We start from the raw sequence: 121,896 nt of genomic DNA on the forward strand, positions 1-121,896 counted from the left end.
TCCCTCCGTGCTTCCCCCTGGGTAGTTCTGTCCGTCCCTCTCCAGCACACTCTCAGGCCTTGTCTGATGTTTCACCTCCGCATTCAGTTTCTGATTTCAATTGTAATTTTTATTTCTGGAATAGTCCTTTTCTGCAAATTTGATGGTTTCTTGCTTCTTTGTCAGACTTTGAATATCCCTTTTTCATCTCTTTAAATGTTTGAAGAAGACTTCACACCGACAGTTTGAGAATGCAGTTTTTACAGCCTTGGGGCTGCAGTTCGCTTTTTCTGCTGACTTTCGCTCATGGTGGCTCATTTTCTGCCGGGCTCAGCGAGTTTTATAGCTTTATTACTGGGAACTCTTTGAGGGCTGGGTCTGAGGTGCGTTTGTTCCAGAGCTTCCTCTGCTTCGCCAGGCTCCGGAGGGTGAGTTTTGATGTGGTTCTGCCTCCGATGCGCTGGGACCGTAGCGCTGTGTTGAGACCCTCACAGGGACTTTTTTCTTCTTTTTAACTTTTTCTGTTCTACTCAGAGCCAAGGCCAACATGGGGACATCTTCTCCCTCCCACCCCCAAGACACCTGGTGGGGGAGACTTTGCTGGTGTTCACCCGCTGGAAATGTCCGTTTTGGGAGGTTTCTCAGATTTGCGGGCGTTTCTGATCTGACTTTCCACTTTGCTCAGGGAGGTTCCTGGGAGTGGAGGTGCCGCCAGGACAAGGCTACCTGCAGACTGTCCTGATATATATACACATATTTTCAATGAGGAGCCTGCGCACCACAACGAAGAGTAGCCCCTGCTGGCCGCAACTAGAGAAAGCCCACGCACAGCAACGAAGACCCAACGCAAAAATAAAATAAATAAATACATTTATAAAATATATATATATATTTTAATGGAGAATTTCAAGTTTCAAATATATATAAACATACAAAGAAGAGTATAATGACCCCAATAAACTCATCACACGTTGCTGACGATCATTAACCCATGGCCAGTCTTGAAGCCCACCCATCCTCAGTATGATTCTGAAGCAAATTCCAGACGTCATGCTATTTCATCTGAAAATACTTCAATATGCATTTCCCAACGATAAGAACTCTTTTCAAAACAGAGACACACTATCTGTATTCACGCCTAAAGTTTTAAATAATAATTTTCTAATATCATGAGTGTTCAGTTTTCTGCTGTAATTAGTGTTCAAATGGTCAATTGCCTCAAAACCATGAGATGGCTTTCTTGCTTTCTTATTATTTCTGGCCTTAATGATACCCCCTACTTTCATGCCAACTCCACCACGCATTAAAAAATGTTTACTTAGCGGGAGTTCCCTGGTGGCCTAGTAGTTAGGACTCCGGGCTTTCACTGCTGTGGCCCGGGTTTGATTTCTGGTCGGGGAACTGAGATCTTGCAAGCTGTGCGGCACAGCCAAAAAAACCCCAAAAAACAAAAAAACCCACAAAACACAAAAACCAGTTTAATTAGTGTTGCTTCCAGTATTTTTATGTGTTTCGTACCAAGTGGCATTCTCTGTGTATCTACTCTATTATTTTGCCAGAAACAGAAGTTCCTGCCCATGATTTTGCTTTTGAGTATGTGCCTGGAAAAAAAAGAGGGGAAGGGCATATATGAAAATGCAAACAGTAGTGAGATCTCAGCCATGAGATTATATACGATTTTTGCTCTCTTCTTTATCCTTTCCTATGTTTACAAACTTCTCTTCAACGAGCATGAATTGATTTTATAATCAGACTATAAAATATAAAATAAAGTCAATGGACCTAACTAACACCATAAGCACGGCCTCCTAAGCCTGGCTCCACTCTCCCTGTCCTTCAGCCTCACCGACACCAACTTTCCACAAACACAGGGCTGCCTCAGGCCATTTGCACATTCCCTGGACTCTTCCTCAGATTATTGGGGTTGGCAAGAGGCAAGTGGGGGAGAATCTTGACCGCATCCACCCCGCCTGCCAATTGGCTTACCCGTAGCTGAGGGTCCTGAGCCACCGGGAGAGTCAGAGCAGGCTGGCAGTGGAAATCTACCTAGAGCCTTTTTCCCCAGGTGATCCAGCAAACCTGACGGCAACAGGGGTCGGGGAGGACAGCTACCAGAGTGTCCACAGCAGCCCCCACCTTGGTGGAGGGCATTTGGGAAGAAGTTGACACCCCCTGACCCTGCACAGGTGACTCGGGTAGCAGTAGTTTGTACAGGTTTGTACAGGTTCGTGCAGGACGTGGAGGGCAGAGCCCCGGGTGCAGATTACAGCTGCTTAGATCCGATGCTGACACAGGCTGTGGCCCCAGGCCAGGTACTCAGCCTCTCTGAGCCTCAGTTTCCTTGTGGGGTTGATAACAGAGTCTTCCTGTGGGCAGTGCTGGCGTGGATGTGTGGATGTATAGGCCTGGGTGTGAAAGTCACCAGCAGACCAGGAAGGAGGATCTACCAGATGTTATGAAGCTCAAGCCCAGGCACCCTCCTCCAGGCACCTGCCGAGAAGCTCAGCTTGGGAGCCCTCTGTGCCCTGGTAGCAACGTTTTCTATCTGCAGCCTGGTTTTCTTAATCCCCAGCAGAGCCGAGCCAGGCAGCTACTGTTATCCCCACTGGCACAGATTAGGAAACTGGGGTGCCCAGGGGTTCCACAGCTTGCCCAAGGGCATGAGGTGGGCATTCGAACCTGTCCCCCGATCTGGGGGCCGCATTCTCTCCTTTTGTCTTGACAGCATCGGGTAGAGACAGCCAGTGCCATTTCTTCTCTGGCGAGGTCCTCTTCTCCACGCCCCTCCCTTTTGACAAGTGCTTTCTTCTCTGAATCCCGGAGCGCCTGGAGAGCCCGGCAGGGCAGGATGCTGCTGTCCCCTCGTGGCCACAGGGATCACTGCAGGCAGGCCTGAATCAGGAGCGCCGGGAGCAGGGACGTGCCTGAGCCGCCCTGGCTCTCGAGGGCCTCAGCCTTCTCTCTGCTCCCCCCACTCCCCCGACCCCCGAGGCCTGTTGGGGAAGAGAAATAACAAGTCTGCATCTCCACCGCTTGCTCACTGAGAGATCCCAGTCAAGTCACCTAACCTGCCCCGGCCTCAGTTTTCCCCTCTATAGAATGGGCATAAGTGAGATCTTCCCTCTACAGTTAGGAGGATTTCGTGAGCAGGCAGGGGCTCCTGGAGGACCTAGAACGCCGGGCTGCGGAGGACTCGCCGGCAGCCTCCCGCCCAGAGGGAGCAGCGGGAAGCCCGCGGGCGGTGTGCCCCGTCAGTGGAAGGAGGAAACAGTCCTGGTGCAGATTCCGCAGCCGTTTGTTGACTGGGAGGTGGGGCTGCTCATCAAAGGCGCCGCGCGCCTTGCCCGCTGCTGCGCGCTGTGATCTTTGGTCGGATGTGTGGTCCCGGCCTGGGAGGGGCGCTGGCAGGAGACACGTCCCCCACTGCCGGGCGCCCCAAGCATCGGCTCTCAGCCTCGCCTGCTGCACCTGGTGGGCGTGCCGAGGGGCAGGGTCTGCCTGGCCGCCTTGTGAGGGTTCGTGTGCTTGCGGCCCAACGCCCCCACACGGGTATCTTCAGGCTCAAAGCCAGGCCCAGCTATCCTGGGGAGTCTATGCAGCCGGAGAAGCCCCACCCACTCGCGCCAGAGCCTGGAGGCTGCCGCAGCTTCTCACCGGAGCCTGGGGCTGCCGCAGCTTCTAAGACCCCAGCAGGGAGAAGGAGGGGCCTTCGTGGGACTAGCGGGGGCCCAAGACACCCCCAGGCACCCTCCTCCACCTCCTCCAGGCAAAGCCTCCTGGATGTGTGCGTGTGGCATGCGGGGGGGCCACTCCCATGACTCCCCTCTAGAATCTGGAATCACAGCTTCTGGGGATGGTGAGATCCACACCTCCCCGCCCCCGCCCATCTGAGCTCCAGGAACGTTCCTGCGCAAAGTTCCACTTGTGCAGAGCTCCCACTTGGGAGCTCTGCCGTCTGGGTCCTCGGCCCTGTAGCCTGCCTGCCTTCCATCCCCTCCCCCTTCGGCCCCCCACAAGCCAGCTGCTCCCGGCCCCAGTACTGCGGGTCACTGTTCCACACCACACCTGCCTCCCACGGAGAGCACCCGGCCCCACCGCGGCTGCCTGTTCCAGCCGACCCTTTGTGAAGGCTCAGCTCACCTCATTCACCCCACCTCCGCCCGCCCCTCCTCCGCCCGCTGTTGGCTAGGAGGGACCTCATCCCCCATGGGTCTCTGTAGCAGTTAATCTCTCCCCTCTCCTCACCTCTGTCCCCACCTGACCACCCCCCAACTCATCCAGGGAAAGGTGACCCTAAGAGACCCAGGGGCCAGGAGGACTGTGGCCAGCCCAGAGGAACTGTGCGCACGGCCTGGGGGAGGGAACAGAGGCCAGCGGGAAAGGGGGCTCCAATCCTGGAACGCGGCAGGAGGAGCCACAGGGCACTGGGGAGCCATAGAGGACTCCTGTGAAGGGAGGGCCACTGTCAGATGGGCATCTGACAGCCATGATGCGGGCTGCACTGAGGGACAGGTTACAGTGGGGAGAGCCCCGGGGGGCCTGAAGCTACCCTGGAGATGGAGCAAAGTGGCCCCTGGGGGGCCGTGCCTGAAGCAGGGGAGTGTGTGTGTGTGTGTGTGTGTGTGTGTGTGTGTGTGTGTGTGTGTAGGAGGGACAGAGGCTGGGAGAGCGAAAGAGCTGCTGAGGCTGAGGCTGGAGGTGACTCAGGGCAGCAAGGGAAGGAGGCTGGGGGTGGCGGTGGAGGAGACGCAGAATCTAGACTCAAGATGCAGCAGGGATGGGAAGGTCATCGCAGGGGCAGGACTGCCGGAGCAGGCGCTGAGGCCAGGCAGCAAGTGTAGACGGTGGGCCGGAGGGGCTTGGTGGCCGAGGGGACAGAGAGGAAAGAACGACAGGGAACGGCGAGTTTTTGTCGTACTTTCTTCAGAAGGGAGGCTCTCACTCAGGTTTACAAGCTGAGCCGCTGGAGCCAGAAGAGGGGGCGTGAGCTGGCCTGTGGCCAGGCCGGAGGGGGTCCCTGCAGGGGGGGCCAGGACCTGGGGAAGGGGAGGTGGTCGGTGCACAGCGGGGGTTAGCCTGGCGGGAGGAGGGTCGGGGCAGAGCCGGCGGCTGGGTCTCAGTTCCAGCCTGGCCACTTCCCGGCTGCCTGACCTGGGGCGGGTGTGCTGAGCTGTTGGTATCTCTCTCGAGGGGTGGCGTTAGGATGGGACTTTCTGCCTCCATTTCGTCTGATACTGAAGGTCTAAGCCAGAGCAGTAAGTAACATCTTGCCTGGGGCTCCCAGCTTTAGGGCCCCTACCCCACCCCTCCAGCCTGCTCATCCTCCGCAGGGGACACGCTCCCTGGCGCTCACCACCCCGCACCTCGGCCCAGGTACGTGGGCCTGGGAGTCGTTGCCCAAACGGCACAGGGTCCAAGTCCAGGCTGTGCGGGCACCTCCCCCAGACACGTCCTCCCACTGCGGACCTCGCCTGGGGCTGCATCTCCGTCACCTTGTTCTAACCCAGAGGGGTCCAAAAAGTTCTACGTGGCACTACCTTCCTGGTGTTATGTGTCTCCAATAAATAGTTTGGAAGAGCTCTCCTCAGAGCCCTCTCCTAAGCGAACAGAAGAATTTTGTTACATCTAAAAAAAAAAACCCACTCATGATTCTTAATATCATCAGAGTTATTTTTTCAAGCAGGATATGATCCATCAGGATCTCCCTTTTGTCTATTTTTTTTTTTTTTTTTTTTTTTTGGGGTACGCGGGCCTCTCACTGCTGTGGCCTCTCCCGTTGCGGAGCACAGGCTCCGGACGCGCAGGCTCAGCGGCCATGGTTCACGGGCCCAGCAACTCCGCGGCATGTGGGATCTTCCCGGACCGGGACACGAACTCGTGTCCCCTGCACCCGCAGGCGGACTCTCAACCACTGCGCCACCAGGGAAACCCCCTTTTGTCTCTTTTTATCCAGAAAAATCCCTCCACCTTTTTTTTTTTTTATAATGGCATTGATGTATTGAGAATGATTTATCATTTTAAGTGGCAGGCACAGTGCCGGGCCTGCCCTGTACTTTGGCCCTCCACGTGCTTGGGGTGAGGGTCCTGCGGAGGAGAGCCTGATTCCTCCAGCCCGAGGGCGACGGACTCGCTCCTGTTTGCCTTGACCTTCCCAGCGTTAGCTCTGAAAGTTCTGTGTTCTGCGAACCCCTCAGTTCCGGGCAAACCGAGATGGCTCATCACCCTAATTAGTCCACCGCCCACCTTGAGAGTAGAAAAGCGTCCCCTTCAACCCGAGACTGGCAAGAGGGGCTTCGAGGAACCAGGTGAACATACGTTCCCTGGAGCTGTGGTCCGGGTGGGGGACAACGCATGGGTCTGCTGCTTGCTCCATGCCTGACACGTTAAAGGCCAAGGTCAGTGCTGTAGCTGCCTTGCCAGCCGTGGAACTGGATAGGTAGCCATGTTTCCAGGACGACTGGTCAAAGGCGTTATGTCCTGGGGGTCAGGCACCACCTGAGAAATATCTAAGGTCCCACAAAGAGCCTCAAAGAGAAAGATCAACATTCAGGATCCCCCAAACCTACAGGGTCCCAGTCCCCTCCGGTCCTCCCTCCATCCCCAGCCCCAGCCTGGAGTAGGAGAGGGAGGCGGAGCTAGCCCTCCCCCACTGTGGCTCCCCTGCCTGCAGCCCAGTTGAGCTGGAGGAGGGGAGAAGCTGTCACTTTGAATAAACTTCCGTTTTCATCATTAAACCAGAGCTGGAACTGCAGCTCCTGGGCTGACGCCATTCCTGGGACTAGAAGGCAGCCGCACACCTGTCTGGCCCAGGTGTCCATCCAGGTGCAGGGAAAGGTCTTCCTGCCTTGCCCTGTGGAGTCCTGCGTGTTCAACTAAGTGAACGTGGTATGCCTGGCCTCAATAAAAGCCAGGTGTTTGCAAGCCACCATGTAATTCCAGATAGCTCCTCAAGGTCAAGGATGATGGGCCGCCCACTAGGTCCAGTGGACACGTGTCCATGCCCATCCCACTCATCTGGCAGCACCACACGTGGCCCTTCCCCTCCAATCACTGTCTTCCCTGGCTCCTGGGAGCTGCTCTCTTCTGGTCTTTCTCACCTCTGAGCTTGGGGGGCCCCAAACGCTCAGCCCTTGAATCTCTTTCTTCGTAACTGTTCCTCTGGGACCATGGCCTTAAATACTGAAGACTCCCACGTTTCTAAGCCCAGCCCAGCCCTCTTCCCTAAAGCCCGGTCCCTGCCCACGCTACTCCTCCACTGGGAAGTCTACTAGAATCTCAACTAGACAAGTTCAAGGTGGGACTCCAGACCCTTCCATTCACCAATGCTTTCGTCTCAGTGAATGGCAGCCCCTCAGCCGGCCTCCTTGGTCCCTCTCCTGACCCTTCAGTCTCTTTCCCACACAGGAGCAGAGGATCTATAACATGGAAATCAAGTCCCATGGTCCCTCTGCTCCTGGCCCTCTGATGGTCCCCCAGCTTACTCAGAGGAGGCAGCTCCCAAGACCCTGCAGAGCTGGCCTGCTGCTCTCTGACCTTGGCTGTCTCAGGCCCTCTGGCCCCTCACTGTGCCTCAGGGCCTTTGCACGGGCCTTCCCTTCTTCCGGTCTCTGCACAAATGTCACCTTCCTAGGGAAGCCTTCCTCACCCCTTGCCCTGCTTTACCTTCTCTAGAATGGGTATCACCCCGCTAGAGCAGGAGTGGGCAAACGCGTCTATAAAGGGCCGGTGGGTAGACACTTTAGGTTCCACAGGCCACACGGCCTCTGTTGTGACCACTCGCCTTTGCCGTTATCATATAAAATAAGTTGGAGATGATACCCCTGGACAAGCCCTTACCTCTCTGACCTCAGTTTCCTTCCCTGACAAATGAGTTTGTGAAGATTAAGGACTGTGTTAGACTCCTGTGGCCACCATGACAAACCGCCACCAACTGGAGGGCTTAAGACAGCAGCTGGTCCTCTCTCACCATCTGGAGGCCAGAAGCCTGAAATCCAGGTGTCCGCAGGGCCGTGCTCCCTCCAGAGGCTCTAGGGGAAGACCCTTCCTCACCTCCTCCAGCGTCCGGGGGCTCCAGGCATTCCTTGGCTTGTGGCTGCCTCCCTCTGTTCTCTACTTCCAGTTTTGCATGGCCCTCTCCTCTTCTGTTATCAGACAATGTCATTGGATTTAGGGCCCACCTGGATAATCCAGGGTGACCTCCTCCTCCTTCTTTTCTTTTTTTGCCCTTGCCACGCGGCTTTGCGGGATCTTAGTTCCCTGACAAGGGGATGAACCCAGGCCCTGGGCAGTGAAAGCCTGGAGTCCTAACCACTGGACCGCCAGGGAATTCCGTATCATTCCCATTTTATGAAGGAGGAAACTGAGGCTCGCAGAAATGAGGTTCACCTGTGTCCTTCACACCCCAGCTGTCTCCGTAGAAACCAGGAACGCTACCTACTAAGCCTTTGCACTGCCCACCACCGCACACCGATGGCAGCCCTTCCTTGCCTGCTCCTGGTGCAAGATGCTGGGCACTGGTGCCACTGCAGGGAGAGGTCTGTGGGGATCCGAAGGATGGCCAGTCAGTGGACGTTCCCACTGCGCGCCTCCACTGAGCTGCCCTCGGGAGGACGCTTGAGGCTCAGAGGGCCCGGAAATGCTGGAGCTCAGGGCACACCTCTGACCACAGCGGCCAGGCCTGCCGGGCGGGAGGGCTCGCATGCCCAGAATAACTCACCAGAGTCAGCATGTTCCAGCTTGGGAGGGAAACCAAAGAGGCACTTTTCCCCAAGTGTCATGGGGTTGAGACGTCAACCACTGATGGGCCCTAAATGGAACCCAATTGAGGTCCTGTCCGCAGAAACGATTAGATCCGACAGGTGCTGAGCCCCGCCCTTGCTTCATTGTGATGGAACTCACATCTGAGCAATGAACTGAGAGTGAACACTTCCAAACGCACGGCCTAAGAAAAGTGTGGTAGCGTGATGATCTGTGACAGGCAGCCTTCTGGGGAAGTGGAAGCTTAGCACGTTCTCTGGTTGCTTCTTACATTAGTGAAGAGTCTAAAAATTACTGCCCTTGTGAGGTTAGAATTCTGCAGAATCAAATAGTGCTTCAATCTCATTGTTCTTTGCAAACAGCTTTTCTCAAAGCTCTGATCAGAGTCAGGCAACTTGGGCTATCGTTCTGATGCCTTGAGACCCGGGGCACAGTCCTTTCCCTCTCAGGGCATCTCTGGTGGCCCCTGCACAGCTGACATCCCACAGGAAACCCTGGGGCACCCCAGGAGATGCTGCCAGCCCTGCCATTCCCTGACTTAAATGGCCTCGTCCGTATTTACTGAATTCTCCCATTCTGAGACTCAAGCTTTCTATCTCCCTCTTTGAGAATAAAGAATCCCATGGTGGGCTTCCCTGGTGGTGCAGTGGTTGAGAGTCCGCCTGCCGATGCAGGGGACACGGGTTCGTGCCCCGGCCTGGAAGGATCCCACATGCCGCGGAGCGGATGAGCCTGTGAGCCATGGCCGCTGAGCCTGCGCGTCCAGAGCCTGTGCTCCGCAATGGGAGAGGCCACAACAGTGAGAGGCCCACATACCGCAAAAAAAAAAAAAAAAAAAAAAAAAAAGAATCCCATGTAATAACTGTAAATGGAAAGTAACCTTGAAAAATTGTACAAATGTAAAATATTTTTAAAAGATTAAAAAAATGTAAATCCAAGGGTAGTTACTTCTTTCTGAAATTAACTGGGGTGTAATAGAACTAGTGACTACGTACAATAAAAATGTTCAAAATTTGAAAAAAAGAAGAATCTCAATGTCTGTCAGTTTATATTCTTGGTTCACTTTCCTTTCAATCATTTTCATAACTGAGCACAGGGTCTTCATCTTCTCCACATCCTTTCTCAGATTTAGAAACTTGACTTGAACTTTGGACCAGCTGTTGTAATAAATGTCCCCTAGCAGAGCCCCTATGGTGGGCCACCCTGGGCCCCCTTCCCCTCATCCCCACAGCCAGTGCCCTTAGCGAGTCCCATGAGCTCTTCCTAAAGCATCCTGAATCCAGTGCCTTCTTGCCATTCACGATCCCCCCATCGCTACCCATCCAAGCTGCCATCTCTCCTGGGTGCTACCATGGTATCCACCTGCTGACCAGTCTCCAGCATCCTCTCTTCCCTCCTGACAGTCCTGTCCCCACTCAGAAGCCAGAGTGCTCCTTACATAAACATAAATTGGGACTTTCCAGTTCACTCGGTCATTCAACAAACATTTATTGAGCACCTACTATGTGCCAGGCCCTGGTATAGGCTTGGGGGATACACGTGGAACAAAACAAGTGAAAGTTTGTTCTTGTGGAAGGAAGAAAGATAAGTAAACACTAGTATGTCAGATGTTGGTCAGTGCAAAGGAGAAAAGTGAAGCAGAGAAATGGGGCAGGAAGTGCTGGTGAGGATGGGCGGTGGAGGGGGTGTGGTTTGCAATCTCCAAAGCGGGTCAGGGAAGGTCTGGCTGGGGAGCTGAAGATGTGATGGAGTAAACCATGTGGGTAACTGTGGTAAAAGAGTTCCAGCACAGAGACCAGCAAGTGCAAAGGCCCTGGGGCAGCAGTGTGTGCTGTGTGCATAAGGGCCAGCAAGAAGGCCACCGTGGCCAGAGCCGGGTGAGGGAGAGGAAGAAGAGTGCATAAGGAGGTTGGGGAGACAAAGGGAGAGATGTAGCCAGATCAGGCCCTGTAGGTGCCATAACGCCTTTTGGCTTATATTCTAACTGGTATGGGAGCCATAGCAGGTTCTTGAGCAGAGTAGGGATGTGAGCTGACTTGTTTTGACAGACTCACTGGCTGCTGTGAGTTTAGGTTGAAGGAGGTCAAAGCTGGAAGTGGGAGACGCACTGGGGTGAGATGTGACCCAAACCGGGGTGGTGATATTGGAGGTATAAGAAGTGTTAAGAGTCTGCCTCTATTTTGAAAGTAGAGCCAATAGGATGTGCAGCTGCTGTTGGGCATAGGGTGTGAGAAAGGAATCGGAAAGGATTTTGCTACAGAAACCCCTAAATGGCTTCCCATTGACTTGGGATAAATTCTTGACTCCTTTTCCAGGTCTGATATGCACCGGCCCCAGCTGGCTTCCCTGACTACTCCATCTGCCCATGCCACTCCTTGGTGGTAGCTCAAACGTCCCTACCTCTCTAAGTAAGAATTTCCCCAGACATTGCAGCGCAACACGCTTCATGTTTTGGGGCCTTCCTTGGTCTGTTAATGGTGTTTTGGTTTGTTTGTTTTGGTTTTAAATTTATCTATCTTCTTTTTGTTTTTGTTTGTCTCCTTCCCTACAATATAAACGCCATGGGCCAGAAACATTCTGCCTGACCACTTGCTTTGTAAAGTTGTCATGAACACGTGAAGAATGCCTGCACCCATGTAGTACCGGCTTATTCATGTGAGTTGCCTATAGTTGTCTCAGCACCTGCAAGGTAAGCATTGTTCTCACTGTTCTATAAGGGAGGAAAGTCTGCCCAGAGAGGTTATATTTGGACCTACCCAAGGGCACACCTAGTTCTAGGAAGCCACAGAAGCAAAGTTTGAACTTGGGCCTATGGGTTCCAGAGCTTGTGCTGCCCCTTTCCAGGCCTTCCCGTGCTCTGAGGGTTCAGTGGCTGAACTTGATGCTTAGGTGGGCACGGCGGAGGGGGGGGATGGGTCGGGGGTGACCGGGCTTGTTGAATGATCAAAGGTGAGGTCTGCCATCCTAGAGGCCGCCTACAAGCATATTTGGAAGAACAACGTGTCTACCGCTCGGCCTTCGAGTACCATAATTAACGTCTAGGGTACACATTTAGTTTAAAAATAAAACCTCAACCCCCCACCCCGTCCCACCCCACTTCCCAGCCCGTGCAGCCCCCACCTGACTCCATCACCCGCCTCTGTCCCTGCCCTGCACCGACTCGCGGTCGCCCTCCCCAGTGTGAACAGGTGTCGCAGGGCCGCCCCCGACTGGACCCCGGCCGGGGTGGCTGCGGTCGCGGAAAAGCGCACGCACCTGGCTCGGGGCCCCTGGCTTCCAGCCCAGAAACTGCCTCACTGTGTGCTCTCGGGCAACCCCCTTCGCACGCTCCGCCCCCGTGCCTTAGTTTCCCCAACGGTCAAGCCCGGTCCCGGCAGCTCTACAGGTAACACACCTGCTTCCGGGACTTGATCGGCCCCCGGGCCCCGCGGGGTGCAAACCCGGCGCCCGACCCCGCGCCCCCGCGGAGCCCCGGCGGCCGGCCCCAGGGGGCCGGGGCCCCAGGCAGAGCCGCGGGGACCTCGTGCGGCGGCCGCCTCGCAGCGGGCCGGCTCCGGGGGGCGCCCGCTGGAGGGCGCGGCCGGCGCGTGGGGCGCGGGAGGACGGCGGCGGCGGCGGCGGCGGGGGGCGGAGACGCGGAGCGGCTTCCGCTCCCGCGCCTCCTGCCTCCTCCCCCGTCGTCCTGGTCCGCGGCGCCCGAGGGGGGAGGCGGCAGGCGCCCGGAGCCGCGCGAGGAGCCGCGGCCGCCGCGCCATGGAGCCCGAGTGAGCGCGGCGCGGGCCCGTCCGGCTCCGGACAACATGGAGGCGGCGCCGCCCCGGCCTCGGCCGCCGCCGCTGCTGCTGCTGCTCGCGCTCTGCTGCAGCCTGGCCCCCGCCGCGGGTAGGTGGGCGCGGGCCGGAGGGACAATGGCCCGGCCGCCCGGGCGGCTCGGCCGCCCCGCGGCCAAGTGCGCGGCGCCGCCTCGGAAGCGACTTTGGAAGTTGGGGGCGAGTTGGGGCGCGCGCCGCGGGTCCCCGCCGCCCCCCTGCCGCGCCCGCTGCCCGGGGGCTGCGCGCGGGCCCTTTGTCTAGCCCGCCCGAGCCCCTCCCGGGGAAGCCGGGTCCAGTCCCGCGTCCCTGGCCGGCGAGGAGGGCGCGCGGGCGGCGTCGACCCCGCCAGGTGCGGCGCGGGCGGGTCCTCACCTGCCCGGCCCCCGGGGCGCGCTCGGAAGTGCGCCCGCCCGAAGCCCGCCGGCCGAGGCCGTGCGGGGACCGGGGGGGACCCCGGCCCGCGGGCACGCACGGAGCGGGGACTTTCGGCCCGGAGGCAGGCCTTGCCGCCCTGTGTCGGGAACTCCTTCCCGACCCTGTTTCCGATGGCCGCGCGGCCGGCCTGCGAGCTCCGGGAACTGATTTAAATTGCAGAGAAAGTTCTGAACCGGGCGCCGGGCGGCCTGGCCTGTGGCGCTACCCCTTGCACCTGAGTTGCTGTCGGTTTCCAAACGGACTGACACCTGCCAGGTGCCCGGACGACCCGTCTGGCCGCTGGGGCCCCAAACAGTGACACCCGGCCGGTGTCCACCCCGGGCGCCGGCTGCGTGGGGCCGCCTCGGGGTGACGTGGTCCCAGCGCGCGGCGTGGGGCCTCAGCTGGACACCCAACCTTTGGGAGAGCGGGGACTGGAGACCTTTCTCTCCAACTTTTGGTGTGTCCCAAGGGGTGGAGTTGAGGTCAGGAGGACTCAGGAAACGAAGCGCCTTGTGAAAAGCTACACATGTTCTTTTAATTTGGAGATTGCCATGTGGTTTTTGAAGCAAGCCTCTCGCTACCTAAATCATTCTCTTCCGACGTGAGTGTTTTGTTTTTCTGGAGTGTGGCTGGCCAAGTGGACACGGGAGTGCGAGTCCTGTGCTCTCCAGGCTGCTGTTCTGCTGCGGGCAGTTGCGGGTGGGTGGGGGGCGGCTCCGGTCCCTTTGTCTGGGCCTTTTTAAGGCAAACAGCTGTCTCCCTGAATATTTCCAGTGTGGACACTGCAGGGAGGTGTCCTGGCCTGGCTCTGTGGTCACATTCCCAGCGCTGCGGCCCCTCCATTGAGGTTTGGGGAGCGGAGAGGGGGTAGTTTCCTCAAGTCCTCTCCCCTCCCAGCCCAAGCCCGGAGACTCTTGACCGTTTCACCCCAAATTTGCCTGTGTCTCGGGAGCGTGTTTACATTCTTGGCCCTGTCTGATACGAGCAAAACAAGGTGACGACAAAACAATGACAGTATCTGGGTAGTTCAGGCCAACCCTGCTCCTTCTCTTTCCGGAAATGCCTGGATCACGGAGGCAAAAGGGTTTTTTTTGGGAAGATGTTTGTTTTAAAGGTGGGGTTTCTCAGCCGGCTGCGTTGCTGTTCACTGTGTTGCAGTCTTGGATTTCCTGGACCTTTGGGGTGATGTTGCTGGGCTCCAGTGCCTGTCCTGCGGTTCGAGCCCCCAAGGAGAAGGAATCACATCTGTGGAGTTCAGTTGTGCAGGAGGCAGAAACAGACTCGATTATTTTAACGTTAGAAAGCATGTCGACGCGAGGTTTTTAGAGCACCGGCTGATGTGGAAATCTGGTCCTGAAATGGGACGAAAAGGAGGGATCTTGCTGCAGAACTCTTTTGACTGTTCTTGACATGTCATGTCCCTGATCTCTGTGTTAGATTTATGCCACAGTCCGGAGTGGAGCCAGTAAGTTGGTAGCTAATTATTTTTCCTGATTGCTTCCTGTTGCCATTTGAAGCGGTGAGCCCACGGAAATGCCTTTGTTCTAGTGGTCCCGGTGCTGGGAATGGCCTGCCCCAGCCCCACGGCTCAGGCCTCTCCCTTTTAGCCCCACAGAACTTGCTCCAGGACTGCCCCCTGGGTGGTTACTGCAGATGCTTACTGCCTGGCCCACGGGGAGGGCCCGGCAGGTGGGTACTGAGTTAACTAATTGCTGCGGAGAGTCCGCTGAGAGTTCCCCTAAAGGACCCTCTGCTTCCCAAAGCAGGGCCCACGTGCCTTGAACCCTCCCGTTCAGTTCCAAGAATTTACCCAGTGTGCCCACATGATCCAGCATTTGCTGTGGAGATCCCGTCATATTTGGAACCCGTTTAATTTCAGCTGCACTGTGTCACCGCTCAGGCATTTAGCAGAATTTGCACACGGGATGGGGGTGTGTGCAGTTAGGTGAGGACTCAGCGTGCCTTCCTGCCCCACAGCTTGGGCTTGCCAGGGCCGAGGGCGGGGGCTTTGGGGTCAGACCACTTGGGTCGAGAGGCTCAGTACCTGTTTGACTTGGGACACCTTACTTAGCTTCTTTGTATTCTGTGTCCTCACCTGGTCCCCCCACCCCCCAGCCAACATGGTCCGGAACGTTAAATGCTGCCTGGGAAACCCTTAGCACCATTCCTGGCCCGGGTGAGGAACCGGTGGTGGCAGAGCTGCAGTGCCTGTTGTGTAATGGGGTCCTTGATCTTTCTGCCTGGAAGGTCTAGAAGCTATTATCACACAGTCCGGATTTTTCTACTGTGTGGGACCTTGGACCTCTAGCCCGCTGTCTCACTTGTTTATCGCTGCAGCACTGGGTGAGGGTTCTTGTGGTGGTTAACAGTGTGGGCAGAGCCTCGCTTGTCGGGGGAGCTTGGGCAGCTGACTCCACCTTTGTGTACCCTAGTTTTCTTTTCTGTAAAATGGGTATAACAATACTTCCTCCCAATAGTTCAGTGAGTTGACGCGTGCCTGTATCAGGTCTTATTATTGTTGCTGCTACTCTTGGTGCCTGGTGAAGCCCTGGGGAGAGGATGGGACGGAATGGCAGAGGAGGCCCGGGCCTTCGCTGTCGGGGTGTCCGGTTGATGGAAAGGCAAACAGAAGCTGACTGTGCAGCTCTGGGAGAGGTGGGCTCAGTCCCAGAGCCCTGTCCTCGAGAACTGGCGGGTCTCTGCTGAAAGAGGCCGGATCGCGCTGCAGAGTCTGGACATGGTCCAGAGAGCGATGGAAGCTTCCGGAGACTTTAATTGGAGGAGGGGGATAGGAAACGCAGGGGAAACGTGTTGAATTGATTTTTTTTTTTTTTAAATTGAGGTGAAAATCACGTAACATAAAATGAACCATTTTAAAGTATACCATTCAGTGGCATGGAGTACGTTCACAACGCTGTGAAAGTTCCCCTTCTGTCAAGATAAAAACATTTCCATCACCCCAGAGTAAAACCCTGTACCCACTAAACCATAACTTCAACGACTTCCCATCCGCCGATCCCACGAATCGGGGTCTCTGTGGACTTGCGTGTTCCGGACGCTTCGTGTACAGGGAGTCATAGGCTGTGGACAGGGAGTCATAGGCTGTGCTGCCTTCTGCGTCTGGCTTATCGAGCGGGATGCTTTCGAGGTGCGTCCACGCTGTAGCACTTGTCACTGCTCCGCTCCTTTCACGGCTGAACAGCCTTCCGTCACGTGGAGAGAGCACATTTGCTCATCCGTCCACCTGCTGATGGGTTGACCTTGCTTGAGTACTTCTCCCAGTGGGCACGGGATGGGAGCCGGTTGTCCTTGCGGGGTTTGGACAGTGGAGGCTGTTTAAAGCTGGGCCGGGGACGTGAGCAAATTAGCTTCAGAGCTGGGAGAGCCGGGCCAGGGGACAAGCTAAGGGCCCAGGGCTGGCCTCTGGCAGGGGAGGGGCGCTGGGAGGTGGACTTAATGCCATGTTCATAATTACAGAAGCCCTGGGAGGAACTGGACATCTGCGGTTTAGGAGGCCTCTGGGCTGGTCACTTACCACGCTCTCAGAATGGGGAGCCTCTGACGGAAGCAGGGGGCCACGTGCAGCCCCTTCCCCTGCTGGGCCTGGGACACATTTGTGCAGGAAGCAGTGACCTCTCTGCTCTGCAGGCATCCTGGTGACAGAGTGGTTCCAAGCGCTGCTGACAGCTGTGGGCGGCAGAGGCACAAAGAGCCGGCCCCCTGGGCCCACCCGCCGCTGCGGGCTGCTCTCTGCTTTCTCTTCAGCTCAGGAAGTGGTGGTCTGCTAACTCTTGGCCTCAGTTTCCTCATCCACAAAATGGGGACGATGGCGTGTACCTTGCAGGGTGCTGGCTGGGGTTCAGTGAGGAGGAAGCTGAGGCGGGCCATCATGGGAAGGACGTGGTGGCAGGGGGAGTCCTGCCCTAGGCGGCCGTTTCCTTTTAAAAGAGTCCGAGGGTCAGAGTCCCAGACCCCATCTTCCAGTGGGGGACTGGGAGAGGGGAGGGGTGTTGTGGGCGTGTTGACCTCAGGCTCCAGCAGTGGTGGCAGCTGCCTGGGGCTGGAACCTCAGGGTCTGATCGTATCTGTGCCCAGGGTCACATGTCCGCTGTCCTCTGTCCCCCTGACTCAGGATCTCTTTTGCCCAGGACCTTGGGAAGTTGTCCTGGTGACATCGCCTGTGAGCCCTTTTGCAGGGCTGGGAGATACTGTACTTGCTGGGTATTTTCTTATTTTCTTGGTTGGTATTTGATTCAATGTAGATTTTTTTCAGTGCTTTCAGTTTGCCTGCATGTAGTTTTTCTAGTGGTTAAACTGAAGCCAGGAGGTGCCTCATCTGCCCACCCCCGGGCCCCACTGCCCTTTCTCTGCTGGGCCTGGGCCGTGTGGCTTCCCCGAAGGCCCAGCCGGCTCCACCCTTACCCCTCTGGGACCCTGCACTCTCAGGTCTGGAGTGTGGCCTCCTGAGGCTGTGGCAGGCCCCAGCTCTGCCATCCCGGCCTGCTTTTTCCCACCCTTAAGTATACAATTTAAGAGCGGCATTAATTACAGTCACAATGTTGTGTGACTGTCACCACCATCTGTTTCCAAACAAAATTTTTAGCACCCCAAACAGAAACCGTATCCATTAAGCAGTCACTCCCCAGTTCTCACTCTACCCCCAGCCGCTGGTAACCTCTGTTCTTCTCTTCTGTGTCTGTGAATTTGCCTTTTCTAGGTATCTCATATTTGTGGACTCACATGATGTTTATCCTTTCGTGTGTGGCTTATTTTAATACTTTGTTTATCCATTCACCTGTTGCTGAACACGTGGGTTGTTTCCACCTTTGGCTATTGTGAAATGCCACCGTGAACACGGGTGTGCAGGCATCTGTATGAGTCCCTGCTTTCACTTTCGGGGGATATACCCAGAAAAGTGAAATTGCTGGATCACACGGCCATTCTGTGTTTAATTTTTGAGGAACGTGAAACTGTCTTCCATAGCAGCTGCACCATTTTACATCCCCGTCAGCAACACACAAGGGTTCCAGGTTCTCCCCATCCTGGCCAGCGCTGGTTATCTTCCCTCTGTTCGGTCCTCACCAGCCTAGCAGGTGTGAAGTGGTGCCGCACTGTGGTTTTGACTTGCAGTTTCCTGGTGGCTTATGATGTTGAGCATCTTCACACGTGCTTGTTGGCCACTTTCTTTTACAAATATGTGTATTTTAAAATGCAAGACCTACATGAATACCTATAAACAGCTTAGACCCTTAACTGCGTGGTACCTCTTTCTGGGAAGACCAGTGTCCTGGTCAGAGATGACCACACCTTCAGCACGTAGTTTAGCGTGTTATTTTTGTTTTGAACGTGTACTCGTATTTTTAAAAGCTAAGTAGTACTTTGTAGGACGGGCACACCGTATTTCATGGCTTTTACCTGGTTGCGGAGCACTTAAGTTTTTCCAGGCTTTAATTGCTATTACAGGGCGTGACACAGTGAATAACGTTGCATATGCATCTGTGCACGTGCATACAAGCATTTTTGTAGGATACCTTCCTTGTCAAAGAGTATGTTCATTTATACAATATTTTTTTAAATGAGTTAAGATCATGTGTTCTTTTATTTATTTGTTTGTTTTTTGGCTGTGTTGGGTCTTCGTTGCTGTGTGTGGGCTTTCTCTAGTTGCGGCGAGCGGGGCCTACTCTTCGTTGTGGTGCGTGGGCTTCTCATTGCGGTGGCTTCTCTTGTTGCGGAGCACGGGCTCTAGGCGCATGGGCTTCAGTAGTTGTGGCATGTGGACTCAGTAGTTGTGGCTCACGGGCTTAGTTGCTCTGCGGCATGTGGGATCTTCCTGGACCATGGCTCAAACCCATGTCCTCTGCGTTGGCAGACGGATTCTTAACCACTGCGCCACCAGGGAAGTCCCATTTATACAATTTTAAAGATACTGACAAATTCCTCCAAAAAGGCTGCACCAATTTATACCCTACCAGGCATCTCTGAGGGTACATACTTTTCCTTCTCCTTTCGGTGCTGGGAATCACCAGATTCTATTTTTAAAAATCAATTTGGTTAAAAATTATGACACATTTTGGTTTGCACTTCCCTTCATTACTGGCTTATGTGCAAATTGCCTACTCTTATCCTTGGCCCATTTTCCTGTTGAGTTGCTTATCCTTTTCTTATTGATTTGTAGGAACTTTTTATTTGGTGTGGACATTCATTCTTTATTATATTTGTTCCAGATTTTTCTTCTGATCTATAGCTAGTCCTTCATCCTTGTTTCTGGTGGTTTATTATGACGAAGACATTAGAAAGTTTCATGTAACAAAACTCAAGTCTTTTCTCTTATGGGTTCTGGGTTCCATGCCTTGTTTCTCTACCCCGAGACTATAAATACATCTTCCTTTATTTTCTTCCAAGACTGTTATTATTTTGTTGTTTTATATTCAGACATTATTCTGTTTTTTCGGTTGGGAGGAGGAATATGGTATGAGGTAGGGATCTGAACTGTCCCCCCTGTAAGTGGATAGGGAGTTGATGGCATGGCCTGTCCTGTCCTCATTCATTTAAAATGCCACTCTTTAACTTGCAGTGTCCGCAGGTGCTTGGCTCCTTATTCTGGAACCTTCTGTCCTGCTCTCTTGACCTGTGGCTGTCTTTCTGTACCAGCCTGCTGCTGTGTTAATTTCCATAGCATCATAGTATATTTTGAGGTCGACTGTGCAATTACCCCTTCGTCGCTCTTCTCGAAAAACTGTGTTGACTCTTCTTGTGCATTTATTCTTTGGGGATAAACTTCAGAGTCAGCCTGTGAGGTTCTGTCCTTTGATCCGGGGACAGTAAACGGTGACATTCAACAGGTGTCGGAGGGCTGGACTTCAGAAGTGGCCTCTGACCAGGCAGGCTGGTCTCCGTGAAGGAAATCCACCTGTGGCTGCCGCGGAGCTGGCCTTCGCATTTTGGGTGCCTCCTGGCATGTGGCGTGTGCTTCAGAGGCGGTGTGTACGCTGGATTGCCTGGGACGCGCCTGCTCCCTGGCTCACGCCAGCGTCTGCTCAGGAAACAGGCTCTAGTGCAGCTAATCCCGGCGCTTGCCCAGAGGCAAATATAATTACTGCGTGAATGATGGCTCCCCTCCCCTCGTTCATTCCAGAGCAAAGTGTGAGCAACTTTAATAATTTCTTCCCTGGGCTGTACCCTCTATTAACCCAGATGGGGAGGCGGTACCTGCCTAGGTAGGTCCCCAAAACTCTCAGGAAATTGCTCAGTGGGCATTAAAGGTCACCTGAGTGCATGGCCCCGGCCCGGACACTTGAGCCCCGGGGGCCTGGGTGCTTTCCAGACTTGCCGTGCGCGGACAGCTGCCACCTGGGACTCCGCCCTGGAAGGAGCAGGCGTTGTCCACGATGGGAGCTGAGGGGATGTCCTCCCCGCAAGCCGGTTGTAGGTCAAGGTGTGTTCTCCAGCTGGCCTTTGTGGGGGAAGCCGTTTCTCTGAACTTTCCCCAGAGTGAGCTTGGTTCCCCGAAGGAGACTGAATGCGGGGAACCGGGGTGCGGCAGGCGTCCGTCTTAGCCCCGCTGGATTCCTCTTTACTCAGGCCGGAAGCGGGGAGCACTCTGATGACCGTCCGTCCTCTGCTGTCCAGATTCAGGCCTGTCTCCGTTCCCTCCCACACCCAGACCCCCTGGCTCTGAGGCTTCCCCCTGGGGCCTCCACAGTACCCCATGGAGGACTCGATTCCAGGTGGAGGATTACACCAACTTCTAGCTGGTCTCTGCTTTCTAGAACCTTCCCCGTGCCCGTTTATCTTTCACTCTGGCCAGATTAATTTTTCTCAAACTAGTTTCATCATATCCTTCCCTTTCTAAGAAACACTACACTGGTTTCGTGGTGTCCAGAGTTGGAACTTTTTGGCCCAGTATTCCATGCTGCCACTGAGGATGTGCCTCTGCTGTCCGGGGTGAGCACTTTTCCAGGCAGATCCATCTCCTTGGAGTCCAGAACTTTTCATGGTCCACCCAGCCTGAGAGGGCCTGGGGGACGGATAGTCTTCATCTTCGTCCTTCTGCCTCTGGCCTGGTGTTTGGTGTGTAGTGGACGCTCAGCGTAGCTGCCCTGAGGATTCCTGAGGCCTTGTCTGTCCAGGGAGCGGATAGTTCCCATCCTTACTTCCTCCGGCCCCTGAATCTACAGCGTTGCAAGCTCCCGCCTGCATCCCAAACTCCAGCCTGGCTTTGTTTCCCAGATTGTGAAACAGCTGTCCTGCTACATGACAAAAGGCTTCTGGGGCCAAGTGTGGGACCCCCCCTCCCCCCTCTAGAGCCCATATTTCTGAGGTCTGGATTCTAAGATGGCCTGCAGCAAATAAAGCTGGCCTTTATTCTCCTTCAGGAAACCCAGTGCATCCTAAACGCACTGGACTGCGATGTCCTGTGTCCACGTGACACCTCCCCACCTTCCGCAGCCCGGACTGAGACGTGACAGTGGGGCCTGGCGCCTGCATCCTTCACCCGTCATTTTTATCGTCTTTCAAAAAACTGTAGAACATTTTCAGTCACGCAACACACGTAGAAATAGTGGTACAAGAATTTTTATGCTAAAAAAGGTTTCTGTGCTTTTGAGTTACAACTAGACAGTAGGTAGCTGAGTGACGATATTGTTGATGAACTTTCAGGAGTTTAAGCATTAAGAGGGCATTGCCCTGGGACCTCCCTGCCGGTCCAGTGGTTAAGACTCTGCGCTTCCGCTGCAGGGGGCACGGTTTCGATCCCTGGTCGGGGAACTAAGATCCTGCAAGCTGCGCAGCGCATCCAAAAAAAAAAAAATTGTTTTTTACGAGAACGTTGCCCCTTCAGGGTCGCGCCCTTGAGCATCGGAAGCTTGTTCCAGTCGCGTTGTCACTGCCCGGGTCTCTGCATGAGTTTACTCAGCCCTGGTTGACTCTCGGGGCCCGTGCTGTACTGGGGGTGGGCAGCTCCCGAGCCCGGCCGCCGTGGGCCTCCCGCTGCTGCCCTCCCTTTCAAGAGGCCCATTACACCGCTCGTGGCCACCGCAGCCTGGGTCCTTGCCTGGCTCCCTGCTGTAGCTCGTAGGCTGCCCAGAACCCACGAACTGCTGACCGCTTGCTCTGGGTGCCGCCGGGGGGTGGTCTGTGCCGGCTTTCACGGCGTCGTCAGTGTCGGCAGAGTTCTCTCTGAGTGGAGTGTCAGCTCACGGGGCTGAGATGCTGGCTGTCTAGCTCTGCCGGGGCGGGGCTGGGGGCGGTCCAGGGGACCCGTGCGTGTGCCCCTGCCACGAGAGCAGGGTCCTCGTCACCATGGTGCAGGCGGTGATCTGCCCTCGAGGCAGCCCACCCTGCACCTCCTTTCAGAAGGCACTGGAGCAGTGAACGGTTCAAGATGTACAGAGGATTGCCCAGAGCCGAAGAGCAGTTTCCATCCTTTTGGCTACCAGGTCTAGCTTTTTAAAACTTTTCCCTTTATTTTGAAGGAGTTTATCCTTCCAAGGAAAGTACATTTGTGAAGTAGTAACCTTTTCTCCGTATTGATCCCAGACACTCACGATCACCAAGCCGGGCTGCTGGGGCTTGCAAGGTTTCCATCAGCCTCTCGCCGGGGAGTTTCCATTTGGCTTTTCAGCCGTGAAAGTGCCTCTTGGGGCCAGCACACCGCGTGGCCCCTTGGGCTGTGGGCCCGGACTGGGAATAACTGATTTGGAGGATGAAGCGGGATCTGCTCCAGGATCCAGGAAGGTCGGGCTGCAAGGTGGGCCCTGGGCTTCAGGCAGCCCCCTTGCTCTGCTCCACCCACGAGGATCCCAGAAGATGCACTCAGAGCACCTGCCAGGCGAGCCTTTCTCCCCCGGCCTCCTGTGTCTTAACATCACCGGCCTTTCTGGAGCTTCTTGTCTAGGTACCCAGTGCCCCGCCCTGCCAGGATGGAAGGTGGCTGAAGGTGGGACCCTACCCCCCACACCGCCCCCCAGCCCTGGATGCCTAGAGGGTCGTGTTAGGGACTTTGGACCTGTGAAGAGAGAGTTCTCCAGAAACTCTGGGGGTGTAATCACTAGTCTGATCTTACTGCAGTAAGGTTTAAGGTCTCTGGATGGCTGGGATCTCAGGGGATGCTGTATTTTCAGTGGGGAACTGGACAGGGTTAGGGTTTTTCCGGACTTCCCTAGCTGGTGTCAGCAGAGCAGGGTGGTGACGCAGATGGGGGGTGCCCAGTTAGGAACGCGTTCCGATCTGTGAGTGGTGAGGGACACCAAGGGACACATTTGGTCCAAGTGTGCCCTGCCCACTCTTTGTAGATGTGAAGAGGACAGGTGGGCCTCGTCTGCCCCTGCCTACCCGTAGCACCTAAGGCCAGCTTGGTCCCTAGTGGACACTCGGGAAGGTCACCCCACCGTGGCACATGTGGCGTGATGTGTTGTCCCCTCCAGCAGCTGTGTCCAGTGCTGGCCTCCGAGCAGACCCGCTGTCTCAGGCACCCCTGGACAGAGGACACACTGAGCTCCCGGCCTGCTTCCCTGTCGTTCCCCCCCACCTTCGGTTTGCTGTGAACAGCTGAGGGAGCTGCTGGAGGAATCCCAGCCGCGAGCCTGGGGGCCCTGGGGGCTGCCCGGCCAGCCTCCCCGGCCTGGAATCCCAGGGCACAGCAGGCCCCTCCCACCTGTTCTGGCTCGGTTCACATTGCTGGCTCGCTCCCAGCTCTGCAGCCTCGAACGAGTGAGCTACCCCTCTGGCCTCAGTTTCCCCACCTGTTGGGGTGTGTGTGGGGGTAATCGTAATGCTACCACATAGACACACCTGAGGATGCAAAGAGGTGAGGCCAGCGCCCGTGGGCCCTCAGTAGTTATTAGCTATTAGGGTTACTACGGCAATCATAATTGTTATTCTCTGGGGCGAGGGCCCTCAGGGGATTCTGGAATCAGGTTCAACTCCAGCTGAAAGGTGGCTTGGTGGGAACCGTCTCAGCTCGGCCCACTCAGTCCACCTCTGATGAGAAGGTGAGTGTTGAGTTGCGTTCATTGCCCCGCGTGGCCTGATGGCTCCAGTCCTGGACTTGCTTCCTTGCCGAGGTCAATACGGCATTTATTTTGGAGCTGGAAGCCTGGTAGGGTGGGTGCCGGGAGCCCTGGGGCTGCGGCCGCAGATACAGGTATCTGAGGGCAGCGTCTCTCCTGGAACCTGTGCTCTGTTAGAGGCGTGGCCAGGAGGGTGCGGCCAGGAGCTCAACCCCTGCCTCTCCCTCCTCAGAGGATGTTGTCGGAGACCCTGCTTCCTTCTTGCCTGAGCCAGCCTGACCGACCCTCGGGGTCTCCTCTCTCATCGGCTGACCAGCATCCCCCCCCCCCACCCCCCCCCCGGGGCTCCCCTCCCCCCCGCCCGCCCGCCCCCCCCCCCCCCCAGCCCCCCAGCATCTCTGGCCTGCCCACCCCCGCTTCCTACCCCGTCACCTTCCCCGCTGAAGGCGGACGAGGCAGCCCAGGTGCTGGCTCTTCACCCTCAAACTGAGGTCCCTACTCCTTGTGGCTCCCCTCTCAGCGCCCTTTACCTTCAGGGTGGAGCCGCTGCTCCTGTGCGGCCCTGAGCCCCCCGCCCTCCCTCCGTACCTGCCCTCTGCACCTGCTCAGGTGGGACCGGCCTCCTCCTTGACCTGGGAGGCTCCCGGCTCTCCTGACTCTGCTGTTGCCTCTGGCCCAGGAGTAATTTAAGCCTCTGGCCCGTGTGCCCGGCACAGAACCAGGCCCCTGGGAGCCGGATGAGCACAGGCAGGCAGGGGCTCCGTCCTCATGGCTGGCCCAGGCCAGCGGTGACTGTACCGGTGAGGGCTGTGAAGGGCCTTCCTTCCCGCGCCTGCTCCCCGGAGGTGCCACCTGGACCCCGTCTTCCTCTGGATCGGTCTCCTTTGCGAGAAAGCACGGAGGCCTCTCTCCCTGAAATGTTTACCTTCTGGAGGGCTATTGCTCCACTCCTCCGACCAGCTCTAGAGGCAGGGAGGTCAGCCTCATCTCCGTGGTCACTGATGAAGCTGAGGGGCAACATGAGTTTGTGGAGTGACCCAGTGATGGGACGCGCCCCCTTCCTCCACCCCCAGACTCAAGGCTTCATCATGCAGGAGACACGTAGCTCCACGCTTAGAACCCCTGAGGCCCCCCCAGAGCCCGGGTGGTCCTTGTGAGGAGGGTTCCCGGGGTGGGGGGGAGGGAGCGTGGACTTGGGCTCTTGGGTTGTTGGGTGGCTACAGATGGGTGCACAGGAACGATCGTCTTCCCTGCCCACCCCGGCAGGTGGGAACCAGGGGTGGGAGCCCCAGAGAGAAGCAGGAGGCACTGTCGGCCACCAGCCTGTTCGGGCTCGCCCTCCGGAGCAGTGTCCCGCTCTCTGGGCCCTGCTCCCTCTGCCTGAGAAGGAGGGGCAAGGAGCATCGGGCTGCAGCACGCATCTGTGCTGCCCGAGGACAGAGGGGCTGTCCTGGGACACATGAGGGGACCCAGACAGAGGCCGAGGGGCCGCGATCCTCCTGGGACGGTCACGGCAGTGCCTCAGGGGGCGGTCTCCCCCTGTCTGGATGCTGCCCCGGTGTCTAGCCCTTTTGCAGAGAGTCCTGGGGTCATTCGATGGCCCCATGAGGTAAAACGAACGGATTTCAAGTGTGGAAAGAACCTGAGCGCTTTGATCTCTCGTCATTGATTGGCTGAGCGTGACTTTGGTCACCTTGTGCCTCACTCTCCTGGTCCATAAAATGGGGTGATGGCAGCCCCACCTCCTATGAGGACCAGGTGACATCAGGTGTGACTGACTCACATGCTGTGGTCAGATGTGGGGAAGTGAGAGGCATCCAGGCCCAGGGACTGAGCGAGGGGCTGGGGGAGGGGAGGAGGGGGCTCCTCCAGGTTTTCTCTTTGGTGAAACCTGCTCCGTCTTTGCCTACCTGTCTGCAGGGTCCCCAGCGTGCTGCACGAGCTCAGCTGGGGCCCCGCGAAACCCTAATCGTGGGCTTCTTCACGTTCTTATGAACCTCCAGACCTGATGCCCAGCTTGGTTCCAGAAATAATCAGTGTGCTGGTCCTCGGCACTGGACTTCACAGGCAGCCCGCAAACTCACATCAATATGTGGAATTGAAAACTGACAGCTCCTCAGAGAATGTCAGCGTCCTGAGCGGCTTCAGCTGGGGCCGGGGGCAAGAGGTTTGAGTTTTCTTCTATCTGATGGTTTTCGTCTGTCCCCTTCTGTCTGTGGGACTAGGTGTCTTGAGCCCGAGGTCCTGTTGGCTCCTGGGGGAGTCTCTGGGTCCTGGCACCCAAGTGGCGGCTTTTTTCCTGGAGCAGAAGATCATTGGAAAACAGGGCCTCCCCATTTTGCCCCAAAAGAAGGAGATTTTGTGAATGATGGTCAACTTGGCACGTCCTTATTATCATTATTTTTTTGCTACACTTAAAGAAAAGCTGGTACAAAGGTATGTTTGTTTCTGAAGCGTGTTTCCTTTCCCAGATGTTCTTTTCTGCTGATTCCAAAATGCATTCTGAGCTCACCTCTCCAGTTTCCTCTCTGCGGGGCAGAACAATGAGGTCTCTGTAACCACACGGGGAACACGCCGCCTTCCTTGCCAGTGGGCATGGGGGGAGGTGGGACGATCCCACCTTCCCCCACCTCGGTGGAAATGACCAGTCCGTGCCAGCCTGGTGAGAGGCCCTGGCTGACTGCCGGAGGCCGGGCGGTCTGCTTGCCTGTGGGGGGGGATTTGAGGGTTGGGACTTAGAGGCACAGCAGCCTGCACCTTTGTCCCCAGTCCTTGAGTTAACCGCGTGGCCTTCGCGCTAAATTCTTGTGTCTGCATTGCGTTTGCGGACCCTGGGACTTGGTACTGTCTCTCTTACCAGGCGTCGATCCGGCCCCTTTCCTCTTCTTTTTGTCTTGTATCCAATACCAGTCCTGTGCCAAGGGCAGGTCTCCAGGACACAGTGCAGATGCAGAGTTGGCTGGAGAGCCAGGTAGAACCAGGTGGGGCGTCACCATGAGCCCAGGGGGTTCAGGCCCTCCTCCGCTGCTTGGCCTCTCGCTTCGTTACTGGAGACACGGGGTGTGTGTGCTCCTTGGGGGAGCTGTGAACCACACGGAGGCATGTGCGCGCTCACACACACACACGTGTGCGCACACACGGTGCCCTTAGAAGTTCCTCCTTGCTTGATTCCCGGGGCAGCTAAGTGACCCTGAAAGCTTGCACTTAGGGCAGTTCTGATGCTGATCTCCATTAAGAACGACCCCTATGGATCACTTTATTTGAGGCCTGCATTTAACGAAAATCTTTATCTTTTGGTCGATACATCCTGCCTTCGAACACCCGAGATAGACATCTCTAGACGTGATAGATCAAAATAGCTCACATTTATTGGAAACTCAGTGCACCAGGCAGGTTCTGAGATGTTCATCGATTGACTCATTGAATCCTTCCGGCCTCTGTGGGGGCGGGATGCCATCAGACCCCATCACACAGGTGAGGAAGCTGAGGCCAGGAGGGCCTGGGGAGCTCTCAGGGTCATACAGGGACTGCAGTGGGCAGACTGAGGCTCCAGTGCCCACCTCGTCATTGCTGTTTGGACTGGCTGACGAGCCACAGTGCATTTAAACAAGCGTGGTGCTGACGAGGAAACGGACCTGGAGGGGGCAGTGCCGTGAGAACCCCTCTCCGGGGTGGCCCGCCTCCTGTACAAACCTGGGGTGCCCCCTGGGGCCTGTTTAGGTTGGGGCCTCGGGCCTTCGGCTGAAAGCCACTGACTTGCCTTCTGCCAGAATGGACAGGCGTTGTCATCCTCCAGGGCCCGAGTCAGTCCCCATCCCAAGACCTGTCTCTCCATCTTTGCCGTGGCCTTGGGCCGCTCCCGGGAGCCTGGCAGGCCAGGAGCCATGGAACCGAAATGGTATGTAATCAGAATGCTATATTTTGTCGAAAATAAGAATGTTAGGAATGGGCTGGTTTCTGGCAAGTCAAACTGGGACTCTGAAATACATATTTTTCCTGCTCTGCCCTGAACCTTCTAATTAGTGAGAACGCACATGGGCAGACATAAATCAAATGTCATACTCCCTAAAAACTTGTCCTAGGTATCACTGAGTGGGTAACATCCCGCCGTTGCTGAATTAGGGCTTGCAGAGTGAGTGCATGTGTGGGGGTGTGTGTTGGGGTGTTTGTGGGTGCAGGGGAGGGAGGGAGGGACAGAGGTGCCTGAGGTGAGCCCTCACCACCTGTTTCCTTCCCTCTCAGACCCCTGGGCCTCTGCTTCCAGCCCCCCCAGCCCTATCTGCACCTGCACAGCCACTGCAGGGGAATATATATATTTGCCCAATTAAAACATAATTATGGGGGAAATGGCTTTCATGGAGAAGTGCTTTCCCTTGCAGGAAAACCTCCGCTGTGCAGTGTTGCGTAGACCCCGGCTTCCACCACTGATGGGCTACAGTAATGGACTCGGTTTTGGGGAAGGCCATCTGTCTCCGCTGACTGGCCCTGGCGTGGGATGTGTCCTCCCCTCACTGGTGTTCGGACTGGACTCCAAACAGTAGTTGTGAACCAGCTCTGGGTGGCCTGTGGGCCGGATGCGAACACTCGGCCTGGGGGTCCCAGTCAGTTGGGTCACCGGTTCTGTGCTGCGTTGGTCGTGGAGGGTGGACCGATGCCTTGGAGACTGTTGGGTCGTCTGTGTCCCGGGTGGTGTGTTGTAAGCGATTTCCTCGTAACCAGATGGAGGAAGCCTCCCCACCTAGGCTGGCAGCCACCGGCCACAGCCGGAGGGGCTCCTCGTGGCAACTGCACGTGTGGGGTGAGTGAGGCCCCCCCCAGGGAGCCCCGGATCTCGGTGGCCATCAGCCTCCTTGTCCGTGAAAGGCGGGGGAGGCAACTGCGGGGTGGAAAGTGAGCGTGCGGAGCTGAGATCACCAACATCCTAGGACCCCAGGTTTTTCAGAACGTATCCCCTGGGCCAAGGGTAGAAACTACTTGTGATCAGATACATCTGGGGAGTCCTGGGGCTTAGGAAGTGAACTAGGTTTCTCACTGCGGGACTTCTCAGAGCCTTGAGACTGGTGGTCACGTGCCCCTGTGTCCCCCTCTGCCTAGGCAGCCTTGACAGGTTGGGGAGAGAGGGTGCTGACTGTCCTGCGAGCTGGGTTGTGCCCAGAGTGACACACGGCATCGCCGGCACTGCTTTTCACGGTCACCCTCGCTTTGGGGTGGCTTCTTCAAGCTGTCACCTCTGCATGGCGGCCCTCTCTCTCTCCGAGGACCGTGTGGGATGACCCAGCGTCCTGCTTGAGTCTTAAGGTCAGAGTAAGCTCCCGGCCGTTCTCATCGAGGGATTTTGTGTGAGGAACATAAATGTTCCTGGAGGTACTTGTTGTTGCTTTGGGGCTTTGTCCCCTCACACAGATTTAGTCTGGAGTCCATAGGGTTTTGGGGCAGGGGAGGTGGTGGAGGGAGAAGCCCGGCGCAGGATCGGGGCTCCACCCCCACCCCTACCAACTGCATGCTGTGTGGCCTTGCTATGTGACCTTGGTGACCCCTGTGCTTTGGACACCTTATCTGCTAAAAAAGGTAGATAAGCTAGCTCCTCCCTCAGCAGGGGGTCATGAGGGTAAGTTGGGCAAAGGTAGAGGGTGGGGACCACACAGTAGGCATTTCTTCCTCTGCCTGGCCCCCTTGAGTCTGTGGTCCCCCGTGGGTGTTGGGCTGGGGGCTGGGCGCTGGTGGTTACCACTTGCAAGGTGGGGGGCTCGGTGACAATCTGATATCATCCCTGGGGTGACCCTGGGCTGGGGGTGACCCTTTGCTGGGTGGGAATTAGGGCCACACGGTCATTCCTGGAACGGGCCAGGTCAGCTGGGTCGGGACCCTCAGGGTAGCCCTTGGGGGCGGTTGGCTGCCCTGACTGACACCCAGGGGTCCCTCTGCAGGCACTGGGCCTGGATCAGGTTCTGACCCTTTGTCCCCCAGATCTTCCAGTAGCTACCAAGCCCAGGCTCTTCCCAGAACGGAGGTTCGGTCCTGTCCTCAGCATGGCCAGTGTGCCCTCCTGCCTGCCCTGGGGCCTGACTGGCCCCGTGTCAGGGCCATAGCCCCCCGTGCAGGGGACAGCCCCCCAGCCCATCTCCCTGTTTCCTGAAGCCCGGGAGGCCCGCGTCCTAAGGTTCTTTGTGCTCTAAGGTGTCGGAAACAAATGACCTCATTTTCTTTTTATCTTTTGCAGCTGAGTTCTTCTTTCCTGCTCCACCCCGCCCCCCCAAACCTGCCCCCCGACCGTTTCCTGTTCACCTGCTTCCCTGACCTTTGAAATGTGGTCCCTGCTTCCCTGACCTTTGAAATGTGGACCCTGCTCGGGAAGCTTGCCGGGGGCCTCTGGGTTAATTACCACCTTCCTATAGGTTGAGTGCGCGCGTGTGCGTGTGTGCGTGCGTGCGTGTGTGTGTGTATGTATGTATGTATTAGAGAGACTGGGATGGGGGCTGGGGAACATCAGAAATGGGGGTGACTGAGCTGGAAGGGAGAGGATTGTCTCCAAGCTGAGTTGGGAGCCTGGGCCTGGCTGAGGGTCGGGGCGGTCGGGGGGAACGTGCGGACGGGGGTGGGGTGGGGTGGGGAGGCAGGTGGGGAGGCACTGGGAGCCGGGCAAGTGTGGGCTGAGTGCGGGGAGCAGGGTGAGACCACATGGCTGGGCTGGGACGGGGGTGGGTGGTGGCCTTTGTCCCGCACCCAGCCATGTGCACAGACCTTAGGAAAGCAGGTTGGTGAATCCACAGCTCACCTGTCAGCCCGGGTCGAGCGTAGGACTTCCAGTGTTCCGGAAGTTTCCTCGAGCTCCTTCCCAGCCCTCACCCGTGTGCCCGGCCCCGGGAGCCACGTTCTAGTTGTGTCTGTTCCGAACGCCCCCACCCCTGTGGTCGTGATAAAAGCTCTTTATAACCCGAGCAGCCTTGGTTTGGGGAAAGGCAGGCTGTCCTTCCGAATGGTTTACCGTTGTCTGCCCGTCGTGGCGACATCTGCTACAGATTCGGAGCGAAATCTGGCGTTTCTTCATTACTTGTATGCGAATGGCAGCAACTCAATCAATCGATCATCATCAAGACAGCGCCTGGAGACTTCCCGGGTGGCGCAGTGGTTAAGACTCCGCGCTCCCAGTATAGGGGGCCCGGGTTCCATCCCTGGTCAGGAAACTAGATCCCACATGTATGCCGCAACTAAGAGCCCGCGGTCCGCAGCTAAAGAGCCCACGTACTGCAACGAAGATCCCGCACACGAAAGATCCCACGTGCCACGACTGAGACCCCGTGCAGCCGAATGAATGAATGAATGAATGAGTAAATTTTAAAAAAAGCACCTGGAATGGGAAGGGTGGACCACCGCCCCTTTGGCAGCCAGCCCTGTTCTGCATGGGGCTGTGTGGGTGACACCCCCATCCCTGCCCTGGGGAGTGGGGTGTGGCCCGCCTGGTGAGGGTACACACAACACCCTCGGGGAAGCGGGGCAGGCTGGGAGGGCTCCCGGAGGACCCAGGCTTTCATCTGGCCCAGGCATAGCCACCAGGGAGGGTTTGGTGGGAGTGGGGGCGGTGAAAGGCTTGGGGGTGGAGAGGGTGGGGTCCGTGCAGGGGAGCCTGGGCGCCTGAGGCCATGGTGGGGGGACAGAGAGAGGAATTTGGGGATATTCCCTGGCTCAGTGGGTTCTGAGATGGCTGGGTGGGGGCTGTGATAACTCAGCGGAGGTGGAAACTGGGGAGTAGAATCATTCCCGGGCGTTCGGAGATGTTATCAGAGATTCATCACTCGGGCTCAACCCTTTCAGGCCTACAAGTTTGAGTTTGCTGAGCTTTCCGTAAAAGGCAGAACATCTGTTCAGTTAAAGGAAACCCAAGATTTTATTATTGTTGTAAATGTCAAGTCTGTCCTTTGGAACATTTAGACCACTGCAGGATGGTGTCACCAAAAAGAGCCCATCTCAGTTGGGTCGAAGCCTGAGATCAAACACGGGGTTCTGTGGCCGGAATTGTGGTCGCTGTAGCTGCACGAGGGCTGCCGTGGCCGCTGCCCCCGCTGTGAGAGCAGCACAGGTGGCGAGGGCCTCCCGGGAGCTGAGGGCAGGGACGGAAGTGTGGGGCGGGGGGCCCTCGGCTTCGAGGAACTTCCCACATTAAAGTGAGCTTGGATTTTTAGTATTGCTTCTCCCTTAATTACGAAAGTTCCGTGAGACACCGAGGTGTGATTTTGCTGAGATGCTACTAATGGTACAGCAGGGACTATTTCCAGCCATTTTAAGGTCTCCGAGCCTCATTCTGGGCCAAGCCGCGTGTGGTTCTGTTATCGCGCTTGGAGGGGAGGGACGGAGCTTTTCTGTGCTCGGAGCTGGGGAGGCTCGTTCGCTTGCACTTTGGGGGACCGCACAGGTTTCTCCTTGGTTCCCATCGTTTTAGCCAGATCAGTGCTTTTCACCCCTTCCCTCTTAGAGGGGACGTGGAGCTTTCCCGCCTGGGGAATGGGGGGGCTTTGTCCCCATCCCAACCCAAGTGTCTTTGAAGTTTCCTGTTTTATCGTAAGATTCACGGGAACTTGGCAGTCTCTCTCTGTTACAGTCATGCTAGTTTCATTTTTTTTTTTAATGCTTTGAATTTTATTTGAAGCACCTGGGGGTATATTGAGGAAATAATGTGCCAGAATGTATGCCAAAAAAAAAACAAAAAACAAAATTTCACGGGGACGCTAAAGAAGACCTAAATAAATGGTCGTGGATAGGAAGACAATATCGTAGAAATGTCAGTTTTCCCTCCATGATGTAGAGATTCAGCACGGTTCCCAGGAGTGCACTTCCCTTCCCTTCCCGGTGCAGAAATGTTGGTGCCTCGCATTTGAGGATGTGAGGTCATGGTGGGGTGCCACGTAGAGGTGCGGCTGGTGACATGGGCTGGGGGAGGTTGGTGCAGGGGAGGCCAGCAGAGCTTATGGGAGTGGTTGGGAGTTGGTGATACTGAGCAGGTAAGTAAATATATTGACAATCACAAAAGCCACGTTTCCACTTTGGAGAGCGTACTGACAAACGTAGAAAGAGGGGAGACTAGAAAGTACCCCGAGGAAAGGTTTAACATTGCAAGGACAGCCATGAAGTCATGAATTTTTACCACGTGTACACACACACACACAGAGAAATAGAGAAATGTTATGGGTGTGTGTGTAGGAATGTGCGTACATACACATACAGTGGGTTTTCGTTATTCACAGTAGTTCTGGTGTATAAAGCCACTGCAAACACTGAATGAGTGAATTCTGAACCACTGGTCCTGGGGGAGATACAGGCTTGGGTTCCCCCCAAGAGCTTCTGGTCACATTTTCATCTGCCGATCGACACGCAGCCTTGTTGGACGTGTGTTTCTGTTTAAAGTCACCTGATTTAATAGGTATTGTTGGTTCATTCACACTGACCCATGACCAGTAATGCTGTAAGCTCATCTATCACCCATTTCCTCTGTGCGTACACCACGCTGCAGCCACCCTGCACACCAACGGCCCCTCAGCCCTGTGCCTGGGGCCGTTTTCAACAGTGAAATCACCCACAGAAAGCACAGAAAATGCCAACGATGTGGCACTAACGACTGGAGAGGACGCGCGTTTACAGTGTGAGCTGAGACGGCAGGGCAGAGCTCGCCTCTGCCACCCTGGCTGGGGGCTGGCATATCAGGTGACTGTTTTTCCGCCTCTCTCTGTGCATGTGCACGTCCAGGAATGATCGGAAAGCCTCTGGGCATCGATGGGGTTATAAATAAATCTGAGCCAGTGGGCGACTCTCCAGGCTGGCATCTGTGAATAAGGAGGAGGGACCGTGTGTATGTTCCCCAGCTCCGTCTGCTGAGAAGGCCCAGAAGCAGTGAGCACACCCAGCACCCAGGTCTTGGCTTCTAAGGATCACTCTCCACTCAAAGGAAGCAGAGCTTCTCGAGAAAGGGCCGATTCTCCAGCTGAGGCAGGGAGAGATACACGTGAGCCTGGAGCATGTCACTGTCCCAGAAAGAAAGTAAAGAGATCCTCAAGCGATGGTGGGGACGTGTCAGGGGGACCCAAGAGCCAATGCAAAGGGACTCTCACCGTCCAAACGTAGGAAACATTTGAACATCAAAGTAAATGGGAATATTAGATCTTAACCCATTTCACGAAATAGGTATAGATGAGTCTACACTGGCTTCAATTAGTGAATACATAGTACATAGTAGACATGCTTTAATGACCAGCCAACGTGTAAAATAAAAAATCCTGAATGAAGGCTGTAGCTGTAGTTCTGAGCCATTCTTTTTTTTTTTTTTTTTTTTTTTTTTTTTGCGGTATGCGGGCCTCTCACTGTTGTGGCCTCTCCCGCCGCGGAGCACAGGCTCCGGACGCGCAGGCTCAGCGGCCATGGCTCACGGGCCCAGCCGCTCCGCGGCATGTGGGATCTTCCCAAACTGGGGCACGAACCCGCATCCCCTGCATTGGCAGGCGGACTCTCAACCACTGCGCCACCAGGGAAGCCCTGAGCCATTCTTTTTAGTAGCTTATAATCTACAGTATTACTAGACCATCAGGTTTTATTTATGTTATTATTTTGAATAGTGTTAAAATACACATAACTTAAAATTTACCCTCTTAGCCATTTTAAAGTGTCCAGTTCGGTAGCATGAAGGATATTCATGTGTTGTACAACCACCACCCCCATCCATCTCCCCCCATAATTGAATAAACTAGTAAACCCAGGCTTTCACCACCACAGACAACAGTGTCGTGAGCATCATCGTCTGTCTCTCTGTCCTGCCAGCTAAGCTCTGACATTTTTGCTTTTTTCATATCGTAAAAACTTTAAAAGCCATGCCATGAAAAATCCCAACACGGATTTTATGGAACTTGGGGAGCTGGTTGTAAAATGTGTAAGGGGATGTAGTGGACCCAGGGCAGCCGGGACTTTCTAAAGGACATGAATTAGGAGGGACTGCCCCTTCCGGCAGTCAGGGCTGGTTAAAAAGCCTGCTCAGCACGTGGTGTGGTGCAGGGCTGGGCAAGTAGAGAACAGAGGGCACGTGGAAGCAGACGCGGGCACAGCTGGAGGAGGAGCTCCTGCCCCTGGGGATGCAGGTGTGAGCAAGTGCGAAGGAGGGGTGGCGAGTGCCCAGTTGGAGAAGCCCAAGCTAGAAGCCACCCAGAGCCGTTAGGCGTCAGGAAAGTTACTGTGGGTAGAATTCATTGCCTTGAGCACATAGCTGCATCTCGGGGTCGGACCTCTGCATGCTAGGCATTCGCTCAGTCTCGTTCATGTCTCCCTCCTCCAGGGAGCCCGCTAGCTTCACCAGACAGTTTGTTCTCCTCCAGGCACCTCCTGTCCATGTCACTCATCTGCCTTTTCTTCCTGCTTAGGTGGTTAACCGCATGTGTGCGTGTGTGTATAATGTGTGTCCTGCCCAACTGCGCTGTAGGCTCCCTGAATGTACCCCACGTTGTCTTCCACTTCTTGGCCTTCCCCGTGGGGCTGGTGTGGGACGAAGGACCATTGCTGACCCATAACCCATAGTTTGCCTCCAGCCTGCTCCAATGAGCAATGTAACGCTTGGTGAATATCAATAAGGCATGTACTAAAAACGTTGCTTATTTTGGTGTAGTAGCAGAGGATTGGGTTACAGTGAGTTGGGTTGTGTTTAGTGTAACCATGTGAACAGTGTAAAATACAGGCTATTGGAATGCAAGCCCAGACATCTGCTATGAATTCTATATATAAATACTGGCTATGCTTACATGGGTTAAAATGGGGTTGTTGGCACTGGGATCTTCAGACTCCTGATTCCACTGTGGTAGGGACTGCACGTTAATCACGGGTCCTGGTACCCGGGCCAGGACGGGGAAGAGTGGCCTTTTTCTGACACCGATGGGCCGAGGATGCTGGGAACGGCATACCTACCCTAGAAATAGGTGGGAGTGGTCTATCCCCGTCCCCTGGCAGGGAAACACGGAGAACCCACAGAGCTCTGTGGGTGTTCTGAGGGCCATGCCAAGAAGGGGCTGCGTGAATCCAGGGTCACAGAAAGGGTCATCCCTGCCTGAGTCAGCCAGTTGGGAAGCCAGGATGAGGGAAGAAGGTCACGGGGGGAATTCAGTGGGCTTGGGGTACAATGGTGCCTTGAGAAAGTATCTATTGAGGTAAAATGTATGCAACGTAAAATGAACCATTTTAAAGTGAATAATCCATTGGCCTTTAGTGCATTCACAATGTTGGGTAGCCACCACGATCTAGTTCCAGAACATTCCATTGCCCCTATAGGAAACCCTGTCCCCATTGAGCGGTTTTGCCTCATCCCCCACCCCCACCCCCAGCCCCCGGCCACTATTAATCTGTGTGTCTGTCTTTGTGGGTTTGCCTGTTTGGGGCATTTCATGTGGCTGGAATCCTGTGCTGTGTGGCCTTTTGTGTCTGTCTTCTTCTGGAGCACCGTGTTTTCAGGGCTCGTCCATGTTGTAGCCTGTGTCGGTCCTTCACGGCTTTTTACGGCTGAATTATATTTCATTGTATGGATAGAGCACGTTTTGTTTATCCATTTGTCCATGGATGGACATATGGGCTACCTCTGCCTTTGGGCGACTGTGAATCATGCTGCTGTGACCATGCATGGACAAGTATTTATTTGAGTCCTCTTAGTTCTCTTGGGTACACACCTGGGAGTGGAATTGCTGGGTCACGTGGTAGCTCATGGGTAACTTTTTAAAAAGTTAATTATTTTTGGCTGCGTTGGGTCTGTCTTGCTGCGCACGGGCTTTCTCTAGTTGTGGTGAGCAGCGGCTACTCTTCGTTGTGGTGCACGGGCTTCTCATTGTGTTGGCTTCTCTCGGTGCGGAGCGCGGGCTTTAGGCCGCGGGCTCAGTAGTTGTGGCTCACGGGCTCAGTAGTTGTGGCTCACGGGCTCAGTAGTTGTGGCGCACAGGCTCTAGAGCTCAGGCTTACTAGTTGTGGCGCATGGGCTTAGTTGCTCCGCAGCGTGCGGGATCTTCCCAGACCAGGGATTGAACCCGTGTTCTCTGCATCGGCAGGCGGATTCTTAACCACTGCGCCACCAGGGAAGCCCCTCGACAGGTAACTTTTTGAGGACCTGCCGGGTGCTCTGCACTGCAGCCCCACAGCAGCCAGCGGCACCTTTTAAGTCGTTACCATTTCCTGCTGGATGGATGAGGAAACAGGCTCAGAGCAGAGATAAAAAGTCTGGCCCCAAATCTCGCAGCTGGAGGCCAGGCTGGGGTTTGAATGAGAGTCTGAGCTGACGTGCTTTCCTGTGTAGCAGGACCGGCCCGGGACTGGATGAAAGAAACTCTTAATGAACTACAAGCACAGGTGCTGCCCCGGCTGGTGTTCACTGAGTGCCTGAAATGTGCTGCTACTGGGCTGAGGCTTTGTATGAATTGCTCTGTTGAAGCCTCACAGTCTCTGAGGTGGGGGTGCAGTGAGGACCCCCATCTCACAGGACGTTGAGCTCAGAGAGGCCCAGATCTGAGCCGTGCCCCTGAGCTGGCTCCAGGCTGCTCACTTGGGGGGGGGGGGGCGACCCGGTCTGTGTACCCTTGTGATACGTGGTCCTGAAAAAAAAGAACTTGCACAGAGAATGTCATAGCAGCATAAATGGAACCTGGGGTTAAAACATTTCAAGATATTTATCCAGAGGCTTAACAAAGTCATCTTTCATCACGCAGTCCTTTCTTCAATCTTCATCCCCACCTAGCACCTTCTCATACACGCAGTTCTAGTACAGATCGGGGTTTATAGCTACGTTGTGTGTTGACTTAACGTTTCTTACACATTTTCTGGTGTCACTGCAGTCATTTTCTTACTACTTTAATGGACACAACTTTCTACTGAGAGAACAGACTAGGTACCCCAATGTTGGAGATTTTTTATTTGTTTATTTTTCTTATTATAAGGAAGGCTGCAGCGAATATTGTGTCTAGGACCTTTTCCTTCCTTCAGGTGTTCCTTGGGATAAGGTCCTGTGGGGCCCGTCTCTAGGGAGAGGGTTTAAACGTTTTATGGTCCTTAATACCAGATACCGCGGTTATTAAGGGCTGTTAAGGGCTGTTCCCGCATCTGCGGTGGCCAGGTGACCCCGCGTGAGTCCTGGGGTGCGGTGGCGGCTGGGCTGCCGGTGGCGGCTGGGCTGCCGGTCCAGCTCTCAGCCCCTCTGCCCTGCACTCCTCTCCCTCCTCACACTGCTTGTTTCTTCTCCTCACTGCCCCAAAAGCTTGGGCCACTGGTCAGAGATCATCCCTGGAGTAACCTGGGGCAGGTCAAAGCACCCTTCCAAGAGCTGCAGTCTCCTCACCTGGGAGATACACACCTGAACCCCTTGACCTACAGGGTCTTGGGCCCGTGGGCGTGTCACCTCGGGAAGGAGCACAGAGGACCATCTGCCGCTTCCTGCGTGCTTCGCCCCAGGACCTTTGCACTGGTCATCCCCTCTGCCAGGATGCCCTCCATCCGGCCCTCTCTCGCTGCCCCCTTCAAGTCTTTGTCCAGGTGTCACTTTCTCAGTGAGGCCACCCTGACCATCTTACGTGAAACGGCAGACCCCACTCCCCAATCCTTTACCCTGCTCTGTTTTGCAAACCGCAGCATCGATGTTGTGAGGCATAACTGACATCGCCTTACCCATCATGTGGGTCGCCTGTTGTCTTTTCCCCCCACGTCATACAGGACACGAGGGTGGGTTCTTGGTTCGGTTGTGTGTCCCAGCCAGGCTGGCATGTGCTACACGACACCCCGCTGCCTGCCCACTGGCTGGCTCTGTCGCGGTCTCAGCCCAGTGCATCACTCCTCAGGATAGCCTGTCCTGACGCCAGCCCCTCAGCTGGCCACTCTAATCCTGCCCGCCTCCCCAGCCTCCCTCCTCCCGTGGGGAAGGAGGGGCCCCAGGCGGCCACATCTCCCAGATGAGCCAGGGTACCCGTGGCCCCTGGTAGGCTTGGGGCCGCATCAGCCGGGGCTCCCCAAGCCCTAGGAGGGGCACTGGGAGGGTAGGTGCCAGCTGGGGGGGCAGCCCCCCACAAGAGGCCCCCATCGCCATGAGTCCCCAGGGTAACCGGAGAGTGAAGTGGGTGTCTCTTCAAACTTAGGAATTGAGTGTGTGGTAGTTTCTAGATGTCTTCGAAGCAGGAGTGGCTTCTCCTGGAGAGAGCCTGCCCGCCCTGGCCCTCCTAGGAGTCTCAGTTTGGGAAAAGCGCAGGAAATTGAAATCCACCCCCCATCACCTGTGGCCTTTGAAGGGTGCACCTGAACTGCCCAGAGTGTAAACTGCGGGGAAAATGTGGTCTTTCCAGTTTGGGGAGAAAGAGCAGAGCAGAATTAGGATTTTTTGTGCGGGGGCAGCTTCCAGGGCTCCCGCCTCCTGATTCTCCCCCAGCCCAGGCTCTCTGGCCTCTGGGACTTCGGCTGCGGGGAAGGGTTAACTTACTGGGTGTCTGGCCAACAGCTGGGACTGGCGACTCGCCCCGTGGGTACCTCCCTCCAAAGCGCTTCCCCTGGGGGCCGGAACGCCTCTGATTGGAGACTGCTGTCTGCGGGGCCATCCATCTCTTGATGCTGATGCCGGGTGAGTTTCGTCCCTCACCTGTGGCCACCAACTCCCAATGGAATACCTGTGGCAGCGGGGAGCTTGCCTCCTCCTGAGATGGTCCCTTGCACTGTCGTCCAGAGGTGCTAGTTTAGAGAAGAGTGAAGCCAGCGTCCTCCCTGCTGGCCTTCGCGTGGGGTTCTCAGGCGGGAGCTGGGTCCATCCTGGTGGGGGAACGTCACGGGGCTTTGGTGTGCGCGCCTGTGTCTGCTTCTGGGGAGAGGGTCAGCTTATCAGAGGGCTCTGTGACCCCCGAGGTTAGGAACCACCCGGGCCGGTCCTGCCTTCGCCGGATGAGAGGGGAGGAATCTCAGGAGGCCGGGCACGGTGAACCTCGCAGGCGAGGTGGGATTACTGGTCGTCTGTGCTCCAGTGACCGGCGGGGCCCTGGTGACGATGAATGGGCAGGTGCTCTGGGGGCACCTGTCGCCCTGCATGTGCTGCGAGGTGTCTGCAGCAGCTTTTCTGCCTCGGTCCACGGGCCTCCAGATCCCACACGACTCTTCCTGCGAAGGCCCTCTGCCTCTGGTCTGTACGATTCTTCCTCCTCTGAAGGTCTGGACCCTCCCTGATCCTGGGTGTCACCCCCTTGCCCACCGTCCTCCGACCGGCCGGCCTCTGACCCTCGGAAGGCACCCGACTGCCGGCAGCGCCTCCGGTGGTGTGTGTCACTGCCACTCTGCTCTGTGGAACCTCTGGCTGACAGTGGGGACCCAGACCCTTCTGGGCGCCCCGCCCTTTCCCTTCTCACCTCTCACAGAGCAGAGGTGACTCACTGTCTTGAAATTAGGATGCTAGTGGGGAGAAAGAAATGTATCTATAGAGCAGCTGCTGTGTGCTGGCCCTGGGCAGGGCAGGGCGTTCTTAGACGGGCAGACAAGCCGTCCTGGAGTGCAGGGTCCACTGGGACCCTCAGCATATTGTAGCAGCTGGGAAAACAGGGAAACTTCCATTTTTAATTAAAAAAACCTTTTTACTGAAGTGCGTATACACAGAAAAGTGATGCCTTTTTACAAACTAGATACACCTGTGCAGCGAGCACACGATGCCTGTTCCGGAGTGTGGCACCTGGTGTGCTGCTGAACTTGGTTCCTCTCGAAGCCTTGTCTTACCCTTCTGTAAAATGGGTGAACTGTCACCCACAGCCCAGGCCTGTGTGCCGAGAGCCCAGGGGGCCCAGAGAGGAGCCTGCCCAACTCTGTGTGCCGTGTGTGACCTTCAAAGAGCCGTCAGCCTGTGAGGATGCGCACTCTTTATCATCTGTCTGTACCTGCCTGGGGCAGGGAGGGGTGAGATTAGGGACAGAAGTTCTTTGGTGGCCATCTCCTCCTTGCAAGAGGTCAGGATGCCCAGCTCGGATGTAGTTGTTACATCCCTGTGTTTGATCTTTGCCGTGTCCCTGCTGCCACAAAGAACTGTAGACGTGACATAATGATGGTGGTGGTGGGAGTGGTGGAGCCCCGGAGACGGTCCTGACCTCGAACCCTCCGCGCGTCCTCCTACCCTGCAGAGGAGGGGCCTGGGTGGGAGACACGGTGATTTCAGGAACTGCAGCGCCGTCTGCTGCGTTGAACGAGCCTCTGAATGGGTGGCTGGGCCTGCCCAGGTGCCTTCCCGGCAGTGGCTGGGGATGGAAGGAAGGAACCGGGAGCCTCGGGCACGGGCCGGGCGGGGTCCAGGCACCAAGCCCCCCCTCCCCCGTCCTGGTCTGTGCGGCCTGCGGCTCAGCCTGCGGTCCTCACGGTTTGCTTCTGCCCCCACAGCCTCGCCGCTCCTCCTGTTTGCCAACCGCCGGGACGTACGGCTGGTGGACGCCGGCGGAGTCAAGTTGGAGTCCACCATTGTGGTCAGTGGCCTGGAGGATGCGGCCGCGGTGGATTTCCAGTTCTCCAAGGGAGCCGTGTACTGGACGGATGTGAGCGAGGAGGCCATCAAGCAGACCTACCTGAACCAGACGGGGGCTGCCGTGCAGAACGTGGTCATCTCCGGCCTGGTGTCGCCCGACGGCCTGGCCTGCGACTGGGTCGGCAAGAAGCTGTACTGGACGGACTCGGAGACCAATCGCATCGAGGTGGCCAATCTCAATGGGACGTCCCGGAAGGTCCTCTTCTGGCAGGACCTGGACCAGCCGCGGGCCATCGCCTTGGACCCCGCTCACGGGTAAACCCAGTGCCTCTGCTCCCTGGTGCGAGTGGGTGGGGTCGTGATTTCTCTCTTGAACTTACTTGAGCCCACGTACCTTTTTTAGAGAAAATGCGGCAGTCTTAAATGGGTTCGCTTTCAGAATTTGTTGTTGTTGAGAACCATTTCCCCGTGATACCCTGTGTTGTGGATTTTTTTAAACTCGCTGCCTCTGCTTGGCCGTGGATTCGAATCACTAAACGTCCCAGATGTGTGTGTGACGGTGTCCGAGGAGGTGCGAGCGCTCTGACAGGTAGAACTCACACCTTTCACTTCCTTTATGACTGCATCAGCTGAAAACGGGGGGAAAAAGTGAAACTCCTTGTCCAGAAGTGGAACTTGCTGCAGATGGTTTCTCTGGTGTCTTCTGGAAGTCCTCTGCTTCCCCCTGCCTCCCAGTCTGGCTGAGCTCACGTGACCTACGAAGGCTCAGGGCCCAGCCATGAGTTCCAGGTGGGGTTTTGTGAGTGGCGGCAAAGCTAAGAACATGTGCAGAGTTGAAGGCTGGGATGGAGAGATTGTGGGGAGATGACCGAGCTGCCCAGCCAGGCCAGGCTCATTGCAGACTTTCATGAGCGGTAGCTGTTCGTTCGGTCATCCCTCGGCCCTCTATTCCCTCTTCCTGCCACCTGGGAAGGACACACTCTGAGCCAGGCTGCATCAAGCTAGGCACCTGCCTCCTGGCCGTGCTCGACCCACTGCTGGGTCTGCCCACTCCTCTGCTGTTCATGTGTCAGAAACAGCTGTTGGGCATCTGGAACAGAAACACCATAGGACTCTGGGTTCTGGTCCTGATGCCCCTGACTTGCTGTTGCCCCTGGCAGTGCCCTCCCCTGCCCTGGAGGGGTGGTGACACTGGCCTCACTGCCTGCAGCCCAGGATGGAAGGGCCTCTCAGCCCGCCCTGGGGTGGGTGGAATGAGGTTTGGGAGGCAGAGGCCTGTCCTGCCAGCGCAGGTGCGTGGGTAGCTCGGGGAGCACCCTGGGTGAGGGGGGCGCTTTGGTGGCCAAGTAAACCTCCTTACGGGGGCCTTCTCGGCGTGTTGACTGAGAAAGCACACTAGACTGGCTTCTGATGTCGGAATAGCTGGCGCCTTCTGGAGCTGCTGGTTTAAAAGCTGAGTGTTTGTGTGTGTGTGAGCTCCATTGGGGGGTGCTTGGTACTTGGTTAGGAGATGCTCAGTTGGGAGGTGCTTGGTACTTGGTTGGGAAGTGCTCAGTTGGGAGGTGCTTGGTACTTGGTTGGGAAGTGCTCAGTTGGGAGATGCTTAGTACTTAGTTGGGAAGTGCTCGGTTGGGAGGTGCTTGGTACTTGGTTGGGAAGTGCTCAGTGAGGAGGTGCTTGGTACTTGGTTGGGAGCAGTTGTCTTCATGCTCACACCCAGGCTGGCTTTGCCTGTAGCATCCCTAGGAGTTGGTCCATCTCTGGCCCTGTCTTTTCTTATTAAATGTTTGAAATCTTTTCTGATCTTGCCTCTGAATTCTTCCCCCAGATCCTGCTGGGATCACACCCCTGCCCCTGAGGTAGAGTTGACTTTGGTGTTGATGCCCTGGGCAGGATATCTGAGGCCCCAGCCTCTCCCCCACATCTCCCGCCGCCCCAGTGATGTGTCTGATGCGTGACGGAGCGAAGTGGTGGTGCTAAGTGTCCCACTCACCAGATCGAATGGCGGTGAGAACGCTGGACTCTGGTCCCAGCTTCGTCTGTGGTGTGATCGAGGTTAGCAGTGTCCGCTCCGTCCCCTTAGACACCGTTGCCCAGGAGGGAAAGACTCCAGGCCAGTGCACAGGCACCATGGGCAGCGCCCCACTCTGCTGAACACTGGCCTGGCGGTGGTCCTTGCCGTGAGTTCAAGCTGAGTCCTGAGAGCGGGGACAGGGGGCTTCGTTCTCTGTCCTGGCCACACACTCGTGTCTGCAGGGAGCATCACTGCCTCCTCCCGGCCCTGTTGGAACCTCTGTTGTCTCCGTGTGTCTGTCCTCTGGTGATGCAGCCTTTGTGCCTCACAACTAGGGTCCCTCCTTAGATGAGGGGATACTGCCCCTGCTACGTCATCAGGAAGGAAGGTTCTCAGTCTGAACGTCAACCTCAGGGTGCACGTGACCAAGAGCCCCATAGCCAGGAGGACCACAGACCCCAGGGCCTGGACTTGGTCAGGTTCAGCAGCACAGGTGGCAAAGGGCAGGTGTCCCGGCGAGGCTGGGGAGGCACCTCCGCTCCCAGCACCAGGTGCCCACTTGGGCAGCAGAGCGGGCTCCAGGGAGGACTCTCTGGCCCTGAGGACCCGGGGCCGGGAAGACATCAGCCCAGTGCTGGGGGGTGGCCCGGGCCTGTCCCAGCCCATGAGGGGCTGCAGTGGCTCCTGGGTCTCGAGTTAAAGCCGGGCTGAAACCCAACCCCCTCTTTAAGATGCAAAATGGCCCTTCCCTAAAATAACACACAACCACAACCGCAGCCAGCCTCTGCCCTCTGCGCGCTGAGACCAGGCTGCAGGGCTTTGCTTCAGGAGTTGATTTTCCTCCGTGGAGCTAGGCTGGGCCTGTGGCAGCGTTGAAGGCTCTGCACGAGCACATCCACGCCAGCTGGGCTCTGGGAACAGGGTGGCTCGCAAATTCCCCATTTAAGGAAACCAGCCGGGCCTCTGTTATGAAACCCGGGGGAAGGAATGTGAATTATGCTCCTCGCGGAGGTCCTGAGCCTGCACATTTTCCGGCCTTTCCCGTTGGCCACCAAGGAGCGTTCAGGAGCATGTGAGTGGATGGCTCTGAGACTGATTCTCCTGACACCTTCTGGGCAGCCGGCGGGAGGGCTGGGCTCTTTCCAGGCTGCTGGGGGTGGGAAAAGCACAGGGAGAGAAAGGTGCCTGCACCAGGCCGGCGGGAGCCTTTGCTGAGAGCCTCGGGTGCCCGGAGAAGTTCGCCACCACCCCAGGCTGGGGGGTGGGTCAGACAGCGGCCAGGCTCTGACCTCAACCGGAGAACCGTGTTGTGCTCCCAGAGCTTGTGACCTGGGGCAGCGCAGCCTTCCGGAGCCTCGGTTTTCTCACCTGTCCGATGGGAATAGTCCCTGCGTCACTTCTTCAGTGGAGAGCAGAGTGGAGAGCTTGTTGGAGAGGTGTTCCAAGTTCTCTGTCCCCATGGGGGCTGGAGAGCAGGGGAGCTTGGTGACGATGGCCGGGTGTGGTTGGCCCCTCGCCGCACGTGAAGCCCCCAGGAGCTCATTATCATCATCTGTCATCACCCGTCTAGCAGGTGGCGACAGTGCCAGCTCCGAAGTGACACCCCTCTGGGAAGGCCCCATGGCCCCGTGGATGGGGGTGGCCTTCGGAGCTCCCATCTCGGGGGAGTGGCAGCTTGTGTGCGTGTCATTTTCTCTCTCCTGCTGGACAGAGACCCCCACCAAAGGGCAAGGCTGGGCCTGTTCTCCCCACGTCCCTGATGACTTTGCTGGTCCCTGGTGGACGGCAGCTCAGGCTTTGCTGAAAGGCATGAAGTTTTACCTCTGAAGATGTGGAGGCTGAGAGCGGGAGTGGAGAGGGAGTGCGGGGAGGGGACTTGATCCGTAATAGAAGCAGCTCGAAGGGAAGCAAGCCTGTGGGCCCAAGCAACTAGGGCGTCTGAGAAGTGGCCTGTTTTCGCTCCCACCTTGCCCCACGGCCCCGCCTCTCCCCATCTGGGCTTGCGCTGTCTTCCCTGGCAGACCCTCCCACAAGGGCACAGGTGGCTCCCAGGAGCCCCCTGCCCTCCCCTTGCAGGCCGACTCCCATCTGCCTGTCTCTAAGCAGCCACTAAGGCTGAGGGTAATGGGGTTTGTTGATTGCTCAGGACTGACCTGTGCCCACTCCAGGAGGGGGTGTGGGAGCAGACATACCACCTGGAGAGGTTCATGAACCTCGAGTGGAGGCGGGGTTCCTCAAAGGGAAATCCAGGCACTGTCCCCCTTCTCTGCGGAGAGACACCGGTGGACAAAGTAAAGTGAAACAGGTCTGCCACCCCTTGTGCCCCGTGGCTTGTCCCCAGCCGACTGGGCCAGAAACCCAAGGGACTCATGTCCTCAAGGCTGGTGCGGTTCCCTCTGCTCTCCACTGAAGAGCCATGCTGAGAGGGCGCCCCGCCTGGACATCTGGGCCGTGGTGGGGTTTGAACCCATCAGCCCAGATGCCTGCCTATTATCTCTGCTCATGTGAAGGGACATCAAATAAGGAAGCCTCTAAGGAGGCGGTGGTTTCTGGCTGGAAACTCTAAGAACATGGTTCAGCAGAGCTGACTCACCCACAACCCACCCAGGAATAACTGGTATGTTTCAGTGAATACCTCACCTACGCATTGTTGTTTTTAACAGACTTCTTTTTTTTTTTTTTTTGCGGTACACGGGCCTCTCACCGTTGTGGCCTCCCCCGTTGCGGAGCACAGGCTCCGGACGCGCAGGCCCAGCGGCCGTGGCTCACGGGCCCAGCCGCTCCGCGGCATGTGGGATCTTCCCGGACCGGGGCACGAACCCGCGTCCCCTGCATCGGCTGGCGGACTCTCAACCACTGCGCCACCAGGGAAGCCCCAGACTTCATTTTTTTAAAGCAGTTTTAGGCTCACAGATAAATTGAGGGCAAGGTACAGAGAGTTCCTGTATACCCACGTACATTTAACCTTTGTCTTTTGACAAAGATTCAATGTCACGTATCCATGGTTGTATTATCCTACAGAATCGTTTTGCTGCCCTACACATCCTCTGTGCTCCGTCAGTGCATATCCCGCCCCAGTCCCTGGCAGCCCCTGATCTTTTTCTGTCTCCATAGTTTTACCTTCAACAGTGTCGTATGCGGGAACCACAGAATGTGTAGCCTTTTCACGTTGGCTTCTTTCACTTAGTAACATGCATTTAATGTTCCTCCGTGTCTTTTCATGGCTTAATAGCTCATTTCTTCTTAGCACTGAATAATATTCCATTTTACATATTTTAATTGCCTTTTAGAAGTTCATTTACAGCGTTTTCATAGTAGCAAAAATTCAGAAGCAACGCAAACGTTCAAAGTGGTTTCACTTAAATAATTTACCGTACTCTATAGCCATTAAAAGAACAAGGAGGGTTTCGACTAGTAAGGAGAGGATACCTAGAATATGTTGCTAAATGAGAACAAGTGGAAACAAGCATATTTGATTATCCAACTTTGATTAAAAATTAATATATTACACGGAATTCCCTGGTGGTCCAGTGGTTAGGATTCTGCGCTTTCACTGCCGAGGGCCTGGGTTCTAATCCTTAGTTGGGGAACTAATAAGATTCTGCAAGCAGTGCAGCCAAAAAAAAAGAAAAAATTAATATATTACTGACTGCTTAGAAAGCAAATCGGAAGTAATGTTACCCTTGGCCCGGAACATTGGGCGAGATTTCAGGGCAAATTCACTGTCTCTGTTTCATATGCTTGCATTCATATAGACAGAAATCAAAAACGAAACAAACACGAGCTTTTCTCATCGTGCTTCTGTCCTCCTTGTTAGGTACATGTACTGGACAGACTGGGGAGAGATACCCCGGATCGAACGGGCAGGGATGGATGGCAGCACCCGGAAGGTTATTGTGGACTCAGACATTTACTGGCCCAACGGGCTGACCATCGACCTGGAGGAGCAGAAGCTGTACTGGGCGGACGCCAAGCTCAGCTTCATCCACCGCGCCAACCTGGACGGCTCCTTCCGGTAAGTTCCGCCTGGCTCTGGGCCCCCACCTTCCCCACGGGGCCCTGGCCAGTCCCAGCTGGGCGTTGGCTGATCCTTCCCAACTCAGGCCAGTGGTCTCAGACCTGAAACCCTGGGGGCCTGAGGCCTGCAGGCCTTTTCAGAGCTGAGGTCCATAACAGTGCACACACCATGTCTGACATCCCACCCAAGCAGGGTCTGGGGTGGCATCTGCATCTATTTTATAGCAAAATGTAGAATGCTCATTCTCAGTGGGATCGCAAAGGCTAAAGAGCCCTACATCCAAAGCAGTTTCATGGCTCCTCAGGGTGTGAGCATCAAATTAACGTAGGATCCAGCAATTCTGCTCCTAGGTTTATGCCCCCAAAGAATTGAAAATTGGTATCGAAGTAAATACTTGTACACGAATATCCATCGCAGGAGCGTCCACAATAGCTAAAAGGTAGAAACAGCTGAAATGTCCACCAGCAGATGAGCGACGGATGGATAAGCAAGATTGTGGCATATCTGTGCCATGGAGCGGTGCTCAGCCATAGCAAGGAACGAGGCACGGGTGGATGCCACACCACGGATGGGCCTTGAAAACATGCTGCTAAGTGAAAGAAGCCGGACACCAAAGGCCACATATCGTGTGACTTCATGGATGTGAAAAGCCCAGAACAGGCGAATCCTTAGGGACAGAGGGCAGACGGCTGTTTCCAGGGGCTGCGGGGGGAGGGGAGACGAGGGGTACCTGCTTGGTACATTCAGGGTTTTCCTGTGGGGGTGGAAATGTTTGGGAAACAGCTGGTGGTGATGGCTGCACATGGTGAATGTGCTATGCAGCCCTGAATTAGTCACTTTGAAATGGTTGATTTGGTGATATGTGAATTTCACCTCAAGACATTTTTTGTATGTTTGGTTTTGTTTTCTTTTAAATTTATTTATTTAATTAATTTATTTTTGGCTGCGTTGGGTCTTCGTTGCTGCGCACGGGCTTTCTCTAGCTGTGGTGAGTGGGGGCTGCTCTTCGCTGAGGTGCGCGGGCTTCTCATTGCAGTGACTTCTCGTTGCAGAGCACGGGCTCTAGGCACATGGGCTTCAGTAGTTGTGGCAGGTGGGCTCAGCAGTTGTGGCTCACGGGCTCTAGAGCGTGGGCTCAGTAGTTGTGGCGCACGGGCTTAGTTGCTCCGCAGCATGTGGGATCTTCCCGGACCAGGGCTCGAGCCCGTGTCCCCTGCATTGGCAGGAGGATTCTCAACCACTGCGCCACCAGGGAAGTCCTGTTTTTGGTTTTTGATTGCGATATAATTGGCACATAACATTGTATTCATTTTAGGTGTATGACGTCGTGATTTGTTATATGTGTATGTTGCAAAATGATGACCGCAATAAGTTTAGTTAACATCCATCACTATAGAGAGTTACATTTTTTTCTCCTTGTGATGAGAACTTTTAAGATCCACTCTCTTGGCAGCTTTTAAGTATACAGTACAATATTGTTAACTGTAGTCACCGTGCTGTATGTTACATCCCCAGGACTTACTCATCTTATAACTGTAAATTGGCACCTTTTGATCCCCTGTACCCATTTCACCCACCCCCCTCCCCTGGAAGCAGGGGTTCTCTGTATCTCTGAGTTCTGTTCTCTGTATCTATGAGTCTGGGTTTTAATTTTTTTTTTTTTTTTTTTTGCGGTATGCGGGCCTCTCCCTGTTGCGGCCTCTCCCGTTGCGGAGCACAGGCTCCGGACGCGCAGGCTCAGCGGCCATGGCTCACGGGTCCAGCCGCTCCACGGCATGTGGGATCTTCCCGGACCGGGGCACGAACCCGCGTCCCCTGCATCGGCAGGCGGACTCTCAACCACTGTGCCACCAGGGAAGCCCTAATATTTTTTATTGAGTTATAATTAACATACAATATTATATTAGTTTCAGGTGTAAAACATAGTGATTCAATTATGAAATGGTCACAATGAGAACAGTTAACCACCCATCACCAAGCAAAGTTATTATAGTATTATTGGCTGTATTTCCTATGTGTACGTTACATACTTCCCCATGACTTATTTTTTTTTTTTAAGATTTGATTTTTTAAAAAAATTTATTTATTTTTGGCTGCATTGGGTCTTCATTGCTGCGTGCAGGCTTTCTCTAGTTGCGGTGAGCGGGGGGCTACTCTTCGTTGCGGTGCACGGGCTTCTCATTGTGGTGGCTTCTCTTGTTGTGGAGCATGGGCTCTAGGCGTGCGGGCTTCAGTAGTTGTGGCACATGGGCTCAGTAGTTGTGGCTCATGGGCTCTAGAGCACAGGCTCAGTAGTTGTGGTGCATGGGCTTAGTTGCTCCACGGCATATGGGATCTTCCCAGACCAGGGCTCGAACCCACGTCCCCTGCATTGGCAGGTGGATTCTTAACTACTGAGCCACCAGGGAAGTCCCCCATGACTTATTTATCTTGTAGCTGGAAGTTTGTACCTCTGATCTCCTTCATCTGTTTCATCTGTTCCCCTACCCGCCCCCTTTGGCAAACACCTGTTGGTTCTCTGTATCCATGAATCTGTTTCTCTTTTGTTTTTTAGATTTTCACATATAAGTGAAATCATATGGTATTTGTTTTTCTCTGTCTGACCTTTTTCACTTAGCATAATACTCTCCAGGTACATTCATGTTGCCACAAACGACGAGATTTCATTCTTTGTTATGGCTGAGTAGTGTTCCATTGTGTGTGTGTGTGTGTGTGTGTGTGTGTGTGTACACACACACACACACACACACACAGACACACCATCTTTTTTTTATCCATTCAGTTTATCTCTCGACAGACACTTAGGTTACTTCCATATCTTGGCCATTGTAAATAATGCTGCAGTGAACACAGGGGTACATACATCTTTTCAAATTTGTGTTTTCATTTTCTTTGGGAAAATACCCAGATGTGGGATTTCTGGATCATATGGTGGTTCTATTTTTAGTTTTTTAAGGAACCTCCGTGCTGTTCTCCATAGTGCCTGCACCAATTTACATTCCCACAAACAGTACACGAGGGTTCCCTTTTCTCCACATCGCTGCCAGCATTTATCGTTTCTTGTCTTTTTGGTAATAGCTATTCTGTTCTTCCTCTTCTATTTTTTGGAATAATTTGAGAAGGATAGGTATTAACTCTTCTTTAAATGTTTGTTAGAATTCACCTATGAAGCCATCTGGACCTGGACTTCTGTTTTGGGGAAGTTTTTTGATTCCTGATTCAATTTCATTACTAATTATCGGTAACTATTCAGATTTTCTGGTTCTTCACGATTCAGCCTTGGAAGATTGTATGGTTCTAGGAATTTATCCATTTCGTCTAGGTTGTCTAATTTGTTGGTATATAGTTGTTCATAGTATTATCTTATCCTTTTTAGTCAATAAATCTTTTTAAAAAGTGACATGAAGAAAACAGGGAAGAGGCAATGTCAGGTCAGGCTGGGAAAGAGCGCGAGTGTATGATTTTTGGTTGTTCAGTGGTACCTTTTGAGTGTGACTCCCTCCTCAGTGCTGTACCAGGGACTGAGGACACGATGGTGACCACCCATCCACAGTGTCCACCTCAGGAAGCCTATAGTGGGGTGCGGGTCATTAAACCAGATAATCGCATACTACCAGCTGTGTGAATTACGATTCTATTATCGTCGTCCATAATCGCATTAAAAACAAGTTCTCGTTTGCTGGGTATCATAAATACACAGATGAGAATAGCTTTTTTTTTTTTAACACTGATACAAGTTTAATTTGCTTTGATAATATAAATTATTGACATCATAGGAATGAGCAAGTATCAGTAACTTTGGTCCAATTTGTGTTACGTTGTTAAAGCATCAGGCAGGACAGGTGTGCTTCTCATCAGCTTGTTGTCACCAGGTGTGGCGTCCTCCCTGCCGCTTTTCTTCCTTCTTTCTTCTCTGTGGGGCACTTTGGCAACAGCCCCCGTTCTGGAAACGGGTTAGACAGGGAGCAGCTGGGTGTGCAGGGCCCCCCACGTCACTGTCAGGGGTGGCGGGAGGCTGGCCGGGTCTGGAAGGTGCCCTGCGCACCCTGGCAGAGGGTTCCTGGGATGCCCTGGCCTGGTCTCACACTGCTCCATCACCGCTCCTGTTGTCCTGTGTGATGTCGATGGGTCAGCAGTGACAATGGAAGGCTTTCAAAATGGGGAGCACAACGGGGACCCCCTGACGGCTCCTCCACCCGCCTCCCCGCCCCCCCACAGGCAGAAGGTCGTGGAGGGCAGTCTGACGCACCCTTTTGCCCTGACGCTCTCTGGAGACACTCTGTACTGGACAGACTGGCAGACCCGCTCCATCCACGCCTGTAACAAGAGGACTGGAGACAAGAGGAAGGAGATCCTTAGTGCTCTCTACTCGCCCATGGATATCCAAGTGCTCAGCCCAGAGCGGCAGCCTTACTGTAAGTCGGGGCCAGGCTGGGGGTGGGGCAGGCTGGGAGAGGCCCCTCTGCAGAGCTGGTGTCGGGGTTGCTTCAGGCAGGGTCATGCCCCAGTGGTCCTCGGGGGTGGCAGAGGGATTCCCAAGGAAGGTTGCCCTGTTTTCAAGGCCCAGTGGAAGTTACGTGTTTATTCATGAAAAATCTGCTCCAAGTCAGAGTTCTCAACCTGGGGTCCCCATGGGGTCGTGGCAGGGGGTCCCTGATGGTGGAAAGCTCCTGTGACCCGCAGCCCGCAAGCAGGGCCAGGGCCTCGGGCTCGCCCCCTCCCACGAGGACCACCACCTGTTCTTACGGGGACCCCACTGGTTCCCATGGGGACCACGGAGCGGGGCGGATTCTGGCCACGGTGCTGTTGAAGTTTCCAACTTTGTACTTAAGAGTGGGCTCCCAGGGGTGGGGCTCTCTGGAGTTGTTTTCTGGGGAGAACATCGTGGTCCTTACACGCAGGTGGGTTTAATGCTTTACATTTCATGGGTACCACCCTCCACCCTGTCCTGGGCAGAGTGAGATGCCAGGAGTATTTGTCAGTTCATTTGCACGCTGGTTGTGCAAGGGCTTGGGAGAATGAAAAGCATTGTCATCAGCTACCAGAGGCTCGGCCCAGTGGCCAGGTGTGGCCAGCAAGCTTCTGTGCAGAGCCCATGGGGTCCAGGCATGTCACAGAGATAAGACAGGCCTCTGCTCCAGGACCCCCCCGACCCAGGGCCTCGCCTTACCACGCAGGCAGGTCCTGGGATCCTGCCAGGGAGGGCTGGGGACAGTCTCCGCAGAGGAGGTGTCCTTTGAGGGACCCTGAAGAAGATGGGGTTTCTTGTGGTAGGAGATCGGGAAGAGGGGGCAGGGCGGGTAGGATGCGCACACTGGGAGTGGTGGGCGTGGGTGTCTAGGGCCCTTCCGGAACCTCCTCCCGCCTGCCCTGTCTCCCCAGACCACACGCAATGTGAGGAGAACAACGGCGGCTGCTCCCACCTGTGCCTGCTGTCCCCGAGGGAGCCCTTCTACGCGTGCGCCTGCCCCACCGGTGTGCAGCTTCAGGACAACGGCCAGACGTGCAAGGCAGGTGAGCCAGGGAGCGGCTGGTGGGAGGGGCAGCCACCAGCCTGGGTGCCCCACGATCTGCTTTCCTTGGGGAGGGGTTCACGCGGCCCGGGCTCTGAGCGCCGACAGCCGAGCGGCCGGGATTCAGGTCAGATCTGGGCTCTGCTGCCTGATGGGCGAACGACCTTGGAACTCAGGTTCCCATCTGTAAGACGAGGTCGTGCCAGATGGGCAGAGACCCCAAGTAACAAGCGCACTGCCGGCACGCGCAATCGCACCCTAAAAGCTGGCTATTAAATCAAAACTGTGTTTATTGTAACAAGAGCAATGGTGTTAGAGAGTGTGCGAAAGGAGGTTCCCAGCAGACACATCCTCCTCTCCTCCCGCCCCTTCCAAGTGCTCCCACCGCTGTAGTACCTCGGGCCCTCCTGGGAGCTCCTGTCTTTGCTTTTCTGCTTTTTCATGAGCGTTGATATGGAATTTATAATTCATTTTTTAAAAAAATATTTATTTTTGGCTTTGTTGGGTCTTAGTTGCGGCACGTGGGATCTTTGTCGTGGCATGTGGGATCTTTCGTTGTGGCGCACGGGCTTCACTTTAGTTGAGGCCTGCGGGCTCCAGGGCACACAGGCTCTGTAGTTGCAACGCGTGGGCTTAGTTGCCCTGCGGCATGTGGGATCTTAGTTCCCCGACCAGCGATCGAACCTGCGTCCCCTGCATTGGGAGGTGGATTCTTAACCACTGGACCACCAGGGAAGTCCCTGTAATTCATTTTTATCCTTGCATCCCATTCGCATGGACTCTGTGCTGTAATAACCCTACCCCCTACCCCCATACCCCGGCATGCCGTGGAAACCTAGGTTGTGAACACATCCTGAACGGGAGCTTTCTTTGGTTGCACCAAGTTCAGTTGATCTCCTGCCCCCCACGCAGGTGATTTTCTTTGCTGTAGGTATTTTTCCACCTCTTGATTCTCCCCTTTGGTTTTCGGGCACTTGCTGCTTCAAAGACTCGTGCTGTTTTTAAAGAAATGTCGCCCTTCTCCATCGCACTGCCTGGGGGCCTTTACTGCCAGGTGTGGGGCTCAGGATATGCTCTCCCAGAAATGAGACGCATCCAGGATACAGCCTGTCCCTGGGGACATCCAGGGCCCAGCACAGCCCAGCAGGGGGGCCTGCCTACCTGAGATGGACGGCCAGAGAAGGTCCTTCCCAGGAGGCACCATTTAAGTTGAGGCTTAGAGGATTAGGAAGGAGAAGGAACAGTGAGAAGGAAGAGCCTGTGGGCTGCTCTGAGGCAGGAAGCAGTTGGTGTCAGGACTGACCTCACAGGTGTCTGATCTGTGCAGTCACACGGGGCCTCGAGTTCCGAAGGGCCCCGTGCTTGGTTTCGCGCTCTGTTGTTGACTTGAAATGCTTAATAATTGTTGCACAAGGGGCTCTGCATTTTCATCTTGCAGTGGTTCTTGCATGTTAGGGGGCCAGTTCTGCTTTGTGTCTTGGAGAAACTAAGGGAAATCTGGAGATAGTCTAAACATTTCCATGTATCTAACTCTGCTGTTTTGTCCACGTGTGTCTATACATTTCACTTGACATTATTGCAGGAGCATTTGCAATGACAAGAGGTATGTATGCTTCAAAAACCTGCGTTTTAGTGCCTGAAGCGGGCACAACTTTGAACCGTGTTTCCCTTGTCGGACATTTCTGTTCTGTTTGTGTTTTTGCAATTTCCGAGTCCTGCTGCCGTGAGAGTGCTGGCTTGGGGCTTGGCCCTGGAGCTAGAAGGATCTGGATCTGGCGTCTGTTGCTGCCATAGATGGGTGCTGTCTGCCCGAACCCTGTGTTGGATCGATTGGTGATGTCTTCTCTGGGAGAGGGAGGGGGATGCAGGCATGGCTGCCATCTCTGCCCACTCCGGGTGTCTGGAGCCAGGCTGCATGTGGACATTTGGGGAAGGAATAGGGATGGACACAACCCCCCAGAAAGGTGGGTCATGCAGTAGTGCCTGCCCCGACGGGGGACCTTGTGCAGCCGCTTCTGTTAAGGGGCCCAGGAGTGGGGTGTGGGCAAAAATGAGGTGTGAACCCTCATAGAAGCCCAGAGTCATGGTCCAGTGAAGCTGCACAGCTGGAGAAGCCTGGAGTTCCAGAAGCGACTTGCCCAGGCTACCCTGGGGTACAGAGAGCTACTGGTCATCTGGCATGGATGGTGCCTGGTGCCTCCCTTCCTTATCTGTGAGATGAGGGTGGGTGCCACGGACCACCCCCTGCCAGGGAAGCTGTGGAGGACCCAGTGCATTAACAGGAGTTGCAAGTGCCTACAAGGTGCCCTGTGAGTAGTGGGTACACAGTATACGGCAGCCATGCCCCCCATTCACACCACTGGCAGCTCATCAGGCCCAAGGGGCTAGGTTTACCTCTGTTGTCCAGGGGTCCTGCCACTCCTGGGGGAGGCCCCATTTCTTTTCCAACCAGAAGAGGCCGAGGCTGTAGGCTCCTTTCGGGTTCCCAGCATCCCAGTAGCTGGAGCCTCTGAGCTCTGGGGACCACTGCCCAGGGTTGAGCCCTTTGAGAGCATTTTGTTCCCTCTGCAGGCATTAACTGCGGGGCGAGGAGGCCTGGGGTGGAGGGCTTCCTGGAGGAGGGGCTGGAAGCTCTGCAGTGGGTGCTGATACCGACACCTACGGCGGGCGGGGGGGTGGGGGTGGGTAGAAACTGGGGGATTAGCAGCAAAGCCTGTCCTTCCTGTCGGAAGCTGGTTCCCAGCCTCCTTCAGGAGGACGGCCAGCCCGCAGATTCCCCGGGATTCAGCTCTGCGGCCACCTTCCCTGGTCTTACCAGAACTGTTTTTGCGCCCCCCGAGCCGTGAAGGACACTTTTACAAATAACCCAGTTGGAGAATGCCAAGTGCGCGGAAGAAAAACGTTTTTGTTGTCATTCCGAGGGGCTCCTGCTTGGGTGGGGGTCTGCACAGAGGCAGGCGCGGATTGTCTTTACACTGAGCCTGCGTCCTCCTGCTTTTGCTCCAGCTGCCCTGTCTAGGGTGTTAGGTCAGAAGGAGGGAGGAGCTCACAGAGGGACAGAAGCCATGGGACAGGAGCCTTGCTTTGCATGAGAATGTGACTGCTGGGGTCCTGGTTTTTATAAGACTGGTTCCCACCCCACTTGCTTCCCAGTAATGCACTGGTTGGTTCCGGGGGTCAATGGCGGCTCCTGTACCTTCTGCCCTGGACCTGTTTGAAGTTAAAGGGGTCCGGGGCAGCTGGGGTGGGAAAGGGTAAACAATTTTCTAAATGTTTTCGTTGAAGTCGAGAAGAAACCCACAAGCTTCTCAGAGCATTTCAAGGGTTTGCCCCCAAGATGGCTTTCTGGAAATTCGAGGTGGTTCTCAAACACCTCTCCATATTCTTCAGCCGGGCATGAGTGAGAAAGGGGTCCTGTCCCCGAGGGCCTTTCTGTCTGTTTGGACGACAGAGCGAGTCAGAGACGGTTCTGTGAGCGAGGACCTAATGGGGCCTCGGGCCTCAGATGTCACAAAAAGTGACGGCTCCGTGGCAAACTGGGGGCTTTAGGACACGGGTCTCTCACCCTCCGGTTTCTATTCCTTGCCACAAAATATCATGTTAAAGGACAATGTTTGATTAAAAGGCCCAATCCTATCACCTGAGCGCGGTAGCCGCTTTCCTTTCCTCAGGCGGCCTTCTGAGCTGCCAGGCTCCTTCGGCGATGCAGTTCTGCATCCTGGTGGACATAAATTACACGTGGAATGTGGGTTTTGAGTGCTGACGACGTGCAGGGTATCAGATGCGAACGCTGCCTGGAGACAGTGGCTGGTAACACGAGGGTAATGGGAAGAAAATGAGACACTAAATCCTACTGAATGTCACCAGCAGAGCTCTGAGGACCTGGTGCAGACACCTCGCCGGCCGGAAGAGAGCGGTGCCCATGGAAGGCCGCCAGGGTCTTCTGAGGCCCGGTGTGTCCGGTGGGAGGATGGAATTCCGGGGCTGGCCGAGGAGGCCCTGGGATCACTTGGGGATCTCTTCTTGGCTTTGGAATTGGTGAGGTCCAGTGTGCTGGGGGGGTGGTGGTGAAGAGCCCAGGCCACACAGTGGGGGCTCAGGAACTGGCCCTGGGCTAGAGGAAAGGCCTTCGGGAAAGACAGAAATGGACAAAGCCCGCGCAGGTGTGACTTCCATCCAGAAGGGGCTGTGTCAGAGGCAACAGATATAACATGGCTTTGGTCTGCGGTTGAGAGCCTGCCAAAGATTTTTGGGGTGAAAAGGAAATTCCGTCTCAGGCAAACCCAGAATTGAAGAGTGATTTTCAATCACGTGATGGCTTTCTATGTCCAGTCTTCCTTTTACGATACCTTAACTCACGTCCAGGCTGTGTGATCTTGGGAAATTGACTCAGCCTCTCTGTGCTTCTGTCTCCTCAGATGTAAAAAGGGATGATCGTAGTACCCGATTCATGGGGTTGTTGAGAGGAAAGCCTGGATGCCCCACAAATATGAACTGTGCTTGAATTTGAACTTGAACTAGGAGCCAGGCAGGCAAGATGGCAGGAGAGCAGTTCTTCCCTGGACATTTGGAACCAGAAGTGGACGTGGAGGCCAGCTGGTGCCGAGAGGAGCTGGGAGGGGGCGTGGGGTTTGGGGAGCCCTCCTCACACAGCCGGTGAGGGCGCCGGGCACGTGGCTCTCCTTTCTGTGGGATGCAGGCCGGCGTCGAGCTGGAGGGTTTCTGGGTTGTGGGGGGCAGGGACCTGGCTGTGTTGGAATTGCTCGGCCCCTTATGTCACATCCAGGTTCCCCGGCCCCAGCAAATCAGTCTCCACGACAAGGGATAGGGCATGGGAGGTGGAGAGCTGCCTCTGCACTGGACACGAGCCCCAGGCAGCCGCTGGGCAGCGGGTCGGGCCACCCGCACAGCCGGAAACACCTCAGGATTTGAAGCCAGGGCGTGACTTGTGGATTCTTGGGGCTCTCATCCCAGGCGTCTGACCTTTTATGCTTCGTGGAGCTGAAGGTGAAGAAGTTTTTGTGACATGTGTGAATCCCATCTTTTCCTGATTTTGAGCAAATGAGAGCCAGCCCTGTGTAGGGGTCATTGCCTTCCCCAAGGAAGGAACTGAGATGGGGTGATGCTCGGACCCCAGAGAATGGGGGCCTGCAACATCCCAGGGACATGTAGGGGTCCCCCGAGAAGCAGAGGATGCAGTGGGGGCGGAATCGCTCGCTGCTGGACGCCGGCAGAGCGGGGAGTCCGTCAGCCCTCCGAGCTGCAGTTTCCTCGCCTGTGACCTGGGGAGATCAGAGGACCTCCCCCTGCTCCGGGTGCGGGGGTGGGGGGGGCGGAACACTCAGGATGGGAGACTCGGGACTCCCTGCCTTTGGCCTGAGGGGCGTCTCACGTCCCACGGCCCTGCGGGTTGGGTAACACCCACTGGCTCTGGGGTGCCGTGTCTCAGGTCCCCAGGGAGGGTCCTGTAGGTTCTGAGACTGGGAAGGATGTCACAGCAAGTGGCCCCTCCTCAGCTCTGGCTCTGCTGGGGGCTGGGTGAGACCTGGGGGGCCGAGTGACTCTTGTCCCCCAGGCGCGAGCGGGCCAGGAGCCCATCCTGGGCCAGGCCGTGCGCCCGCACGCCCTCCAGCCTGAAGCACGGGCCTCCCCGCACCCTCCCTCGCAGCTGCACAGACGGAGGTGCCCAGCTGGCTTTGGTTTTCCCCATGTTTTTCCAATTATGTGGAATGGGCTAAAAACGGCAGCAGCGGGGCCTTCTTTGGGAGTTGCCACCACGTCCGAGGGAGACTCCTGCTGCCCTTGGGCTGGACCTCTGTGGGACCTGCCCTGCTGTTTTGACTTTTGTCCCTGTGTGTTCCTCGTGCCCGGAGGCTTCTGGGCCGTGCGCCCCCCTCCTCCGGGCCTGAGCAACCTGGGCGAGTGACCCGTGGGCCCGTGTCCAGGGCGTGTGGCTTCACCGCCTGGGGGTGGCCAGGCTGTGCTGGGGCGTCATTCTCTCCCCCCGCCCCGGCCTTTCCAGATGAGGCTGCCGTCGGGGCAGGGCGGGAGTTGGGGGCCTGGTGATTTGCAGTCCGCCTGCCGCACCTTGCCAAGGAGGAGTTTTAACAGATGTTCTCGGGGACAGGAAACAAAAAGACGGCGGGGATGTGGCCGGCAGAGGCAGCGGGAGGAACAGAGGCGTCCACTGTCGGGTCTGACGGGCAGACTGACAACTGGGCCCCTCACATCCATCCGTCTGTCCGGGAGGATTAGCCGAGGCTCAGGGCCAAGGAATAAGGGGTGCGTTTGTTCCCAGTCTGGCTGTCTTGTCACTTATCAGGGAAGTAGGTCGAAGGGAAAAGAAAAGAGGCCCTTGTGGCTGAGGCCGCCGCCGCCCGGGCTGTGATTGGCGTCGGCTCTGCAAACAGAAGGCAGCTGCCGCTCTCAGCCATGGACCGTGAATTTTTAACAGCAAGAAAATCAGATTGCACAGTCCCAGGAAATTGTGTAACAAGCCCAAGCACTAACTTTTTTTTTTGTAAGAAATTGAGGTATAACTTGCGGACAATAAAGTGCACAGATTCTAAGTGTACGTTTTGATGAGCTTTGACAGTTGTATACATCAGCCTAACCACCACCCCTCGACAGATACAGAACGTTTCCACCACCCAGAAAATTCCCTGGTGCCCTTGGCAGCTCCCCCGCCCCACGGAGGCAGCCGCTGTCCTGACTTCTATCACCGCGGATTAGTTTTGCCTGTTCCGGAGCGTCACAGAAATGGAGCCACACAGCATGTGTTCTTTTGTGTCTGAGTCTGAAGACTAACTTTTAAACCTAATAAAAGAGGAGAGGGGAGCACGTCATATTCTTAGAAAGAGAAAAGTGTCATCGTGGGGCTGGGGCCCAAGGCAGACGGCGCCTCCTGGGTGTGTCAGCTGTACGGATGCCCGTGTCCACTGGCCGCAGAGTTAGACTGCGGTCACCCCCCTCCCCTACTAGCCCCGTCCCTCCTAGCCTGTCCGACATGCCCCTTGCTTCTGCAGCTGAGCCCAGCTCCAACCTGGCCCTAGACTGACCCCGGAGCTGAGACGGCTCCCCTCAGCTTTGGAGACAAGTTCTGGGCTCTTAGGGTCCAGGCCCTTGTAGACCCCCCCCAGCTCCCAGGCTGCCCTTCCTGGCCATGTGCCCCTCGTGCCCTCTCTGGCTTTGGTGACAGCTGCAGATTCCCTGTGTGGGTACCACTGACTGTGCCCTTGGGCCTGGGACGACTCTCCAATTCCATGTGCCCTGGGGGCGGTGACCAGAGGCCCCGGGTCTGCTGGGCTGACCCCTGGGGCTCCTTCAGGCCTCTGTTCAGACGCTGCCAGCCCCCCGAGAGGTGTGTCAGGCTCTGTTCCCACCTCCACGAGGAGGGAGGGATGCTGGCTTCCCGTGGGCCCCGCCAGGCCCGGGGAGAGAGCTGGGAAGTCGGCTAGCTGCCTTCAAGAGCTTTTGCTGTGCAAGAGCTGAGGTTCTTTGGTCGTCCTGGGACGGGGAACGACTCCGGCGACTGTGCCACTAGGGGCCTCCCCGTGTCCCTTCCCGGCCACCCCCAGGGACAGGCTTGGGTGGGAGTCGAGACATCTGAGTCTGTCCCGGATCCCGCAGCACGTGGCTGTGACCCCGATGAAATGCAGGATTTTCGTGCCTCGTCGACCTGGGAGTTATCGGACAAGATCGTATCTCTGAAAGTGCCTTATAAGCTGTCAAGTGCAGGGCGCTTGAGTTGGGTTCAACCGTGTAAACCACTGATGCTTGACCACCTCTGAGCTAGAGAGGTGGCATTTTCGTATGGCTCAGACCACTCTGTGATTTTGGCCTCCACTGCTGGGCAGGGTGGGCAAGCCCAGTAATAACGTTTCTGTGCTCATTGGTGCTCCTGGGGGCTGGGGGGGGAGGGTGGCGCTGTGTGAGGGAGGGTCTGTGGCTAGCCTGCTTCATAGCCAAGGACAGGCAGAGCTCGCTCAAGGCCATGGAAGAAGGGACAGAGATGGGACCTGAACTCAGGGTCTGCCCCAGCCCCTGCCCTGCACCGCCTGGGCCCCGGGGGCGTCCACATGTGGTGCACCAAGGCCGTCTGTGGGACACCTCTGGTCTGCCCTCCGTGTGGACCAGCAAGGCCCCCTGTGTGGGCTTTTTAAAGAACTGAGCCGCCTGCCTGAAGAGGTGGGACGCAGACGTCCTCATGCAAGTCCCCAGCTGTCTGACAGCCCTCAGCCCGCACTCCTGCCTTTCGGGGGACCAGGCTGCCCATTTCTAATTTGTCCAGCCGGCCACACTTCGTTCAAACGTGTCTCTCTCTCTCCCCACCCCCATATGTACCTGGGTGTGTGTTCAGTGCCGCTGGGAGGGGACGTGCTCTGGGGCGGTGGCCTCGAGCTCCGGGGCTCACCCGCTTTGTCATGCGACCTCCCAGCCTCGCTGGGGACCTTATCCACACCCGAGTCCTACCTGTGAGGACACAGGCCAGCTTACTCGCTCAGGGTCGCTCAGTGAGGCAGTGGGGCTGGCCTCTGGGGGTCACAGGGCTGGCGCTAACCTGGCTGCTATCCGGCCACCCCTGGACGCAGGGCAGGGGTGACACCGTGCACACAGCCCCAGCTCCAGGCTGGGGTGCCTGTCTGGCTGGTGGTTCCCAGGGGCTGCAGCCTCCCCGAGTGCTGGCCTGGAGGCGGGGGGTGGGCCGTGCGGGGGGACAGCTGCTCGGGCCTCGGGTTTCCAGCACAGCCGGTGCCCGGCCTGGCCACTTCCTCTGCGCCTTGTGACCCTGCGGCCGCTCGGCGTGGTTTCCTGGGCCTGGGTGCCAGCTTGTGGTCTCAGTGTTTGTCCAACCACTTACCCCCGGGGGGCAGTGGAGAAAATCAATTGCTAAAATACAAAAAGAAACCAGCTGCCTGCCGGCTGTGAAGCTGTTTATGGCCTTAGAAACTGCAGCGTGGAGGGCGGCCTGTGCTGGGCCTGGCTCTGCCCTTGTGGCAGGAGGAAGCTTCTGGGGTTGGTGCGACCTTGGGGGGACCTTGGGGCGTGAGACTCTGTGTGTGGGGGGCTGGTCCTTCCTGCTGGGGGCCGTGACCTTGGACCTGCAGTTGGTTCAGCGGGGGGTGGAGGTGATGTCCACCCTGCCCGCTGGGTTGGAGGGCGGGGAGGTCAAGGGCCCTGCCTCTTTCATCGGCGTTAATTTGGTCAGTCTATTGCCTGGGATGCGCTGTTACTTTGCCCTTTAGTGAAAAATCCCTTTCCCCACGTTGGGGCTTCGAGGGACTTAACCGTGAGGCCGTTTCAGGTAGGTTCCCACACTGGGCGACCGCCAGCGGTGTCCTGCTGGGCTGTCTGGGGGACTGTGGGCGCTTCTGCCCCATCCTTTCCTTCTCCTGTTGTTCTGCACCCCCAAACAGCTCAGAACCTGGAGGTCGAATAGATCGCACCCCGTCCCCCCAACCCGGCCTGTGGCAATTTAATGGAGGGCTAGGGCGCTTCTCCCCACCTCCCCACAGGTGGCCTAGTGAGAAAGACCCGGTGGGTCCCCGGAGTCCAGACCCACCTCCCCACCTAGACCGTGCGATCCTCTAAGGACGAATGCGTGCACCCCTCTTTTAAAGCCTTGGTTTTTTCTTGTTACAAAGTAACATTTGTGTTCACTGTAGGAAGGAAGACATCCAGAAAAATACTGGAGAAAATAAGATAGCCACCCAGAGATAGCCGCTGTTAACGTCTTGAGGTGTTTCCTGGCCTTTCTCCACGCGCACATTCACAGCTCTCTGCGTGATTTCTATTGTAGGTGCAGCATCACGGCTGACTTTCCTGCTTGTCATGTCACGAGCTTTTCCTGCCTCTGCCCTTCTCCAGAGTGTGCTGTCTGGGGTGTGTGTAACGGCTGACCTGGACCCCCAGCCCCTTCATTTATGTAATGCTTTCCTTCTGTGGGATCTTGAGATCGTTTACAGGTTCTTTCCCTCGGGTGTGTGGGTTTCGCTGTTTTCACCAAGCCTCAGTGACCCTCTGTGACCAGGAATCCATGTGCATTTCTAGCTGCTGCTTTGGGCTGGCTTCTCAGAGGGGAAGTTGCCGGGTCAGAGGGTCCCTGAGCCACATTGCCATCCAGGAAACGTGTGCCCGGGACAGTCCCCTGGGAGGTTGGGGAGACGTGCTACCCCCCACAACAGAGCGTTAACCCGTCTTGCAACCGAGCTGGTAGCCACTGGCCTCCTGCTTCTACTTGCAAATTACGGAGAAGTTACCCATTCTTCGTGTTTATTGGTTGTGTTTTTTTTCTTTTGTTAATTTGTGTTTATGGTCTTTGCCTGTTTATTGTTGGGGTCTGGGTAGTTTTCTTGTTGATTTATATGCCTTTTACTTTTCTTTAAAATACTTAACAGACTTTGCTTTTTAGAGTAGTTTTCGGTTTACAGGACAGTGGAGTGGAGAGCACTGAGAGCCCCTCTGTACCTGCTCTCCCTCCTGACGCAGTTTCCCTTAGTATTAGAATTGATTTCTAATATTGTAAAAGTCACACGTATTTCCCATGCAGGGGTTGACACACCGCCACCCACGGGCCAGATTGCTCGCTGCCCATTTTGGGGCAGCCGCGGGCTAAGTTTCGTTCTTACATTTTTACATGGTTGAAAGAACATCACGAGAAGAGTGTTTTGTGACCTGGGAAAATGAGAGGACCTTCAGATGTCAGTGTCCACGGAGGACATTTTCTTTGCACACCTTTGCTGACCCGTCGTCTGTGGCAGCTTTCAAGCGGCCGCGGTGGAGCCGAGGGGTTGAGAGAAGTGGCCGTGGCCTTGCAGAGCCGGGAGCGTCTGCCACCTGGCCCTTGACAGAAAGCACACAGACCCCTGCTGGAGACCGGAAGGCCGGCTGGAATGGTCCAGAGATAGCACTGCGGGTGTTCACCTGGGTTTCCTGCTGGCCTCTGTTCCAGGTGGCTCTCTGTGTGTCTTGTGGCGGGGCTCCTGCTACAAGCACGAGCTTCCATTTGCACGAGGCTTCCTTGCAGACAGCGGTGGGCTCAGAGCTGCCCCGGCGTCCTGCGGGCAGAAGGTATTCAGGGAAGAGTCGTGGCCTGCGGGACCACTCAAACCCTCGGGGGGCACCCAGCCTCCGAACTCAGACCAGACCCCACGGGGAGGGGGCGGTCGATGGTCAGCCCCACTCCTGCCCACAGGGCTGCAGAGCGGCCCCTGTGCCCTCCGGCCTCCACGCTGCTGCCCATGCCAACCCTTCTGTCTGGAGTTCCTGCCCTTGAACCCATCCTTCTATGGAGACTGTCCCCTTACCCTCTGTTCTGCACCTGTTGGGAGCTGAATCGTGCGTGTGTCCCCCCCACCCCCGCCAAATACACACAGTGAAATCCCCACCCCGGAGCCTGTGGATGGGACCTAACTTGGAAGTAGTGTCTTTGCAGTTGTAACCAAGTTAAGATGAGGTCATGCTGGATTGGGATGGGCCCTAAACCCAGTGACTGGTCATCTTATAAGAGGGAGATTTAGACACAGACACGCAGGGGAGGAGGTCACGTAAAGATGGAGGCAGAGATTGGAGGGATCTAGTCACAAACCAAGGAACATCAGGGATCGCTGGCAACCATCAGAAGCCGGGAGGAGCGAGGAAGGATGCTCCCCAGAGCCTTCCACGAGAGCGCGGCCCTGCCAGCACCTTGGGTTTTGACTTCTACCTCCAGGACTGTGAGAGAATCAGTCTCTGCTGATCCGAGCCACCCGGTTGGTGGGGATGTTACAGCAGCCCTTCTCTGTGTCCCCTCGTTTGTGCGATCCCGGGCCTGGCACAGGGACGGTGCCCCAGAACGGACGGTGGCTTGGTCTGAATGGATGTTGGCAGGGAGGGAGGCTGTTGAGCTGGACGTGTCCGTGGCATTGGGCCCTCTGTCCAGTCTGCTTTTCTGTTTTGAGGCGAACGTACTGCCAGGAAGGCGGTGCCCTGGCCTGGCCTGTGCCCCGTGCCCTGCGCTTGGCTCCGAGGCACGGATGCCCCCGCTCCTTCCTGCCTGCGTGCAGGGGGAGGGGCAGAGGTCAGGAGCCTGCCCAGACGAGGCTCCAGGGACCTCTGCGCAGCCAGGAGGGAAGGTTTCACTTTCTCTGGCAGCTCTGTGGGGCAGGCTGTTTGTTTAAACAACCCCAGAGGAAACCATTTGGCCAAACTGTTAGTTTCTAAACAGTTTACTTCCCTGGTGTTTAAACGAACTCCTCCCCAGGCTCTGTGTCTGGTCCCAGGGAGGGGGTTGGCCTCTCTTCTTCCGGGCCGGCACAGCGCCCTGCGCCTACCCCAGGGGGCCCGAAGCAGGCTGCCGCTCACACCTCCCTACAAACGACCCTGGAGGTTGCCCTGATGAGCATCTGTCAAGGAAGGGGCCCAGGCCCGTGGTCCTCTCTTCACAGCTGCCCCCGCTGGCCTGGCCCTGGATGGCGTGCCCCACGCCTCTGTGCTGGGCACCGCCTGCTCAGACCTTCAGGCAGACGGGCCGGGCCGCCGCTCTTTCCTGGGGGTCCTGTTCTCTGCATTTTTCTCGGCAAAACTCAGGTAAAAACCTCAAAGGCTCTGCAGCCCAAGGGTGTCGGAGACACCTCCCCCGCCCCAGCCTTGGAGTCAATTAACACCTACAGATTTATCCCAGAGTTTAATTACTGCCTCAGCCACAGAGACTTAATCCTGAGGAATGCTGAAAATGGGGTTCCCTGATGGCGGGGTGTGCTTGAGGCTTTGTACTGACCTGGTTACCAGAGGACTGGCGCCAGGCACACTTCGCCCCTGGTGGCTCTGTGCCCACGGGGACAGGCTGCTGGAATCTGCTGCATGGTCACAGCCACATGGAGCCCAGAGGCTCTTGCAGCTGGAGGCCAGTCTCCCGCCACCAGTCTCAGCCGGCCCCCTTCACAGGTGCCCGTGACCCCAGCTTTCCTTCCCAGCACTGATTCGTTAATGGTCTTGCTCACTGAAGGTCTCTGCCTTGTGACCCCAGGAGCACCGTGGGGGCAATTCCCGCATCTTTTGTGTCCACCCCGAGCCCCAGCACCTGGTCCGGGACCTGGCCTAGTGTAGCTGCCCACAAAGAGACCGGGGGGGTGAGCGAGCCTGCTGGGCCGGCGCATCGATCTTGGGCTTCCTGCGTGTACCAGCTCCGGGGATTGAAGTGTTTCGTGGTACCTTGCTGCCGTGTGTCCTTGGGCGGGGAGCTTAACCTCTCTCTGCGTCGGGTTCCTCCTCAGGAAAATGGGGCGTGATCACACCTCAGAGATTGGTGTGAGGACTGTGCTATTTCAGGTGATTGTGTCTGGAGGATCATGGGAACAGGGACGGGTGAAACAGGCTGGAAATATGTTTGGCGACCAAGCGTCTGGTTCCATCGGGACCCAGCATTTTCTGGGGAGCTCCCTCCCCCAGCCTCCACGGTGGCAGATTAAGGCAGAGCCCTCCGTAGAGTTTGGTTTATGGTCCCCTTGATGTCAGAGCTAAATGGGGACGCAGACACCATCAGGTTGGGCTGATTCTTCACTATAAATGAAGAAACTAAGGCCCAGAGAGGGTTAGGGACCTGCTCAGCATCACACAGCAGGGGCAGGGCCAGGAGGTTTCTGCCCTGAATTCTCCCTGCTTGTCCTAGGATGTTAGCACCTGTTCTGGGCATGGCCCCGTGCTGGGGGCTGCAGAGCACAGAGGGGCAATGTGCCAGAATCCCTGTGAGCCAGTAAGGGCGGTGCGCAAGCAGAGGGGCAGGAGGCATGTATGTGTGGTCAGTCCATCCACTTGGAGGGGAGGGAGGAGCAGCTTCCTGGAGGAGGAGGAGGCCTGCGACCTGGCCCTTGAAAAACGGGTCTGATGTCACTAGAACATTTTGGGAATGGAGCCCAGCAGAAGACGATCGGTTGAAATGCAGAATTCCCCTCCCCTCCCTCCAGCACATACCAAACCAGAACTTGCATGGACACCTCTAACGAAATCTGAGTTTGGATCTGGGACGTTTCCGACGTAGCCGGGCACCTTGGGCACCTCCCTTTCCCCCCCATCTGCCCCAGTTTCCCCAGCACTGGGCTCGTGAAGCCAGGCTGTCCGTGCGCGCCCTCTAGCGGGAGGATCGGGTTATGAACTCTGGGCCTGAGAGCAGCACAGTCCGGATGGGGTTCCTGCCCGTAATTGAAATGCAGGGCAGGGGGCCCCAGAACCCCTGTAAAACGCTGGGTTCCGAGGGCTCCACCCCTGTGACAAAAAGCCGGTCAGTTGTTCGAGGGCTGCGGCTGGACCAGGCATGAGGAGACCAGGCAGTCGGCTGCAGAACCCAGGCCTGGGGGCCTCGGCATAAGGAGGATGCTGGGCTGCCCCCATCCCTCACAGCTGTGTAACTTCAGGTGGGTCCTTCCCCATTCTGCGCCTTTCGTCAAACCAGGCAAGTGGCCCCCGGGTGCCAGAGGTGTCTGTGAGCCTAATCTTCCTGCTTCAAGGAAGCAGGAGCCTTAAGAACAGAAAGGTCCAGAATGAGTGCGTGGACTGTGACCCAGCTCTGGGGGAGGGGCCACACCCTGACCCCAGCAGCCTCCGGAGGTGTCCGAGTCACGGCTGGCCAGCACCCCTGGGGTCCCTGAGTCCATGTGAGGCTCCAGGTAGTAGCACGTGAGGCTACTTCTGCTGGGAGTTCTGATGAGTCCAGGGAGGATCCAGGGCAGAGTCAGATGTGTTTTGTTTAGGGCAAGTTATGCTCAGAGACCGAGACTGTCTTTGCCAATAATTTATCTAACACAGGTTCGCTGTGGGAATTAGGATTTATAATATTAATGATAATAGTTCACAAGCCAATACCATATGGGATAATGTCTCTTAATAAGTCAATAAAGAAATAATATACTCCAAACCAATTACATTATTGTTCCAGGCAAAGGGAAAGTGAAGGATGTCAAGTCCAAATGTAGTTGAGGTGTAGCTTTCTACGAGTTGGCTCTCCGTCGTCAGTCCGTCCAACTAAAAGCTGGGTGTTGGGCTTCCCTGGTGGCGCAGTGGTTGAGAGTCCGCCTGCCATTGCAGGGACACAGGTTCGTGCCCCGGTCCGGGAAGATACCACATGCTGCGAAGCGGCTGGGCCCTTGAGCCATGGCCACTGAGCCTGCGCGTCCGGAGCCTGTGCTCCGCAACGGGAGAGGCCACAACAGTGAGAGGCCCGCGTACCACAAAAAATAATAAAAAAAAAAAGCTGGGTGTTGGTTGCCAGCTCAGGTCCCTTGCTGCCGGGGCACGTAGCTAGCAGGTGACAGCACTGGTGACGGCGGTCCAGGTGGGCTGCTCTGAAGGTCGTCACTCCAGGGGCCCTTCCGTGGCTGTACCACTGCCTACGAGGAGGCGCCTCACCAGGGCAGGAACAGCTGTCTTCTCTCTTCCTGAGGCTGTTGTGCGCTCTCACAGCACCGCCGACCAGGAGTGGCCTGTCCACGGCAGGAGCTCAGCCAGGAGTCACCTTGCCCAGTCCTCACAGACCCTTGGTATTTAAAGCCTCAATGTCCATTGCGTCATTGTCCTTATCGAGAAGCCCCAGTGGAGCCCGTCGCCAGCTGAGTGTATCGACAAGGACATGTCGATGACGTCACCCTGGCACAGCTTCCTCCACGTAAACAGATTCACCTTTAAATAAAAACAACTTCACTTAAGTCGTAAACAAGCAGATTGGAAATCACAACAAACCAATACACAACAGTACGCAATACTCCTGGGGGGACAAAGGGGGAGATGGGGCACCTGCCCCCAGGGCGCTCACCCCTGTGGGTGAGACGGCCACCTGGGAGCCATGGACCTGTGATGACGTGTATGGTCGTGGGACCTGAAGCTGCCTTGCCGGATGGGCGTGGGGAGGCAGGGTGGGCTTCAGGGAAGAGGTGGCATTTGAGTCCAGTTGGGGCTTGGAGGAGTATGGTGGGCGAGTGGGGCCTGGAACCCAGGGCCCAGGCGGGACTGGTAGTTGGGGCTGGTTTGTGGCCAGGAGAGGGGCTTGCAGGGGAGAAGGGGGACTGAGCGTGAGGCAGCTCTTACACAGTGATTGAAGCCAGACGACCGTGTGGCTTTTGGCTGGCTGCTTAACCTCTCTGTGCCTCCATTGTCTCATCTGTGAGATGATGATACAAATAGCGCCAGCCTCACGGATCTCTCCTGAGGATGAACTAGTGGCTGTGTAGGAAGATCTCGGCGAACGTCACCTAACATTACTTGTCCTTGCCAGGAAGCCCCCGGAACCTGGCTGAGCCCCTCTCCTGCCACGCCCACTGCAGGCCCGGTCTCCTGTCCTGCCGCCGGCCTCTGACCCCACTGCTCGTGTGTCCACAGGGGCCGAGGAGGTGCTGCTACTGGCCCGGCGGACGGACCTGCGGAGGATCTCGCTGGACACGCCGGACTTCACAGACATCGTGCTGCAGGTGGACGACATCCGGCATGCCATCGCCATCGACTACGACCCGCTGGAGGGCTATGTGTACTGGACGGACGACGAGGTGCGTGCCATCCGCAGGGCGTACCTGGACGGGTCGGGGGCACAGACGCTGGTCAACACCGAGATCAACGACCCCGACGGCATTGCAGTCGACTGGGTGGCCCGCAACCTCTATTGGACGGACACGGGCACCGACCGCATCGAGGTGACGCGCCTCAACGGCACCTCCCGCAAGATCCTGGTGTCCGAGGACCTGGACGAGCCCCGCGCCATCGTGCTGCACCCCGTGATGGGGTAAGGCTGGAGGCGGGCGCGGGGGGCCAGGCTGCGGGGGGCCGGTGGTCCTGGGGCTTTCTTCCCACGTCAGGATGAAGCAGATGGCTGGGCCCTGCTCCCAGAGTCCTGGTTCAGGAGAACTGGCCTTTCTAACAAGCTCCCAGGTGATGGGCTGATCTGGGGACCAGACTTTGAGAAGCTCTGACACAGAACTTGGTTACCTTTATAGAAAACCCTGGAGACCTTGGGTAAGTCACTTTTCCCCCTGGGCTTCAATCTCCTCACCTGTAAGATGGAGCCCTCCACTGGGGTGATTTCTGGTTTAATAATGGTAACAAGAGTGGTGGCCACTGCAACAGTTACTGCACACGTGCCAGATCTCTGCCAGGCACGTTCCACGTACCAAGCACATTTTTCTCCTCCTCTCGCCCCGTGGGGTAGGTACAGTTGTACAGAGGAGGAAGCTGAAGCCCAGAGAGGTTAAGTGACTTGCCCAAGGTCACACAGCTGGGAGGTGGGGATTGGACCTAATAGTCTGGTTCCAACTTTGCAATTTAGGATTCTGTGAATCTGGTCAATCAGTGTAGGAGCCTTTCTGAGACCCTCAGCTGCTCAGAGGGTAGCAGCTGAGTGCCTTCCTGGGACCCCATGACCAAGAACACGAAACTGGCAGGCCCCAAGAGGGGAGGAGCGCTGGGACCTCTTGGGGGCTGGGGCTGCAGGGGAAGGCCCCCGCCCTCAGTGCGGGATGTGGGCCCACGTCCTGGGGATGGCCTGGAGGGGCTGGGAGGGCAGCCCTGGAAGGCACCTGGTCCCGGGAAGGTCCCTAGGGGGAGAGACTGAGCTGCATTGACTGTAACTGTGCCCACGAGGCACGTGCCCTATCGGAGTGCCCACAAGGCATCAGGTGCTTCTCCCATTGCCCCAGGGCTGAGGCTCAGTGTGAGGCGACCCCGCAAGGTGCCTGCTGTGTGTGGGGGGCAGGGGTTGCAGCCCCTCTGCCCAGGGAGCCTGTACTCTGGTCCCCGCCCCGGGGCTTTCAGACGTGCTCTTGCTGTGGAGCCGCCTCTGTCTATAGAAGCCCAGCGGCACAGCCCTCGGAGGCGGGTCACGGGGCTGTGGCTGGACAGGCCCAGGGCTCGAGCAGCACCGCGGAGCCTGGGGGGGAGTGGACAGACAGAGGCTGCTCTGTGTGCTGTCGAGGGGCAGGGCCGTCCCCCTGGGAGGGGGGTGGGGGTGAGAAGCGGGCCCCCGGGGTCTGAGGGCCAGGCAGGCAGGAGCTCGTGGCCAGCTCCCGTGTTGAGATGCGGGCTCTGGGTTCGGGAGATGGGGACCTGCTCCCACTCTGCCACCGATGAACTCTGTCAAGTCACCCCCCTCTGTGGGCATTACCTGTGAAGTGGGGGTGGGGTCCCCCCTGGCCTCGAGTGTGAGGACCTCAGGAAACGGGGTCGGGTCAAGTATAAGATCACAGGGTTCAGGGGCGGGAGAGGAGAGGCCGCCAGCCCGGAAGGGCGCTGTGCTCAGGGCCCAGCTCTGGCCGCTTTCTCTGGGCTGAGCCCCCCCACCCCGGAGGACCCCCAGCGCCCCACGGGATGTCGCTTTGCTTCTCGGGGCCGCAGAGAGCGCGTTGCCTGCTTTGCTTTGCACGTGGGAGCCCTTCAGCTACTCGAAGGAGGTTCCACTCTGCCTCTTCCTCCCCCTGGGAGCTCAGCCCCTCCCTCCCCGGGGTCCCTTGACAGGGCGTCTGCTGTTTTGAGTCCTAGCGCCCCGTGTAGTTAAGCCCCTGCTGTCCCCGTGGAGCCCCTGGTCCTGCACACGGGCTCGGGCGTGGTGGGTGGGTGGGTGCTGTTCTCAGTCCTAGGGGTGCAGCCTGGATGGGACAGATGGGCAATGTCACGGACATGTACTTCTTCTCCAGCCTCATGTACTGGACAGACTGGGGGGAGAACCCCAAAATCGAGTGTGCCAACCTGGACGGGCAGGAGCGGCGCGTCCTGGTCAACACCTCCCTGGGCTGGCCCAATGGCTTGGCTCTGGACCTGCAGGAGGGGAAGCTGTACTGGGGAGATGCCAAGACGGACAAAATCGAGGTGAGTCATCCTCGTTGGTCCACGGAGCTGCTCAGCGCAAGTGGAGGCGCAGTGCTGCAGCCGTCGAGCCCTGATCTTTATGCAGAGGCTGGCCTGGCCACCCCTGCAGCCCGTCATACGTGTCAGGTGGGCAGCAGATAGATGCCTGTGCTATGCTATTTGGCCAAATAGAATCCTTGAAGAAATAACTTACTGTGATGTGTTTCTGACATACGGAAGGTATGTAGCTGAGTTAACAGCACCATAGGGTGTATATGGTTATGTAAGATGTTATCACCGGGGACTTCCCTGGCGGTACAGTGGTTAAGACTCCGCCCTTCCATTGCAGGGGGCGCAGGTTCAGTCCCTGGTCAGGGAACTAAGATTCTGCATGCTGCGCGGTGTAGCCAAAAAAAAAAAAAAAAAAAAGATGTTATTAAGGGGGAAACCGGGACAGGGTACGGAGGAACCCTCTGAACTCCGTGTGCAACTTCCTATTTCAAAATACAAAGTCATAATAAAAGAAAGAAATAACACATACCCACCACCCAGCCTAAGAAGTGAAACATAATGTAGCTGATGCCAGAGGGGACCACTCTCCTAAGTTTGACGATTCGTTCCCAAGCATTAAAAGACATTTACTATGTGGACGTCACGCGGAACAGCACGCAGTCTTGTGTGATCTTACATGATTAAAGTGGTGCTCTGTACGCGTTCTTTAGCATCTTGCGTTTTGCTCAGGGGTGCGTTGTTTGCGGTGCTCTTGACCATACGGTAGTTAAATTGGTCCCTGACGTTGGTGCCTCTCCTCGGCTGGATGCCTCCCTCGCTTCCGGTAGCTTCTGGATAATCCTCGTCAGCTCTGGTCACATCACTGCTCGTTGATATCACCACCTGGGGGTCACCTTCGCTCTTCTCACGGCTCCATGGGGAGACCCCCACCAGGCAGCTTGCAGGGGGAAGGCGGGAGCGAGACTATGACCGTGCGTCTGTGTCGCGGGGTTTCAAGCCACGCTTCTGAGCAGGAACGCGAAGGGGACTCGGGGCTGGGCAGATCCCTCTCCCACGCAAACCCAAGGAGCTGCAGTTGGCACCATTTCCTGTTGGAGTTCCCTATAAACTGTCACTTTTGAAAGGATCTTGTTTGAAGACACTTGTCTCTCTAGCCTCTGAGCCTGAAGGCGAGACCCCTGTTTCCTGCGGCGTGGCCACGCCCACCGTGTCCGTAGCCACGCCCACCCCGGGAGTGGGTTGGGGATGCACGTGTCCAGCTGACACTGCCAGACGCGCTACAGGCATCGCTCGGTTTACTCCCACAGCAGTGGGTTGGTTGGGGTGGGTTTTTTTGGTAAAATAAACATAAAATTGACCATTTTAACCATTTTAAAGTGTACAACTCAGTGGCATCTAGTACATTCACAGTGGTGTCCAACCATCAGCACTCTCTAGTTCAGGAACATTTTCATCACCCAAACCCCATAACCTGTTAAGCAGTTGGCCCCCAGTCTCCGCTCTTCACCCCTCTGCCCTGGCAACCACTAATCTCCCATCTGTCACTATGGCTTTGCCTGCTCTGGACATTTCATGTGAGTGGAATCATACGATCAGTGGTCTTTTGTGTCTGGCCTCACGCAGCAGAATGTTTGCAGGGTTCATCCATGTGGCAGCGTGTGTCTGTACTTCATTCCTTCTCCATTGTATGGAGAGACCACATTTTGTTCATCCGTTCATCTGTTGGTGGACATGTAGGTTGTTTCCACCTTTGGGGGATCGTGCATAATACTGTTATGAGCATTTGTCTGCAAGTTTTTATTTGAGCATCTGTTTCTAATTCTTTGGGGCACGTACCTAGGAGTGGAATTGCTGGGGCATATGCTAGGTTTATCTTTAACTTACCGAGGAACCGTCAGGCTGTCTTCCACAGTCTGCACCATTCTACATTCTCACTAGCAGTGTGCGAGTGCTCTGATGTCAACATATCCTCACTGACACTTGTAAAATTCTCCTCTTATCATGGCCATCCCCACGGGTGTGCTGTGGTGTCTGGTGGTTTTGATTTGCATTTTCCTGAGGACGAGTGATGTTGAGCATCTTTCCATGTGCCTGTCCCACAATAGTGTTTTGAGGTATGTGGCATCGTCCCCACGTGTGGATGAGGCACTGAGGCCCAGGGGACAGTAACCTGCTCAGGGTCATGCAGCAAGTAGGTGCTTTTTGATTTTCTGCTTTCAGAGTCAATCCACAGACAGAGCCTGAAGCGTCAGGCTACTGTACGCAATATAAACGTTATCTGCCGTGGTTATGGAACAGTGGGATGGACCAAAGTTAGGAGCGGACAGGTGGGGAAGAGCTTCAGGGGTAACCAACAGAGGCCCTAAAACGCTGACATCATGGTAACAGGAGGATGGGGGAGGGGCGTGGCATAAGTGACAAAAGTTGTTGCCGGCAGAGTACGCGGTGGCTGGTACGGACGAACCGGGAACATGCGCCACAGGCGTATCACCTGTTGATTTGGAGCCAATCACCAGGAGGCCCCAAAAGAGAGACAGAAGAATTGGAAGTGTTTGGGATTCTTTAATCCAACAAACTTGGGAAACGTGCGGAGGCTTTCCTGCCTCACTTCTCTCTTTGGAGCCTCTAATACACTTTGATAAGCAGACCTCCCACGGGGGACTAAACTGCGTAAGTGTTCTCAAACTACACAATCTACGGCCCCCTTTCTTTCCGTGCTGCGGCTCCAGTGGCACACACTTTGGGAACGCTGACCTAGGCCTCCTGCCCACACGTCCAGAGCTGACCCCGGCTTCGGGGTTAGTGCTGGACTCTCCCTCCGCCCCTGCCGCAGGGAAGCCACTGACATGGACGGACATAGAGGTGGTTCTCTGTGTGAACTCCAAGGGTGGGAAGCGCCCTGATGAATCGCAGGTGCATTAGGTCATGGCAGCTTCTTGGAGTCAAGCCTGGAGCCCAGGGCAGACCCTTCTGGCATTCTTTTCAGTGGTGAAATGCCCCAGGGTGAGCTTCTTGGAGGTGGCCCGAGCATGCCTGGGGACTTGCCCATGTGTTCCTGCTGTGGACACCCTCCCCCTACTCTCGGGCCTCAGGGTTTGCTGCTGAACACCCAGTGGGCATCAGCTCTGCTCCAGGTGCTGGGTCACCTTGGTAAATACGCCCAACAGATGCTCCTCTGGTACATGTTACATGAACCTTGGGATCAGGCCACCAGCCCAGGTGCAGAAGCCCCTGCTGGGGTCACGGTGGATTCTATGGGCTTCGGGGGAATAGCCGAGGGCAAGGGGCCATGTCTCCTTTCCTGAGGACTCAGTCGGACTCCAGGCCGGGGGACGGTCAGGGGAGGGCTCTTCCAGGTCAGCACAGCGACGGGACACGCTTCCAGCAGTGGTCACGTCTCTAAGATATTATGCCTGAGACAGATGCTAAGGAGCCTGAGCGTGTTTCTTGGGCATATCTTGCCGGGTTGCTTTGGACGGGAGAAGGGATTCTGTTCCGCGTGGTTGGGCGCGTGGCCTGGCTCCGAGCGCGGGCGCCGGCAGGAAGGAGCTCCACGTGGTGTCCACCCTTTGAAGATGCATCAGTCAGGTTCCCGCTTCGCCCGCCCGTCCCGAAAATGACTTCCCAGGGCAGCTGTGGCTGATACCCCGACAAGCTGGGAGGAGAACAAAGGTCTAGAGGGCCGAGTCCACGAAGTGGGGATTCCTCTGGACGGCGGTCCTGGCACATAGATGGATTTGTGCAACCGAGTCCAGGCTGCGGGCAGGGCCACGCCGCCCTCCAGGTGGGCCTCCTGCCGCCTTGCCTGTGACGGCGTCCTGGACGGCGGTTTCAGGCCAGCCTCCGGTCGGCAGCCCCTCGGGGGATTAGCTCGGGGTGGCTCCCCGTCTGGGGGTGGGGGTGGGCCCGGGGCCGGCTCACTCTGGGAGGCAGCCCTGAGGTCCCCTCCCCGTCCTCAGGGACCAGGGATGGACCGCCAGGGCAATCCCGACATGCACAGGTTGGAGCCGTGTGGGGTGGACATGGGTGTAGCCCCCGCCTCTTTCTGCATCCACAGAGCTGCCTCTCTGCTCCCTGCTTTCCTACCCTCTTGGGCTGGGGGTTCCCTGGGACACCTCCTTAACCCCCTTCCTGAGTCTAGAGCCCTTGGGGTTAGAGGTTCCTGCCCACAGGTGCTTAGACTTTCCCGTGGCTCCAGCCGCATCCTCAGGACCCAGCCTCTCGCCCTTTGCTTGCATGTTTACCCCTCCCCCTCCCTGCCCAGCTAGGCTCCCAACCCAAGAGCGTGTCCTCTCCTCCTCCACCCTGCCACAGCTCTTCGGCCTTGTGTCACAAGGTTCAACTTTATTGGTAAAAGTAACTCGGACTCACTGTCTCCCTCTTCTGTCTCTAACTGATGGCCCCTCGGGCCCTGCACTTCCCTCTTCTCCCTCTGACCAGCTTCTTGGCAGGTGCCGGGCCCGTGACAGCCCAGCGTGGGTCCTCTCCCAAGCAGATTCTTCCATCCGGAGCTCTTTCCTGAGCCCACGTGCCCAGCTGCCCCCGGCCCTCTCCCTCGGAAGCCTGAGTCGCCTCCCGCCACACGCCACGGTCTCACGTATGGGAGCAGCTCACCTCATCCACGCACTTGGCCACACGGTGTAGGGTCTTCCTTTCCAAAACAGCAACATCCTGGTTCCGGCCTGGAGGCTGCCTCTCCCAGCCAGAGGCTGTAAGGCCTTCCACATCTATGCAGGGCTTGTGCTCTCACTTAGCTATGGAGTCATCATCGTCATCATCTTTTCACTTGTTTGTGAGCGGCCATGTCTCCCAAAGCAGGTGGGAGCTCTCTGGGCTTGAACTGGGGTCTCTGTGCTGATCCCCTGGCAGGGAGTCAGGACACACCGGGTCTGCATCAGAAGCGACCTCTCCCTCTTAGTCCTTCCCCCACTCTCTCTGTCCCCCACTTCCCCTCACCGGCCCGTCCTTGCATCCTCCTTCCCCACAGCTGCCTGTCGGATCGTCCCTGAGTGGAACTCCTGTCCTGTCGTAGCTCGCGCTGCCTCTTTCCCTCAACCCCGCTCCCCGCCCCTGGGCAAGCATCTGTTCATCCTGCAGCACTCACTGAATGTCACCTCGTGCTGGAAAAGCAGCACGGGACAGACCCATGCCCTGGTGGGGTCAGTGTTCTAGAAGGGGAGATATAGACAGCAGTGACCGGGACAACCGCAGCCCGTCAGGTGGTCAGTGTTCTAGAGGGACGCCGAGCAGAGAGGATGGGGGCCCAGGGGGCAGGGGTGCGGGTCGTTCAAGCTCCCCTGACAGCACCCTAGCTGCTTCTCCAGCCGCGTTGGTTCTGAAGCCCTGCCTTCTCCTCTCACTGACTTGTGTATATCCTGTCTATTTCCTTCTGTTTCTAGAGTAGCGGGAGGAACGGTGCCCGTTATTAATCCCGAAATAGGCAAAGCGTTTAAACACCCTTGTGCTCACACAGTGATCAGGCAGGTCCCTGGATGGCGGTTTTAGCCATTCCTGGGTAAGAGCAGGCTCGGGCCTTGCCCTTTGCGGACTGGAGCTGTCTTTCTAAAGCTTCCTCCCCAGCTGTTTCCCCGCCCCGAGGATGGAGGAAGAAGTTTTGCAGGCCGACCCATGGTCCAGGCTGTTTGGCCCGTCTCTGGGGCAGGAAGTGTCACCTGTGTGTGGCTTGCCTTGTACTCATTGGAGGCCCCGGGGGTCACTTGGGCTCTCTGCAGCCCCCCCCCCCCCGATGTCTTCCTCGGCCAGGACCACGGGGAGGTTGTGTCCCTCGCAGCCGCCATCTGCTGGTGGCCGTCTACTGTCAGGGTAGACATTCATGGGGAGTACCCGGTGGGGAGTGACACACCCGGTGGAGCAGGCGGGCCAAGGATGAATCACAGCCTGAGAAGTTAAAAATACATCCGTCCCCCTGTTCCTGACATTTCCTGAGTCGATGGAGGTGACTTCCAGCACGAACAGAATAAACACTCATCGCAAGAGTGACGGATTGGCTATGTGTCCGGGTCCATGAGCCCTGGGGGAGAAGGGTGCAGGGCTTCCGGGCAGCGGGGCCACAAGCTGTGCGGGTGTGTAAGATCTCTTTTGTTATGTGAAACAATAACCAGAGCAGTTTTAATTTGGGGCTTTGTGTCTGAGTATAATTGTTCCATCAGAGAGCAGAACTCTTTTTTTCTTTAAACGTGTGCTTTCAAAGGGTTGGTCTTGGGCTCTCACCTCTTTGCACGGCCAAGTCATTAGAAACAGAGGATTCAGTGTAAGGCAGTTGCACCTCAGGTGACTTTTTGGGGTCTACTGTTTTGTGGGTGGCCGTGCAGACCCCGCAGCTGTGGGTTCTGCCTCTTGGAGTACAGCTGAGGGCGGGCTTCTCTGGGGTCTGCCCACCCTTCTGCGCATCGCGCCGCTGTTGATCTGCGGGTCGTGTGATGAGCTGGCCAGGGGATGGATGTGTGCTCTGCTTGCCCTGCCTCTACCCCACTCCAGACCTGGGCTTGGTGTGTGGAGTCAGCCGAGCACAGGAGGGCACAGGAGGCCAAAAGGTCGGACAGCAAGGCTGGCTGGCACTCGGGCGCCTTCGGCACCTGGCTTGACCATTTTGACATAACTTCCTGGAGGTATCTAGTTTCCTCTCCTGAAAATCAAGGGCAGGGGAACTTCTTGAGCAGGGGTTGAAACCCGTGGACCGGAGGCCAGAATGACTATGTTTGTGCCACTTTCAAACGCACGGTGGTTTTTACACTTTTTTTTTTTTTTCCGGCACTGCACAGCATGTGGGATCTGAGTTCTCTGACCAGGGATTGAACCCAGGCCCTCGGCAGCGAAAGCGCAGAGTCCTGACCACTGGATTGCCAGGGAATTCCCTACATTTTTAAGTGATTGAAAACAATCAGAAGAATGGTGTCTCGTGACGTGTGAAAATTATATGAACTTCCAGGTTTTTTGTTTTTAATTTTTGTTGTTTGCACAAATAAAGTTTTATTGGAACACACTCGCGCTTGTTTTAGGCACCCTCGGTGGCTGCTTTATCGCGACAGGGACCTTATGGCCTCAAAGCTGAAGGTATTTACGATCCTTTTCAGAAGCAGCTTGCCAGCCCCTGTCCCCGGCAATCCGCCTCCTGGGCTCTCTCCCGGCTCCCGTGTTATCAGGCGGCCCAGATTCGATTCTGTTCTTTCTGGGCTCCGCTCAGGGCCCAGGAAAGGGGGAGGCCCCCGAGTTGGCCCCAGAGGGAGCCTGGGGACGGGGGGGTTGACACGTGTGCTCCCTGTACGCAGGTCCTACTTGTCTGCTCCAGGATTTGGGAAAGGCCTGGTCCAGCAAGGTTACTTCTACAGATGTGTTGGATTTGGTCAAGGTGTGTTGAAAGCTGGCGTAAAGAGGCCGCTTCGGGACCATTTATTTTCTCAAGCGTTAGAGTCTTGTTGTCCTCCCAAGTTGGAGGGCCTGAGAGGTGTTTCATGGGGTCTGTAATCGTTCAAAGTGGGATGGGGTGAGGGAGGGGCTTCCGAGGCAGAGGGAGGCCCTGCCAGCCCAGAGCCAAGGTTCTGTCCTTGCGGTGGGTGCCGCCAGCCCAGCCCGGGGGGGAGCAGCTCACACCCTCCTCACTTCGTTCTGGGCAACCAGAGGGTGGGGCGAGGGTGTGTGTGGGGACAGAGGTTGGGGGAGGGATTGCTGCTGGCCAGCGGCTGTCTCCCCGCCCCCCCCCATCTGGCCCCTTGTCCTCTGCGGGCTCACTTTCATCCTTCCTAAGCTGGGCAACATGTACTTCCTCCCCTCAGTCAATAGAACATGCACTTATTTATGTCTGGAATTGAGTTGTTAAAGGAAATAAAGAAAATATGGATATAGAGAAGGATGAGAAAAATCTCTTCAAGAGATGCTGTTGGCATTTTGGTTTATAAAAGGTGGCGTCTTTATTTTCCAGATGTGGACGCTCTCTTCATAGCGATCATGTCCTACCTCTACCATTCTGCCCGCCCCCGCCCCCAGCGCCCAGCCCTGGTTATTCTGTGTCAAGGAAGGGGCAGGGGGTTGAGCCCTGCCTCTCACGGGCTGTGTGTTGTTAGAGACACTCTTTTTCTTGCTGTGCGCCTCCTCGGCGGGAATCCCAGGCGAGACCCCTCCCCACGTCTGAGTTCTGTGCGAAGCGTGTGTTCATCGCCTTTATGTCGCCTTCCTCTTGTGGGGCCGAAGCCGGAACCAGCACCTGCTGGTAATCTATCACCTGCCCTGTATGGCTGACCAGTGGGCCAGGCCTGGTGCCCAGAGCTCCGCACGGAGATCCTACAGCCCAAGGTCTACACTCCAGCTCGTGGTACAGGACGTGGTCCCATCCGGTGTTCTCATCTGGGCTGCTCATTGGAGCCACCTGTGGGGAGCTGCTTTCAGGACTCGTACCTGGCCTTCCAGTTTGGTGTAATTGCCCCAGGTTGGGGCCCAGCCACTGTTCTTTGGTTAAGTTCCCAGGGTGACTTTATTTATGTTTTAATATTCATTTATTTATTTGACTGCACCGGGTCTTAGTTGCAACACGCGGAATCTTCATGGTGGCATGCGGGATCTTTAGTTGTGGCTCGCGGGCTCTTAGTTGAGGCATGTGGGATCTAGTTCCCTGACCAGGGATCAAACCCAGGCCCCCTGCGTTGGGAACGTGGAGTCTTAACCGCTGGACCACCAGGGAAGTCCCTCCAGGGTGACTTTAGCTGCGACCCTCAGTTACAGGTGGAGAGGTTGAGGTCCATGTGGGATGCAGAGGGACTTGGCTGTGGGGCAGAGCTGGGGTGGGACCCCTGGCTGTAGGACCCAGAGCTGCCTGCCACTCCTGGTTGGGCCAGCAGTTTTGTCCTGTGCTGTCCAACAACAGAGGACCAAAGTCTTTTCTGCTCAGCACACACCCGATCTGTCTTATGTGTCTGCCACCTGCAAACCTGAAGGTTTGTAGCCTTTCTGATGAGCTGGAAATATAATCCGGCTGCAGGAGACCTGTTGAGACTTGCCTTTAATTCACCATGTCTCTTTCATCCTGGCTTGAGAGCCAGGAGAGTTTGGATGTTACATTTTTATCTTGTTTTTCACATCAGCTCCTACAGGGTCCTCTGTCATCACAACCACATCTTATCCTGATTGTGTGTTTCAGTTGGTTAAGGCGTTTTTATGTTTGATAGTAGTTTTCTCCTCTGTGGCTTTTGTGGTTGATGCTTTTAATCAGTGCTGACTCTTCAAGAAAAAGATTTAACTTTTACATCTCAGAGTAAACAGCCACTAGTGTGTCTGGTGTTGGGAAGCATCTTAGAGCTGTAGGCTCAGACTTAGACCCAGAAGCGTCCTCAGAGTTCACCTGGTGCTGACCGAGCAAGAAATTAGTCCACAGACAAGTGGGAGGCTTTGCCCAGGGCTTGCAGTACGTTGGCTGTCCAGCCTTTTGGAACTGAGCTCCGCATCAAGGGTGTGAACTGGTGCCTCCCCGTCCTACATCTTGGCAGACATTACTAGTCAATGAGCCCATCCCGGGTCGGAGACCCACACCTTGGTATTCCAGGCAGCTACTGCTAGTCGATCAGCAATGGTGAGAGAGAGGACACCTGTTTGTCTTGCCTGCCCCTCTCAGCCCAGCATCCATCCCCAGGTAGGGGAGGCAGTGGGGAAGAGCCCCTGAATGGCCCCATCACTGAAAACATCACTCATCCAGCTGCCCCAGTGAGCCGTGGCTTTGTTAGGTGGCCTCGGCAGGCGCAGACGCTGCTGGGGCCCATCCTGTTCCAGGCAGTTCAGGCCCGTGGCTGGTTCAGCCCTACGTCTGCCATCCTGCAGGTGATCAACATCGACGGGACAAAGAGGCGGACGCTCCTGGAGGACAAGCTCCCACACATTTTCGGGTTCACGCTGCTGGGGGACTTCATCTACTGGACCGACTGGCAGCGGCGCAGCATCGAGCGCGTGCACAAGGTCAAGGCGAGCCGGGACGTCATCATCGACCAGCTGCCCGACCTGATGGGGCTCAAGGCTGTGAATGTGGCCAAGGCCGTCGGTGAGTCGGGTCAGCCTCCAGCCGTGGGTCAGCCATGCCACAGGCTCGTGGCTGCCCTTTTGGTGCACAGGCAGCCCAGTTGGAGGCCAAAGCTGGGGGTGTAAGTGACCGGCTGGGGCACCACTCTGGGGCTGGACAGCACAGGAGATGGTGAGAATATTGGTCCAGGACCAGTGGCATGGGGGTGGGGTATCGACCAGGCATGGTGACTGGGCACTGCTGGCAATAATTGTTCTCACGATGGCTAACACTTGCGGAGCGCCTGCTGTGTGCGAGGCTGTGGCTAAGCGCCTTAGTGCCCAGGGCAGCCCTCTACGTGAATTACGACGTGGCCCTATTTGCGCTGGGGAGAGGGTGGCAAAGCCGTGTAGCTAATGGGTGGCCGAGCTCAGGACTCATGCCCGGGTCTGCCTTGACCTTGTGGCTGGGCTGAGCTGTGATTGTTGTCCAGTGTGACAGGCTGGACCCTCAAGCACACACCTTTTATCTGAAAGCCAGGATCTGCAGAAAGCCCCCTTAACACAAGGATTTGCCTCTTTATAAATATGATTCCCAGTGCAGGTCGACAGGCTACACTGGGGACAGTGGTGTCCAGCTGTGGTGGGAGGACAGATGGGGGGGCGGGACTGTGGGCTCTGTGGCGGCAGGGACCCTGTCCCCAGCTGGGGCCCTGCACCTAACACTGCACCTACACATCAGAGACACTCAGCAACCCTTTGCTGGTGGGAGGGAGGGAGGAAGGACCAGAGAGGCCCCAGTGCTTGCCCATAAGTCTAGTGGGTGAGACACCCCTTAGTTAGCTCTGCTGCCAGGCTGGTGACTACAGTTGAGGTGTTAGAATATGAGGGAGGGCACTTGAGCTTGGAAGTTAGGGAGCAGGTAGGGGTCAGGGTTTGCCCGGCAGAAGGGACAGCTGAGCAAAGGCCTGGAGGTGAGGCCGTGGGCGGAGACCCTGGGGGGATCTAGTGCATCTTGGTCTCTGGGAGAGGCCTTTAGTCACAACCTGCACTCCTGAGACAAGGCGATGGAATCAACACACTTAGTTTACCAGCGCCTTTGAAAACACGTTCCTCATCCACTGTGGAACGTGAGGTCCCCCGGTTAGTGAGTGTCTGAAAAATAAAAAAGAAAACCCTAGAGATAAGAAACATGATATATCCATTGGGTGTGATTTAAAGTTGAGAAATTGGACCCCTCCCTCCCTCTTTCCCTCTCTCTCATGTAGGGATTTACTGGGAAAGATGGGGGAGAGGATTCTTTTTCTAGCTGAAATACTTAACACTAAATTAAAGCCAATTTTAACAGCACTGCAGCAGATGAGTGAGACTAACGGCCTGGCCAAAAATACACGAATGCTAAGTACAGTCTGCTACAATGAGAAAGAGGCGCCTTTGGCCGTCCTGGGTGCATCTGAGTTCGAGGGCACCGAGAGTGCCGGAAACGGGAGGAGGAACTGTCTGGGTGGCGTCTCGGGCTGCGGCCCGGTCAGCAGGCCGGGAGTCCAGGCCCGGCGGGGTGGGGGCGGCAGGGGGTGCGATTGTCCCCAGGTCGCCATGAGGATGGAGGAGTCCAAGTGCGGAGATGCCCTGGGCCCAGAGCCAGCCGTTGTTACGTGCCTTCCCCGTGCCTGGGGAGGCCCTGGGTTTCCATCCACCCACCTGCTGTCCCTGTGTGACGTCTGGCAGAAATGAAGCCTCGTACAACCGTGGAGCCACTGCCTACCCCCTCTTTGCTGGGCCTCTGGCGTCTAGAGCCTGCGTCTTTCCGTCCAGGGACCAACCCGTGTGCAGACAGGAATGGGGGCTGCAGCCACCTGTGCTTCTTCACGCCCCGCGCCGCCAAGTGCGGCTGCCCCATCGGCCTGGAGCTTCTGAGTGACATGAAGACCTGCATCGTCCCCGAGGCCTTCCTCGTGTTCACCAGCCGGGCCGCCATCCACAGGATCTCCCTGGACACCAATAACAACGACGTGGCCATCCCGCTCACGGGCGTCAAGGAGGCCTCTGCCCTGGATTTTGACGTGTCCAACCATCACATCTACTGGACTGACGTCAGCCTAAAGGTACGGCAGCTGGGCGTCCTCCCTGTGCACCTTTCCCGTGAATACCTACCTGGTGATGGTATCGCCTCAGAGGCTGAAAAAAGGTTTTCTTCCTTTTTTTAAAAAAAAAAATTTATTTATTTGGTTGTGTGGGGTCTTAGTTGCGGTAGGCGGCGCCTCAGCTGCAGCTCACGGGCTCCCCAGTTGTGGCACATGGGCTCCTTAGTTGCGGCACGTGGGCTCCTTAGTTGTGGCATATGAACTCCTAGTTGCGGCATGCGGGCTCCTTAGTTGTGGCATACGAACTCCTAGTTGCGGCATGCATGTGGGATCTAGTTCTCCAACCAGGGATTGAACCCGGGCCCCCAGTGTTGGGAACATGGAGTCCCATCCACTGCGCCACCAGGGAAGTCCCTTGTTTTTTTAATGGTTTGTTAAAATTGAAGTTTACTTGCTGTACAATATAAGTTACAGGTGCACAGTAGAGTGAGTCACAATTTTTAAAGGTTATACTCCATTTATAGTTATTATAAAATACTGGCTACATTCCCCGTGTTGTACAATATATCCTTGTAGCTTATTTTATACCTAATAGTTTGTACCTCTTACTCTCCTACCGTGACGTTGCCCCTCCCCTTTCCCTCTCCCCACTGGTAACCACTGTATCCGTGAATCTGCTTCTTTTTTGTTATATTCACTAGTTTGTTGTATTTTTTAGGGTTGCACATATAAGTGATATCGTACAGTATTTGTTTTTCTCTGTCTGAATTATTGCACTTAGCATAATATCCTCCCAGTCCATCCATGTTGTTGCAGGTGGCAACATTTCATTCTTTTTTATGGCTGAGTAGTATTCCCTTGTAGAAAAAGTTTTGGTTTTTTTTTAAAGAACTATAGGGAATTCCCTATAACCACTGGACTGGTGGTCCAGTGGTTAGGACTGGTTAGGACTGCGCACTTCCACTGCAGGGGGCACAGTTTCGATCCTTGGTCGGGGAACTAAGATCCTGCAAGCTACACAGTGCTGCCAAAAAAATAAATAAATTTAAAAAATTAAAAAAAATAAAAGAACTATAATATTTCTCGTAACTCGATTCACACCATTAGAACATTAGTGAACCTGTGTTAATAAATAAGCATGAATGATTACAATGAGCAGGTCCAGTGGACACACAGGTGGCCATTTCTAGAGTGATTGTGTGTCCGTGTATTTTTCGATTCACCCCACCCACTCCCTCACGAGTGCCCACTTACTTAGCAAGCTCTTTCTTTGTTCTGGGTGCTAACATAAACATCCTGGATGAATACAGGAAAGCCTCTTTCATCTTCTAAAGCAGGGTTTGGCATACTGGTCCGTGGACTGGCCTCTGTGTTTTGTCAATAAAGTTTTATTGGGTCACACTGGTGCCCACTTGCTCATGGATCGTCTGCACCTGCTTTTGTGCCACTAGGTTGTGACGGATCCACATGTCCTGTGACACCTGAAATATTTACAGAGAAGGTCTGCTGACCCCTGTTCTAAAGCACCGGACAACCCAAACAGTTTAATCGCCTATCTTTTATTCTACTGTTGGTATTACATGGCTCTTAAAGATTTTTCTGATTTTAAGAGTCACAGGGTTCATTGTAGAAAGAGAGAAAAGTATATTATACAGAAAAGTACAAAGAAGAAAATAAAAACACCTACATCCCCACCATCCCAAGTCAGCCACTGATGTCATTTTACTGTATTTCCTTTGAGTTTTTCCCTATGTTAGTATTTCTCATAATCACAATCATATGCTACGTAGAATCCTGTATCCTGGTTTTTTCCACATCTCATTATAACAGGTATTTTATCAGCCTGTTACAAACTCTTTAACATAATTCTTTAAACGTGTAAAATATTCCTTATCATATATTCCTTATCATACTTAACCGTTCCCTTATTTTATTTATTTTTCTTATTTTGCGGTACGCAGGCCTCTCACTGCTGTGGCCTCTCCCGCTGCGGAGCACAGGCTCCGGACGCGCAGGCTCAGCGGTCATGGCTCACGGGCCCAGCCGCTCCGCGGCACGTGGGATCTTCCCGGACCGGGGCACAAACCCGCGTCCCCTGCATCGGCAGGCGGACTCTCAACCGCTGTGCCACCAGGGAAGCCCCGTTCCCTTATTTTAAATGTTCTTCCAGTTTTTTCCACCTCCAAATGATACCACAGGAACAGGCATCTCTGTGGGTAAAGCCTCTTCTGTGTTTTCATTCCTATGGATAAAGTTTCAGGAGGAAGATTACTGGGTGAAAGGATACAGTGATTTTTTTTTTAAGGTTACAACTATTTTGAAGGGTCATGATACATATGTATATATATATATAATATAGCCTATATATAATGATATATTTTTATAATTATATACTATTATATAAAATATTTTTACATATTTTTATATGAAGTATATAATTTGTATATATTACCAAATTGTTTCTTCTAAAAAGGTTGTATTTTGCTGCTTTTCAAATGTTCCTTCAAAAACTCAAATGTTGGGAAAAACTTATAAAATATAAAAGAAATAAAAAGAATAAAACCTTGAATGTTGGTGATTTGGTCCCAGGTGTGATCAGTAGTTGCTCCAGGAGACATCTGCAGAAACTCTGGTTTCTAACCGTGTCCCTTTCCTCCTCACCTGCTCCCAGACCATCAGCCGGGCCTTCATGAACGGGAGCTCCGTGGAGCACGTGATCGAGTTTGGCCTCGACTACCCGGAAGGCATGGCCGTCGACTGGATGGGCAAGAACCTCTACTGGGCGGACACTGGGACCAATAGGATCGAAGTGGCCCGGCTGGACGGGCAGTTCCGGCAGGTCCTTGTGTGGAGGGATCTGGACAACCCGAGGTCGCTGGCCCTGGACCCCACCAAAGGGTAAGGACCATTTTTGTCCAGCAGGCGTGTCCCCGTCACCTCTCTACACCAGCCAGTGCGTTGATGACCTGAGGCCGCGGCAGACGGCTGCCCACCTGGCGCTCTGCGGTTGGAGCAGTAACGACCGCTACTAGCTTTGAGGTGGCCGGGGCCGGCGGGACCCTTGGAGGTCATCTGGTTCATTTCATAGAGGGGACACTGGGGCCCAGAGCAGCAGGCAGGAAGGGAAGCCTCTGTATCAGGCACCGCATTGGGCACTCCCAGAGGGGTCATCTCATCTGGGCGTCCAGGGGCCCTGCAAGGGGTGGGTGATTTTACAGATGCAGAAACTGAGGCTCAGAGAAGCTCAGTGATTTACTGAAGGTCACATAACTGGTTAGAGCACGGCTGGGCCAGGAAGTCCCATGCAGTCCTTTCTAGGCTCCTGTCCTGGGCTTCTCCCCTCCTGCTTCTTGCTGGCCACTTAGCGGCGGTTTAAAACCCACCTTGCAAGCTTGCAAGGCACATGCTTTTATGTGTCAGGCAGCCTGGGGGCCCTGCCCTGGGGCCAGAGAGGCCAGGGTGGAGTCTTCCTCTGCGCTCAGTGCTCAACCCATAAAGCATCAGTGGTGTGTAGGGAGCGCTCCGAACCCTGCCTGCCACGTGCTCTTTCAGGGAAGGGAAGATTTCGGCAGAACAAAAAGAAAGGTCCAGGTTTTAGCGAAAGAACCAGTAAAACGTACACAATTCTGGAATGGGGATTCCTTCCCCGGAGCCACTGCTGAAGAGAGAGGAGGGAGGACCCGTTGGTGGAGACGGCAGAGCTGAGTTCGAGTCCTGACCCTACGATGCCTGTTGGCCTCAGCGTCTTGTTTTCTACCTTCTTTAAGGAGAGGAGACTGTACGCCCCGATTTGCCCACGTGCTTCCTGCCCGTCCCGGTCACCCTGGCATCCTGTCCAGCTTAGTTAGCGTTTGTCCCTGACACAGGTGTCCCAGCCTGGATGTCGTGTTGCACGGTCACCCTGTCTGTGCACCCGAATGGGAATATCAGGGCTTAGCTTGCAGGGGGGCTGCTGTGGGACCCCAGGAGGCAGCATGTAGCTCCGTGACTGCTCCCAGAGGGATGGTGGGGTGGAGGGGCCTCCGAGGGTCTCACCTCTTCCCTGCTTCCTGCAGGGATGCCATCGGCACAGCCGCGGAGATGGCGGCAGGTGTGCCCCCTGCCCTGCCGTGAGGGTGGCCGTGCCTGAGCCTGCCCCGCCCTGCTCCCATGTCTTCCAGCTACATCTACTGGACCGAGTGGGGCGGCAAGCCCAGGATCGTGCGGGCCTTCATGGACGGGACCAACTGCGTGACGCTGGTGGACAAGGTGGGCCGGGCCAACGACCTCACCATCGACTACGCCGACCAGCGTCTCTACTGGACGGACCTGGACACCAACATGATTGAGTCATCCAACATGCTGGGTGAGGGCCGGTGCGTCCTGCCGCCAGGGGGCGTCCCTGCCCTGGGCGTTGGCTCAGCCCCCATGGCGCTGTGCCCCTGGGCCCGCCAGGCCCAAGCCCCACAGGAGGTGCGGCCACGCCCCGGGTGCTGACCCAGCCTCGCCCCCTCCTGAGGGTTGTCCCTTTCTGCCCCTGGTGCTGTCGCTGCAGATGTGTCAATAGAGACCCCAGTGACAGCTGTTCCCTACACACCAGCTGAGAGCCGGGTCCCGGCCAACCCTGTGCCAGGATTCTAATCTGACCCTACACCACATAGCGTAGGTTTTCGGTGATGGCGAAACTGAGGCCCACGGAGGTCGTGGGACTTGTGTAAGGTCACAGAGTGCCACTCAGACCCCACGGCCACGTGCTACAGCTCCATCTGACCCTGAATACCTACTGGGCGCTAGGCATTGTTCTGGGACCACTCAACACCTGGGATTAGATTAAAAACAAAAACAAAGCCACCCAGCAGTTGAGGGCAGGTCTTGAGCCTGGAAATCACATGACTCTGGACTTCTTGCAGGGGGTGGTTATATTAGCTCTCCTGGGTGATACCACATGACGGGGCTGCCCTGTGCGACCGAGAGAATTTGGCTTCCTTCCTAATCACTGCTGCTGCCGCCACGTGTGGTGGGTGTGGTTGTGCCCATTTTACAGATGAGGAAACTGAGGCATAGGTGGGCCGAACGGCTTGTCCCCAGGTACTGTGTGAGCAGAGCCAGGACTAGAAGCTCAGTGGCCTGGTTTCTGCTTGCGGCGGGCTGCACCCACCCCTGCATGCTGACTGTCCTGGTGTATGAGGCCAAGAGCAAGGCTTGAATGTGTCTTTGAGACTGCCACCCCCAGCCCCACAGGGAATTACAAGAGGCTGGTGCCAGGTGGGAAACCAGTCACAGCACAGCTGTGGTTGCCCGAAATAATCAAGCTCCCTGATTACCCCAGAGTAAAGACACACTGGGAGGAAAAGCAGCAAAAACCCTGGAAACCCCCTCAACTCTGCAGATTGAGGGTGGTCGTGTGCGTCCAGTCAGGCCGTTTTCAGCCGTATTCCCACTGAATGGCGTAGACGTGTAGGGAGCACTTGGTTAATAACAGGGGAGGCCCCGGGCAAGGGAAAGGTGGGAATGTTGCCTGGCATGGCGCGAGTGGGCATGGAGCGTGAACCTGGGGCCCCGCCATCCTGGTTGCATTCTTGGCCTTGCCACTTGCTGTGTGACTTGAGCCAGGTGACTTAACCTTTCTGTGCCTCGGTTCTCTAATGCCGGTGGTCCCTTCCTCCTACAGCTGCTACTGTGAGAATTAACTGAAGGCACTTCTCATCAAGTCTGGAGCACAGTCACTGCCCTCTGAGTGTTTAGTTAATGATCGTTGTTGTTGGAAAAGTCCACTGCGAGTCCCAGTCCAGGGCCCGGGGTGGAGTGGGGGCGGGCAGCGTGTGCGTGACAGGCAGTCAGGGAGCACCTTTATTTCAGAACTATCTTCTTTCTAATGATAAAATAATCAACTTAGAAAATTTCTAAAAATGCAGAAAAACAGGAAGAAAAATTTTAATTATCCATTATTTCACCAGTCAGTAATAATGTATATTCATCTGTTGGCATATCTCTTTCCAGTCTCAAAATTTTTTTGATTGATTTTTTTAAGCAAATATTTTTAACTGTTCATCTCTGAAGACTTTTTTCACTTTTTTCCTTTTTAAAAATCATTTTGAAAACATTATTTCAAATCGTGCCACATATGATTTTCATTTGGCTTTCTCCCACTCCTGTACAGGAGGAGCATGTCCCCAGGTCGCCAACATGTTTTCACTGGTACCGTTTTTACTGTGAAATAGAGCATATGTGAGGCATTCATACAACACACACACTTTGACAAGTGAAGACTTAGAAACCCATGCCCAGGTGGAGGGACAGAACTTGTCGAGTGTCACCGGGCCCTGCACCTGCTCTCCCTCCCTCATGCGGCCCTGAGCCTGCGTGTTGCGGCAGTAGTCCCAGCAGGTGCACACAGGTGTGTGCTCTGCGTGTAACTGCTCAGCGGGTCACGTGATCAGACCCTGGTTCGTTTCACAAGCCCTCTGCTGCTGGCGAGAGAATGGCACCAGCATTCCCAAATGAAAGCAAGGTGTGGGCAGGGCTACCTTCCATCTGGAGGCTCTAGAGGAGAATCCATTGCCTTTTCCATCATCTGGGGGCTGGCTGCATCCTTGACTTGTGGCCCTTCCTCCATCTTCAAAGCCAGCTGTATAGCCTCCACCAGCCTCTCTCTCACTGTCCTGCTCCCTCTTACAAGGACGCTAGTGTTTGCACTGGGTGCACTGGGATAATCCAGGATCGTGTCCCCATTTCAAAATCCTTAATTTAGTCACACCTGCAAAGCCCCGTTTGCCGTGTAAGGTACTATATTCAGAAATCCTGGAGATTAGGATGACCTCTTTTGGGGGGAGAGGGGGAATGTTCTTCTGCACGTAGTTTTTATCAAGCACTTAATTTGTGCCGGCATTTTGACCATTCTACATGCATGATCTCATTGAATATTTACCACAATTATATCACGAACCTCATTGTTTTTTTATCATAATTTATTACATTTAATTATCATGGATACCCATGAGGGCACTCTTACGAATAACCATTTTGGGACTTACCTGGTGGTCCAGTGGTTAGGACTTGGCGCTTTCACTGCCGTGGCCCTGGGTTCGATCCCTGGTTGGGGAACTAAGATCCCACAAGCCACATGGCGTGCCCCCCTTCCAAATACCCATTTTTCAGATGGGGAGACTGAGAGTCAAGAAGTTTACATAGCTTTCCCAAGGTCACATGCTGGTCAAGGGAGAAGCGAGGGGGCCCAGGCTGACTCCAGAACCTGGTTTCAACCACTGTAGTAGACTGCTAGGCAGAAGGTTTTATTTTATCAATATTTAAAATTTTTATTGACATATATATACAGTCAAGTACAAAAAAGTAGTCAAGGGGCTTCCCTGGTGGCGCAGTGGTTGAGAGTCCGCCTGCCAATGCAGGGGACGCGGGTTCGTGCCCCGGTCCGGGAAGATCCCACATGCCGCGGAGCGGCTGGGCCCGTGAGCCATGGCCGCTGAGCCTGCGCGTCTGGAGCCTGTGCTCCGCAGTGGGAGAGGCCACAACAGTGAGGCCCGCGTACCGCAAAAAAAAAAAAAAAAAAAGTAGTCAAGTTGGAGGATTTTTACATACAGATACTTGTGCATACACAGAGGCATCAACATAGCCTGTGTAGCTCCCACGCAGATCAAAGTAGGGAAGTTTCCAGCCCTCAAAAGGCTTTTAGTCAATCTCACCAGCCTCCTCGGGTCAGTGCTGCCCTGACTTCTATCTGTGTGTACTAGCTGTGCTGTTCTAGAACTTTCTATCACTGTGACCGCACAGAGTGTGCTCTTCAGCATCTGGATTCTGTCACTCAGTGAAAGTCGCCCACGTTGTTGTTATTCTTTTTTATCATTTTATCATTTTATTCTTTTTTATCATTTCCATTGTATGAAGATCCTACCTTTTTAAAAAAATTTTTTATTTTATAAAGTTACATTTTATTTATTTTATTTTATAAAGTTACATTTTATTTATTTATTTATTTTTGGCTGTGTTGGCTCTTCGTTGCTGCGCGTAGGCTTTCTGTAGTTGCGGCGAGCGGGGGTACGCGGGCTTCTCCTTGCGGTGGCTTCTCTTGTTGCAGAGCATGGGCTCTAGGTGTGCGGGCTTCAGTAGTTGTGGCACGCCGGCTCAGTAGTTGTGGCTCGCAGGCTGTAGAGCACAGGCTCAGTGGTTGTGGCGCACGGGCTTAGTTGCTCTGCGGCATGTGGGATCTTCCCGGACCAGGGATCGAACCTGCGTCCCCTGCATTGACAGGTGGATGCTTAACCACTGAGCCACCAGGGAGGTCCCAAAGATCCTACCATTTTTTAATTCATCCTACTATGTTTGTTTTTTTTTTTTTTTATTTTGGCTGTGCTGAGTCTTAGTTGCGGCACGTGGGATCTCTTAGTTGCGGTATGCGGGATCTTTAGTTGTGGCATGTGGGCTCTTAGTTGCGGCATGTGGGATCTAGTTCCCTGACCAGAGATCAAACCTGGGCCCGCTGCATTGGGTGCTCGGAGTCTTAATCACTGGACCACCAGGGAAGTCCCTAATCCATCCTACTACTGACGGACATTTGGGTTGTTTCCTGTTTGTGGCTGTTACACATAGTTGCTGCCATGCACATTCTCATCTGTGTTGTTTGGGTGGATGCTGCACGCATTTCTCTTGTGCTGCAAGAGGGGAATTGCCTGCGCTCAGGGCAGGTGCACATCCAGCCTCAGTGGACCCTGCTCGTTTCCCAAAGTGGTCACATGCTTTATGAGCCCGACGCAAGTGGCCAGGCTGCAGGTTGAACTGGTTCAGCCACAGGACGCCCGTGCGGTGCCGTTGCTGACTCGGTACCCGTGTGTCTCCACGCAGGTCAGGAACGGGTCGTGATTGCCGATGACCTCCCGCACCCCTTCGGCCTGACGCAGTACAGTGATTACATCTACTGGACAGACTGGAACCTGCACAGCATTGAGCGAGCCGACAAGACCAGTGGCCGGAACCGCACCCTCATCCAGGGCCACCTGGATTTCGTGATGGACATCCTGGTGTTCCACTCCTCCCGCCAGGATGGCCTCAATGACTGCATGCACAACAATGGGCAGTGTGGGCAGCTGTGCCTCGCTGTCCCCAGCGGCCACCGCTGCAGCTGTGCCTCACATTACACCCTGGACCCCAGTAGCCGCAACTGCAGCCGTAAGTGCCTCGCTCTGCCCCTGTCCCTCACTCCCACATTAGATCATCAGTCTGACTCTGGCGGTTAAGGTGGAAAGAAGCTTTTTATCTGGGGAAACCTTGGTGCACATGGGCAGTCGGGCAGGTTGTGCACTGCACATGTTGCCTAATGTTACCTGGAGGCTCAGGCTGGGTGGAAGACCTGTTGCTTCATCAAGACACGAGTAGATGGTCCAAGCCCTCAGCGGGCACGTCGCATGGGAGGCTCTTTGGATGTGAAAAACAGTCCCTGGGGGAGAGCACCCACTTCTAGGGCCAGGCATTGTTCCAAGTGCTTTTTATGGCCCTTAATCCTCCAGCCTATGGGGTAGGGAGTATCACTGTCCCCATTTCACAGACTAGGACCCTGGGCACAGAGATGTGTAGTTACCCACGCAAGGCCACACAGCTGGTAAGACTTGAACCAGGTTTGGATCCAGGCAGGCTGGCTCCAGAGTCCCTGCCCTGACCCCTTGCGTGTGGCCCCATGTCCATGGTGTAATCCTCACACCGACCTTCTAAACGAGGTAGGCCTTTTCACTTTCAATTCTAAGAAAAGGGAGGTTCAGAGAGCCTGAGAGTGACTTTCCCATGGGCCCGCAGGGAGAACAGGTGTGTCCTGTTGACAGGCTTTTCTCCTGTGACATCAGCAGAGAGCTAGTTATAACTCGGCCTCTGTGCAGCGCTAGACAGTTTGTAAAGCTCTCTGTCATCCGGGCATTGTGTGAGCCTCTCGCAGCCCTGGGCCTTAAGAGGACTGAGCTTCCTTGGCCCAATTATGTGGATGAGGGACCTACAGCTTCGAAGGGTTAAGGGGCTTGGTCGAGGCCCCAGGCTGGTATGTGATGGGCCTGGGGCCACAGCCTGGGATTCCCCACTCTTGGGCTCCCTTTGGTCCTGTTGTCCTTGCCACTGGGGGTCATAACCTTGAAGGGTCAAGCGGAGGTGCAGGTCACCCTCTGCCCAGAGGGGATGTGACTCGGGTGCTGGCTCCCAAGGCCGGCAGACCCAGGGCTGTGACTTGGATTCATGTGGCCCAGCTGTAACTCTGACATGGCTGCAGCTGGTGGCCTCTACACATCCTGGGTCCCGACAGCCCTGAGGAGTGTCCCCTCCCGGTGTCACTGTTCACATCACACGGTTTTCAGCCATTCCCTGGAGCACATAGAAGCCCCTGGCGAATCCCACCGTCACCAGAGCATCACACACACTTATGGGTGGGAGTTGGATGTTCACTACCTTTCCCTCCTTCTGACTTAAGTCTTGATAATCTGAAAAGAAGTGGATATCTAGTTTTAAAATAACACACACACTTATAAAATATGGAAACAGCAGCGATGTGTAACATGGAGAATAAAATTCCCCGTAGTCCACCCCCAAGAACCAGTTTTGTGTCTTTCCAGCCTTTTTCCACGTACATCTCGTAGGTGCACACGCAAATCTGCTTTTTACCAGAAAATGGAAGGCCGTCCTCCCTGCCCCACTCCCTGTTGGGCTCCCAGACGCTGACGCGCGCCCGCCCCCGTTTGCCTCTCTCCAGCACCCACCACCTTCCTGCTCTTCAGCCAGAAGTGTGCTATCAGCCGAATGATCCCCGATGACCAGCACAGCCCAGACCTCATCCTGCCGCTGCACGGGCTGAGGAACGTCAAGGCCATCGACTATGACCCGCTGGACAAGTTCATCTACTGGGTAGATGGGCGCCAGAACATCAAACGAGCCAAGGACGATGGGACCCAGGTAGGTGTGCTTTCGGGGGGGCGCGGGGGGCCCTTCCACGAGGGGCTCGCACTGGCGGCTCCCAGGCTACCGCCCCCTTTTCTTAGCAGAGGGGGTGCCAAGAGGGCACAGTTTGGGGTAAACAGTGATTGGGCTCCGATTATGTCATTGCCAGGTATAAGGCTGAGCCGTGTGAGACCCTTAGACTGTGATTCTGTGTAGAAACTGGATTTTGCAGCTGTTTAAGTAGCAGTGGTGGGCGTCAAACCCCATGGGGTTTTTTTTCCTTTCCATAGTGGTTCTGTGCAGGGATAGTTGATGTTGGTTATTCTAGATTTATCTTTTATTTTAGGGGAGTTGGATAGTCAGTTCTGTTATAATGCAATGTACGTGTGTCTGAAAATCACTGCACTGTACAGAATCGCCCAGTACAGACCACGGGTCTGATGGGGGAAAGGGGGCTAGGTGTGCAGCCCTCAAAAGGCCATCAGTGACAAACTGAAAAAAAAGAGAGGAACCTGGCAATACAGGGGCCCTGTCCTTCGAATGGTAAATGGTTCGGTACACAAATGCTCCAGCAGATACGGCCCTTGACGTTGAAAAGACCTGAAGCTGGCGGAGGACATGGGGGTCGGAAGGTTGCAGCTTGTGGGTTTTTGTGGAACGCGGAAGGAGAGTTGTCTGAGATGGGACGTATCGTTGTAACCCCGGCGTGGATGGCGTGGCTCCCAGTGCCCGGGGGCTGGGGGTCGCTGGAGGCATGTGTGTTTGTGGGCCTCTGCTCGGTGCGGTGCTGCTGTGAGCTCTGCACTTGCCTAGGGTTTCTCCTGGGTGCAGTTGTGCAAAGTGAATGCGAAACCTGCTCTCTGCTCAGACTGTCCCTGATACGTCACTGCATGGGGACGCATACATGTTTTCCAGACATGAGTCTAGCAGAACTGACTCCTTTTCTGTGTTAGGTGTTTGTGACCTGTGCCAGGAAGGACACTGTCACTGCAGCCTCGGGGCACACCCGGCGTATCCAGCCATGTGACAGGGAACTGTGGCCAGGATTCCAGTAGGACGTGCCCGGCTGGTCATGCCAGTGTCTAAAGACTCCTTTCACAAAAGCTACCGAACCCGATGGTCTCTTTCTCAGTCGAGTGGTCAGTGTGACAGCTTATGTCGTCGTGGTGAAATCTTGATACTGTTAGAACAGCGATGCAGATGCTTGTGTGTGGAGATTTTCAGAAGAGTTTCGTGTCTGTAACGTAGGTGTTTCTCTTTCCTACCCTGAACTGGGTGCCAGTACTGCCTGTACGACTGGGCCTCACTTTCGACAAAATACTTCATCCACCCACGATGTAAAGTTAACAAGTCATCCTTTGACGTCTGTGTCCTTGGTTGATGGTAAAGCCCCAGCTGTGCCCGAGCAGCTGTGATTATCATCTCTGTGGGAGCAGAGCCTGGTGGAAATGGTGGGAATGGATTTCTTTCGTCCCACCCTGGGCGCAGGTGACAGTCGCTTTGAGTCCTTTGGAGAACAGGGAGTGTTAATTGGTGGACCATGGCTTCCTGCTGAGAAAGTTGCTGGGGCACAAATTACCTTAAAGTCCCCTGGAGAGGCGTCCTTTTGCATTCTTGTATGGTGTCCAGCAGGAGTGGGGGAAGACTTTGAAGAAAAAGCCCTTCTAGGAACACTTAATCTGGAAAATATTCATTTCCCTTCCTGTGTCTCTTGCTAAACTCCACCCTCTGGTGGCTTTGGTTATTAGGGGTGCCACCCCACCTCCAAGGATGGTATTCTTAATTATCATCTACTTGACTGTCATTTTTCTATTTAATTTTTGATTCTTTTATTGTGGTAAATCTACGTTACATAAAATGGGCCATTTTAACCATTTTTAAGTGTGCAGCTCCATGGCATTAAGTACATTGATATTGTTGTACACCCGTCACCCCCATCCATCTCCAGAGGAAACTCTGTCCCCATTAAACCCTAACTCTCCATCCCCCACATCCCCCCAGTCCCTGGCGCCCACCCTCCTGCCTTCTGTCTCTCTGCATTTGACAGCACTAAGTCCTTTATATAAGTAGAATTACCCAGTATTTGTCCTTTTGTGACTGGCCTATTTCACTTAGCACAATGTTCTCAAGGTTCATCCACATCATAGGAGGTATCAGAATTTTCTTCCTCTGTACGACTGAATAACACTCCATTGTCTGTATAGAAGACATTTTGCTTATCCGTCCGTCCATCAGTGGACGCTGGGCTTGCATCCGCCTGTGAGCTGTTGCTGCAGACTTTCCCACTGGGTTAAGTACCACTTTGTACTGGGGAGGGGGCGGGGTGTGGATTGTGACGTTGAATTGGATTCTGCTAAGATTTTTTACACCGGCCTTGGTGCTGTTCCTCATGGTAAAATTGGAGTTTGGGTTTTATAAATCCGGCCAGCCGTGTAGAGTTTACCTCCTCGTTCCCGTGTGCCTGGGGTGGGACGTGGGTGGTGTGTTGTTACAGCACGCACTTTTTTCTCAGCTGGTTGTTCCGATGAGCGTGTGCCCGGCTCCCACACACCCACCCTCCGCAGGGAGCCTGGCTCTGGCCAGGGCTAGCTGGAATCTTGCTTTACTCCCGGGCCGTCGGCTGCACTGGGCTGTGGTCTTTGGCCAGAGAGCTCTGTGGCTCTTGGGAAAGGAATGTGCCGCCTGGAGTCGACGCCTGGCTCCTAGGGCCCACAGCTCCTGGGGGTGGGGGTGTTGTTACCTGCAGAGATGCGAGTGACGTGCTTCCAGCTGCCCAGCAGGGCTGGACCAGAGGCTCCTGTGTGTGTGTTTGGGGGCGGGTGGTTCCTCTCCAGCTGAGTCCAAGAGGCTGGGCCTGGGGAGGGGGGCTTCTTTTTGGCTGCAAGGCCCCTCTTGACCACCAGGAGACTTCTTGTTTTATTGACAGCTGAAAAGAGGTATATTAAGAGGGTCTGCAATGAGCTGTGATCAGAACATCATCTAAAGATGATTCCCTTCTCAGAGGAGGAACTTTTCATCCAAACTGTTGGTGGCAGCAGCCCAGGAGCTTGGGAAGCCCCTTTGCACCAGGTCAGGTCACCTGAGAACCCAAGGGGACCAGATCCACCAGGGAATCGGCCTCTAGCCTGTGAGGGACGTGAGGGAAGCTCTGGGCACTCTCCTTCTCCTGCATCAGTTCATGAAACAAGGTCCCCTTTAAAGGGATTCTCTGTCGGTGGCTCCGAAAGCCAGGGCTCATCCCTGAGAGGCAGTAGATGGCATGGAGTCCAGCAGCGCTCCCGGGAGAGGCTTGGGGTGGAGACCCGCAGGGAGTGTGAGGGGGAAAACAGACCCCGCGAGGGGCACGTGCTGCCCCTGGGCTCCTGGTATGCGCTGCGGGGCAGCCCTGCACCCTCACCTGGCCTTGAACCCCTGGCCTGTCTCCCTCAGGGAAGAGGCTATGAGAGGTGGACCTCTGTGCTGGACACCTATTGTCCTGGCATCCTAAATTTAAAAAACAAATAAGATTTGAGGGCCTTCACTCTGGAGAACAGTATGGAGTTTCCTTAAAAAACTAAAAACAGAACTACCATATGACCCAGCAATCCCACTACTGGGCATATACCCTGAGAAAACCATAATTCAGGAGGCGTCACGTACCACAGTGTTCATTGCAGCTGTGTTTACAATAGCCAGGACATGGAAGCAACCTAAGTGCCCATCGACAGATGAATGGATAAAGAAGATGTGGCACATATATACAATGGAATATTACTCAGCCATAAAAAGAAATGAAATTGAGTTATTTGTAGTGAGGTGGATGGACCTAGAGACTGTCATACAGAGTGAAGTAAGTCAGAAAGAGAAAAACAAATATTGTATGCTAACACATATATATGGAATCTAAAAAAAAAAAAAGAAAATGTTATGAAGAACCTAGGGGCAGGACAGGAACAAAGATGCAGATGTAGAGAATGGACTTGAGGACACGGGGAGGGGGAAGGGTAAGCTGGGACGAAGTGAGAGAGTGGCACTGACATTTATACACTACCAAATGTGAAATAGATAGCTAGTGGGAAGCAGCCGCATAGCACAGGGAGATCAGCTCGGTGCTTTGTGACCACCTAGAGGGGTGGGATAGGGAGGGTGGGAGGGAGACGCAAGAGGGAGGAGATATGGGGATATATGTATACGTACAGCTGATTCACTTTGTTATACAGCAGAAACTAACACACCATTGTAAAGCAATTATACTCCAATAAAGATGTTAAAAAAAAAATCCAAGGGAAGGAAAAAAGATAAAAAAAGATTTGAGGGCCTTAATCCAAAAGTCTGAGTCTAAGGAAACAAGAAGTGAGAAGATGTCTTGAGCCGGGGGCCTGTGATCCCGGGCTGACCGCTCAGCTGCTGGGCGGTCCCTCTGTACGTGCGGGCGCAGGCTGGCCAGCCCGGGTTGGGTGACGACCAGGCAGCCGGGTCCAGTGCCATCACTGGTGGCGGGGCCTAGCTTCGGAGCCCATGGGCTAGAGCTCTCCTGGAGGCTGTTGGGGGGATCAGCTTCACTCTCAAGCGGATGTGTGGGCAAGAGCTGGTTTGAAAGGAGAGGTTCCCAGACACGGTTGGGCTTCTGACATTTGCTCTGCACGCGGGCACAGGCCTCCGCCCTCCCCACCGTGACTTTAGCCGGTGCTCGTTTCTTACCACCCTACAGCCCTTCGTTTTGACCTCTCCGAGCCAAAGCCAGAACCCAGACAGGCAGCCGCACGACCTCAGCGTGGACGTCTACAGCCGGACCCTGTTTTGGACGTGCGAGGCCACCGACACGATCAACGTCCACCGGCTGAACGGGGAAGCCATGGGCGTGGTGCTCCGCGGGGACCGCGACAAGCCGAGGGCCATCGTCGTCAACGCCGAGCGAGGGTGCGGGGCCGCGCGGGTGGGGTGCTGCACCCGCTGGGCTGTGCCAGGGGCCCCTCCCGTGAATGCCGGCCTCTCGGGCCGGGAGGGATCTTCCACCCCCGACACTCCCATCTGCAGCCAGAGTGGGGCAGGGAGACACCAGCTCATTCCCAGGCATGGCAGGGAGGCAGAGACGCCCAGGGATGGCCTGGACTGAAAGCCTGTGCAGGGGAGAGGGCTTTGCTGAGAGGCACAGGCAGGATGTGATTCATAGGTTTCATACCATCCCATCCAACTTGAACCCTATTCAACCATCCCTTCCACAGCGTCCCACGTGGTGGTGGGTTACTCACTTGCCTAGGGGAGGTCACTACCTGACTGGGAGCTTCTTCCTTCCCTGAAGCTCCCTGATGGGCCCTCAGGTTCTCTGGTAGGTGGGAGAGCACCTGAGACACGTTGACACATGTGGAGGGTCCCAAAGGGAAGGACCAGGGCGGGAGGGTGAGGGGGCCGAAACCACATGACATGAGATTGGGAAATAAAGCCAATCGGGGAGGATTTGGGGGTGGAAGGCAGGAGGATGGTGACCACCTCAGGTACCCGCAGCCGTTCAGGGCGGGAATCAGACTCATCGAGGCACTGTGTGCTGAAGCTTGTGCCCGGGGACCGCCAGGCAGACCTGAGTTCAAATCCCGACTCTGTCACCTACTGCCTATGTGACCTCAGGCAGGTGACGTGACCTCCCAGGGATTCAGTTTCCTTGTGAGGACAGCGGGGAGTACCAGCCCTGCAGCCCCCGGGGGCTCAGTTACTGAAGATGGTTCTTTAGGAATCAAAGGAGGGGGCGTGTACTAGTCCCAGGGGCTGCCGCAAGTGACCACAGACTGGGGGCTTGAAACACAGAGGTCTATTCCCTCGCTGTTCCAGGGGCCAAAGTCAAGGGTGGCAGGGCCGTGCTCCCACTGGAGTCTCTAGGGGAGGTTGCTTCCTGCCTCTCAGCTTTGGGGGCCCTGCATGCTCCTTGGCTTGTGGCCGCGTCCCTCCACTCTGCCTCCGTCTTCACGTGGGCTTCTCTCTGTGTCCGTGTGGCCTCTTCTCTCTCTTGAGGCCACTCTCACTGGTTGCGGGCCCACCCTAACCGGGGCGGCCTCATCTTGATACTTAGTTACATCTGCAAAGACCTTGTTTCCAAGTAAGGTCATATTCCGAGGTTCCAGGTAGACATGAGGTCTTGGGGGACATTTTCCAGCTCCTCCAGGGCCTGACCTTTCAGCTCCGCATCCAGCCCCTGGAGGCTGGGGTCGTATGACTGGTCACTTTCCGAAGCCCCGCTGGGTGCCCGCAGGGTCTGGGGCCGGTCTCTCTGGTGCTTGGCTGAGGACGTAGCGGACGCAGTGCCCGTCCTTTACCTGCTGTTCTCTCGCAGGTACCTGTACTTCACTAACATGCAGGACCGAGCAGCCAAGATAGAGCGCGCGGCCCTGGATGGCACCGAGCGCGAGGTCCTCTTCACCACGGGCCTCATCCGCCCCGTGGCCCTCGTGGTGGACAACACGCTGGGCAAGCTCTTCTGGGTGGACGCCGACCTGAAGCGCATTGAAAGCTGCGACCTGTCAGGTGCGCTCCCTGGAGCCTCCCCGAGGATCGGTCCCTCGGCGGCCACCACGTCTGACCCACCAGGACGCCCGCTGTCCTGGTCATCAGTCATGGCATAGCAGTCACCACGTTTGTGGGGGACCTACTGCGAGCAGGCACTGGGCTGGGGCTTTACCATGTATAGTGCCCCCGCCCCGTTCCAGGATGTGGGTCCCAAGTGATCCCCAGGTGGCAGGGGCCGACGAGGCTCAGAGAGGGTGAGCCAGCTGTGCAGGGCCCCCAGCGTCGGGTGGAAGAGGAGTCCGACCGCTCTGCCCCCAGTGCCCATGCTCTCAGCTCCTCTGCCGTGGCCGCCTCAGTCCGGGAGGCCCCTGGGCCAGAGAGGAGTGAGAATCAGTGCTTAAAGGGGCTTTTCTTCCGGAAGTTGGGGTGGGCTGGGGGCAGGGGAGGCACCGTGCTTGCCGGGGGCCAGCGACTGGGGCCACGGCCCTGGCCAAAGGGCAGCCCAGGTAGAAGCAGGGCTGTCCGAGAGGTGGCCTCAGATCTGCCTAATTCCAGGGAACGTGCCCCAGCCCCCAGCCCTGGCCAGAGCCCGGCGTCCCCCAGGCTCCTGGCAGCCCACCCTTCTCCCGAGGCAAGCGTGGGCTGAGCTCTAGGGGTCAGCCGCCACTCAGGGGGAGCGCCTCCCTCTTGCAGGGGCCAACCGCCTGACCCTGGAGGATGCCAACATCGTGCAGCCTGTGGGCCTGACTGTGCTGGGCAGGCACCTCTACTGGATCGACCGCCAGCAGCAGATGATTGAGCGCGTGGACAAGACCACAGGGGATGCGCGGACACGAGTCCAGGGCCGTGTCGCCCACCTGACCGGCATCCACGCCGTGGAGGACATCAGCCTGGAGGAGTTCTGTACGTGGCGGGTGGGCAGCGGGCAGCAGGCAGCGGTGTGTGCAGACACCGCCGAGGGGAGGCTGGGCCTCTTCACAGAGCACAGCGGCCCCTGAACTGCCCCCCTGGAATAAGGCAGGAGGACAGGCCAATGTGAAAGTTGTAGGACTGAGATCCTCTTTTCTTTCTTTCTGTCGGCCAAGTCTACTCTCGGCTCCTGGAGGCCACCCTCAGGCCCTCTCCCCATCAGTGACAGACCGAACCTCTCTGACTTCCTTTTCTACCAGCTGGAACCCACTCCGCTTTCCAAGGGCTTGCGATTAGATTTGGCCCAGTTTTAGACGAGTCTCCCTTTAGATTGACTCCAAATCAACTGATTAGTAACCTTAATTATATCTGTAAATCCCTTCTGCTGAGTAAGGTAGCAAAACCACAGGCATAATAGCTCCTCACATCCTCCCCAGCTGGGGAGTAGGGTAGGACATTTAGGGGGCATTTTAGGATTCTGCCTGCCACAGTCTGGCTGTGCCCAGGGGCCTGGGAGAGGGACGACGTCGGTAACTGGGACCTCTGGGTCCTCTACCCACCTCCGTATATGGCTGTATGTGGATATGGAGGGGTGTGTGTGTGTGTGTGTGTGTGTGTGTGTGTGTGAAGTGTCTACCTCTCCCTCTGTCTTCTCGCTTTTCTCTCTTCATTCAGTAAATACACCTGGGCTGCCAGCTGGGTGAGCAGAGCCATCACTGTCCTTGTCCTGTGATGCCCACGGTCTGGCCGCCTTCAAGGCCCTGGAGCCCCACCAGCCTCACCCCAGCCCATTACTGTTGGCCTCCTGCCTCGGCCACACCATGTGTTGACTGTTCTGCACCCCAGGTCCCGTGCTCAGCATATTATTACATTATATGTGTTATTTCACAATAATTCTACTTTACAGCTGAGGAAAGTAGGGCTCAGAAAGGGTACTACTTCCCCCTGTCACCTAGCCAATAAACCTGATGGGGCTTGGATTTGAGGCAGAGCCCACAGTTTAGGCACTGGGATTTGTTTTCTGTTGGGCTCCCTGCTCAGGATGAGGGGCATGACCTCTGAATCAGTCACTTCTGTATTGACTGCTGGGCAGTGGGTTCTGTCCTTGTGGGTAATCAGCTGGATCCTGGATAAGTGAAGGCACTAGGAACTAGCTTCCGGATAACCGAGGCACCCCACGCCTCTGGGTTGGAAAGCCTGCGTTCACCTGGCCCCTTACACCATCCTCAGCCAGGTCCCGGTTCCTGGTTGTTGCTGGCAGATGGTCAGAATGGTGAATGCTGAGCCCACCAATGTCGAGACCCACTGCCTGCTGGTGTCGGCAGAAAGCCAGGCTCATTGCCCGGCAGCTCCTTGGAACCGAGCGGCTGGAAGGGCCAGGAGACGTTCAGTGAGCAGATTTGAGGTTGGAGGCCGGGTGCTAACGAGTGCTAATGTGTGGGGTCTAGGGTGACGTGGAGAGGCTCCTCGTTTTGGGTGAGGACGGGAAGTCCTTGGGTGAGCTCTGCCGTGTTGATTTGGGACATGGGCCATCCATCCTGCCTCCCCACAAGATCCCACAACTAGACTCTAAACCAGGGGTGGCACTCTGCAGCCCGTAGGTCTGTGTCATCCTGGCTGCCTTTGCTTTGCGGCTGGCCGACAAAGAGTCATGGTCACCTAGTTAGGTGGCCTAGCCCATGAAACCAAAATTATTCGCTTTCTGATTCTTTATGGCAAAAGTTTGCTGACCCTGCTCTAAACCATGACTCTGTCATTTTGAAAACACCTAATCCTCAGGGTTGAGGAGGAGAAACTATGATTTGCCTTTGGGGGTCCAGGTGAGGAGCAGAGTGCTTTGCGCCATTTCCTCTCACCTGAGGGAGCTCAGCCACCCTCCCAGCCTCCTAACCATTGTCAGGGTGTTGGGCACATGAAGTTAATTGAATTGAAATGTTCAAGTTCCCCAGGGTTCAACACCCTTATTATTTTAACTTCCATGTGTATTAGTTTCCTGCAGCTGCTTTAACAAGTCACCACAAATTGGGTGACTTAAAGCAACAGAAATGTATCCTGTCACAGTTCTGGAGAAATCCAAAATCAAGGTGTCTGCAAGGCTGTGCTCCCTCTGGAGGCTGGAGGTGGGGGTGGGGAGGCAGAGGAGGGGATGGTTCTTTGCCCCTCCCACTTCCTGTGGTTGCCGGTGTTCCTTGTGGCTGCATCATTGCAGTCTCTGCCTTTGTCATCACATGACCTTCTCCCCTGCCTTCATCTCTTATGTCGTCTCTTATAAGGACATTTGTCAGTGCATTTAGGGACCACACAGACAATTCAGAATTAGACCCCATCTCAAGATCCTTAACGTGATTACGTCATTTGCAAAGACCCTTTTCCCAAATAAGGTCACATTCACAGATTCCAGGCATTAGGAAGTGGACATATCTTTTGGGGGGCCACCACTCAGCCCACTACACCATGAGAGACAGACACACAGGTGGGCAGTGTAGCATGATGGTAGTGGGCACAGTGGGAGCTGGTGCAGACAGGCTGGGGTATGATGTAAGGAAAGTTCTATAAGTGCTTTTGGCCTCCGTTTCCTCATCTGCAGAATGCAGTGTCAACAGAAACAGACTCCATAGGCTGCCCTAAGAATTAAGTGTGAGGATCCCCCACACTCCTACTGGAGTGCCAGTTCTTGTGAGTTCCTGCCCGGCATGCATCCCCTCCGTCCTCCAGGCCACAGTCCTGAGGTAGGAGGTAGAACCCGACCCCCTCCCTCTTTTCTCTCCACAGCAGCCCACCCTTGTGCCCGGGACAATGGCGGCTGTTCCCACATCTGCATTGCCAAGGGTGATGGGACGCCACGGTGCTCATGCCCAGTCCACCTCGTGCTCCTGCAGAACCTGTTGACTTGTGGTGGTAGGTGTGACCTCAGCACTTTCTGGTGGGACATTGAGCAGGACCCGATTCTCTGCCTGCCAGGTTGCTGCCTGACAGTCTTTTAATACATAGTCCCTGTGGCATCCAGTATCCTGAGCAGACTGTCTCTTTGTCCTCTTTTCTAATATATGCATTTCAGGGCTATGAATTTCCCTCTAAGCACTGGTTTTGCTGCATCCCACAAATTTTGATAAATTGCATTTTCATTTTCAGTTAGTTAAAATATTTTAAAATTATTCTCAATAATTCTTTGGCCCTTGTGTTATTTTGAAGTGTGTTGTGTAACTTCCAGATGGTTGGGAATTTTCCAGCTATCTTTCTGTTATTGATTTCTAGTTTAGTTCCATTAAATTTTTGTGGAATTAATTTCCATTTCCTCATCCCTAAAACAGAAGCAGCCATCCTCCATCACAGGCTCCTCATGGGAGTAACAAAGACAGCGGAGAAAGCATGTGCACACGCGTGTGTGAGCGAGTATGTGCGCATACTCCCCCTCCTCCTCTGAGCTCCTGGGGGCCGGTGTTTACCCTGTCCCTTTTCTTCCCATGCTCACCCCCATGACCTCCACGCTATGTCTCACACACGGCATACGCTTTGTATGATTTCTGTCCTTTTAACTTCATTCAGGTATGTTTTATGCCCCAGCGTGTGGTCTACCTTGGTGAATATTCCATGTGAGCCTGAGAAGATGTGTCATCTGATGTTGCTGGGTGGAGTGTTCAGTAAATGTTGGTTAGATCCAGCTGATGGATAGTGCTGTTCAGGTTGTCTGTATCCTTCCTGACTGTTTGTGCTGTCAGTTACTGATGGAGGTGTTGAAGTCTCCAATAGTGGGTTTGTCTAATTTTTTAGTACTGTCTTTTCTCCGCCTTCTACCCTTGATCGTCTTCTTCCCTAAGGTTGCACAGGGAGTGGCCAAGAATGTAAGCTGCAGTGTCAGACAGACCTGGGTTCAAATCCCAGCTTTGCCACTTCCCAGCTGAGTGACCCTGGGCTGGTCACTCACCTCTCTGAGCCTCCACTTCCTTCTCTGTGAAATAGAGAAATTGAGAGCACTTACTTGATGGGGTTGTTATTAAGTAACAGAGTACTTTACATGGTCCCTGACACATGGCACACAGGAATGCCAGCTGCTATTAGTTGTGAGAATGGCAGTAGTAATAAAAAGGAATAATTGTCATTGTCACCATGATGAAACCCAATCCCCAGGACTTCCTCTCCTCTTCCTGCAGGTCCCCCAGGTGACCTTGGATGTGCTGTTTCTGTGTTCCTCTCTTCTTCCCTCCTCCTCTGAGCTCCTGGGGGCCGGTCTTTACTTCCCTTTTCTTGTCCCTTTTCTTCTCATCCTCACCCCCACGACCTCCACGCTGTGTCCCACACACGGCATATGCTCAGCACATCTCGGGAAGCAGGACCATGGGCCTGTCCTTCTGGAGCTTTCTCCTGCCCCACCTCACACTGTGAACCCCAGAGAGCTTGGCCAAGAACAGAGGGGATGTTTCATGACTGTCCCGTGGTGGGGGCCACCTTGACCCTCCTGAGCTTCCTGGTGGCTTGTTTCTGAGTTCCGGCCCCAGGGCCCAAGTGGTTGTGCAGGTCCCACAGACGTCCAGGCTGCCCTGGAGGAGACGGGGCCGGGGAGAGAGCTGCACAGAGTGCTCAGCTCTCCCTGGGACCCCAGCGCTGGGCCTCCCCAGGGGAGGACGCATCCCTCTGTCACCCGCCCCCAGGCTTCGGCCCTCAGACTTGAGGATGCCAGGTCCTTCCTCACGGCCTAAGAGGCCTGTATTTACTGTGTCCCTGGCCTCTGCTCTGGGGGCTCACAGGAGGATAAGGGCTGACTGAGGTTCCCAGGAGGTGCCATGGACCCTCGTGCCTCGTGCACCGGCAGAGCAGCGCCACTGCCAATGCTGCGCACGCGCACATTACCTAACCAGGCACCGCACGCGTGCACACACTCGCTCACACATGCCCGTGCGTGTGCTTTCTCCGCTGTCCTCGTTACTCCCGCGAGGAGCCTGTGATGGAGGGTGGCTGCTTCTGTTTTAGGGACGAGGGGACGGAGGCTCTGGGAGGTTGGGGGGTCCTCGGGTCGCACAGCTGCTGGGGGAGCCTGGGTTCAACCCCAGGTCTGTGCAACCCCCATCCTGTCCCGTCCTCACTCTCTGGCCGCTGGAGCCTGCCCCACGTGGACCCTCTTCTTCCTGCTGGGCTGTGGGGGGCTGGAGTCCAGGAGCGGGGCCTCGGCCACTGTCCACACGCACCTTTCCGTGGCCAGCATCCCTGTGTTCTCTGTTGGTGGCTCAGTGAGCACACATCCGTCGTTGGCTCCTCTGTCCCCGGCTGTCCTCTGTGGCCGAGCCCAGTGGGAACAGCGGCCTTGTGTTCATTCTTGCTCACATCTCCTTCCCCATCTCACATCCCTATTCAGCCCAGTGTGGACCCCGCAGTTATGGGGGAGGCATGTGGGTTCCCAATGTTGAAAGGCTTAGTACATCTTGAAATCAGTACTTTTGTGAAACTGAAAGCTTTGTTGTTTTTTTGACCGTGCTGCGTGGCTTGTGTCCCTTAGTTCCCTGACCAGGGATTGAACCCAGGGCACGGCAGTGACAGTGCCGACTGCTAACCACTGGACCGCCAGGGAACTCCCGACACCTTTTTCCTTAATCAGATTTCAAGGGTATTGAGGACTGTTGCTAAACGTTAAAACGAAGTTTGGACCAGTTTCTGGGGCTCAGTTTCCTGTGATTTTCCAGACCGAGGAGTGGAGAGACGATGACGGGCCCCCTGGGAAATGGGGGCAGCCTGGGACCAAGGGGCTCCTCCTGTGTCTCTCTGCCAGTGCCCTGGCATCCGTGCCCACCTGCGTCTCGGCCTCCAGGACAGTGCCACTGCGCGTAGCCACTGAGTGCTATTGCGCGTCTGGCCCATTCTTAGCCTGCACTGGGGAAGTTGACCCCTAGGGGGAAGTGACTTGCCATGGCCACCTGGTACGAGGTGACCCCAGATCTCCTGTCCTTCACCCTCCCAGCTCACCACCCTTCCACGACTCCCTCCACCAGGGAGCCTTCGAACCCCATCCTCATCCACTCTGCTCCCCACTGTGGAATCCTCACCACCTGCCTTTCCTCAGCCCACTCTTCAACAAGGTGCCCGGGTCTTCCACCGGTGCCCCCCGCCCCCGCCATACCTGTGGGCTCGCTGGCCACCCACAGAGTTCTGGCTCCGCTGCCCCAAATGTGTAACAGGTGTGGGTGCTGACCACCCACTTTCTGACCCTCCTATTTCCGGCGGGGGTGCGGTGGACACTCCCCTGTAGCCAGGCCGTGCACACGGACAGCTTCATCACACACTGGGGGCTGGAGGTGGGACGCAGACAAGACGCAGGGCAGTGGAGACTGGGTACAGCACTTGTGAATTGGGCGTGTTCCCCGCTTTGAAACCCAGAGGTGTTTCGCCCAGTTTTTGCCCTGCTGGGCGGCCTGTGATGGTCTTTCTCTCCTCCCCAGAGCCTCCTACGTGCTCCCCGGACCAGTTTGCGTGCGCCACTGGGGAGATCGACTGCATTCCTGGGGCCTGGCGCTGCGACGGCTTCCCGGAGTGTGATGACCAGAGCGACGAGGAGGGCTGCCCGGTGTGCTCGGCCGCCCAGTTCCCGTGTGCGCGGGGCCAGTGCGTAGACCTGCGGCTGCGCTGTGACGGCGAGGCTGACTGCCAGGACCGCTCGGACGAGGCGGACTGCGACGGTGAGGCCCCGCCCCTTCCCTAGGCTCGCGCTCTCCGCCCTCCTGGAGCTTGGGCTCCATCAGGTCACGCATAAAGCCTTGGCCTGGAGCGAAACTGCCGTGGCCCCTCAGCTTGGGAGGGGAGAAGGTTAGTTGCAGGCCCACTGAGAGCTGTTGCGCTCTGCCTCGCCAAGCACTTTGGCTTGAAGGCAGACTGAGGGTCTATCTTGCCTTCCCTCCTTCAGTCAGGAATTTTACAGAGACCCAAGTTAAGTCCAGTAGTCAGCTGGGTTTGCATGGTTTACACCCTGGTTAAGCCCCATCCCAAAAGGCAGTGCTGTCCTCCACCAAGCCGTCTGTGGGATAACACCTACATCTGGGTGGTTTCTAGTATCCCCTTGAACCAGGAGTTACAAAGAGATTTGCTTAGTCAACCTGGGTCCACGCTGGCTGGCAGTATCTTCCTTTTAGACCGTGACAGTGAAACAAATTTCTGTGCTCCCTCTGAGGTTTTCTTACATAAAATGACCTGCTCCGTTGGTTCCCGCCACACACCGTCAGCACCACGGCCCCATGACTGCCACTGAGCTGTTAATGGGTCGTTCTAGCTGCCGCCCCACAGCCACCGGTCCTCTTCTTGGATAACTCAGATATTATCTGTCCACTGTCCCCGTTCATGGTGAGCAGCCATTCTGTGGAAGGTGAAGGCCTGGGAGTCATTTCCCCGGATGTTTCTAGAAAGCCGCAGTTGTTAAGTCTTTCCAGCTCACAGCCCCTTTGAATTCGATGGAGACTGTAGACCAGGGATGAGCACGCTGCGGCCTGAGGGCCAAATCCAGATCACCACCTATTTTGGTAAATGCAGTTTTACTGGGACACAGTCAGGCTCATTCATTTACGTATTGTCTCTGACTGGTCTTGCGCGGAAACAGCAGAGTTGAGTAGTTACAAAAGAGACCTATCTGGCTCTATACAGAAAAGTTTGCTGAGCCCTGCCTTACATCCTTGGCCCCAGCACAGTCTTGTGTCCAAGATCTCAGCAGGTGGCAGGAGCCCTGATTAGGGACCGTCCCCTCCCTCCTCCCGCTGTGACTGTTTCTCCTGGAGAAAGGAAGCATCAGGAGGACAGCAGGCCCTAGTGGAGGCTCTGGGCTCTGCCCTCTGTTTCAGAAGCCTCCTCTCCTGCTAGGTTACCAGCAGACCTGCCCACTTATTGCAAGGACAGGGTTCCTTGTCTCTGGTTTCCAGAGTGGGCGCCTGGGGCAGGGCGGGTGGGGAGCTTAGACGGCAAGTACTGGGGGCGGGTGATGCCTTCCTCATGGGGCCATAGCCCTTTCCAGGTCAGCAGGGAGGCAGCAGTCAGCACCCAGCCTTCCTCGTCCTCCTTGCGTGGCCCGCCTCTGCCTTTCCGGTTGCGCTGTGCTCCCCCTTCCTGACCCTCAGAGCTCTGCTGGCGCATCCCCTGTCCCCTGCCCCTCCCACTCTAGGAGCCCAGTTCCTTGTGGAGCCAGCGGCTGTCCCCTTCCTGGTAACCTGGGAGGGCCTGGGCACAGGGGCCGTGGTAGTCCCGGTGCTTTGCGGGCCTGACCCATGGTAGGAACCTGATGAATGAATACCTCCCTGGGTCGTTGAGGTCTCTTCCCTGCCAGACCGCCCCCAGCATTGCGTGGGCCTCGGAACTGGGGTCCTCGAGGGGTGGGTGAAGACTGGCTTTGCTGTGACCACGCCCCGACCTGGTCCTAGAAAGGGTCCGTTTGTCTGCTCTGTATTTGGAGCCCAGACCTCTGTTGTTGGGTCTGGGGGGGCGGGGCAGGGAGCCCCGGTGGAGGTCATCTGCTTAGTGCTCCTGGCTGCATCATGCCCTGCAGCCTCTCTGAACGCAAGGCCCCTCCTTGCAGCCGTCTGCCTGCCCAACCAGTTCCGGTGCGCCAGCGGCCAGTGCGTCCTTATCAAGCAGCAGTGCGATTCCTTTCCTGACTGCGTCGATGGCTCCGACGAGCTCATGTGTGGTGAGCTGGCTTCCCCGAGGGCGGGGTTGGAGGGTCGCCCTATGCTGGGGTTCTGTCCCAGGACCGTCGGGTCTAGAGGGAGGACGTGGCAGGGACTGAGGAGGCTGGGAGGTCAGGAGTATTTGGCCTCGGTAGGGAGTCAGGGAAGCCTTCCTGGAGGTGGAGGCGGCTGTGAGGAGGGGGAGGGGGAAACTGTGAGCCAAGGGGCATTTCAGCTGGGACAGAGGCACAGAGAAGGCATAGATGTGCCAGGCCAGACCTGAGTGTAAGGCGGCATGCTTCTGCCCAGAGCCCTCACTCAGCAGCATCTGTCAACAAGATCACCCTGACAGAGTAGTGGGTGAGTCCATTCCCTGGCAGCCTGCTGTCTGGCTGAGGAGGAGTGGTGTGTGCCCATGCACACACGTACACGCACACACACGCGCGCACACACACACACAAACACACACACACACACACGCTGCATGCCCCTTGAGTGATGTAGCTTGTACGGCCAGGGATGTAGGGGCTAGAGAATGTGAAACCAGGGCAGTCAGAGAAGGCTTCCTGGAGGCGTTGGCTCTTGAAAGGCTGTCTGGTTCAGACAGGAAGGGAGCTGGATTCCCAGACAGGAAGTGGGAATGTGTCTGTGTGTCTGGGGATATGGCCACTTCGTTCACTGCAGAGGGACCGGGGCTGAGAGCTCTGCCTGCAGGATAGAGGCGTCTTGTGAATGGGGAAGAAGGAGGCGTCCCCAAGGGACTCACTGAGCGCTCTTGTGCCTTCACATAACCCGGGTCAGGCCCCTCAGCTACCATCTCAGGAGCGTGGTCTGGGGGCCAGAGGGTAGCAGTGGGAGCCCCGAGGGGTCCGAGCCCCGCGCCTCTGCTGGGCGGGTGTCCGGTGTGACGGCGTCTGTCTTCAGGCTCCCATGTGATCGTGGCCCCAGCCGCTGGGGGTGATGTTTATCCCTAGTCAGGCCTCGTCGCCGGAACCAGCGGCTTTCCTCCCTTTCCTTCGGGCTTTGGCCGGAGGGGACGTTGTCGATTGCTCTCAGACACGTGCCACCCTGATGGGAAAGTGAATGTCCTTTTGTCAGAGTTGAGTCTGGAGCCCAGACATGCCCTCCATGCCGCAGGTGGCTTTGATCGTGGGGCGAGCCCCAGGAGTGCCCCTGCCCTGGAGCCCTGGGTGAACCTTTGCAGCCCTGAGCTGGCTCCTGGCTCTTTGGGTTTGACTGGGCCCCCGAGGCCAGGCCCTTTACATTCCACTTCTCACGCTTTCCCTGCCTAGGGCCTTCAGGATTCCCGGCCTCTGTGGCAGGCAGGCGTGAGGGGCTCAGATGGAGGCCCCCCCGGCCCTGGGTGCTTGGGTCAGCCCCGCCCCTCCGCGTGGTCCCGTCTCCCCGCCCCGCCCCCTCCTGCCGCCTGGGGCTCGGGCTCAGCTGGACTAGGGACGTGGACGTGGGAGGACCCAGCGCCTGCTTCCAGCCGAGAAGCTCCGGGTCAGGGGCATGAATAGGAGGCTGCTTCGGAGGAGTCGCTGCTGAGGGGCCGGGGGCCGTGGCAGAGCTGAGTCAGGCCGAGGAGGGGGAGAAGGTGCTGCGGCTCCATCGGCGGGTGCTGGGCCGGGGCGGGAGCCGCCCGCCAGGGCACACAGCGCCTGCCCCGCAGGAGGCCCGCTCCCTTTGGGTTAACGTCCGCTGTCGCTTCCTGCCCGTGCTCTGGCAGAAATCACCAAGCTGCCCTCGGACGACGGCCCGGCCCACAGCAGCGCCATCGGGCCGGTTATCGGCATCATCCTCTCGCTCTTCATCATGGGCGGGGTCTACTTTGTGTGCCAGCGCGTGGTGTGTCAGCGCTACGCCGGGGCCAACGGGCCCTTCCCGCATGAGTACGTCAGTGGGACCCCCCACGTGCCCCTCAATTTCATCGCCCCGGGCGGCTCCCAGCACGGTCCCTTCACAGGTGAGGACCCTGGGCGGCGGTGCGGAGGCAGACAGGGCGGGATATGGGGCGAGTGGATCAGGAATGCTCTTTGGACTTGACCTGAGGTGTTCTCGTGGGGTGTGTCCTGAGTCGTCCCCTGGGGACTCAGGAATGCTCTTTGGACTTGACCTGAGATGTTCTCGTGGGGTGTGTCCTGAGTCGTCCCCCGGGGACGGCTGGGCGGGGACACATCTCTCATAGGGCTTCTGCACCTGAACCTGGGTCTCCCGGGCAGCGGGGCTGGGGAGAGTGCGCCGTGCGCGTGGGGCGCCCCTGCCCCTAACTGGCCTCGTTCCCCCACCCCCTCCCCGCAGGCATTTCGTGCAGCAAGTCCATGATGAGCTCCGTGAGCCTGATGGGGGGCCGAGCCGGGGTGCCCCTTTACGACCGGAACCACGTCACCGGGGCCTCGTCCAGCAGCTCCTCCAGCACCAAGGCCACGCTGTACCCGCCGGTGAGTAGGGGCAGGAGGACGCCTGGCCAGCTCAGGGCCCCCCGCCCACCAGGGGCAGGCCCGTCCTGTGACCTCAGGATTTCGAGAATTACTTGCTGTTCCACCACTTAGAATGGTGGGTGCGTTCAGCTTTCTCCCCGTCCTGACCTGTAGTTTTTCTCTTCAGCATCATTTTCTGTTCAGAAAAGAGTGCTTCCTGTTCCTTGTGGATAACCTGGAAGCCACATAAGATTCTAAAAAGTGGGAGTCTCACCCACAATCCCACCTCCCGGGGTTGCCGTTGGGCGTTTCCCTGTCTGGGTGGCCGTCTGGTTCCTCGGGCCCGCCCCATCGGCAGGGCCTGTCTGGATGGACGCAAGCTTCCCCTCAGCGTCCCCGCCAGAAACACTCTATTTTCCCACCCACAGCCTTGCTGGTTCCCAGAAAATAGCCGGATGGTTTTCTAAGGACAGGCACTCCTGGGGTGACTGTCGTGGCTGAAATGCTCCCTGGAGCTTCCGGCAGCCTGAGTGGGGTGACGGGCTGGCCCTAGGCCGAACCACACCCTAGAACGAAATGACTCTACAGAGGGTGAAGGGCCAAAGCCCCCAGTATCCCAGCCCCACACCAGGATCCCGAGGGGGACCCTCTCCTCGAGGCTGGAAAAGACCCCCATTTCCAAGGCGTGGCCCCAGGGTAACTGGGGCAAGCGTGATGCACGGATGTGAACTTGGTGTTACATATCAGGTTCTGACTTGATACGGTTCTGTGCTCTATAATTCTCCAAAACCTGACTTCCTGTGACGGCATGCTCTTCTGACGTGAAGACAGCCCCCTGAGCTTTCTCTGGGGGGTCGCCAGGGAGCCCCACCCACCAGGGCTGGGCCTTCCTGCCCTTCTGGGTGTCCCCCGTATCCGGGGTGTTGCCCCTCCTTATCACACCTGACCTGGCAGGACCAAGGAGTGGGGGGCAGCGGGGGTCATTACCTCGGCTTGGCAGGATCAGAACCAAATCCGGCAGCTCCAGGGCCCGACTGTGTTTCGGGGCAGAGGGAACAAGGAGCCTGGAGCTTCACACTCCTCCCCACCGTACCTCTCATCCTTCCTGCTGCTACTGACACCTGGCTTTCAGATGTCCCATGTAACCAGCTGAAAGCACCAGGAACCCGTGTAAGACTGAGCTTACCCCAGGACAGCCCCCTGGACCCCCCCATGCAGGCAGCAGGTTGCTCGGGAAACTGGCTTCTCCATCCGCAGCCCCTGCTGGGAGCTGGGGAGATCTTATCTGACAGCAAGAGATGACACTGACCACCAGCAATCTTTTTCAGCGGCTTTATTGAGATATAATTCACATACCCTCCGATCCACCCATGCACTTACAGTGTACAGGTCGGTGGTTTCTAGTATATTCACAGAGTTGTGCAGTCATCACCATCGTTAAACGTAGAACATTTCATCATCCCAGAAAGAAACCCTGCACGGAGCCAGCTATGTAAAAATTAACTACATTAGTTTGAATCAGTAATATCTGTTCGTGGTACAGAATTCAAAGGGCACAGTGAAAGGAGGGCCCAGCCCTGCTCAGGAGCTCACCCCTCCCCCGGAGGTACATCCTGTGGTGAGTTTATCGTGTGTCCTCCCAGAGGAAGTCTGTACGTAAGCGAGTATACAAGAGTATGAACTTTATTTTCCCAACAAAGAGAGTAATTTTTTTTTTTTTGGAGATAATTGTAGATGTATATGCAGTTGTAAGAAATAATACAGAGAGGTCCTATCTCCCTTTCACCAATTTTCCCCAGTGGTAACATCTTACATAACTATGGTTGTCTCAGCCCATTCATGCTGCTCTAACAAAAATACCATAGACTGGGCAGCTTAAACTACACACATTTATTTCTCACAGTTCTGGAGGCTGGGAAACTCAAGCTCAAGGTTCTGGCAGGTTTGGGCCCGGTCCCTGGTTCATAGTAGTTGTCTTCCCCACTTCCTTTTCTTTCTTTCCTTCTTTCTTTTCTTTCTTTCTCACTGCGAGGCTTGCAGCATCTCAGTCCCCTGACCAGGGATTGAACCCGGGGCCATGGCAGTGAAAGCCTGGAATCCTAACCACTAGGCCACCAGGGAACTCCCTGTAGTGGCCGTCTTATCTGTATATGGTGGAAGGGGTGAGGGGGCTCTCTGGGGTCGCTTCTTTAAGGGCACTGATTCCGTTTATGAGGGCTCCACCCTCGTGACTTAATCACATCCCCAAAGCCCCACCTCCTAATACCATCATGTTGGGAATTAGGTTTCGACATATGAATTTGTGGGGACACAAACATTCAGTCTATAGCAATAGTACAGTAGCATAATCAGGGCATTGATATGATACACTTTGACTTTATTCACAGTTCACCAGTTTTATATATGCACTTTTATTTTAAGACAACTTTTATCTATCTATACCTATCTATATCTATCTATCTGTGTATCTATGTATCTATCTATCTATCTAGCAATTCTAGGTTCACAGCAAAACTGGGAGGAGGGTAGGGAGGTTTCCCAAATCCCCCTTCCTCCCCCTTTATCAACATCCCCCACCAGAGTGGGGTACTCGTTACAGTCCATGAATCTACACGTCACCATCACCCAGAGTCCATGGTTTACATCTTGAGTTCGCTCTTGGTGGTGTAGTATTCTGTGGGTTTGGACAAACGTGTAATGACATGTATCCACCATTTTAGTCTCATACAGAGCAGTTTCATATGTACTTTTTAAAACCTGCATGATAGCATCTGAAGGTAATGACAGCTCCTCTCTGAGCCTTGCTTTTTGCTACCAAGGATCAGTGAAAGCTGGCCTTTACCCAGCACTTCTGAGGAATACACTCTTCGTGTGCTGTTGTCACCCCGACTCCAGAAGGGGGCGCTGTCAGCCTCCTATTTGGCAGATGAGGCCAAGGAACTGAGTGGTGATTACCCGCCCCCCTCCTCCCTGGGGCCATTCTGTCCAAGCTGACCACTCCCCTACCCTGCCTCTCCTGCACCCTGAAGTTTGTTTTGCTTCTCGGGCAGAGCTGTCCCCCTCTTGGTGACTGGAGAGTGCCCTTTTTTGGGGTGCGGCTGGGCCCACACCAGTGGGTGTCCAGTCATTCCCAGAATCTCGTTACCCTAACAGTGATGCCCGGAACTCCTGCGGTTTCCTCATTTCCCCTCCTGGGTAGGGGCCAGCGGGAAGATGCCCTGCAGCTAAGGCTGAGCATCGGTCATCTTGACCTTTCTTGCCAAGGGTCCCTCACAAGGGGACAGTCCATCTTCCCGCTAGCAGAGGGCCACACCGGCACGACCGTCCCTCTCAAACACACTCTCGTCAGGTCCAGTTTAGGGTAAAAATGGTATAGTGGTGTAATTTAAATTTATATTTCTCTTATTACGTATGATGTCAAAGATCTTTTTGTATGTTTAATAACCTTTGTAGTTTTATTTTCTCAGATGGGTGCGTTTATGTCCTTTTTCTATTGGGTTGTTGGTATTTTTAAAATTTATTTGTAAGGGCTCTTTATATAGAGATATATTAAGAAAGTTCGCCTGGGATAAGGGTTGAAAATATTTTTCCTAGCTTTCTGTCTTTTGATTTGGTTTATGTTGCGTTTTGCCATTTATACAATGAAATTATTCATCTTTTATGGGAGTTTGGGGGGTTTTTGGTCATACCCAGAAAGGCTTTCCCTTCTTGTAAAAATGTTTCTTTCCATGCTCTCTTTCTCAATGTTCTCAAGGTTTCGTGTTTGTATTTTTTTTTTTTTTTTCTAATTTTTGGCTGCGTCGGGTCTTCACTGCTGCACACAGGCTTTCTCTAGTTGCAGTGGGCGGGGGCTGCTCTTCATCGCGGTGCGCAGGCTTCTCATTGCGGTGGCTTCTCTTTGCGGAGCACGGGCTCTAGGTACGCGGGCTCAGTCGCTGTGGCACGTGGGCTCAGTAGTTGTGGCTCGCGGGTTCTAGAGCACAGGCTCAGTAGTTGTGGCTCACGGGCTTAGTTGCTCCGCGGCATGTGGGATCTTCCCAGACCAGGGCTCAAACCTGTGTCCCCTGCATTGGCAGGCAGATTCTTAACCACTGCGCCACCAGGGAAGTCCCTTGTGTTTGTATTTAATTTTGATTCTCCTGGAATCAAGTTTAACTTTGATTCTCCTGGAATGTAATTAGGTGTACTGAGTGAGGCTGGAGGCATCCGACTTTATTTCTGTGCTGATGGCTACCAGGCGGCCTTTAGGGAATTCCCTGGTGGTGCAGTGGTTAAGAATCGGAGCTCCCACTGCAGGCGGCACAGGTTCAATCCCTGGATGGGGAACTAAGATCCCACATGCCAAGCAGTGCAGCCAAAAGAAAAAAAAAAAAAAAAAAGCGGCCTTTATTAGTCGAGGTCCAGTCAGGAGACGGAAGTCACATGGTGATTTGAAGAGAGAAAGTTCAAATATACAGAATTATTATCAGGGATTAGAATTGCAGGGAATTGGCCAGTGAGAGGTAAAGAGAACTCTTTAGAACGCAGGAAAAGCAGATGATCTGAGCGGGGAAGAGCCCCTAGCCCCCACGCACCAGGCGACCGAGAAGTCGCCGAGGTGCTGCACCAGCAGAACTTGCTAGAAATATGCCCATTGTAGTATTGGGGAGACTTCTTCCTTGACCTTCACCTCCCCAGCACCCTGCGGGAAGTAGCACCGACAGCAGCAGGGGAGGGGACTTGGGCAGGATCCCAGAGTTCTCCTTGGAGGCAGCAGTGAAGAGAAGCCAGGTCCAGTCAGGTTCATGGGCAGATGCGGAAATAGGAGCGCAAGGGCCTGGGGTGTGGGAGCCGCTGGGGGAGGCCCTTTCTGCTGGGCTTCCCTGCCTGGTTTCTGCTCTCTCTCTGAACACCACCCTCTTCCCCCAGGCGTGCCTTCCTAGCTTTGGGGTCACACCCCGAGGAAGCCGCAGGCTGGCTATCTGGGCTGAAGAGGGCCCTCCCCCACAGAATAAGGAGAGGGGTCCGTGCCAGTTCCTGACGGGTAGGGGAGGGGTCTGGGCACGTCCTGTAGGTGACTCACCTAGTGTCAGGACAGCCTTGGGAAGCGGGTCTCCTTAGCCCCATTTTAGGAATGAGGGTCCTGAGGCCTCAAGAGGTGAAGTCCCTCACCAGGGAGCAGCTGGGAGGTGATAAAACAGGTCCCAACCCACATCTGCCGAAGCAGGGGGGGGGGTGTTGGCGAGGGAAGGCCGTGCCCTTTCCATCGCCCCAGGGACCTGGGGGAATTCAGTCCCTCAGGGCACTCAGACTCCCAGGTCTGGCTGTGCCCCTGGCAGGAACAGCTCAGAGGAGGGGCGGGGGGCGCAGGCAGCGATGGTTGCTGGGGAAGGTGCAGACCCCGCGGGTGTCTGGCCCCCAGGTCCCTCTGCCCCTCTTGTGGGGCCGGTCATGTGCCACCTGGCTCTTGAGGGCGCATTCATGGGGAAGAGCTGTGTACTTATTATCACAGTTCGGGGCCAATATAGTCCCTTGAGAATGGGGCGCCCCTTCCTCATTTGCTGAGAGGGTGGGGAGGGCGGGCAGCAGGGCTGTGGCCCCTCCTTCCCGTGTGGTGGTGCGTGTGCCTTGTCAGGGTTCAGGCTGGGATGTGGGTCCCCTGAATGTTAGGAGTGAGGAATGAATTATAGAGATTAGACTTTGCACCACGTGGGAGGAGATGGGGGAGTATAAGACCAAAGAGGGGAGTTGACAGAAAAGCCCCTGAGGAACCTCAGGAGGCACTCAGTGGCATGGGGACATGCCCGGGCCTGCAGGGACCCTTCCCTGCTGGTGGCACGTTGCAGAGGGGGCTTGTGTCGGGGTTCTGAGTGCGCAGCCGAGCTCCCGGGCCTGGGGTCACCACTGATCAGCGGGCCGGGCTGTCCCCCTGCTCGTGCCCACCCTCGGGCCACAGCTGCCCCTTCCCCTCCCCAGACCAGGAGGGGCCCTGGGAGGAGGGCAGCTGGTTGGGGGTGGCCGGTGGCCGGTGGGGACCGCCGGCTCCGGGGCCCGTGTGACCTTGCTTGGCTCCCCTCAGATCCTGAACCCGCCGCCGTCCCCCGCCACGGACCCCTCCTTGTACAACGTGGACGTGTTCTACCCTTCCAGCATTCCCGCCACCGCCAGGCCGTACAGGTACGGAGCCCCCGCGCCCCGCGGTACCGGGCCTGGTCCCCATTTCCTGCGGGAGAAAGCGCGGAGGGGTCGGGGCGCCGGTGGGCGTGCTGAGTTCAGAAACCATCCTGAGCCCACGGTTGGCAGCCCTGGGGGTGTTTTGTAAGCCGGGCCACACGTGGCCTTGAATGACGCCCCCAGGGGTCTCCACCGCAGCCGGCCCCGTCCCCCGGAGGGCTCTGCGCTCCGTGCCTGAATCCAGCGCTAGGACCCCGGTGGGGCGCCAGCCCTTGGTACCTCGGCTGGCCCTTGATGGGGCGATCCTTCCCCCTTTCCCACTGCGAGGGCCTGCTTGGGCCCCGGGCCTGCTCAGCTCCGACCCCGCACTCCCAGCTGTCCCTTTAGGGGTCGCACGACCCCCTCCTTGGTGGGGAGCGGCCAGCTGGAGAGCGTTGAGGAGAAACGGGATCCGGGTTTGCTGGCCTGTGGCCAGGGGCGGGTCGGAGCCAGGGTGGGCGAGGTGAACCTGCTGACCTTCACCCGGTGGTCTCAGCCGACAGGGCCCGCCCACCAGGTGCGCTGGGCCCCCCACCCCCACCCCCGGGCGAGCTACCTGATGGGGTAGGTGGAGGGTCGGCCCCGCCAGGCTCTCCCCCTGTGTAGAGAGCAGGGCTTGGGGGTGGCGGAGGCCCTTGGTGCTCCCGGAGCGGAAGACCCTCCGAGCGCGGCACCGCCTGCCACCTGGTGGCCGTTTGGGGAACTCCGGGGCCTGGCCGGGCAGCCGGGCAGCCGGGCAGCCGGGCAGCCGTGCAGATTCCGGGGAGGCCCAGCCGTTTACTGGGTCACTGCCCTGTTCAAGAACCTGCGTGGGCTCCCCAGTGCCTCAGTGTCACCGTGTGTCCCCAGAGCTGTCACCTCCACACCAGCCAGGCCAGGCCCCTCAGCCTCCAGTCTACTGCATGCTTTGCTCCTTCTGCCCTGGTTTTGGTCCCCCTCCAAGACCTCTGCCCTCCCCACTGTCTGTGGGCGTCCCTTCTTGCTCCCAGGGCTCCAAGAGGCACATCCTGCTGCTGCACCTTCCTCAGTGTAGGCGCCCCTCGGGTGCTGGCCCCACCTTCCCCGCCCACTGTGAGCCCCACTGTGGCTCTTAAACACACCACGATCCCCACCTTGGACTCGGGCCAAAGGGTGATGTCACGGGGGACGGTCGGGAGGCATCTCTGGGATCAAGATGGGAGGCCAGCTGGTCTCCAGTATTTACAGTAATGGTAGAAGGGGGAACGGTCGTTGACCACTTTCTGGTGTCAGATGCTGTTTCTAGCGCGTTCCAGGCAGAATCTCATTTTAATCCTCACAAGCTCCTTTGAAATGGATACTGTTTCATCTTCCCCATTGTGTCAATGAGAAACTGAAGCTCAGAGAGGTTAAGTTGCCCAAGGTCAGCCAGGTAGGCTCTGGAGGCCTCGTTCCCCGTAAAGGTGACCTTGGCCTCGGGCTGCAGTCCTTGTCAGGGCCTGGGCTTGGCAGCCTGCAGGTGGCAATATTGAGGCTCAGAGAGGCCACACAGCCAGGGAGCCCAAGTGCCCAAAGGTGGACGTGCATGTGGGCCAATCTGAACCCAGGTCTCCTTTCCCTTGCTGTATCCCCTCCAGACCCTACATCATCCGTGGCATGGCGCCCCCTACGACGCCCTGCAGCACAGACGTGTGTGACAGTGACTACAGCGCCAGCCGCTGGAAGGCCAGCAAGTACTACCTGGATTTGAACTCGGACTCAGACCCCTACCCGCCTCCGCCCACACCCCACAGCCAGTACCTGTCGGCGGAGGACAGCTGCCCACCATCGCCCGCCACAGAGAGGAGCTATTTCCACCTCTTCCCGCCCCCTCCATCCCCCTGCACGGACTCGTCCTGACCTCGGCCGGGCCACCCTGGCCTCTCTCTGCCCCTGTAAATAGTTTTAAATATGAACAAAGAAAAAATTATATTTTATGATTTAAAAAATAAATATAGTTGGGATTTTAAAAACATGAGAAATGTGAACAGTGATGGGGGGTGGGCAGGGTGGGGAAAACTTTGTACAATGGAGAAAATATTTATAAACCTAATTTTTTAAAACATCATTGCCATTCTTTCATGCCGTGTGTGTTGGAGCTGAGTGTCCCCACGGAGTGAACGCTGACCTCTGGCCCTCCCTGGACAGCTGTCGGAGTCGTGCACTTGTCCTGGGCATGGGCGTCTTGCCATCAGGCTCCCACAGGGAGGGGTGAGACCTCTGGGCAGAGGCCTGCGGGCGGGTCAGCTCCGTGGATGCCTGACTCGTGCACGACCTGATGCTTGATTTCATGCTCTGCTGTTGCCGTCCCGAAATTCTAAATAATTTTGAAGACCGAGGCCCTGCATTTTCATTTCGCATTGGGCTCTGCAGGTTACATACCTGGGCTTTGGGCTGTTCCTGGCTGGTCCTTGCTACTGTCTGACCTGTGCGCGCCGGCCCAGGGCCGCTGCTGCCCGTCAGGACAGTGCTGGGGTGGGGTGG

The 121,896-nt window shown here is 55.9% G+C and overlaps 1 protein-coding gene across 8 annotated transcripts; it reads left to right on the forward strand.

Moving 5' to 3' along the window:
- Positions 1–12,427: 12,427 nt before the first annotated feature.
- On the forward strand, positions 12,428–121,477 carry LRP5 (LDL receptor related protein 5). 8 transcript variants are annotated; one of them, XM_027090822.1, is made up of 23 exons: positions 12,428–12,618; positions 41,363–41,759; positions 47,276–47,473; positions 51,695–51,891; positions 52,859–52,990; positions 69,337–69,733; positions 71,637–71,808; positions 81,625–81,841; positions 83,614–83,903; positions 86,554–86,780; positions 88,043–88,227; positions 92,718–93,041; positions 94,600–94,799; positions 99,475–99,683; positions 101,089–101,279; positions 101,955–102,164; positions 104,943–105,068; positions 108,599–108,835; positions 110,713–110,823; positions 112,533–112,769; positions 113,105–113,244; positions 119,282–119,379; positions 121,011–121,477. In XM_027090822.1, the coding sequence occupies exons 1-23, from the start codon at positions 12,537–12,539 to the stop codon at positions 121,270–121,272; spliced, it is 4,839 nt and encodes a 1,612-aa protein (XP_026946623.1). In that variant the 5' UTR covers positions 12,428–12,536; the 3' UTR covers positions 121,273–121,477. The 8 variants fall into 8 exon arrangements, 5 of the variants coding, with proteins under 5 accessions (XP_026946623.1, XP_026946622.1, XP_026946625.1 ...); XM_027090821.1 differs by having other exon boundaries at positions 110,683–110,823; positions 121,011–121,392; XM_027090824.1 differs by lacking the exon at positions 110,713–110,823 and having other exon boundaries at positions 121,011–121,392.
- The last annotated feature ends 419 nt before the right edge of the window (positions 121,478–121,896 follow it).

This window comes from Aethalodelphis obliquidens, unplaced genomic scaffold, assembly GCF_003676395.1.
Source record: "Aethalodelphis obliquidens isolate GAN/ISIS:26980383/991018 unplaced genomic scaffold, ASM367639v1 scaffold69, whole genome shotgun sequence".
NCBI lineage: Eukaryota > Metazoa > Chordata > Mammalia > Artiodactyla > Delphinidae > Aethalodelphis > Aethalodelphis obliquidens.

Coding starts and splice junctions, on each gene's coding strand:
- LRP5 (XM_027090821.1), top strand. CDS start 12,537: ATGGAGGCGGCGCCGCCCCGGCCTCGGCCGCCGCCGCTGCTGCTGCTG. Junction 88,228..92,717: donor TGAGTCATCCAACATGCTGG/GTGAGGGCCGGT, acceptor GTCTCCACGCAG/GTCAGGAACGGGTCGTGATT. Junction 108,836..110,682: donor GGACGAGGCGGACTGCGACG/GTGAGGCCCCGC, acceptor CATGCCCTGCAG/CCTCTCTGAACGCAAGGCCC.